Here is a 110,883-nt window from a genome sequence, read left to right on the forward strand (position 1 = left end):
GTGCAAAGTTTTTCTTTTTCAAGATAGAAGCTTTGGCTTATTGTTAGGAAAATAAAAAAAATAGAGAAAAGAGGAAAAGAAAATTTAAGAAAAGAATAAAATAGATATCCAAATATATATATATATACAAGATATATATAAAAATATATTGTATGTGTATAAAAGATAGATATCCAGAAAAATAATCTGGAAGTCAAAGTGGACTTTCCAAAGTGTTCCTATATGTCATGATAGTGCCTTCTTGGTTTTATTAGTTCCTATCTTCAGTTTTATACGTGCTCAACTTCCTTCATTCAAAGTCTCAGGGCTGAGCTTGAAACCCAATGGAACACTTGAGGCCTCCCCGGGTTGGATCCCTCCCCAAGCATGCTCTGCAATGATTCCTGAGGGCAGGTTCAGGAGTCCATCCTGAGTAGCAACCTGTGTGTATCTCCAAGAAAAAACAAAACAAAACAAAATAACAACAAAAAAGCCAAACCTAAACCCAAACCCCAGAACCCAGTTGTGGGTATTTGGCAAACCTATGACTATACATACCTACACCAGGTACTATCCTGAGACCTAGTTCAGCAGTACTTCTTGTGCCTCTGGAGACAGTGACTATACATTTTATCTGAAATAAAAAAAATTTTTAAATAGTCTCTTCTCTTAGAAAACTCAGTGTAGGGCATGTGAGGTGGTCACAGTAATTATGTGTGGACTAAATCCACAATAGTAGATGACAAATATTCCTGGAGTGTTAGTCAATAACACAACATTTTTTTACTTTATTATTTATTTATTTAAAATAGTATCTTATTTAAGCACCATGTTTTATTTGGGTTTCATTTATCAAAGAAGAACACCCCTCTTCATCAGTGCAACCTTCCCACCACCAATGCCCCCCATTTCCCTCCTCTCCTACCCCCTGCCTGTCTGCAAGACAGGCATTCTATTACTCTCACTACCATTGTCATGATAGTTGTTAATGTAGTTATTTCTCGGGCTGAATTCACTCTGTCATAAGCTTCATATCCTGGGCTGGTCCTTCCAGCCCTCATCTCTATTGTCTTTGGGTATTATTACAATAATTTCTTTTATTTTTCTTAAATCCCACAGATGAGTGAGATTATTCTGTGTGTGTGTGTGTGTGTGTGTGTGTGTGTGTGTGTGTGTCTCCCTTTGACTTATTTCACTCAGCATATTCTTTAAATAAAAATAATTTGTTATTGTTTTTGTTTTAGGACAACACCTGGCAATGCTCAGGGCTTACTCCTGGCTTGTGTTTAGGAGCAAACGAGGTTGGTCATTGAAACGGCAAATGCCTTAACCTGTTCACTACCGCTCCAGAGATCTTCTATTTGCTGACAACAACCAGGCAAATAAGACTTAGGATAAATGATGTCTGAGATCTCCCTATTTTTTAATCTTTTAAAAATATTTAATTTACTTTATTAAAAGAGCATGTATCACATAGTTGACATAGTTGATCATAATACATTTGTTTCCAGGTAAGTAGAAGGAAAGTTATTTAAAAAAATAAATAAAGATGGAAGAGAAAACATCTACTGCAACAAACAAATTTGTGAAAATTATTGTATCTCAATGAGGTCATTAAGTAGTCTTTGTCAGAAAGTTTAGTAAGGGGGCCAAAGAGATAACACAGCTGTAAGGCATTTGCCTTGCATTTGGTTGACCTGGGGCAGATCCGGTTCAATTCCTGGCATCCCATTTGGTCCTCTGAGCTTGCCAGAAGTGATTTCTTTTTTTTTTTTTTTTTTTTTTTTTTTGGTTTTTGGACCACACCCGTTTGACGCTCAGGGGTTACTCCTGGCTATGTGCTCAGAAATCGCCCCTGGCTTGGGGGGACCATATGGGACACCGGGGGATCGAACCGCGGTCCGTTCCTTGGCTAGCGCTTGTAAGGCAGACACCTTACCTCTAGCGCCACCTTCCCGGCCCCCAGAAGTGATTTCTGATCATAGAGCAGGAGTAACCCCGGAGCATCACCCCAAAACCAATCAATCAATCCATACATAAATAAACTAAAAAAAAAAAAAAGAAAGAAAGTTTAGTAAGCTCATGTTGCTAGTTGACTTGATTTACTTCATTTGTTTCTGAACATTAGGTGGCTTCAGATACACTTTGATTTCTAAATTGGTGTGTTTGTACAAAATAACAGTGTTAAGCAAAAAGAGAGTTGTCTTGTGACTGAGAAGATAGCCACATGGTCCAGGAATTCCAAGCACTATTGCTGACACTGGCTTTTGTGGGGTGTGCTTTCATCTGCCAGGGCTTCCTGAGAAAAGGTGGGTAGAGGGGGGAGGGTGCCTCCAATCACTCCAGAAAACGTCTTGGTGATATTAGCCCAAATATCGCCATACCTGGAATTTTTGTCAGATTTGTATCTCTGCAGAGAGCCCTAGAGGAGTGGTGAAGTAGGGTCATTGATAAAGTGGCATTTGTGGGCGATGGGTGTAGGGACATGGACTGCCCTCTCCTTCCAAAATTGCCAGCTTTTAGTTTTGTGGCCTGTGGACCCATAATTTTTCATGGCTTAGTTTTTATCTTTTTGAGAACAGAGGGAGTCTCTGGAGCTGGCCTTGTCTAGACATGGCAAAAGCATTTGTGAAGATCTCGATATTTTAAATGTTAGGATTCTAAGAATATAGCTCTTCAACTTGGGAGAAAAATTGAATAAAATATTTGAATATATATGTATGTATATATATGTAATGGCCCCATTACATATTTTTATTATAATCTTTTATTTTTGTTTTTTTGGGGTCATGCCCAGCAACACTCAGGGGTTCCTCCTGGCTCTACACTCAGAAATCGCTCCTGGCAGGCTCGGGGGGCCCTATGGAATGCCAGGATTTGAACCACCGTCCTTCTGCTTGCAAGGCAAACTCCTTACCTCCATGCTATCTCTCCGGCCCCCTTTATTATAATATCTTATTGATTCAGACTCTATGGGGCCCACACACAGGGGCCAGAGTGATAGCACAGCAGTAGAGTGTTTGCCCTAGATGCTGCTGACCTCGGATGGACCCGGGTTTGATCCCCTGTATCCTCTATGGTTCCCTAAGACCATTAGGAGCGATTTCTGAGCACAGAGCCAGGAGAAACCCCTAGGCACCTGGTTGTGTCTCAAAAACCAAAACCAAGCCAAAACAAAAAAACAAAGATACAAAGCACCACCGGGTGTGCCCTCCCCACACAAAAAAAGATACACACAGAGATATATTTTTGTTTGTTTGTTTGTTTGTTTGGGGCCATACTTGGCCCTGTGCTCAATAATCACTCCAAATTACTCCTGGTGAGTTTGAGAGACCATATGAGTTGCTGGGGATAGACCACAGTGCATTCACATTCCCATGTCTATACCGGTACTTCTGTTTTTGTTTTGGGGCCACACCCAAGTGGGGCTCATGAGTTATTCCTGGTTGTGCGCTCAGAAATCTCTCCTGGCAGGCTCAGGGGACCTTATGGGATGTAGGGGATAAACCCAGGTCATTCCTGGGTTGGGCCTGTGCAAGGCCAACGCCCACCGTTGCGCTGTCACTCCAGCCCCTGCACTTCTGTTCTATAAACTCTCTGTACATTGTCGTCATTAAAGCATCATCATCTCAAGCTGCCTTTAAATGACCTTATAAGGTCTGTTAGTGTTATGAGGGAAGAGCAATATATAAACTGGTTACCATAGTACCTCTCAAGAAAAAATATTCAACTCATGAACACTACTATTAATAAACACAACTCCTCCACTTCTTTCTGGTTGTTCCAGGGAGAGTGTTTGTTACTTCTTTATGTCTCACATGTTAAGTCGAATCTTTGAGCGTTTATCACAAAATATCTGATTTACTTACTCATGTCCACGTTGAGTGGCTTCAAGAAAGCCAAAATTGTGTTCTCTAGGTCCATCCTGCCCTATCCCTTCCCTTTGTTGCTGGTCTGGGATCTGGGGTTCACACATCCTTGGTGGGGGTACTTAGCGTCACCGCTTCGAAGTTAAAGACCACCTGGTATTGATGTGCAACAATGCCAGGAATGAAATTGGTGGCTTCATTCATGCAAAGCAATCCCGGCCATTCAGGCCCTCTACCATCTTACATTGCTAGTACATAGCCAAGTGGCAGTTAACATGTGCCAGTGGTCCTCAAACTATGGCCCATGGGCCACAGATTGTATTTGTATCTGTTTTGTTTCTTCATTGCAAAATAAGATATATGCAGTGTGCATAAGAATTCGTTCATAAGTTTTGTTTTTACTATAGTCAGACCCTCCAATGGTCTGAGGGACAGTGAACTGGCCCCCCGTTTAAAAAGTTTGAGGACCCCTGAAAGCATGGGAGATGTACACACACACACACACACACACACACACACACACAATATTTTATTTTTCTGGTATTTTTTGTTTGTTTTGTTTTGTTTTGGGGCCACTCCCAGCAGCGCTCAGGGGTTCCTCCTGGCTCTACACTCAGAAATTGCTCCTGGCGGGCTCAGGCAACCATAAGGGACGCCGGGATTCGAACCAACCTTCTGCATGGGAAGCAAATGGCTTACCTCCATGCTATCTCTCCGGCCCCACTTTTCTGTTTTCTTGGATCACACCTGGCAGTGCTCGAGGCATGTATATGAAGTGTCAAAGATCAAACCAAGTTGGCCATGTGCAAGGCAAGTACTTGCCTTCCTGTTCCAGCCCAAGCACTGGATATTTTCTGTTTGTTTGTTTTTGGGTCCCACTCGGCAGCACTCAGGAGTTCCTCCTGGCTCTACACTCGGAAATAGCCCCTGGCAGGCTCGGGGGACCCTATGGGATGCTGAGATTCGAACCACCGTCCTTCTGCATGCAAGGTAAATGCCCTACCTCCATGCTATCTCTCCGGCCCCAGCACTGAGTATTTTTTTGAATGAATTGTAAACAATATATAGATGTGTCCTCCAATTTTAGATCAATTGTTCTCCAATTTTAAATCTCAAGCTTTGAGATACTTCTTAGGAACCTGCCATTTATTAAGGTCCGCTACTACTTTCCGCTCCAACATGTTGATTTGGATAATGCCACATTTTGAGAAGCAACGCTTAAGGGGTGATTTGTGGGAAAAACAGTATGAAATAAAAAAGAGGTCAAACATTCCCAGTAAATATTTGCCCCGTGTCATCGATATTATAAATAATAGAAAACTAAAAGCCAGTCGCAAGCACAATTATCTTCTCATGTTGTGAAATCTTAAAGAGTTGCTTATAGGGGCCGAAGAGATGGTATGGAGGTAGGGCATTTGCCTTGCATGTAGAAGGATGTTGGTTCAAATCCCATATGGTATCCCATCTGGTCCTCTGAGCCTGCCAGGAGCGATTTCTGAGCCTGGAGCCAGGAGTAACCCCTGAGCGCTGCTGGGTGTGACCAAAACCAAAAAAACAGTTTGCTTTATATACATTAGTTTTGTCTTTGTTTTGGGGGGGTCATACCTGGGAGTACTCAGGAGTCTCGGAGTAGGACCTCCTGCACGCAAAGCATGTACTCTAGACTTCTGAGCTCTCCCTACCTTTAAAAATTTGGTTTGAACCCCCGCAATGTGTTTGGTCAAAGGTCTGAGTTAGTTTCACTGCTCCAAGGGCATTTGCCTTTCATGCAGGACAATGGTTCAAATCCCGGCATCCCATATGGTCCCCTGAGCCTGCCAGGAGCGATTTCTGAGCAAAGAGCCAGGAGTAATCCCTGAGCGCTGCCGGGTGTGACCCAAAAACCAAAAAAAAAAAAAAAAAAAAAAAAAAATTACGCAAAAATTTGGTTTGTACGTATGTATGTACTTCTACCTACATTGAAACTTATGGGGCCGGGCGGTGGCGCTAGAGGTAAGGTGCCTGCTTTGCCTGCGCTAGCCTTGGACGGACCGAGGTTCAATCCCCCGGCGTCCCATATGGTCCCCCAAGCCAGGAGTTACTTCTGAGCTCATAGCCAGGAGTAACCCGAGCGTCACTGGGTGTGGCCCAAAAACCAAAAAAAAAAAAAAAAGAAACTTACGACTTTCAGTTCTTAGTTCAGGTTTCACTGGCAAGTAACAGGGCAGAATATAAATTCTTCTCTTTTTTTTTTTTTTTTTTGTGGTTTTTGGGTCACACCCGGCAGTGCTCAGGGGTTATTTCTGGTTCCAGGCTCAGAAATCGCTCCTGGCAGGCACAGGGGACCATATGGGGCGCCGGGATTCGAACCGATGACCTCCTGCATGAAAGGCAAACGCCTTACTTCCATGCTATCTCTCCGGCCCCATAAATTCTTCTCTTAAGAGTAATATTATTGGGTACCAAAATGGGATAAAAACGTTCCATTTTCATAACATTTGTTGGTATGCAGGTTAGCACTGAAAGTCTTATTCCAGGGCCGGAGAGATAGTACAGCGGCAGGGCATGCAGCCAACCCAGGACGGCTGGTGGTGGTTCAAATCCCGGCATCCCATATGGTCCCCTGTGTCTGCCAGGAGCAATTTCTGGGTGCAGAGCCAGGAATAACTCCTGAGTGCCTCCGAGTGTGGACCCCCCTAAAAAGAAAGAAAAACAAGGAAGAAGAAAGAAGAGAAAGTCTTTATTTAGTATACAGGATTTTTGTTTTTAGGTCACATCCAGTGGTACTCAGGGCTTGCTCCTGGCAGTAAAAGAGGGACCCTATGGGACACTGAGGATTGAACTGTGGTTGGCCAAGTGCAAGGCAAACATCTTATCCTTTGTACTGGATACCTATTTCCAACTAAAATAATTCTAGATGTAAAGTCAGAGACCAGAGAACCAACAATTGATTTTTATTGCACAGAAATATGAAGGAACATACACTAAATAAAGTGTCTTGGAGCGAACATTATGCAGATTCAACTGAGGACCACATGGAGATACAGTAAGAATTATCAGAAAGAACGCAGGCTCTACCTTCTTCTTTCTGGCTAAAATGTCCCACCAGAAAAATCTGATCTTAATTCAGCTGTTGAAATGGAAAGGGAAACCAAGGTGGGGTTTTTGATTTATTTATTTTTTTTTCTAATGCATAATTTTTTTTTATTTAAACACCTTGATTACATACATGATTGTGTTTGGGGGGGTTTTTGATTTAGAGGGACCGATCGAAGCTGTAGTCTGTTTCACACTTGGAATGTTTCACATTAAGGTTTGATTCTCTAGTCATCCCAGGTGAAAAATGCAACTCACTGACTTGGGGACTTTTATAGGGCCAATTTGGGGGAGATGAGACATTCAAATGACCTTTGAACAGGGAGATTTAAGGCCTGGGTCCTATGAATTAGCAAACACCCCCCCCCCCCAGCATTTCTCCGTAATGGTGGACCTGGGGGCCTAATCAGCATAAGACATACTTGACATCCGCATAGCTTTGTGACTGTCATCTTTATATTCCTCAGTGTTGGACTATACCAATCACAGCAGCTTTGACACCAAATTTTCCCTCTAATAGGATTTCCCAAAAGAAAAATAAGTTTTTTTTTAAATTGACTTGAATAATATTGTAAATTTATTTATAAACATAATTGTGCTGTGATTAGACACAGATGGGAAGGAATCTGTGATTTTTTTTGGGGGGGCCACACCCAGTAGCACTCAGGGGTACCTCTTGGTTCTGTGCTCAAAAATTGCTCCAGGCAGGCTCAGGGGACCCTATGGGATGCGTGCAAGGCAAACGCCCTGCAGCTGTGCTATCGATTCGGCCCGGAATCTGAATTTTTAGACAAAACAATTTCCAGAACTCTTGAATAGAGAAGCGAACAACTTATATAGAAAGGCAAAAGCATGTAGCAGAAGTTGAGCACAGCGGTAGGGTGTTTGCCTTACATGTGGCCGGCTGGGGAGGGACCTGGTTTGATTCCCGGCATCCCATTTGATCCCCAGCCTGCCAGGTGCAATGTCTGAGTGCAGAGCCAAGAGTAACTAACTCTAGCGCTGGGTGTAGCACAAGAACCAAACAATCCATCAATAAATAAAGTTAAAAAAAAAAACAACAAACAAAAGTACTGTCAAAATGCTGCTATTCATCATTGAAGTTTAGCATTGAATTGACACTTAAAAATCCTTCAGTTTAAGGGGAAGAGGCAAAACCAAACCAAACCAGGCATTTCAATTAGAAACACAGACTGACTGAGAAATCAGGCCAGTCATGAGTTAGAGATGGAAAATTTTCATACCAGCTTCCTTCCTTACAAATTATTAAGCTGGGACCGGAACAGTGACGCAAGCAGTAGGGTGTTCGCCTTGCATGCGCTGACCTAGCATGGACCCCAGTTCAATCCCCTGGCATTCCCTCTCCAAGCCAGGAGCGATGTCTGAGTGCAGTCAGGAGGAAACCCTGAGCGTCACCGGGTGTGGCCCAAAAAGCAAACAAACAAAATCCCCAAAAACAACAACAACAAATTACAAAGCTGAATGGGGTGACATGAGTTGTGTGTATATGTAATGGGGACAGGGAGGCTTGAGACACGATTTTTTAGATTTGTTTTTTGGCCGCATCCAGCAGACCTCAGAGGCTACTCCTGACTCTGGACTCAGAACTTATTCCTGGCAGGCTCAGGGGGCCATCCGGAGTGCAGGGGATCGATTCTGGACTGGCTGTGTGGAAGGCAAATAAATGCCCTACCCATTGTGCTATAGTTCCGGCTCTGTTTTGGGGCCACAGCAGGCGGCACTCAGGGGTTACTGCTGGCACTGCACTCAGAAATGACTCCTGGCAGGCTCTGGGGACCATAGGAGATGCCAGGGATTGACCCTGGGTCAGCCGTGTGCAAGGCAAATGCCCTGCCCACTGTGCTAGCTATCGCTCTGGCTCCACAATTTTAACTTACACTTTTCTCCATAACAAATGAAGTAGTAGAATAATGCCGAGAGAGTATAAAAACTATAGTTCTATAACTGTGAGAACCAGGTAATCAAATCTGAAAGATTCTCATTAGGTTAGAAAAAGGATGAGAAAATTATTAGTGGGCATACACCCTAGAGAACCCTGCTTCAAAAGTTAATTTTGCTTTTACTGTTTCAGATAGTTCTTTTTTTCTTCTTCAATAAACTGTATTACTTAACAGAGTCTAAGAAACAAAGAAACTATGGAAAACATGTATTTCAGATAGAAAACACGATAGAAAACACTTGTTGAAATGTTTCACTCTGTCTCACTCAAATTTGGTGCTCATTTGGTACTGGGGAATGCCCCAATCCACGTAGAGACCCCTGTGTACTCCAAAGCACACTGAGGGGAGGTGAACTTGAGCGAAAATGTTGATCAGGAGTGGGCGCACCTAGCTTACTCCTGAAGAAAGAGAAATAAAGCCAGCTTACTATGACTCAACCTGATGCAGAGACCCTGGAATCACTACCTCCATCACAAGCCTGATTCAGGAGAAAGGGAAGAAAACGATGAAAATATTTCATCACAAATCCATGAACGGTCTAGATCGCCAGCCAGCAGGGAAAAATGGGAGACACACCCCATCTGCTGGCCTCAGGATTTATTGAAGGCAGCCAGCACAGCCCAGATCATCTCTGTGGCACTCTGCTTCATGCCCTCCACTTCAGGGTCCAGCTCGACAAGGTCCTTGGCCCGGTTCATGGCCGTGTCGTACTTCTCGTCGGTCAGAGAGGAGAAGACGTTCTCTAGGACGTCGGAGGAGTGGGCGAGCACCAGGAGCGCGAGTGTCCGCTTGTCCATTCGCTGAGGGTCGTTCACCCACCGCTCCAGGACGCTGTCTTGAAGCTTTTTCACGAGTCGCTGTTTCTCCGTCGTGTTGGTGACCGGATGAGTAGTCATGTCGAACAAGAGGAAATTCTGTTTCTCAGTGGTCAGAATGCCCTTCTCAACGAGGTTTTTTGCGATCCGTTCTCGGACATTTCTCAGCTGATACTGCAACTTGAAGGGATTCCAGGTCTCACCTATGGGGAAAAGAGAAACAGAAGACTTTAAACGACATTATAGGCTAGCTGCACCTAACAAGACAGCTAAAGGGCATTCCCCTTTATAAATAACAGCGACAGACCTGGCCTCCAGGAAGCAGGGCACATGGTCACACTTAGATTATGTTAGGCTATAATATAGATAGGTTTCAAAGAAATTGGCATCGGGTGAGAGGGGGAGAGACAGAAGGATTGCACTTATTTGTGGGATACATAAAAATCCCCATAATATGGGACAATACCCAAAGACAAAAGAAGCGAGGGCCAGGAAGACCCAGAGTAGGAAGCGTGCCACAAGTGGGGGTGTAGGGATCGGCGAAGTGCAGTTAGAACAGAACAGGGACCGCGAAAACAAGGATAGTTGAAGATTAGAAGATAAAAACTAGGTGCTGAAAGGAGGTCTATGAAACTCAATGATCAACAACTTTTTAACTGTCATGTTGATTCAATTAAAAATACTGCATCAGGGGCCGGAGAGATAGCATGGAGGTAAGGCGTTTGCCTTTCATGCAGGAGGTCATCGGTTCGAATCCCGGCGCCCCATATGGTCCCCTGTGCCTGCCAGGAGCAATTTCTGAGCCTGGAGCCAGGAATAACCCGAGCACTGCCAGGTGTGACCCAAAAACAAACAAACAAACAAAAAATAAATAAATAAATAAAAACACTGCATCAGACATTATCATACGTTCTCTTCATATGTTCTTTAATCACATGAGATGAGATTGGAAATTCATAAATAAACAAATGTGGAAGTTAATCTGAAATGACCAAAGGGTCACAGAAAGAAAAATCACAAAAGAGATAAAGAAATTGTTTTGGTTTTGGGTCATACCTGACAGTGCACAGGAGTTATTCTGGGCTCTATACACGCAAGAATGACTCCTGGCGCTGCTTGGGAACCATATGAGATGCTGGGGTTTGAACCTGAGTCCTGAGTTGGCTGCATGCAAGGCAAGTGCCCTATAGCTGTACTATCATTTCAGCCTCAATGAAGAAATTCTTATAAATGAACGAAACTACAACATATCAAATGATACAAGTAAAAGCAGTGCTCATAGGGAAACTTACACAAATGTCTGCATTAAAAAGAAGTTCTAAAGAAAAAAAAAAGAAAGTTCCAACCAATCAGTTTACTTCACATGTGAGAAACTAAAGAGTAAACCCCAAAATAGGAGGGGGATGAAAGTGTAAAATAACAAGATAGAAAATTGCAAAACAAGTTAAAAAAAATTGAAAGTCAGGGCTGAAGAGACAGTACAGGGCATTGATTTTGCATGTGGACAACCCACATTTGATTCTGGGCAACCAGGTGATCCTCCCAACCCACCAGGAACGATCCCTGATGACAGCCAGGAATAAGCCTGGAGCATAGCTGAAAACCCCAAAGAAATGGAAAGTGGGCTGTTCTTTGTAAAGATCAACAAAATTAACAAACTATTAGTTAGACTGCTAAAGAAAAGAATATGGAGGGGGCAGAACTAGTCTATCGATGGAGAGTATAGTGGGTAAGGCATTTGCCTTTAATGTGGCTGCTCCAATTCCCCATATGACACATGATCTGAGTGAGCACCACATCTGGTTTCCCGAGCACTGCCAAGAGTGATCACTAAGCACAGAGACAGGAGTAAATCTTGAGCATGACAGGTGTGGCTTCCCCCCCCCCCAAAAAAAAATAAAAATGGGTTGGGGGTGTAGCTCAGTGATAAAGCACAATGTTTTGCATTATGAGGTTTCAATTCCCAGCACCAAAACAAATTATAAAAAAAAAATCAAGAAAATAAAATAGGCAGAAGACTGAATAAATCTTCCACACAAAACATGCAGATGATCTACAGGCACATGCAAAAGTGCTCAGAATCGGGGCCGGAGAGATAGCATGGAGGTAAGGCGTTTGCCTTTCATGCAGAAGGTCATCGGTTCGAATCCCGGCGTCCCATATGGTCCCCCGTGCCTGCCAGGAGCAATTTCTGAGCATGGAGCCAGGAGTAACCCCTGAGCACTGCCGGGTGTGACCCAAAAACCACAAAAAAAAAAAAAAAAAAAAAAAGTGCTCAGAATCACTAATCATCAAGGAAATGAAAGTCAAAACTGCAGCAAGCTCTCATTTCAGATCCTATCGGAGGATTATGACCAAGACAAAAATTAAGTACTGGTGTAGATACAGGAAAAGCCTTCCCATGCTTGTTTGTGGAAAGATAGACTGGTATAGTACTATGGGAACAGTATGACGGGTCCCCCAGAAAGGCAGAACTGCCATGTGATCCAGCAATTCCATTTCTGAGTAGTCAAGTAAAGAAAAATAACACTGGGGCCGGCGAGCTGGCACTAGAGGCAAGGTGTCTGCCTTGCAAGCGCTAGCCAAGGAAGGGCCGTGGTTCGATTCCCCGGTGTCCCATAGGGTCCCCCCAAGCTAGGGGCGATTTCTGAGTGCTTAGCCAGGAGTAATCCCTGAGCCCCTGAGCATCAAATGGGTGTGGCTCAAAAAAACAAAAACAAAAACAAAAAAAAAAAAAAAGAAAAAAGAAAAAAGAAAAAAAAAAGAAAAAGAACACTAATTCAAAATATATCTCCCTTACCAACCCCATTATACTGCAGCATCGTTTACAAAAACCAAGACATGGAAACAACCCGTGTCGATTGACAGATGAGAGGATAAAAACAGTGGCGCTTGGGCCGAGTGATCGTATAGTGGGTATGGACGGCACTTGCCTTTGCATGCAGCTGACCTAGGTTTGATCCTCAGCATCCAATATAGTCTCCTGAACTCCTCCAGAATTGATTCCTGAGTGCAGAGCCAGGAGAAACCCCCAAGCATTTCTACTGGCCCCAAACCAAAAAATAAATGAACAAAAGGTGATATCACAGAGATAGCTAGTTCAAAGGGTTAGTGAATGCTGTATGCAGAGTCCAGGGTTTGAACCCTAGCACCAAATTGTTCCCCAGAGCAACATGCTGGGAAATAGCCCAAGTATTGCTGAGTGTTACCAAAACCTAAAAAAAAACAAAAAAACGAGATGGGGATAGCTCAAGCGGTAGAGCAGAGGACTAGATTGTGCAAGACTAGATTCAATTTTGGGCATCTTAGAGCCACACCGAGCACTACCTAGTGTAGGCCTAAAGCATCCTCACATTGCCAGGGACTGTCTTTTTTTTGGGGGGGGGGGAGGGGGGCAGCTGGTGATGCTCAGGGAACCAAATACGGTGCTGACTAAGTTGTGTGTAAGATGCCTGTTTACAATTGCTCTGGCCCCAAGTCCTACTTCTTACAAAATGAAATTGAGGAGCCGGAGAGATAGCATGGAGGTAGGGCATTTGCCTTGCATGCAGAAGGACGGTGGTTCGAATCCCGGCATCCCATAGGGTCCCCAGAGCCTGCCAGGAGCGATTTCTGAGAGTGGAGCCAGGAGGAACCCCTGAGCACAGCCGGGTGTGAATCAAAAACAAAGAAACAAAAAATTATTTTTCTTGAACTCTGGTCCTACAGCGTGTACAACTAGGTCTCTTGCCTTGCTCAAACTGGTTCCCAGTCACCCTGGATGGTTCCCTGAATTCTTGAGTGCAGAGCCTAGAAGGACCCCTGACCATTGCCTAGAGTTGTCCAGAAAAAAAATAATTTCTCTTGGGTCTTATCCGGATAAACATGACAAAAATGAATCTCCAGGGGTCAGAGAAATAGATGGGAGATAGGGTATTTGCCTTGCATGAAGAAGGACGGTGCTTCGAATCCCGGCATCTCATATGGTCTCCCGAGCCTGCCAGCAGAGATTTCTGAGCATAGAGGCCAGGAGTAACCCCTGAGCGATGCCAGGTGCGACCCAAAAACCAAAAAAAAAAAAAAAAAGGGACAGGAGAGATAGAACAGAGGTAGGGCATCTGCCTTGCATGCAGAAGTTGGTGGTTCGAATCCTAGCACCCCATATGGTCCCCCGAGCCTACCAGGAGTGATTTCTGAGCGTAGAGTGAAGAGTAACACCTGAGTGCTACTGGGTGTGACCCCCCCAAAAAATGAAATTGAAAAGAAAACTTATTTATTTATTTTTTTTTATTTATTTATTTTTTTTTTGGTGTTTGGGCCACACCCAGTAACTCTCAGGGGTTACTCCTGGCTATGTGCTCAGAAGTTGCTCCTGGCTTGGGGGACCATATGGGACACCGGGGGATCGAACCGCGGTCCGTCCAAGGTTAGCGCAGGCAAGGCAGGCACCTTACCTTTAGCGCCACCGCCCGGCCCCAAGAAAACTTATTGAATGGGAGAAAATATATATCTTAATCAAATGATTAATCAAATCATAGTCATAGGGAATAATATCCAGGATATACGAAGAGCTTCTAAAACTGAACAAGAATAAAATTTAACTCAAAGATGGGCATGGATTTGGGTAGTTGTTTCTCCAAAGAAGATATGTAAATAGCTAAAAAAACCCATGAAAAGATGCTCAATGTTACGAGTAATGAGGGAAAGGCAAACTAAAGTAACAATGAGACGTTTCCTATCTACTTAGATGGCTCTAATTTGAAACAAATCCAGAAAATAAACGAACGAACAATGGTGGGATGTGAATAAAGAGGTCTCCAGGCCTGGCTGGTAAGATGGAGAATGGTACAGTCTGTCTAAAAGAAAGAACAGTTGAATACCTGATCCTGGGCTCGCTGCTCAGAAATTACTCCTGACAGGCTCGGGGGACCATATGGGATGGTGGGAACCGAACGCACGTCTGTCCTGGTTTGGCCACGTGCGAGGCAAAAACGCCCTATCACTGTGCTATCTCTCGGGCCCCATAGAACTCACTTTTTCTGATACATGCTGCAACATGAAGATATCTAAAAACATTGTTCTTAGTGAGATAAGGCAAGCAGAAACAAACACTATATGTAGGATTTTGCTTATGTGAGTTATTGAGTATGAGCAAATTCACAGCGATGGGAATTAGAAGGGAGGTTGGCAGAGAACAAAGCTCGATGAAGAGAACTGTGTAGGCCAAGTGGGGCCTTTGCATTGCACACAGCTAACCCAGGACGGACGTGGGTTCGGTTCCCACCAGCCCATATGGTCCCCCACGCTTGCCAGGAGCAATTTCATTTTTTTTGTTTGTTTTTTTGGTTTTGTTTTTGGGTCACACCTGGCAGTGCTCAGGAGTTATTCCTGGCTCTGAGCTCAGAAGTCGCTCCTGGCAGGCTTGGGGGACCATATGGGATGCCGGGATTTGAACCGGGGTTTGTCCTGTGTTGGCCATGTGCAAGGCAAACGCTTTACCGCTGTGCTATCACTCTAGCCCCCCAGGAGCGATTTCTAAGTGCGGAGCAAGGAGTAACGCCTAAGTGCTGCCAGGTGTGACTCAAAAACCAAAATCAGGGGCCAGAGAGATAGCATGGAGGTAAGGCGTTTTTGCCTTTCATGCAAAAGGTCAATGGTTCGAATCCTGGCATCCCATATGGTACCCCGAGCCTGCCAGGAGTGACCCAAACAAACCCCAAAATCAATCATCAACAATAACACTAGAACATTTTGGGCAGAGTAAGGTGACAGTCATACATGAATACATTTATTTATACTATGAATAAATTCAGTGTCACTTAACTGTACACTTTAGGAGAGCTAAGAGATAATGTGTATTTTACCACAACAGGAAAGTTTACTATCGACTCAAAAGAAATGAAATGTCCACACAAAACCTTTAATCCTGGTTCTTTGCAGCATTATGCATAATAGCTGAGAAACAGAAATAACCAGCCACTGACTGATGGTATAACTATGTAATGAAATATTATTTGTCAACATAAAGTCAAATTAAAAATGGGGGAATGACCATCTCTATGCTTAGGGGAGGCTAGGTTCCGGAACATCCCTGGCACCACTGAGTCCCCTGAGCACTGCCCGGAGTGACAGTTGAGCAGAGTTGGGCGTACAGAGCACTGCTGGGTGTGAGTCACTGTCCTCCACCCCAAAAGGGGTCTCTCCGTGTTAGTCTTATCACTGCAAATGAATTGACAAATATCCCTCAAAAGGTTTCAATTAAAAAGCGTTCCCGAGGGGACGGAGCAATAGCACAGTGGGTAGGACAGGGCCGACAGGGGTTTGACCCCCAACATCCCATGCCTGCCAGGAGTAATTTATGAGAGTGCAGAGCCAGAAGTAACCTTCTGGATGTGGCCCCCAAAAAACCAATAGAAAATAAAAGTTCCAGAAGATGATACAATGTGACATCAAAACACTGCAAAAGATTATAAAAAAAAGTTTTATGCTCATTTGGTGGTTCTGTTTTTGGGCAGTACCTTGTAGTGTGAGGGGCTCAGTGTTTGGGGGTTATTCCTGAGGCTGCTTGGATCAAACTTGGAACTCCTGCATGCAAAGCATGTGCTCCAGCCCTCTGAACCACTGGGGAATGCCAAAGATTGGGTACTCAATGAAAGGTTTTGAACTTGCCCTTAAAAAAGAAAAAAGGAATCAATTACTAAAAGATCACACTAAAACATGAACGTTAAAAACATCTAAAGAAGGGCATAGCTTAAAATTTTTGTTTGTTTAGGCCACATCTGGTGACCTCGGGTTACTCCTGGCTATGTGCTCAGAAATCGCTCCTGGCTCAGGGGACTATATGGGACGCTGGGGGATCGAACCTTGATTTGTCCTAGCTGAGCCGTGGGCAAGGCAAACGTCCTACCGCTGCACCATCACTCCGGCCCCATAGCTTAATATTTTTATATTTTTGTTTTTGGGTCACACCTAGTGATTGCTCAGAGGTTACACCTGGCTTCTGCACTCAGGAATTATTCCTGGCAGTGTGTGGGGAAACATAAGAGATGCTGGGGATCAAACCTGGGCTGGTCACATGCAAGGCAAGCACCCCACTGGCTATAGTATAGCTCTGACTCAAGAAGGGGAGAGCTTTAAATAATGCTCTGGGTGTAGCTCAGAGAGACAGTGCTTACTTTGCAGGCGTGAGGCTGAGAATTTGATCTTAGCCCTGCTTGAGCACATGCCCAGCAACCCTAGAGGCATTGCCAGTTGGGACCCATGGTACCGTATCGAAGTATGTGATCACCTCTGGTTTACAGAAACTAAAAGTGTACACATGGGCACTGAAAAAGAATGGCTACTAGTGTGCTCGCTTCGGCAGCACATATACTAAAATTGGAACGATACAGAGAAGATTACCATGGCCCCTGCGCAAGGATGACACGCAAATTCGTGAAGCGTTCCATATTTTTTGCCAAAAAAAAGAATGGCTACTAGTAAGAGCAAAATCAATACATGGAAAGGGGACAACAACAAAGTTAGTCCCAAACACCATGTTATATGTCTCCATTCCTATGAAATGTATAGAACACGCACATCTTACAGTATCACTACTTGCCTAGATCAGGCAAGAGAATTTGGGGAATCCTGCTAAAGGGAAGAGGGTTATTTTTATTTTGGGGGTTTTGGGGTCACATCCAGCAGTGCTCAGGACTTACTCTTGGTTTTTGCCTTAGGAATCATTCCTGGCAGTGCTCAAGGGACATTCTGGGTTGATGGGGATCAAGCCCACGTTGGCTGTGTACAACTTTGTATTCCTTTGATTTTTGGGTCACACCCAGCAGTGCTTAGGGGTTGTTCCTGGCTTTGCAATCAGAAATTACTCCTGGCAGGCTCAGGATCAAACTAGGGTTAGTTGCATAAAAGACAAATGCCCTACCTGCAGTTCCATCTCTCTAGACCTGAATTACAAACTTTTGTTTTGTTTTGTTTTTTTGGGTTTTTTGTGTTACACCTGGCAGCGCTCAGGGGTTACTCCTGGCTCTACGCTCAGAAATCGCTCCTGGCAGGCTCAGGGACCGTGTAGGATGCCAGGATTTGAACCATAGTCCTTCTGCAATTAAGGCAAATGCCCTACCTTTACGCTATCTCTCTGGTCCGAATTATAAACTTTTTTTTGTTGTTGTTGTTGAGCTTTATCACTAGATAAAGCCACCCAAAAATTGGCAGCAGTAGCAGCTCAGTGAGCTTGAATTACAAACTTTTTTTTTTTTTTTGGTTTTTGGGCCACACCCGGCAGTGCTCAGGGGTCACTCCTTGGCTCTCTGCTCAGAAATAGCTCCTGGCAGGCACGGGGGACCATATGGGACACCGGGATTCGAACCAACCACCTTTTGGTCCTGGATCGGCTGCTTGGAAGGCAAACGCCGCTGTGCTATCTCTCCGGGCCCGAATTACAAACTTTTTAATGGATTCATTATAAAATACACACTAATGAAGTTGTTCATTAAGTTTCAGTCATACAATGTTTCAACACCCCTCCATTCACCAAGCACACTGAATTTGTGCTCACTTTCCTCATTTTAAAATAGGATCAATATGAAAAAGTCTGGTACTTTTACATCATTTTGAGTCATCTCACCAGTCAGTAACTCTATCCATGTTTGGACAGTTTCTGTGGGTTCAGTTGCTTTGATGTGTTTGAGAGTTTCATCCAGTAACACGTCACCAGTTGGGCTGTCTGTCCTTAGCAGTACCTTTCAGGAAAGAGATAAGGGACCCAGTTCATTTACTTCCTTCACATTAAAACCAGTCGTTATACCGGACATACGTTATGGGTTAAGTGTTGTAGAAAATTATGCAAGCAGGCATATTGTACTGATCCTGTCCCCTCAAGAAGTTAAAAATAACAAGGGGTGGGAACCGGAGCAATAGCACAGTGGTAGGGTGTTTGTCTTGCACGTAGCCAACCTGGGACAAAAAACAGGGTTCCAATCCTCTACCAGGGAAGACCCTACCACTGTTCTGACATCGACCTGCTCAAAAGAGACTTCCCTTAACACTGAGAAGACTTAAGAGCATCAACGAACTGCTTACAGGACAGGGCTCTCTGCACTGCCCTTTAATTGTGAGGTGAAACGAGAGGATGCTCTACATCCTGACTTCAATGTAGGATATGCCAGGATATTTAATACAGAAACATGATACCATCAACAGAGACTGTGTGAAAAATAAAAGTGTGTTGGCACTACAATGTCTTGAATTGGACAAACTAGCTTGCCTGGAGCCTAGAGTTGGTATTATGCAAGGAAACTTCAGGGGTAGGGTCTCCTTGTATTTAGGCCAAGGTTTTTCCTTTCCATGTCCCCCATATTTTGGTGGGCCTTAGCAAATAAAATTGCCACTCTAACACCGTTTTACTGTGCTCCTTTGACTCTAATCTTTAAAAAAAACCCACTTATAAACTTTTGCGGTTAACTTAAACTAATATGCATGTACACGGAAATGTAAAAAAATACTATGCCTCTAATGTTTAAGGAGTTACGTAAGTTTCATGGCTTTAGATTGCCTTGTGTGCTGTTAAGAAATATTATAATGTATTACAATCTGGGGACTTGAGGGACAAAGAAATTGTACATGGATTCTGTTTTATTTATCTTAATGTTCTTTGGCTGAAAGTTCAAAATTAAGATATCAGCAAGGGGGGCTGGAGAGATAGCATGGAGGTAAGGCGTTTACCTTTCATGCAGAAGGTCATCAGTTCGAATCCCAGCGTCCCATATAGTCCCCCGTGCCTGCCAGGAACAATTTCTGAGCACGGAGCCAGGAAAAAAAAAAAAAACCCTGAGCACTGCCGGGTGTGACCCAAAAACCACAAAAAAAAAAAAAAAAAAAAAAAAAAAAAAGATATCAGCAAAGGGGACCCAGAGAGATAGCACAGCGGCGTTTTCCTTGCAAGCAGCCGATCCAGGACCAAAGGTGGTTGGTTCGAATCCCGGTGTCCCATAGGGTCCCCCGTGCCTGCCAGGAGCTATTTCTGAGCATAGAGCTAGGAGTAACCCCTGAGCACCGCCGGGTGTGGCCCAAAAACAAAAACAAAAACAAAAAAAAGATATCAGCAAGGGGACTTCTTCTGAGAATTATGTTATGGGTGATTGTCCTTCCACTGTAACGTTACCTTGTCCTCTTTCTCTGCATCTTTGTTCTCTTAATTAAAAATAAAAAATTAGAAGAAAACAAAAAAACAGGGTTCAATCCCCGGCATCCCATATGGTCCACCAAGCCTACCAGGAGTGATTTCTGGGTGCAGAGCCAGGAGTGACCCCTGAGCACTGCTAGGTGTGGATCCAAAATCAAAAAACAAACTAACAATGGAGCTGGAGTGTGGCACAAGTGATAGGATGTTTGCCTTGCAGGTGCTGACCTAGGACGGACCACAGTTGATCCCTAGCATCCCATATGGTCCCCTAAGCCAGGAGCAATTTCTGAGCACATAGCCAGGAGTAATCCCTGAGTATCACTGAGTGTGGCCCCAAAACCAAACCAACCAAACAAATAAAAACCAAAAAACAAGGGGTAGTAGGAGGGAGACAAAAATAACTGAAAGTCTTTGGTAATAAACTGGGCATAAATGATAATGGTGAAAGATGAACTCTCTGAGCCTAGAAAATTAGCTTGTGAAACAAGTAACATAGGAAATTAGGAAAATAATACAACTTCGGGGATAAGTCATTAATTTGGTTTTATCTTGGGGGAGTCAAGTTGATACATCCATCAATAGTTAAATATATACTAGTCGGTGGACAAGGAAGATATGCCTAGGACCTTGGCAGCTTGTCTCATGAAGGTGACACGTAAACACTGTGAAGGAAAACAGTATCCCCAAGAGGGCAATGGGTCAGAAATGGGTCAGAAAGAACAGTGGCTTGAGTACATGCTTGACAAGATTTGAGCCCTGACATCACAGGGTCCCCAGCTCAACACCAGGAGTGACCTCTAAGCAGCCCCAACTTAAAAAAAAAGTTATTCTGAAGAGAAACATAAGAGTCACACATGAAGAAATGATGGTGCTGGGAGATAGTATCGAGGTTTGGTATCTTTCCAGAATCACATGGTCCCCAAACACCGCAGGAGTGGCACTGGAGGACCCCTAAGTACTTCCTAGTACAGCCCAGGAGGCCCATATTCCCTGAGAGACCCTGTAATCTCTGGCACTCCAGGGCCAAGCATCTTTGAGCCTTGCATTGAACTGTGGGCTGGCCCACCCACAAAATGTGGCCCAGGTCTTCTGAATACTGCTGCAAGGTCATTCTTCCTCCATCCCTCCCTAGAAATGGAGGATGAAGGGAAAGCGTACAGCGAAGTGAGAAAAGTGAAGAATGAAGCTAGGGGCCCGGAGAGATAGCACAGCGGTGTTTGCCTTGCAAGCAGCTGATCCAGAACCAAAGGGGGTTGGTTCAAATCCCTAGTGAAAAATGTCAAATGCCACATACAAAAAGAAACATTGGTGGGGCCAGAGAGAGAGAGCACAGCAGTAGGGTATTTCCTTGCAAGCAGCTGTTCCAGGGCAAGCAGTGATTCAAATCCCAGCATCCCATATGGTACTCTGAGCCTGCCAGGAGAGATCTCTTGAGCACAGAGCCAGGAGTAACGCCTGAATGCCTCTGGGTGTGACCAAAAAAAAACAAAGAAAAATTGGCTGACTGGTAAGAATTTGCCTTTGTCAAAGAATACAGTTTATGAATACAACAGGATAGTTCTGTTTTTTTGCTATTGGGTGGGGAAAGGGCCATCACATTTGGTAGTGCCTGGATGAAATCCAGAGTCCCACACGTGTGAGGCACATCAACAAGTCATATATCCAGTTAGTTCTGATTAGAAAAAAAAGTTGAAAAAATATTTATTAAAAAAAAATGTTTTGGGGCCAGCACGGTGGTGCTAGAGGTAAGGTGTCTGCCTTGCCAGCGCTAGCCTAGGATGAACCGCAGTTCGATCCCCCGGCGTCCCATATGGTCCTCCAAGCCAGGAGCGACTTCTGAGCGCATAGCCAGGAGTAACCCGAGCATCACCGGGTGTGGCCCAAAAACCCAAAACCAAAAAAAAAAAAAAAAAAAAAGAAAGTTTTGTTTTTGTGTCATACCCAGTATGCTCAGGAATTACTCCTGGCAGTGCTTGGAGGATCACAAAGGATGCCAGAAACCAAACCTGGATGGTTCGTGTGCAAAGCAAGTGTCCTACTACTGTATTATCACTCCTGCCTCTGAAAAAGTTTTGAGTAGAAAAAATTAGCAATAAACAAAACAAAACCCAAAATCAACAATCACAAACAACCAGGGGTAGGTATATAATTCAATGTGCTGGAGAAGAAATGAAACAGCTGAGGATGCTAAGAGCCCAAGCACCGCTACTACTGACTTATCTGCGTCCATAATGTGATAGGTACAGAGATACAGAGATCAACAGCATTTTCAGTATGATTATTCTGCACCAAAATGAAAAAAGCACAACCTGTTTGTTTTAGGGGCTCAGGGGGGGTCACAGCATAGCTGTTAGCGCTTGGAGAACCATGTGGTGTGGGGAATCAATCCCAGGGCCACCACTCGCAAATGGTGTGCTCTAGACAGCTCTCTGAGCTATCTCCTCAGCATTTACAATTGTTAAAAATAAAATTATGTGGGCCACAGTTGGCAGTGCTCAGGACAAACTCCTGACTGTGCTCAAGAATCATTCCTGGCAGGGCTCAAGGGATCATGTGGGTGCAGGGATCCAACCTGGACTGTCCACATGCAAGGCAAGAGCCCTACCTACTGTAATCTTGCTCCAGCCCCGGTTCTTTAGCCGATGGATACTTAGACTCTCCCTGTTTGCTGCAGGGTCATCAAATCTGCCAGCCTATGTGACAGTTCTCAGGATGCTTATCTCACTACACAAATCCTAGTCCTTCAAATTTGGAATATCAGAATCTTCCCATTCCTCTCTCCTCCCTTCCTTTCTTCTTTTTAATAAGGGACCATGGTCCCCCAACCCAAGGACATGGTTTCTGGCATCCCAGATGGTCCTCCAAGCATCGCCAGGAGCAATTCCTGAGCGTACTGGGTATGGCCCCAAAATGGATTGAACCCAGAGCCTCACACAGGCTACTCAGGTGCTTTACCACGTGAGCCAGCTCCCGAGGTGCCAGCGGTCTCCCCTTTATTGAGTGGCAAGAGGACAATCACATAGGATATCGTACCTTCCTGTCTAGTAGTCGCTTCTTGCGCATAGTGAGGGGCTCCAGATAGATTCGACCCCTCATTGCCAGCTCTATTAGGATGCCCCCTCGCAGGCCAGATGATATACAATCATTCCAGAAGGATGTGTAGCCCTGGGAAAGGAAAAAAGAGACTGTTTTGAGACAGAAAGATTGCAGCAGGCATTCGAAGAATAGTCCTCTGAGAGGTCATCCACTTCATGTCACATTACATGAACTCAAAGTTGAAGAGAAGGAAAATCTCTTTACTCCCCTTAGGGTAAAGATGCCCCCCATAGGACTTTTTGTTTTCCCAGTGACGCTCAAGGATCACTCCTGGCAGTGCTATGGGATGTCAGGGATCGAAGGAAGCTGGGTTGGTTATAGGCAAGGTCAACGCTGTACTATCTATCACTCTGGTTCCTCTTTGCTAGTTCTTATGGCATGACTGACATTTTTCCTTTTCTTTCTTTTTGTTTTTGGGTCATACCCAGCGCGCTTAGGAGTTATTCCTGGCTCTGTATTCAAAAGTCACTCCTGGCAGGCTCAGGGGACCATATGAAATGCCGGGATTTGAACCACCCTCTGTTCGAGTCAGTTTCAGGCAAGGCAAACGCCCTACCGCTGTGCTCTCTCCAGCCCCATGACTGACTTTTTTTTTTTTTTTTGGTTTTTGGGCCACACCCTATGATGCTCAGGGGTTACTCCTGGCTGTCTGCTCAGAAATAGCTCCTGGCAGGCATGGGGGACCCTATGGGACACCGGGATTCGAACCAACCACCTTTGGTCCTGGATCGGCTGCTTGCAAGGCAAATGCCACTGTGCTATCTCTCCGGGCCCATGACTGACTTTTAACTTTTGAAATGTTTACTTCTTTGAAACCTGTTTTAACTGCATGCTACATCTCAAAGTATGCTACAAATAAGGAGAAAATATATAGAATAGTTGAGCCTTTATTCTTCCAAGGTATGTATTACCTGATTTCCAAGATATTTTGATGAATGGTATAGCTGAAACAAGTTTTGCTAGTAAACTAGTGAGATGCTTTTGATATGCTACTGAATCTTTATTTTGGGGGTGGTGTGGGCCACACTCGGTGACACTCAGGGGTTACTCCTGGCTGTGCACTCAGAAATCACTCCTGGTTTGAAGGACATATGGGATGCCTGGGGATAGAACTGCAGTCTGTCCTAGGTTATCGAGCAAGGCAAGACGCCTTATGGCCTGTGCTACTGCTCCAGCCTCCAGGAGCGATTTCTGAGCACAAAGCCAGGAGTAACCCCTGAGTGTCAGCGGGTGTGGTCCAGAAATCCAAAAAAAGAAAAAAAACAAAAACAAAAACCATGCTCAAGAATACTGTTCATTTCCATTCTGTAAAAAATACATATCTACATATTTAAATTAAGGGATGCTTATAATCTGTTTTGTTGGTGAAATTAAGGGCTACTTAACTTTTGAAAGGCATCCATATAATAGTACCCAAAGCCAACAGAAAGGAGGGCCAGGAGGACTGGTCAAAGGTAGGAAATTGCCACGAAGAATGGGGGAAACCCGGGTTATCAGTGTGCAAGGCAAAATGCCCTACGTGCTGTGCTATTGCTCCGGCCCACAAAACAGTTTTTACGCTACCAAATCTTCTTATCATCTCTGACATCCTCTTGGAGAGTCCGTTTCACATGTTCATTTATCTGACATACAAAAAACTTTATACCTTATCAACTTTCTAGTAAATAGGAAAACACACTTCTAGGCAAGATCTTCTGATATATTTATATCTTGTCTAAATACGTGTGAAATGAGTCCAATATACTTTTATATGCAGGTGTGGCAAGTTTTACAAGTTTTTATTTGCTTTGTTTTATTTTGAGCCACACCTGGAGGTGCTCAGGGGTTACTGCTGGCTCTCCACCCAGGACTCCTAGTTACCATATGGGAATGCTGGGGATCAAACCCAGGTCAGCTGCACGCAAGCCAAGAACCCTACCCTGCTGTACTACAGCTCTGGCTCTGCAAGTTTTTTTTTTTCAGGTTGGTAATCTGATAGAACAAGAGAGAGGGAAATGTGGTAGATAAGGAAACACAAAAAAACAAAAATAAGAGCATTCCTAGGTTAAAGATTCTGGCAAGGGAGGTGGTTTAATGGGAGTACACACACTTTACATATTTGGCTCTGGGTTCATCCCCTGGTGCCAAAGCATATGAAAAGAACTAGATAACCAGGGTCAGAGAGATAGCACAGAGGTAGGGGTTTGCCTTGCATGCAACTGACTCTGGACAGACCCAGGTTCAATTCCCAGCACCCCATATGATACCCCGCCCCCCCAGCCTGCCAGGAGCAATTTCTGAGCGTAGAGTCAGGAATAACCCCTGAGCGCTGCTGGGTGTGTTCCAAAAAAAAAAAAAAAGGGGGGGGGGCCGGAGAGATAGCATGGAGGTAAGGCATTTGCCTTTCATGCAGAAGGTCATTGGTTGAATCTGGCATCCCACATGGTCTCATGAGCCTGCCAGGAGCGATTTCTGAGCCTGGAGCCAGGAGTAACTTCTGAGCGCCGCTGAGTATGACCCAAAAACCAAAAACCAAAAACCAAAAAAAAAAAAAAAAAAAAAAAAAAAGATAGTTTTTTTCAATGCTGAGGTCAATAAGGATGCCTTTATTATTATGAGCATTATTATTATTATTATTTGTTTTATTAATAAATTCTTCTTGAAAAGAATTGCTAAGTGTTAACGTATTTTTAGAACCCTTCAATAAAGGAGAAATCAATATAAAAACATACAATAAAGTAAATCAAAGAATGAAATCTATCATAACTGGACCAGAGAGATGACATGAAGGTAGGGTGTTTGCCTTGCATGCAGAAGGACGGTGGTTCGAATCCCAGCATCCCATATGGTCCCCTGAGCTTCTAGGAGTGATTTCTGAACACAGAGCCAGGAGGGAACCCCTTAGTGCTGACAGGTATGACCCAAAACCGCCCCCCCCAAAAAAAATCCCAAATAACCCAAAAACCTATCATAACTATTCTATTAAAAGAGAAAATTTAGGGGCCGGGAAGGTGGCGCTAGAGGTAAGGTGTCTGCCTTACAAGCGCTAGCCAAGGAACGGACCGCGGTTCGATCCCCCGGCGTCCCATATGGTCCCCCCAAGCCAGGGGCGATTTCTGAGCACATAGCCAGGAGTAACCCCTGAGAAAAACCAAAAAAAAAAAAAAAAAAAAAAAGAGAAAATTTAGAAAGACAAAAAAGGAAACTAATTTAAAGATCTTCCCTAAAATAAACTGTAACTGTTGATTATTTTTTTGGTGGTGGGGCCACACCCGGCGGTGCTCAGGGGTGACTCCTGGCTGTCTGCTCAGAAATAGCTCCTGGCAGGCACGGGGGACCCTATGGGACACCGGGATTCGAACCAACCACCTTAGGTCCTGGATCGGCTGCTTGCAAGGCAAACACTGCTGTGCCATCTCTCTAGGCCCGTAACTGTTGATATTTAACTTCTAGATATTCAGGGAAGAATAAAAATGCTATTTCAACTATCCCACTACTAAATTATTTATTCTCTAAAACTAATCATTAATATTCCTTACTTTTCCAGTTATTTGTTATTTTGGCTTTTGGGCTGGCTGGGATCTAATTCAGGTCGGTCATGTGAAACACAACACTTAACGTGCGGCACTGTTTCTCTGGTCCCTGTTCTTCATTTAAAAGCCCCCCCCCCCCCCCAGCATGCCAGGCCAGGGTCATTCTGGAGTCATTTTGCACCTGCATTTTCACCCTTTACATATCTGTCGTTCTTCCACGTTCCTTTCCCCCTCAGCCAGTTCATTCAGTATTCATTAAAATACTTGTTAGATTAATTCCTAGAAGAGAACAGCACTTAAAGATGGGAGCCTAGCAACCTGGCTGCATTACCTCTTTATCTTTCAGTCCCAGGAGTAAGACTTCCTCCATGAGGGTGAGGCGGATATCCTTCGAGTCTCCGGAGTCTTCGCTTTCTGGACTTCGCTCTGGATTGGTGTCCTCCTCGCTCTCCACCTTCTTTTCAGAATTCTTGCCGACTTCAGTGCGACGGGCACGGTGAGTTAAAGTGGTCATTCTCACCTGTTTCTAGAGATGCAAGGGTGATGGAAAAGGTCTTTAGAAAAAACACATTTATACATGCATACTAAAAGTGCAAACAAGAAATATTCTCAAACTTAAGAGAAAATAAAGAATAATAGATCAGAAAAAATGTTTTGCTAAAACAAAATTTTTTTTTCTAAAACAGTTTAACATGGGCTGGAGTGATGTACAGTGGGTTAGGTACTTGCCTTGCCCATTACTGACTGGAGTTCCATCCTCGACATACCATATAGTACTGTCAGGAGTAATTCCTGAGGTCAGAGCCAGGAGTAATCCCTGAGTATCACCACCAGGTGTGGCCCCAAACCAAGTAAGCACAAAAGTTTAACCAAAAATACGGGGGTAACACAATAACTTTCCTAAAGTTATGGCTTAGACTCCACAGAAGTCAAATCACTGAAAGTAAATAAAAATAATTTTCTCGGGGCCGGAGAGATAGTACAGTGGCTTTTGCCTTGCAAGCAGCCAATCCAGGACCAAAGGTGGTTGGTTCGAATCCCGGTGTCCCATAGGGTCCCCCGTGCCTGCCAGGAGCTATTTCTGAGCAGACAGCCAGGAGTAACCCCTGAATGCCCAAAAAGAAAACAAACAAACAAAAAATGTTCTCTTTAAGTCTTCTGATTTCTTGAGCCTAACACATAACTCAGGAGTTTATGTTCATCGCTGTTGCTCTTCTTTCACAAAATGCACCACCCAAGTTATATGAAACAGCAACGATCAGCTCATAGTCCCTCAAATATTTAGTAATTTATACGTTATTTCTATATACTTTCAGTAGTACATAATGAAACAAAGTATAAAGTAAGAAAAGAAACATAAGTATGTTCTAACATTCCCTTTCAATATCCTAACAACTCATCTCCAGGGCTGAAAAGCATTCATTCAAAAGGGCATACGCACACACTATTCATCATCAACAACACATGAGTAGATCATAAAGATGTGGAACACAAATACAGTGTGTTGCAAGTCAGCTCCTGAAGAGGTTGGCTGATGGAGGGATGGAGGATGAGGCCTTTCTCCTCCAGCTCGGACCACACTTCTCTTACCCTGTTGAGTCGGTGGTTCTGAGGTGAATGTGGCAATGTGGCGGGAAGAAAGCCAAGAGGCAGTCAGGCTTCCCAAGAAAATAGCTCTTTATTCTGTGAAGAGGCCAAAGCCCAAAGGCCTAAGAGTAGGCCCAGGAAAAAAGCCCCCCCCCACCTTCCACAGACCCTTGCTTTTATGCCCCAGAATCAGGGACCACCCACTGTGGGAGCAGAATGCCAGGTCACACCCTAGGGTAGGGTCAGTAACTTAATGATCCCGTTAAAATGTTTACATATAAAACAACAGTGGAATACAACATAGCTCTAGCAAATGATTTAGTCGTGCAATTTGCTGCAAATTGGATGAATTAGAAAATATTATGTTAAATGAAGCCAGGAGGGGGATAAATACAGAATACCACATATTATATGTAGTATTTAGAATAACTGCATGATGCAATGCAATGATTTATATGGGGGTTGTGTAGAACACTTCTGGCTCCAGAGTACGGAGAGAAGGAAAGAAATAAGAGTGGAGAAGAGGGCTGGAGCACATGCCTGACCCAGGTTCAACCCCCCTTATCCCAAATGGTCCCCCTGAGCCTACCAGGAGCCATTTGAGTACAGAGGCAGAATTAACTCCTGAGCACTTCCAGGTGTGGCCCAAAACCAAAACCCAAAAAAAAACAAGGCGATTTTGGAGGCAAAAGCGATAGTATAGTGGGTAGGGATCTTGCCTCCAATGTGGCTGACCCAGGCACTTAAATCGTCCCGAGCAGAGCCAGGAGTCCACTTCTGTCAAACTAGCATTTCCCCAAATACAAAACATCCAAGCACAAACCCTACCATGCGCCAAAGTCATTTCAAATCTAGCCAGGAAATGGAACTACGTTTCATGACGTTCCAAGTGAAGGGACTTTGAGAAGCCAGTCGGCCCTGGCAGGCGGGGCGACCGTATGGGACGGACGGACGTGGGGTGGGGTTCGGGCCGCCGACCGTCCCTTCGGGACCCGCCCCGTCCGAGTCCCGACCGGTCACCCACGTAGGGGCCGCGCTTTCCAGAGGGGCAGAGCGAGTCCGAGAGCCCCGCCGCCGGCTCGCATTCGCCCTCCTGACTGCACGTTACGGAGTCCAACCACGTCTCAGACCTGCCCGGCCCCGCTCGCTTCCAACGGGCTGGAGCCCTCGGCGCCTCCGGTCTCGGTCCTAGCGGTGCTCGGGCCCGTGGAAGAGCGGGGGAGAGCGCCCTCGAGGCGGCCCCTTCGCCCCGCCCGGCCGGCTGGCTTCCTCCTCGGCTCTCTGCGCGGGACTCGGCCGCTCCTTCCTCCCTCGCGGGAGGTTCGCCGCCGGGTCCCGCCTCTTGGGGGGCGGCAGTGGTTCTCGAGCGGGTCGGTCTCCCGGCGCTGGGCGCCGCGTCTTCGGCGTGGCCGGGGCTGGACAGCCGCGTCCCGACCGGGACGACCGTGCCGCAAGACGGGGGACGTCACGGCGAGGGAGGCGACGTGGCAGGTGCGACCGGCGGGGCGCGGAGCCGCGAGTGCCGGGCGCCGGCGTTTCCCGACGGGCCGAGCAGCCTTCGCCCGAAGGGAAGCGACGGGCTGGAATTCCCGCACGCCCGTGGGGCACTTACCCGGGAGGGAGGGGCCTTGCCTTTCCCTTTCCGGCCTCTACTGCGAGCCAAGCGCACGCGGGCCCTGGGCGGCCCCGGACCCAGCGGGCGGCAGACGGACGGCGAGACCCGGAGGAGCGGCAAGCGGCATCGGCGCGGCGCGGCGCGGCGCTCGCCCCTGGCTCCTTTCTTCCTGCCCTCCGTCCTCCCTCGCCCGCGTGGCTGCTCCTGGGCCCGGGCACACGCAGACGCAGACGCGGGGCGCCGCCGGCGCTGGCTCTCTCCTTCAGGGCGCCGCCGGCCGCCCCGCGTGCCTCCCGCGGCCGTCCCGCGGAGTCCGGCGAGCGGCCCGGCCGGCCATGGGAGGAGGAAGGCCGCCTCGCCCGCCTGCCCCTCGGGAGGGGCCCGGGCAACCTACCTTGACGGCGCCGCCTCCCGCCCACCCCGCGCCAATCACGAGCCGCCGGGGCCGAGCTCGGCCAATCCGGGCGCGAGGCGGCGGCCCCGTCCCGCCCCTCCCCGGCTATTGTGCGCGCGCCAGGCGAACGCACCCCGAGGGAACGGGGCGGGCCCGGAGGCCGCTCGACCAATAGGGAGCCGAGGGGGCGGGGCGAGGCGCGGACGCCGGCCAGTCGGGGCAGCCTCGAGGGAGCCCGCGGGTGGGCGGGGCGGCTCCCTCCGGGAAACGAGGCTCGCGAGCTCGCGCGTGCGTGGACGCGGCTCGGCTCGGCTCGGCGCGGAGCGGAACTGAACTGAGCGGTGCGACCGCTCCAAAGGCAGAAGGCTCCGAGCGACAGACACGACGAGCGCCGCCTCCGCGAGCCGAGCGCGAACCTCGCCGGCTTTATTACCGCGCTGCTCCGCGGGAGGCTGCGCTGGCACATCTCAAGCACGCGGAGCCGACCGCCCGCACAGCTGCGCTTTCCCAACTCGCCCCCCCCCCCCCACGAGGCCCCTCCGGTGCGTCCAGACGCGTCGTCCAGCCCCCGAAGCCTCGCGGGGCCAGCAGGCGTCGGCCCCGGGCCTCGCGCGCGCACGGCGGACCCACGTCGGCCTCCCCACGTTGGCCCGCCCGGACAAAGAAGCGGACACACAGCGCAGGAACGCGAGAGCTCTCGCAACAACTCTGATGGCAGGGACCACAACAGCATCCGCGACCTCCTTTCTGTGCAGCGCACAGCTCACAACCACAAACGTTCCGCGAGGCCGGAAAACACTCGTAAACAACACTCCGGAGTATTGAACTCTCGTTCCAGCGTGACGCGTCCGCAGACGGCTCCAGAAGCTCAGATATCTTCCTTCGGCTCACTGAACTTCCTTCTCTTGGGCACCGGCTCTTGGCTAGGAGGGTCGGAGGGATGACGGCCCTGTCAAAATAAACGACGACTGAGAAGAGATGCTTTCCGTTCAACGTCCTTACCATACTTTTTCCTCACGCGCTTCCTTCATTTTTAAGTCAACCTAACGCGACGATTTTCTATTAAGACAGAACTTAGATTCCTTTTTTCTTTTTTTGGTTTTTGGGCCCCACCCGTTTGACACTCAGGGGCTACTCCTGGCCAAGCGCTCAGAAATCGCCCCTCGCTTGGGGGGACCCTATGGAATGCGGGGAATCGAACCGCGGTCCTTCCTTGGCTAGCGCTTGCAAGGCACACGCCTTGCCTCTAGCGCCACCTCGCCGGCCCCAGAACTTAGATTCCCTCAAAGTCAATATTGTTGTCACATTTGCATCACCTGATGCCTGACAGAAAATACGTAAAGCATCAGGTAATTAAATTTGCTAGAGCAATTATATATAAACATACATTAGACATTACATTCTTAAAATTGTAAAATATCTTGGGTAACAAAAGGGGATTTTTTTTTTGTTTGTTTCGTTTTTTTGAATCACACTTGGCAGCGCTCAGGGGCCACTCCTGGCTCTGTGCTCAAAAATCCCTCCTGGCAGGCTCGAGGGACCACACGGGATGCGGGATTCCAACCAACGTAGGCACTGGGTCGGCCACTTGCAAGGCAAATGCTCTATCACTGCGCTACCTCACCGGCCCCAAAAGGGGAATGTTTTTAATGAATGGCAAATAGAGAAACTGATTAAACTTTATGAGATTTAAACCATGCTTTGTTGTAATGTCTCTGTTAGCCCTCACAGAAGCCTGATAATTGAACACCTGATGGATACTTGCGTGAATGGAGGACAAATTAGGAAAATTCCTAGCAAGATTACCCAAGTTACTGAACTTTTAATTTTTCAGAAAAAACGCAGGAAGGACTAGAAATATTATTATAACATATAATAATATAATAAAATAATTGTTCTACAGGAAAAAATAAAAGTTCAATACATTATGGAAAAATCAAAGAACTTAATAATGTAGAATGAGATGCCACATGGTTCCATTTCCTTCATAAGACATGTACATTGAAAATCGTATCAACAAAACTATTCTTGGGAATACCATTTATCACTATATTTTTAAGAAGTCTAGATTTTCAGTTCTACAATTTTAATAATAACTCTAAGCAAAACAAAAATAAGAAAACAGAAAAAATTGTAAGCAAAAAACATGACAATCTCAGAAGTGACCAAACAAGAGCTAATTTAATAAAACAAACACAAAAAACCCTAAGGTTTTGGTCAGGCAAAATTGGTTTTCCTAAAGTATAAAGAAGATGATGTTTTCATTTAGGGGAATATTGGAATTTGGTAACTTGGTTTCTTTCCACTTAAGTTTAATCTTTTTTTTTTTTTTTTTTTTTTTTTTTTTTTTGGTTTTTGGGTCACACCAGGCAGTGCTCGGGTTATTCCTGGCTCCAGGCTCAGAAATTGCTCCTGGCAGGCACGGGGGACCATATGGGACGCCGGGATTCGAACTGATGACCTCCTGCATGAAAGGCAAACGCTTTACCTCCATGCTATCTCTCCGGCCCCTTTTTTTTTTTTTTGGAGGTTTTTTTTTGGAAGTTTAATCTTTAAAAAGCTAAAATCAGGGCTGGAGCGATATCCCAGCAGTGGGGCATTTGCCTTGCCCGCGGCCAATACAGGATGTACCCTGGTTTGAATCCCGGCATCCCATATGGTCCCCGGAGCCTGCCAGGAGTGACTTCTGAGCGCAGAGCCAGGAGTAAACCGAGCACTGCCGGGTGTGACCCAAAAACCAAAAAAACAAAAACAAAATAACAACAAGCAAACATATAAACAAAAAAAAAGACCTTAATCAAATTTGTGTCCTCCTTTTTAGCTCTGTATAAATAAAATGGTCTTGGGGCTGGAGTCATAGTAAGTGCAGAGGGTGCTTGCCTTGCATGTAGCAACTCATGTTGATCCTCAGCGTCCCAGATAATCCCAAGCCTGCCAGGAATGATTCCTGCGTGCAGAACCAGGAATAAACCCTGCGCACTGCGTGTGTGACCACCAAGAACCAAAATAAATTGAGTGGTCCTAGTATTCATATACTACTCATCTTGTTCCATTCATTTCCACCTCACACAGTTTTATTCATTTCAGCATATATTTATATTTAGAAGAACAGAACAAACCACATGGCACACCTTTCCTTTATTGGGGGCACACCCAGTGACGCTCAGGGGGGTTACTCCTGGTTATGCTCTCAGAAATCACTCAGAAATCGCTCCTGGCTAGGGGGACCATACGGGATACTGAGGGATGGAACTGCAGTCCCTCCTAGGTTAGCGCGTGCAAGGCAAAGGCCTTACTGCCTGCGCCGCTACTCCAGCCCCTTGATATTTATAATGCAATCTACAGTAATGATCTGACACTTGCCATGTCACTCAACTTATGTGTTGTTTATAAGACTTACAGGTTTTTCAGATTCACGAGGTCTCTTCCGACTTTCTTTGGCTTTTACTGGTTGACTTCTATTAACCTTCACAGAGGAAGAATGATTGTCAATAAGATTATTTTTCAAGGAGCCAGAGCTATCACTTACACACTTGCTTTGCACACAGCTGACCTAGGTTCGATCCCCAGTTTCCCATGTGGTCCTCGAGCCTGCCAGGAGCAATTTCTGAGCATAGAACCTGGAGTAACCACTGTATGCAGTTGGGTTCAATGCCGCTGGATGTGGCCCCAAACAAACAAAAAGAGGTAGTTTTTCAAAGAGCAACCAGCTCTTCTTTTCCAATCATAGACAGTCTTATATTTAAAAAGTTTTATCAGGACATAATTCAACTTAACCATTTAAAAGCAATTCAGGGGCCAGAGTGATAACACAGCAGGTATGGCATTTACCTTGCATGCAACAGACCTGGGTTTGACCCTCAGCACCCCATATGGTTCCCTGAGCCTGCCAGGAGTAATTTCTGAGTTCAGGGTCAGGAGTGATCCCTGAATGCTACAGGGTATGGCCCAAACCCTCCCCAATAAGTATACAATTCAATGATTTAAATATATATATTCACAGATGTCTAACTATCACTAGTTTTTATTTATTATTTTTGAGCCACTCTCGGCTGACACTCAGGGGGTTACTCTTGGCTCTGTGCTCAGAAATCACTCCTGGCAGGTTCAGGTTGGCTGTGTGCAAGGCAAATGCCCTACCCGCTGTGCTATTGTTCCGGCCCAATTTTAGAATCCTTTTATTCCTCATGACAAAATTAAATTCTGCACCCGTTTTCATTCCCTCACTCCCTTATGATTCCCATATCTCCTTACTAGTCCTAAGACTTTCTCTATAGAAAATCTTATTTGAAACTTTCATACGAGGAGAATCATACTGTGTGAACTTCTGTGACAGGTGAGCTTCATTTAGTAAAATATCTGCCATGAAGTTCATCTAAGTTGTTCCTATTCTGTTGCATGGACAAATTTTGGTTAGCCATTTATCTGACAGTTCTAATCTTGGTTATGGTAAATATGTTATAGGGTAAATAATGCTATGGAACTTTCCTCCTCTTCCCTCTGTGGCTGTGATGACTGGCTGTCACACACATTTGGTTGTAGTTCTTGCACACTTGGTTGCAATAGTCACTGACAGTCACACACTTGGCTGCAGTGTACTGGAGATCACAAGCTTCATATCCCATCAGGGTATTGAACAGCAAAAAAGTACTGTCAGACAGACAGTACTAAGCACGTGGGGTAGTGCAGGAGATTGAACTCACAGGCTCATGCCCAAAAAGCAGGTATTCTACCACTTCTTTTTTAATTTAATTTATTTTTTGTTTTTGGGCCACACCCAGTGACGCTCAGGGGTTACTCCTGGCTATGTGCTCAGAAATCGCTGCTGGCTTGGGGGACCATATGGGACGCCGGGGGATTGAACCGTGGTCCGTCCTAGGCTAGCACGGGCAAGGCAGACACCTTACCCCTTGCACTACTGCTCCGGCCTCAATCCTATATGCGTTTCTTATAAATTATTATTTGGGACTACACATGCCACATATGTGGTGGGCCTGCACTCAATCACCATAGGTTCATAGCTCACCTGGGTTTAGTACCCAGTATTCCATGTGGTCCCCGAAGCACTACCAGGAGCGAACCTTGAGTGCTGAACCAGAAGCTGTCCCTGAGCACCACCAGGTTAAACCCAAAAATAAAGTTAGTATTTGATGACAGCCATTACACAGCAACTTTTATTTATTTTTGTTTGGGGGCATACCTGGCAATGCTCAGGGCTTATTACTACTCCTGAACTCAGGAATCACTCCTGGCAGGGCTCAGGGAACCATATGGGATGACAGGGATTGAAGCCAAGTCTGCTGCATGCAAGGCAAGCACTCTAACTACCTGTACCATCTCTCCAGCTTGTACTACCTCTCCAAAGCACCTTTTAATTCTCATTTTTTGGTGCCACAGATAGAATCTTTGAGTTTTAAAACATGCAAAACATGCACTCTACCATTGTGCTGTTATACCCCCACTTTGCCTAATAGCATTTTTGGGGGTCTTTGGACAATGGGCATCAGTGCGCAAGAGCTTTTCCTGGTTTGGTGCTTCAGGACCATAGGGTTCAAACACAAGGGCTCACAAGTGCAAAGCATGTGATCTAGTCCTTTGGGCTATTTCCTAGGCTTTCCTAATAACATTTTGACTTTGTTTTTGGGGCCACCTCTGGTGGCATTCAAGCATTACTCCTGGTTCTGTGCTCAGAAATCACCCCTGAGGGGCCGGCGAGGTGGCGCTAGAGGTAAGGTGTCTGCCTTGTAAGCGCTAGCCAAGGAAAGGACCACGGTTCGATCCCCCGGCGTCCCATATGGTCCCCCCAAGCCAGGGGCAATTTCTGAGCGTGTAGCCAGGAGTAACCCCTGAGCATCTAACAGGTGTGACCTAAAAAAACCAAAAAAAAAAAAAAAGAAATCACCCTGAGAGGCTTGGGGGACCCTATGGAATGCCACGGATCGAATCTGTGTCAGCAGCAAGCAAGGAAAACTCTGTACCTTTGTGGTATCACTACGGCTCCTATTAACATTTTGTTTTAATTTTTTTTTTGGGCCACACCCGGCAGCGCTCAGGGGTCACTCCTGGCTGTCTGCTCAGAAATAGCTCCTGGCAGGCACAGGGGACCATATGGGACACCGGGATTCGAACCAACCACCTTTGGTCCTGGATTGGCTGCTTGCAAGGCAAACGCCGCTGTGCTATCTCTCCAGGCCCTTGTTTTAAATTTTTTAAATTTAAAGAATGGTAATTTACACAATTATTTTAGGTATAAACACCAGTCCCACCAAAACCATGTCAATTTCCATCAGTGTTTCCATACTCTATCTCTTACACCTTCCCCACCCCATTCCGAGTCTAAGAACTCACTTCTAAGAACCTTTAGAAGTGAGGGAGGGGGCTTCCAAGGTGCCTAGGTGCCTTGGGGGCCATTCTCAATCGATGCTCCTCCAACAGGCCAGAGAATAGATTGCAGCTTGGATCCCGTGCTGCCAGGGATCACCAGGGCCACCCCAGCAGTTCTGTGGGCCAGTAGGGCTACTCACTGACCTTGTAGTAAAGGTGGTGGGAGTGAGAGAAGGGATAAAGTACTGGGATCAAATTGGGCCAGCCAAACATTCAAAAAATGCACTCTCACCCCTGTGCTATCCACCTTGTCCCTTGTGCCTGTCACAAGGGCTCAGCGGTTGCTTCTGCTTCTTCATTCAGAAATCGTTCCTGGCAGGCACGGGGGACCATATGGGATGCCGGGATTTGAACCACAATTTGTCCTGGATCGGCTTGTGTGCAAGGCAAACGTCCTACCGCTGTGCTATCTCTCTGCCCCCCAATAGCTTTTAATTTTTTTAAATAAAAAATGAACAAACATTAGAGGAAAACCAGAAGGTCAGAATGGAAACAAATCTAGAGAGAAATTTACCACTTTATTCTGAAATATTTTTCCGCTTCTTGTTTTGCTTTCAGATACTTCAAGCTCAGATGTTTTATTGACTAACTGCTCAACCTGAAGGAAAATAAAAACATGCTAAGCTTTTTGTTTTGGGGTCATGATAGGCAGTGCTTAAGGGTCGCTCCTGGAGAGAAGCCCCATGTGTGCAGGCAAGTATGGGTGAGGTTTCCTTCAGAGGTCACTTCTCATCACACACCAGAGGCACACATAAGGAAGAAGCTCCATGTTTGCAGAGTGTGGGTGAGGCTTCTGTCAGCATTCACAACTCATGAAACACCAGATGACAAACAGTTGAAAAAGCCTTATGTTTGCAGTGAATGTGGGTGAGGCAGTCTCATTAGAGATAAGAGGAAACACAGAAGGGAAAAGCTCCACATTTTCAGGGAGCTTGGGCGAAGCTTCAGTGATATAGCAAGTTCCATCAGATACAGAAGGACACACACAGGGAACAAGCCCATCTATGTGCAGAGACTTTGGACGAGGCTTCAGTAAGACATCAATTCTCAATACACACAAGAGGAGACAAGAGTTAGAAGCCCTGTATTTGAAGAACAGGTGACTAATGAACAGTAAACTTCTCAGCATCCAGAGAACAAATGTTGCCACCTCAAAACACACATGCCTGAGGAGATGGCCAAAGAAGTGTGCTGAGATCTAGCTTTCTTTTTATTTTGCCCTGTTCACTAATAACTTTGTCTTCATAAAAAAAAAAAAAAAAAGAAAGAAAGAAAGAAAGAAAGAAAGAAAGAAAGAAAGAAAGAAAGAAAGAAAGAAAGAAAGAAAGAAAGAAAGAAAGAAAGAAAGAAAGAAAGAAAGAAAGAAAAAGGCCACTCCTGGAAATCCCTGGGGGGGATCAATTATGGTGCAGGGACTGAAGCATCTTGACCCTGTACTAGACTTTCAACCCCCATACAGTACAATTTCTTGAATAGTACCATAACGAGGTTCAAAAATTCACCCAGCAGTTGCTTCAGCAAAGGGAGTTAGTCAGCTAGGAAGCCTGGAAGAAGTGCCTGAAAGGTAGACAGTGGTTGAGAGCGCCAGAGGGAATAGAGAAGTAGCTGCTAGGAAAAGGCTTAGTATGGAGGCCATGTGAGGAGGTGTGCATGGCGGTAGGGACCGTGAAATGAAGCTGGCTGACTCCTGGAACCTCATCTGACTGCTTTGGGAGTTTCTCCGCCATTACCCTGCAGCTTTCTGACCTTGGGCATAAGGGGCAGCAGGAGCCAGGCTGAGCCGAGAAAGGCTTCACCAGCCCCCTACGAACACTAGGACTCTTTAATTTAAAACAACAGTCTTATAATAACTAATTAACTGAAATCCAGTGGATCCTGAGTTTATTCTGAGATAACTTAGAAAAATAAACCCACTAAGGTAAAGACTGTAGAATTAATGCTATACAATTTACTATTCACTGAACTGAGTCTTTTTTTTTGTTTTTTTTCGGGCCACACCCATTTGATGCTCAGGGGTTACTCCTGGCTAAGCACTCAGAAATTGCCCCTGACTAGGGGGGACCATATGGGACGCTGGGGGATCGAACCATGGTCCTTCCTTGGCTAGTGCTTGCAAGGCAGACACCTTACCTCTAGCGCCACCTCGCCGGCCCTCACTGAACTGAGTCTTAAATAAGAAGGCTCTGTTGTTCTAGGAGGTAACAACTGCAGCCTCTTCTCATTTGAGTAAGGAGTTGAGCAGAGAAAGACAATCATCAGTTCCATCATTTCAAGTTCATTTTATCTAGCATAATTCCAAGATTTTACTTTACATGGAAAACAAAATTAAACTTGTTCTGCTCCAAGACTAAAAAAATACTGAAGAGTCTGGAGAGATAGAAGAGAGTAGTGTAAGTGCCTCGTACATGACAGACTTAGGTTTGACTCCCAGCATCCCATATGGTCCCTGAACCCACCAAGAATATTATTTTTTTTTAAATTTTTTGCTTTTGGGGCCACACCCGGTGATGCTCAGGGGCTACTCCTGGCTATGCGCTCAGAAATCGCTCCTGGCTTGCGGGTCCATATGGGACGCTGGGGGATCGAACCTCGGTCCGTCCTAGGTCAGACGTGTAGAAGGCAAAAGTCCAACCACTGCGCCACTGCTCCGGCCCAGGAATAATCGAGTGCAGAGCAGAGTAACCCCTGAGCACTGCTGGGTGTAGTACCTCCCGCAAAGACAACAAAATACCAACAAAACAAAGCAAACCAAAGCAAAACAAAGCATACTGACCATTTTGTTTTTTATATACAAGGAAGTATAGCAGTTATATATATATATATATACCTCTATATTTTTATATATAGTTCATATATACAAGGGAGTGTAGTTGTTTAGTAGTATAAACAATTGCTTTAGATTCTTATTTTTGTTTTTGAGTCACATTCAGCAGTACTCAGGGCTTACTCGTGGCTCTATGCTCGGATCCCTCTTGGCAGTGCTAGAGACCACTTTGGGCTCTGAACGCTGTTCAGCCCTATATGAGGCAAGCACCCTACCCACCATACTATCCTTCTGGCCCCCTTAGATTCTAGATAGCTCTGAAATCCTTAGATGCTATTTACTACTAAAGAAACCAAGCTTTTACATACTCAAAATTGTTCAACATACAGTGCTAGATATTGTTAAAGTTAATAACTAATTTTCTTACAAAAACTAAAATGAGAAAATATGAGTCATAACTAAGCATATAAATAGCAGTCTTTTGGAAGAACATTGACATTTGAGAGAATACTATTCAGATAATACCTGAGAATGAGAAATGGACATATCTGGACTTTCTTTAGATGCCATTATAACGTCATCGCTCTCACAAGCTAAACTTGATTCTGTAAAAAAATAAAAAGCATTAATTAAAATTGTATAATGCTGAATTGGAAATTAATTTACTTTTTTGGTGGCAGTGCTACACCCACTGGTACTCTAATTTACTTGTGGCTCATGCTTGCAGTCCGAGCCTACAAGTGCTCAAGGAACCACACAGAGCTGGGGATTAAACCTAGGCGGCATCCTCATGTAAAACGTGAGCTCTAAGCCTCTGAGCTTTCTACTTGGTCCCTTTTCAAACATGGGACCCAGCACTGGCTCAGGGATGACCCCTGTTCTCTATTCAGGAGTTAGTCCTGACTCAGGGAACCATATAGAATGCTGGGGATCGAACTGGTGTCAGCATGTGTTGCATTAAATAAATAATGATGGAGAAGGATAGAGGTGGATGGAGAAGGATGGGTGGAGGGATTTTTCTCTGCCATCCCAGGCCACGTGGCTCCGCAATCCCCATTCAGTTGGCGGGTCCCAGGTTTAGGTGAATGGCGGAATCAGACTCATCCAGAGACAGGCATCAGGTAGCATCAGCCACATGTATGGCCTATATCATAACCTTTTATGCATTCATCCATTCTTAGCTAGCCCTGCATCTTAACTCCTTTCAGCCATCTTCCCTTTGACCTCCATGCTGGCCAAAGACCAAAAGGGACCTAATCCCCTGGGTCAAAGGCCTTATCTACCTTTTCCAAGACCCCTCCCAGGAATGGGCAGGGTCTTGCAGGTAAGGTCAAATTACCTAGGGAGAATGGAGGGATGAGGCTTCATCTCCCCCTTCTCTGAAATATAAAAGAACCTTTTGTAATCCTGCTCCACCTTTAGCCAAAGGCAGTTAATATTTTCATGCAACAATGTAATAGAGTGAAAATTAACATACCAGCCCTTTTCAAAAACATAACATTTCTGCAAAATATACTATACACCTGTAACAAAATTTTCTTTCTTTCTTTCTTTTTTTGTTTTTGTTTTTGGGTCACACCTGGCAGTGCTCAGGGGTTACTCCTGGCTCCATGCTCAGAAATCGCTCCTGGCAGGCACGGGGGACCATATGGGACACCGGGATTCGAACCGATGACCTTCTGCATGAAAGGCAAGCGCCTTACCTCCACGCTATCTCTCCGGCCCCACAAAATTTTCTTAATGCTTTTCTACCAAGCACTATTCCGGAACTTTCATGTTCCTATACTTTTAAACTATATTGGGGGAACTTTCTGTTCCTATTAACCTTCCCTACACACAAGTACTACAGCATAAATACATAACATACATTTTAAAAACGGGCTAAGTACATCAAAATACACACAGTAAAACATTTTGCAATTGAAAATATTAACTATGGAAAACAAAACATTTAAATTATAAAGAAAATGACTTAAGACAAAGATGCAGGCGGTTAGAAATCAAATCTTTAAATGGGCTAAACTGTTATTACTCCTTTTTTAAAATGTTTTACACTACTACCTAATTTTTTCCCATTACCAACACCAATTGTGAAATTCCTTCACCTAAAACCAAATGTCCAGATGATTAATTTGTCCCACGCTGTTCTCACCACATGGTTTACTTCCATAGTCCCAGGCCCTGCAGATGGTTTGCTCGCGCTGTTGTTGACCATGTGGTCCCAGGTCCCGCAGCCAGTTCGCTCGTGTTGTTACACCCTTCTGATTTGTAGGGCGGATCCCAGGCTCGCCGCTTTGGGCCGGAATAGGCACTTTTCGCCGCTTTTCTGCCACAGGGTTAGAGTTCTTGGCTGATTGCAGCTGCCTTTTTTCCAGAAAGCACTTTGGAAGCCAGCTCCGCTGCCACAGCTGCTGCAACGCAACTTGTCGCAGCTTTTTCTTTAGGGCGCGTCTGGATGTTAAGAGTTCAAAGTGGTTTAAACTAAAAGTCCAGTCTGAAATTTCCAAAGTCGAAATCCAAATTCAAGTCGAAGGTCATTCTCAGAAAATCAGTCTGCTTGTAGAAGCTTTTTCTTTCTGAACCTTTTCCAATTAAGGCCCTCCATCAGTATTTGAGGAGGCTGAGGTTTTTGGAAAAAGGATTTTCGGCAACAAAGTTTCAGTCCTGAGTCTTGGATGGGAGTGATACAAGTTTTCAACTCCCCTGTTTTACTGATATTTTTGCCCCTAGAAGGGGTCGGGGCCATCTTTGGACATGGCTTCAGGTGGCCAAATACTTTGGGCTGACTCCATCTGAAAAGAGCCAAAATCAAACAGAAAAGCAGAAATCTCACCATACTCGCTGTTTTCTTGGGTCCAGGTTTCAGGTCAGAGTTCGGAGTGCCAGATGTTGCATTAAATAATTAACGATGGTGCTGCTGAATGGTGAAGGATGGATGGATGGATCTTTCTCTGCCATCCCAGGCCACGTGGCTCCGCAATCCCCATTCAGCTGGCGGGTCCCAGGTTTAGGTGAACGGCGGAATCCGAGCTACACTTCCAAATTCTGCCCAGAGGGGTGAATAAAAAGCTTGTGAAGACTGTAGCTGCAGCCAGGATCTCAGCTAAAAGTGCACAGAGACTGCTCCACCCGTCCTGATGCAGCCGCTTTGGTCCTGCTCCTGCCATGCAGTGTGGCAAAAAAAGTGACGAATAGCTTGCAAGTGGTCAGAGGGGGCAGGCGCACGCTCGACCCAGCCTCAGAGCAGCTGCTGCTGCTGGAACCCCTTGGAACTCCAAACCACATGGAAGAAGAACGGCGTCTGGACAATTGGTTTTAGGTGAAGGGATAATACAATTGGTGTTGGTAATGGGAAAAAATTAGGTAGTAGTGTAAAAAATTTTAAAAAGGGGGAGTAATATAGCTTAGCCCAACTAAAAGATCTGATTTATAACCGCCTGCATCTAATTTTGTCTTGATTAAGTCATTTTCTTTATCATTTAAATGTGTTTTTTTTTGTTTTCCATAGTTGACATTTCCATTGGTATAATATTTTATTGTGTATTTTAATGTATTGAGCCTGTTTTTAAAATGTATGTCATGCATTTACACTGTAGTACTTGTGTGTAGGGAAGGTTAATAGGAACAAAAGTTTCCCAAGAAACAATTTATATAGTATTAAAGGTATAGGAACGGGGGCCGGAGAGATAGCATGGAGGTAAGGCGTTTGCCTTCCATGCAGGAGGTCATCGGTTCGAATCCCAGCGCCCCATATGGTCCCCTGTGCCTGCCAGGAGCAATTTCTGAGCCTGGAACCAGAAATAACCCCTGAGCACTGCCGGGTGTGACCCAAAAAAACCCCAAAAAAAAAAAAAAAAAAAAGGTATAGGAACAAAAAGAAGTTCCAGGATAGTGCTTGGTCAAAAAGCATTAAGAGAATTTTAAGTTACAGGTGTATAGTATATTTTGCAGAAATGTTATGTTTTTGAAAAGGGCTGGTATGTTAATTTTCACTTTATTATGTTGTTGCTTTGGAAACATTACCCGCCTTTGGCTAAAGGCGGGGTCAGGATTACAAAAGCTTCATTTATATTTCAGAGAAGGGGGAGATGTGACTCCACCCTGGATTTAGGTGTATATATCTGAGACCCGCCCATTCCTGGGAGGGGTCTTGGGAAGGTTATATAAGGTTTTTGACCCAGGGGATTGAGGTCTTTTAGTCTTTGCCAGCATGGAGGTCAGAGGAAAGATGGCTGAAAGGAGTTAAGACGCAGGGCAAGCTAAGAATGGCATGCGTAAATGGTTAGCAGCCATATCTGTTGGCTAGGGCTAAATAAAGATGTTATCTCTCTGGAAACCTGCCTGTGAGTGAGTTCAATACCTGTCGCTTTCCTGGACCCAGACTCGCTGGTTAATGGGGGATGGAGCCACGTGGCCGGGCGCCTAAGGACAAAAGCTTCCATCTCCACCATCCAAGCCCATCATAAGGGCTGTAACTCTACAAGCATGTGCAAGGCAAGCATCTTATCCACGGTACTCTCGCAGCCCCTAAAATATTTTTCTCATTTATTTTGGCAGTGCTCAAAAAAAGTAGTCACATTAGTTTATTAGTACAAGCTTTGCTTTTCCTCTATATTTTTCTCCTTTACATTTTTATTGACTTTTTACCTCTAAGTTTAGGAGATCCAGGGTTTTCCTTCTGCTCTTCCATTTTAGTTTCACCTTCAAAATTATCCTACATAATTACATAAAAATAAAATGAACAGATTTTAATAGAAATTAAAATAATGGATATAAATATTTATACACTCAAGTATAAGTAAATTTTTTTTGGCTTTTGGGTCACACTCAACAGCTCTCAGGGGTTCCTCCTGGCTCTACACTCTGAAACCGCTCCTGGCAGGCTTGGGGAACCATACGGGATGCCGGGATTCGAACCACTGACCTTCTGCATGCAAGGCAAATGCCTTAAGTCCATGCCATCTCTCAGGCCGCAAGTATAAGTATTAATGTAAATGTTATTCATTCATTTATTTATTTTACATAAAGGTTAAGAAATGTTATATATACGTTATACTTTGTAAGTATAAAGTAACTTATAAAAATTAATTTCTTTTTGTTTTTGGGTCCCACCCGGCAGCGTTCAGGGGTTCCTCCTGGCTTTATGCTCAGAAATCGCTCCTGGCAGGTTCAGGGGACCATATGAGGTGCCAGAATTCGAACCACCGTCCTTCTGCATGCAAGGCAAACACACTACACCTCCATGCTATCTCTCCGGCCCCCTCTTATACATTTTTTTAATTTAAATAAAATAATTAAAATAATTTTTAATTTTTAAAAAATCTAGCAATAGACTTAATGTCTTCTTTATTATTACTGTTTTATTCATGACATATGTCAACAAGAGACAAAATTTTCATTGATTTATTTATTTTTTAATTTTATTTATTTATTTTTTGTGGTTTTTGGGTCACACTCGGCAGTGCTCAGGGGTTACTCCTGGGATTTATTTATTTTTTAATTTTATTTATTTATTTTTTGTGGTTTTTGGGTCACACTCGGCAGTGCTCAGGGGTTACTCCTGGCTCCATGCTCAGAAATTGCTCATGGCAGGCACGGGGACGCTGGTATTCGAACCGATGACCTTCTGCATGAAAGGCAAACGCCTTACCTCCACGCTATCTCTCCGGCCTCTGATTTATTTTCAACATTTATTTATTTAGGCTTTTGGGCCACAACCGGCAGCGCTCAGGGGTCACTCCTGGCTCTGTGCTCAGAAACCGCTCCTGGTTTGCTTGGGGGAACCATGTGGGATGCCAAGGATCGAATCTGGGTCCATTCTGGGTTGGCCACGTGCAAGGCAAATGTCCTATCATATTACTGTGCTATCATTCTGGCCCCTCAGTCATTTATTTTTTTACTCAGGAATCACCCTTGGCAGGGCTTAGGGAGCATAAGGGGTAACGGGGATTGAACCCAGGTTAGTCAGGTGAAGGTAAACTGTCTTATCCATTGAACTCTCTGGGCCCAGACACATTTGGTTAAAAAGCAAAACTGGAATTTAATTTTTTTGGGTGGCATTGAGCCATACCTGTCACTTACAGTGCTGAGGGGCTGCTAATAGTTTTGTACTTTGGGGTCAACAGCATGCAAAGCATGCTAGTTAACCTTTGTACAGTGTCTGGATAATGCATCTTGAGATGTACCTCCTGGTACAGATAAATCTCTGGAATTTATCAATTAGGGAAAAGTCTTCTTTGATTGAATAGATTGAAAATGGAATTTGTTATTTGTAAGTAAAGTGGTTACAATTATCAGCCAGAAAAGAAAGTCTTGGGGCCAGAGAGATAATACAGCAGTGAGGGCATTTTGTCTTGCACCTGGCCAACCCGGGTTCGATCCCCAGAATCCATGTGGTCCCTGAGCCCATGAGGAATGATTCCTGAGTGCAGGAGTAACACCTAAGCACCATTGGTCTGACCCCAATACTGGCTGCCAAAAATAAGTAAGATAAAATGAAAAAGACAGTTGAGAACTGTGATCATAATTTAGAATAAAATGAGATATAAGGAAACAATGCAGATTGAACAATCATATTAATGCTTAAAAAGATTTTCAGGGGGCTGGAGAGATGGCATGGAGGTAAGGCGTTTACCTTTCATGCAGAAGGTCATCGGTTCGAATCCCGGCGTCCCATATGGTCCCCCGTGCCTACCAGGAGCAGTTTCTGAGCACAGAGCCAGGAAAAACCCCTGAGCACAGCCGGGTGTGACCCAAAAACCACAAAAAAAAAAAAAAAATAAGATTTTCAGGGAGTGAGGTAATAACAAACTTTTTTAGTTTTTGTTTTGGGGCCACACCCAGCAGTGCTCCTGGCTCTGTGCTCAGAAATCACTTCTGGAAGGCTCAGGGGACCCTATGGGATGCCCGGAATCAAACCCAGGTCCATCCTGGATTGGCTGTGTGCAAGGCTATCTACCTTACCGCTTACCTTACTGCTGTGCTCTCTCTCTGGACCCAAAAGAAAGCTTTTTAATTTTTACTTCTTCATTTTTGTTTTTTAGGTCACACCTGGTGGTGCACAAAGCTTACTCCTCTTTCTGCTCTCAAGGATTACTCAAGATCATTCAGTATCACTCAAGATTCCAGAGACCATATGGTGTGGCAGGGATAGAACTTGGGTCAATAGTGTGCAAGACAACTATCCTATTGATCCAGCCCCCAAGAAAGCTCGTTTATTTTTCAGATCAGAGCATTTTATTGGGGGGGGGTGTCTTCAGGGGAGCATAAGTCGATGTCCTCAGTGAGCCGGGATCTCGGAGCCATACAGCCGCAGAAAGAACCAAGAAAGGTTCTTTTGTTTGTTTCATTTTTTTTTTTTTTTGCTTTTTTTGGCCATACTCGGTGATACTCATGGGTTACTCCTGGCTCGGGCTCAGAAATTGCCCCTGGCTTGGGGGGGACACGTGGGACGCTGGGGATGGAACCCAGGTCCGTCCTGGGTCAGCTGCATGCAAGGCAAATGCCCTACTGCTGCACCATCGCTCTGGCCGCAAGAATGTTCTTTTTTAGAAAAATCCTACTCATCCATTTATTCAACCCAATACTGAGAATCAGATCGTAAGTTTAAGTAATAGGCATAGGAAGATGATAAAGATGAATAAAGAATAAAACACATTCACTGTCTTCCAAGAACTCTCAGGCTCCTTCAAAACAGTGAATTTACAGGCCCTAGAGACATTCAAGAATAGGCTTAAAAGAGCGAGCATCTGGGGCTGGAGAGGTGGCACAGCAGTAGGGCATTTGCCTTGCATGTGGCTGACCTAGGATGGACCGTGGTTCGATCTCCCAAGCCAGGAGCGATTTCTGAGCGCATATCCAGGAGTAACCCAAGTGTTACCATTACCAGATGTGGCCCGGATACCAAAAATAAAATAAAAGCGAACACCCAGTAGAGATGATTAGAAAAGATTCCAAAAAATCATTAGAATTAGATTCGTACAATTTTTAATTATTCTCCAGATCTAGGGGCTTCCTCAAACCACTATGAGAGCAGCTGAGATGGTGAATGGCTGGCTTCCAGCATCATTTCCTGCTTTGCTATTCAGAAATTGAGGATTTCTGGAAATAATGGTATTTACACCAAGGCAAAAAGTTTTAAAGCAAAAGTTTCTCCTTTTTTGCCTTTTTAATAAAGGTTTTGGGGGCAACACTTGACTATTTAGGCCTTAATTCTGGCTCTGTGATCAAGTATTACCCTTGGCAGGGTACAGGGGGACATAGGTGGTGTCAGAGATCAAACTCAAATTGGACATGTTAACGTAAGCGCTTTAACCCCTGTACTATCTCTTCGCCCTACTCTATTTCCTTAAAGTCCCTTCTGATCTTGAGTTTTATAATAATTCATAATCCTGGCTCTACGCTCAGAAATCGCGCCTGGCAGGCTTGGGGGACCATATGGGGTGTCGAGATTCAAACCACCATCCTTCTGCGTCTAAGGCAAATGCCCTACCCTCCATGCTATCTCTCTGGCTCCAAGAATTATTCTTTTTGGGGGGGGGGGTTGGTAGGTTTTTGGGCCACATTCGGCAGCAGGGAGGGGTTACTTCTGGCTCTATGCTCAGAAATCGCTCCTGGCAGGCTCAGGGGACCTTATGGGATGCTGGGATTAGAACCACCATCCTTCTGCAGGAAAGGCAAACGCCCTACCCCCATGCCAGCTCTCCGGCCCCTCAAGAATTATTCTTTTGTGTGTGTGTGTGTGTGTGTGTGTGTGTGTGTGTGGTTTTTGGGTCACACCTAGCAGTGCTCAGGGGTTATTCCTGGCTCCAGGCTCAGAAATTGCTCCTGGCAGGCAGGGGGGACCATATGGGATGCCGGGGTTCAAACCGATAACCTCCTGTATGAAAGGCAAACGCCTTACCTCCATGCTATCTCTCCGGTCTCAAGAATTATTCTTGGGGGCCGGGCGGTGGCGCTGGAGGTAAGGTGCCTGCCTTGCCTGCGCTAGCCTAGGACGGACCGCGGTTCGATCCCCCGGCTCCCATATGGTCCCCCGAGAAGCCAGGAGCAACTTCTGAGCGCATAGCCAGGAGTAACCCCTGAGCGTCACAGGGTGTGGCCCAAAAACCAAAAAAAAAAAAAAAAGAATTATTCTTGAGCAAAGAGCTAAGAATAACCCTTGAGCACCATAGGGGTGGCCCCAAAACAAAACAAAACAAAATAGTCAAAGAGAATGAAGTAAAATGCCTGCCCCAGAGGCAGATGTGGGAGGGTGAGTAGGAGGGAAAAGGGTTCATAAGGGAGGGTGAGAAGGAAACATTTAATATTGGTGGTGGGAAATGCACACTATTGAAGGTTGTTACACATTGTATAACTGCAACTCAATCATGAGCGGCTTTTATCTCTGGAAAACAAACTGTTGTAGGAACAACCTTTTAACAACCAGGGTGTTTCAGTAAAAAATCAAATCCTCAAAAACAAACAAACAAGCCTCCAAACGTTGTAACTGTACTTCATAACTGTTTAAATATACTTAAACTTACAGAATGCTCTTGTTCATCTTGATCATCTCTGTCCATGAGAATTTTCTGAAGCGGTGTTTTTATTTCTTTTGGTGATAATATACTTGAATCAATCTTTTCCATTCTTTCTTTCTCAGTGGTCACTTTGACCTTGATGGTATGGAAAGGTGTGGGAACTTCTCCCACATTTAAATACATAGGCTCCCCATCAAAAATCACTCCTTCACAATTTCCATCCTTAAAACCAGGAGGCTGGTAATCTGGGGGTGTAACTGCAAAAAAACAGAGAAAACTTAACTGCCCATGAATTTGAAAATAGTGTGCAGATTAAAGAAATTTCAGGTAGCATTAAAAAGGCATGCCAATAAAAGTAAAAATTAGGGCCGGGCGGTGGCGCTAAAGGTAAGGTGCCTGCCTTGCCTGCGCTAGTCTTGGATGGACCACGGTTCGATCCCCCGGCGTCCCATATGGTCCCCCAAGCCAGGAGCAACTTCTGAGCGCATAGCCAGGAGTAACCCCTGAGCGTTACTGGGTGTGGCCCAAAAACCAAAAAAAAAAAAAAAAAAAAAAAAGTAAAAATTACTGGGGCCTGCGAGGTGGCGCTAGAGGTAAGGTGTCTGCCTTGCAAGCGCTAGCCAAGGAAGGACTGTGGTTCGATCCCCGGCGTCCCATATGGTCCCCCCAAGCCAAGGGCAATTTCTGAGCGCTTAGCCAGGAGTAACCCCTGAGCATCTAACGGGTGTGGCCCGAAAACAAACAAACAAACAAACAAAAATTACTATCTTTTGGGGCCGGGAAGGTGGCGCTAGAGGTAAGGTGTCTGCCTTGCAAGCGCTAGCATAGGACGGACCGCTGTTCGATCCCCCCAAGCCAGGGGGCGATTTCTGAGTGCATAGCCAGGAGTAACCCCTGAGCGTCAAACGGGTGTGACCCAAAAACAAAAACAAAAACAAAAACTTACTGTCTTTCGGGGCCGGGGCAGTGGAGTAAGCATTAGGGCATTTGCCTTGCATGTGCTAACCTAGGACAGACTGCACTTTGATCCCCCAGTGTCCCATATGGTCCCCCAAGCCAGGAGCAATTTCTGAGCACATAGCCAGGAATAACTCCTAAGTGTCACCGGATGTGGCCCAAAAACCAAAAACCAAAAAAAAAAAAAAAAAAAAAAAAAAAGAAAAAGAAAAAAAAGAAAGAAATATTTCCCCCAAAGTCATTTCACAGTCAAGTGAAGAAAAAGGGGCTTCTAGAGAAGAAATTTAAAGCTTGAAATTGAAAGAGTAAATTGTTTGTTTTTGGGCCATACCCAGTGGCGCTCAGGGGCCACTCCTGGCTCTGTGCTCAGAAATCACTCCTGGCAGGCAAGGGGGACCACAGGGGATGCCGGGATTTGAACCACCATCCGTCCTGAATCGGTTGTATGCAAGGCAAATGCCCTACTGCTGTGCTATGTCTCTGGCCCCATTCTTGATTTATTTAGATTCTATTCTTGATTCTATTATCATTGACTCTGGCTTGGTTATTTAGTTTTGTCCTTATTTCCCCACCAGTGCATCTGAGACCACTTGGCCCCTAGGCCCAGCCTTTCTTTATTTCTTTTCTCTTAGTTTTAGAAAAATGTGAAAATATGTGGTAAAATAAAGTAATTCATGTCCCAAAGTTCTATGTAAAAGGCGGAAGCTCTGATTTAAAAAGATAAGAGATGGGCCGGAGAGATAGCATGGAGGTAAGGCGTTTGCCTTTCATGCAGGAGGTCATTGGTTCAAATCCCGGCGCCCCATATGGTCCCCCGTGCCTGCCAGGAGCAATTTCTGAGCCTGGAGCCAGGAATAACCCCTGAGCACTGCCGGGTGTGACCCAAAAACCAAAAAAAAAAAAAAAAAAAAAAAAGATAAGAGATAAAAAGATACAATAAATAATAAAAAAGTGTGTTCATGGCAGGTTTTTTTTTTTTTTTTGATGTTTTGCATTGGCACACAAAATATGGGGAAAATAGAAAAGAAAAACCTTTGGGCCCAAAACAGGGAGACCTTACCCATGAAGCATCCTGGCATAAGACCAACTAGAGGCTTTAGGCATACTAACTTGTCTAAACCCAAAGTCTTTCTCTGTGAGTATAAGAGTCTACGCTCTTCACAATCATGGTTGTTGCGGTCAGGAATGATTCTGTAGTTAAGAGATTCTGGTTTTTGTATAGATCCTATGTTGAAGTCAAAGTGACAGGGAGCTTCTTCTGGTTTCCTCTCACCATTCGGTGGTAAATCAGAGAACCCTGCCCTGAAAGCAGTTTGTTGCTGTTACTAAGCCATCGGGGTTTCATATGAACCCACTCTGGAGCAAGTCAGTGCCAGGGCAGCATTAGGGCCTTCCCTGGTACAAGTCCAATTCCTGATGCTGGTGCAGAAAACTGTGCTGGTTCCATAGATGAGAATACAAGGTTCAGGGGTGAATGGCTAATGTCTGATCTTCTGAAGTCGAAGCAAGCCATTATGACAAAGTGTTCAGGGTGTAAGGCCCACTGTAATATAAAATGTATGTGTTCCTATCTCTATTAGATAAGAAATTGTTTGCACATGTAAGATTTCCCCATTTTAATTTTAATGTGCCTATGCAAAAAGGAACAATACCACATGGTACTACTGGTGTATAATAAACATAAAAACATAACATTAAAAAAACATAAAAAATAATATGCTAAACAATCCTGATAACCTGGTTCTAAGATGAACAACTTAAAACACTACAGAAATTTATCTACTAGGATTTTCTACTATTTAAATAGATCCTAAAAAAGGAATAGGGAAAACTGCCACCACATAAGAAGACAGACGATAAGAGTTATGGGGCCGGGCGGTGGCGCTGGAGGTAAGGTGCCTGCCTTGCCTGCGCTAGCCTAGGACGGACCGCGGTTCGATCCCCCGGCGTCCCATATGGTCCCCCAAGCCAGGAGTGACTTCTGAGTGCATAGCCAGGAGTAACCCCTGAATGTCAAATGGGTGTGGCCCAAAAAACCAAAAAAAAAAAAAAAGAGTTATACCTATTAAGGAAATACATCTAAAGAAATATTCAAAGGAGTATTTAATGCAAATATTATGCAAGAGTTTAATGCAAATTTTATGATTTCTAAAACATTACAATTTAGGTACTCAAAACATTTGTGAGGGGCTGAAGAGATAGTACAGCAGTTAGGGTGCTTGACTTGCATGAAGCCCACCCAATTTAATTTCTACTAACTCAATGGTTCCCCCCAAACCCCATCAAGAGCGATCCCTGAATGCAAAGGCAGGAGTAAACCCTGAGTAATGCCAGGGTGGCCCCAAACCAAAACCAACAAGAAACAAATCCCAAAAATAAACTCTCCCCTCAAACCCAATTGTGATAGAGGCCAATTGTTTCAATAATAGATAACTGATAGGATATGTATTGCAAATGTACCTTCATCATAGTAAAATAATTTCATGGTCAAACAAACATCATTAGGTAACGGTCCCAAATTTTGCATTAGAACATAAATCTTGCGAATGAGGAGAATGCTTGCTTTCTTGGTGTCAGCAGGTAACCCAGAAGTCTCATTTTGGTCTTTACTAGAAAAGAATCACACATTTATTTATATATAAATGTTACTTATTTTACATATTATATATTTTATGTAAATGTTATCTCATATAGATACCGTATATACTCGAGTATAAGCCTACTCCCCCTTAATTTCACCCTAAAAACTGGGAAAACTTAGTGACTTGAGTATAAGTAGAGGTAGAAAATGCAGCAGCTTCTGGTAAATTTCAAAAATAAAAATATATACCCCAAATAATTACAATAATTGAGAAATCAGTAGCTTAAATGTTTTTTCAATATTTATTGCTAAAGAAAAACTGTAAAGTAGCAATAACAACTTTAAAACTTAAAATAAAGGGGCCGGCAAGGTGGCGCTAGAGGTAAGGTGTCTGCCTTGCAAGCGCTAACCAAGGAAAGACTGCAACTGCGGTTCTATCCCCCGGCGTCCCATATGGTCCCCCCAAGCCAGGGGCAATTTCTGAGCGCTTAGCCAGGAGTAACCCCTGAGCATCAAGTGGGTGTGGCCCGAAAAACAACAAAACAAAACAAAACAAAAACCTTGAAATAAAGTGCAGAAAACCATAGCTTAACAGGTAATCAAGCTAAATCACAAAGGTTGAAATCCTTCAAAGCTGGATTCCTCCTCCACCTCATCAGTATGTCCAAACAGAGCTTTAGCTGCATCTGATGTGAGGGGATCAGCATAGACACTGTCATCATCACTGAGTTTGCACATATCATCACTGCTGTCGGTCTCATACAAAGCACAGAATATTGTGGGTGAAATAGCAGGGGCATCCAGTTCAGTTCAGCTACCTACTTCTTCAGCTCAGCCGCAACTTGTGGACAGAGCTGAAGCACTGGGGGCCCCCTCCAGCAGACTGGAGGCAGAAGACTGAGACTATGTGGATTTTGTGCCGAAAAACTTGGTTTATACTCGAGTATATAGGTACTTATTTTTACTATAACATTAAAATGTTTAATGTATTCAAATATAAAATAAAGATTGTATAAACATAAATTTTAGATATGATTTTAAACAAACAATTAAAACTGGTTTTTATGGGCTGGAGCAATAGCACAGTGGTAGGATGTTTGTTTGCCTTGCATGCAGCCGACAGACCGGAGTTCATTTCCTGGTATCCCAAATGGTTCCCTGAGACTGCAAAGAGCGATTTCTGAGCGCAGAGCCAGGAGTAACCCCAGTACTGCTGGTTATGACCCCAAACCCAAAAAACTCCAAACCACCACCTGGTTTTCATTATATTTCTAGTCACTCAAGCATACAATAAGTCTATACTCTTTAGTTTTGTTAAACAATTAAAATAATATATATTAATATATAATATCCAAGGATATTTTACAGTGTCATACTTGAAAGGTTAATGGTAGATGTTTATGAACTGTCATAATTCTAATATTTAGCTTTCTAAGTCTTTTTTGTTTTGTGTCATATCCAGCAGTGCTCAGGGGATACCCTGATTCTACACTCAGGAATCGCTCCTGGCACTGCTCGAGGGAACATATGGGATGCCTCAGATCAAATGCAGTTCAGTTGTGTGCAAGGCAAGCGCCTTCTCCACTGTACTCTCTCTCTCTCTCTCTCTCTCTGGCCCCAAGCTTTATAGTCTTAATATTGGTAAGTGGTAATCTGTAATACAGAAAAAGAAAACCATTAAACATACCTTGTGAAGTCCATGACTGGTCCATTATTGGTGTACTTGAATTTAAATTGATAGCATTCTGAAATTGTCTTAAATTAGAAAACATTACAGTTATGTATTCTGACATAGTTTCCAAAGAGATATATGGTTTTGTGTGAGATAATATTTATTTAATAATTTTTTTAATAATTTTACTTTTTATGTTAATACCTATTGTTCAACTGAAACTTTTAGCACTAATTTTTGGAATTTGGAGCAAGATTTAATCCCTGAATCACTCCAATATATCCATCAGAAGAAGGAACATCTGAGCAGGCAGGAAAGGGAGGCAGAGTATCTCATTCTTCAGCAGAATAGTTAGGACTAAAATGACAAACAAGTCATTTAAGTATCAACCAAAATTTTAGTTTCCCACTTACTAAAGGGCTTTATCAAAGGGGTAATTTAGAGTCCTTAATAAATTGTCCAGGGGCTGGAGTGGTGGTGCTAGGGGTAAGGCATCTGCCTTGCAAGTGCTAGCCTAGGACAGACCAGGGTTCGATCCCCCAAAGCTATTTAATAAAATAAAATGTGCAAGTCTAGGGACCGAAGTGAGATAGCATAGCGGTAGGATGTTTGCCCTGCATGCAGCTGACCCAGGAGGGATGGTGGCTCGAATCCTGGCATCCCATATGGTCCCCTAAGCCTGCCAGGAGTAACCCCTGAGCGCCGCTGGGTGTAACCACATTCCAAAATAAAACTAACAAAAATGAAAAATAGCAAAATGTGCAAGTATAAGACAAAGATATTTTCTGAACAGTTTTTTTTTTGGGGGGGGCCACACCCGTTTGATGCTCAGGGGTTACTCCTGGCTAAGTGCTCAGAAATCGCCCCTGGCTTGGGGGGACCATATGGGATGCCGGGGGATTGAACCACGGTCCTTCCTTGGCTAGCGCTTGTAAGGCAGACACCTTACCTCTAGCGCCACCTTGCTGGCCCCTAAAATTGGAATTCTTTTTTTTTTTTTTTTGGTTTTTGGGCCACACCTGGTGACGCTCAGGGGTTACTCCTGGCTATGCGCTCAGAAGTTGCTCCTGGCTTGGGGGACCATATGGGAAGCCGGGGGATCGAACCGCGGTCCTTCCAAGGATAGCGCAGGCAAGGCAGGCACCTTACCTCTAGCGCCACCGCCCGGCCCCCTGAACAGTTTTTGAACAATAAAAAATTCATAGTCTTTGCCTATATAAGTTGTCACCATAGATTAAAAAAAAAACATGGCAAATGTTCTATTCCTGAGCCACATACCATGGGTAAATACTAAACATAAGTTATAGGTATGAGTACCAAAGAAAAGACATGTTCCTAGCCCTCTTTTTTGGGGAGGAGGAAGTCCAAAAGTTTCCGGGACCACTCAATGATAGGATATAACTCAGGCCTCAACAAAGCAAGGTAGGTACGCCATCGCTTTATGCTGAAGTGTGAGGTTTTCTTGTAGACTGGTTGATGCTGATCCCAAAGAGCTCCCAGAACGGGAGAGAGATTCCCACTCCTCTGTCGCCTAAGGAGGGGAAGCAATCCTGGGAATATTTACCAACGGCAAATAATCCACATAGACAGGAGGGTAAAAAGGCGAGAAAGTCGGACGCAGAATCCTCTGTCAGCCTGCTAGAGCTCCAAAAAGCAAGAGCCCGCCGCCAACTGCCCAAAAGAACCCTGACCTCCTAGCTCGACACCTCTTTATTAGGATCTGAACAGCACCCCTCACCTGGAGGTCGTAGGTGGGAAAGCAGGCAGGGAAACGGATACTGAAGAGAAGTATTATAAAAGCCTCCATATACGTAACATTATGCTATGTCCTTGACACTCCCAGGCCTCTTGACATTTCTTTCCCTGAAAACTTTTATTGCTTTTGGTTTCCTGGACACACCAGTGGAGTTCTGTGACTCAGGGATCACACCTGACAGGGCCAGGAGGGGCATATAGAGTGTTGGAGACTGAACCTGCATTAGCCATATGCAAAGAAAGCGCCCTACCTGCTTTCTCTTTCTTTCTTTTTTTTTTTTTTTTTTTGGTTTTTGGGCCACACCCGTTTGACGCTCAGGGGTTACTCCTGGCTATGTGCTCAGAACACACTGGCTTGGGGGAACCATATGGGACACCGGGGGATCGAACCGCGGTCCGTTCCTTGGCTAGCGCTTGTAAGGCAGACACCTTACCTCTAGCGCCACCTTCCCAGCCCCTGCTTTCTCTTTCTGAGCCCATTAAATAAATTGCTGATTCTCCTTTACTGAATGAAACAATATATTGAATATCAACAGAACTGGCAAAGTACCCAGATCATAAACTTCTCAAATTCTATTTCATTTTTTATCTACCAGGTGGAGCTGGCAATGGTAGTTGCCTTATGAAAGTTGTGATTCTCTTTCTTTTTCTTTTCTTTTCTTTCTTTCTTTCTTTCTTTCTTTCTTTCTTTCTTTCTTTCTTTCTTTCTTTCTTTCTTTCTTTCTTTCTTTCTTTGTTTCTCTCTGTCTTTCTTTCTTTCTTTCTTTCTCTCTCTCTCTCTCTCTCTCTCTCTCTCTCTCTCTCTCTCTCTCTCTCTCTTTTTCTTTCTTTTTCTTTTTTTTTTGTCTTTGGGTCACACCCAGCGGAGCTCAGGGATTCCTCCTGGGCTCTATGCTCAGAAATCGCTCCTGGCAGGCTCAAGTGGGGGGACCCTATGGGATGCCGGGATTCGAACTATCGTTCTTCTGCATGCAAAGCAAACACCCTACCCTCTATGCTATCTCTCCGGACCCAAAAGAATATTTCTTTTTTTTTTTTTTTTGGTTTTTGGGCCACACCCGTTTGACGCTCAGGGGTTACTCCTGGCTATGTGCTCAGAAATCGCCCCTGGCTTGGGGGGACCATATGGGACGCCGGGGGATCGAACCGCGGTCCTTCCTTGGCTAGCCCTTGCAAGGCAGACACCTTACCTCCAGCGCCACCTACCCGGCCCCAAGAATATTTCTTAAGAATCAAAATTCGTGGGCCCGGAGAGATAGCACAGCGGCGTTTGCCTTGCAAGCAGCCAATCCAGGACCAAAGGTGGTTGGTTCAAATCCCGGTGTCCCATATGGTCCCCCGTGCCTGCCAGGAGCTATTTCTGAGCAGACAGCCAGGAGTAACCCCTGAGCACCGCTGGGTGTGACCCAAAAACTAAAAAAAAAAAAAAAAAAAAGAAAGAAAAAAAAAAGAAAAGAAAAGAATCAAAATTCGTGAGACTATGGTTTATGGATTGATAACCTTAGGTTAGTTGCATAATCTCTCCTAGTATTTGCCGGTGTATAAGACGACTGGGCGTATAAGACGATCCCCTAATTTTGCAGTTAAAACACAAGTTTAGGCCTATTTTCGCTGTATCAGACAGAATGTTCCTGTGCTGCATGTGTTCCTGTGCTCATGTACCACAGTGAGCCAATCCCAACAAGCAAAGGTTCAAAGGTTCTACTGTCATAGACTTCCTCTCTGACTCTGGCCCATTTAGCAGGCTTTTAACAGTGTAGATTCAGGTCCAGAACACTGTCTAATTTGCATGCATCAAAAGCCTGCTTGGATTGGCTGAGTTAGAGAGGTGGTCGGAGCAGCCTTGCAGTGAATTGGTGCAAGATCAAGTTGGAAAGTTCATTTTGTGGCAATATTCAGACAATTTTCGTTTAGCGGCATAGTGAAACATTTTTTGGGATATACTCGGCGTATGACGACCACCGATTTTCCGTTGACTATTTTTTGTTTCAAAAGTCATCTTATATGCCAGAAAATATGGTAACCTTTTTAAACTAGGTCACTGTTTGCCTCCAAAAATGTCTTTATTAGGTTCAAACATAAATATATATGTGAAAGTACATTGATTTAAGTATAATTACTTAAAGTTACTTTTAGATATTATAAGTATTCTGTTATTTATTTATTTAGATTTACTTTTAGATATTATAAGCATTCTGTTATTTATTTAGGTTTTTTGGCCACACCCAGTGATGCTCAGGGGCTCCTCCTGGCTATGCGTTCAGAAATCGCTGCTGGCTTGGGGACCCTATGGGACACTGGGGAAGCGAACCCAGGTCCATCCTGGGCTAGCGCCGGCAAGGCAGGTAGATGCCTTACACCCTGCACCACCACTCCAGCCCCAGCATTCTGTTTTTTTTTTTTTTTTTTTTTTTTTTTTTTTTTTTTTTTTTTTTTTTTGGTTTTTGGGCCACACCCGGTAACGCTCAGGGGTTACTCCTGGCTATGTGCTCAGAAGTTGCTCCTGGCTTGGGGGACCATATGGGACACCGGGGGATCGAACCGTGGTCCGTCCAAGGCTAGCGCAGGCAAGGCAGGCACCTTACCTTTAGCGCCACCGCCCGGGCCAGCATTCTGTTTTTTAACTAGTCAAAGTATTACTTACTTGCGGGTCTTCTGGATTGGTGTAAACCTATTTAAAATAATTTGTAATTAAGTATTAAAGAATAAATAAACTATAATCATGTTACTTAAATAAAAATGTATGCATAAAAAAGAATAAATAAGTAGGATGCTTAAACTATTAATAGCAAAAAATAAAATGAACTATCACAAATATTAATTTGATTTTTAATTCAATTTTTTGAATACAGTGATTTAGTCAATTGATGCTTTTAGTAGTATTTGAACAAGGCCATATCTGACAACATTTTAAAAAATAAAAAATACTTACAGCTAGAACCACCATCCTTAGCTGAAATACAACAAAGGGGAAAATCTTATTTTTGTTCTATGAATATTTTTTATGATGAATATTGAGAATCCTCTTTCAATACTTATTTCTAACAAACAATAATGCAAAAATTACTTGTGGTTGAGTGTTAAAGCAGCACTTCTCTTTACTTCACATGCTTCTGTTATTGTTTTGGGGCATTCAGGGCTTACGCCTGGCTCTTCACTCTATGACTGATCCTCATGGAGCTTGGAGGACCGTATAGGGTACTAGGGATTGGACCCTGGTTGGCCACATGCAAGGCAAGCACCCTACTTGCTGTACTATCTCTCCAACCCCTTTATTTTACTTATCAACACTTCTCAGTTGGCAAACTTTATTAAATATAAATTCTGTCACCTTTAAATTTGAGTTAAATATTAACATTTAAAATATTCAAATGTTCAAAGATATACATACACCTATATTCATGTGTGCTAAGTACAATATCCATGATAAGGAAACAACCAAATGTCCAGTGACAGATGAATGAATAAATGAGTTGTCATACATGTGGTACTGGACATGTAATTCAGGTTGGCTACATGCCAGGCAAATGCCTTACTTATTGTACTATCACTCCCACCCCAGACACGGCAACTTAGTACATCGATACATAAATATAACACTACCATATTATTATTATTTAAAATTTTTAAGATTTTTGAAACTCACCACAAAGAATGGTGAGTGCAGCTATAGAAATAACTACACAGAGAACTACCATAATCATGTGAATGAATGAGGGAACTGGAAAGCCTGTCTAGAGTACAGGTGGGGGTGGGGTGGGATGGAGGGAGATTTGGGACATTGGTGGTGGGAATGTTGCTCTGGTGAAGGGGTGTTCTTTACATGACTGAAACCTAATCACAATAATATATGTAGTCAAGATGTTTAAATAAAGAAAAACATTTTTAAAATTTTTAAAAAATCAAATGTTTAGGCTTTTAAGTTGGTTTATGCCAATCTAATCTAAAGTATTTTACTATTCTAAAATTGTTCCATTTCTAGAACATAAACTGCAGAAAAAGGTATAATGACTTACATATTTTTTCTGTAAAGCATCATAACATCCTCGCATCCTAAAAAAACAAACCCAAGATTAATTTTTTAGACTAATGCAGCTCCAGAAATAGTACTTTTAATAAAGCTTTGTTAGTGCACTATCTCATTACTAATGCAAAAGTGTTACTAAAGTTCCATTCTCGTTAATTAATTATAGCATGGAGGTTAGGGCATTTGCCTTGCATGCAGGACAGTGGTTTGAATCCAGCATCCCACATGGTCCCCCGAGCCTGTCAGGAGTGATTTCTGAGCGTAGAGCCAGGAGTGACCCAAGTGCTGCCGGGTGTGACCCCAAAACCAAAAAGAAAAAAAAAACCTTAAAAAATGAAATAAAAGAATAAAAACAATACAATAATGGTAGAAATATGAAATAATAAACTAGAAGTTTTTGATAGCTATTTATAGGAAGCAATAGAAAAATGTAGCCTGCTCATATGGAGCATGAAAAAAAACAGAGTTTTGCTTTATTTATTTTGGGGGGGTTGGGCCACACCCAGTGATGCTCAGGGGCTACTCCTGGCTATGCGCTCAGAAATCGCTCCTGGCTTGGGGGATCATATGGGATGCTGGGAGATCAAACCATGGTCCATACTAAATTAGTGTGGGCAAGGTAGATGCCCTACCATTTGTGCCACTGCTCCGGTCCCTAATTTCAATTCTTTTTTTTGTGTGTTTGCTTGCTTGCTTGCTTTTGGGTCACACCCAGTGATGCTCAGAAATTGAACTCAGAAATCACTCCTGGCTTGGGGAACCAAATGGGATGCTGGGGTATCGAACCGCAGTCTGTCCTAGGCCAGCCACATGCAAGGCAAACAGCCTACTGCTGTGCCACCACTCTAGCCCCATAGTTACTTTTTGCAGTCTTGGTAGACTCAGTAAAATTGGGTTAAACTGAAAGGTGGGGCCAGAGCAGTGGCGCAGGTGGTAGGGTGTTTGCCTTGCACATGCTAACCTAGGACAGACTGAGGTTTGATCCCCTAGCAACCCAATATGGTCCCCCAAGCCAGGGGCAATTTCTTAGCATGTAGCCAGGAGTAACCCCTGAGCGTCAACGGTTGTGACCCTCCCAAATACTGAAAGGTTTCAAAGGTACAAATTTAATAAAATAAATTAAGATACAATTTAATAAAACATTTTATTAGGTATCATTTTACTTACCACTTCACTAATTGAGTAGCACCTGGACATTTTTTATGTTCTCTCAGAATTTTGACACAAAGATCTAAACACAAAAAATATTATTCAGATCTATTGAACAAGCAAAAATTTATGATCATCTTCTCCAGTTGTATAAGAATATGAATTATGATGATACATTTTCATTCGATTGTTATTATACAGAACTTTGTATCCATTATAAATATCACAGAAGTAAAGGCACTATATGTCTAATTGGCCTATAAACTGAATAGTGACAGACTTTTGGGGACGGACAGGGGTTAAGACACAAGTCTTACATATGGCTGCCTTTATTTAATCCCAAGAATTTAGCATCACCAACCCTGGTCCGAAGACGGCAGAGGGGCAGGTGCTGGTGCTCAATGGCTGGGGCATCTCCTGGGCCGCCTGGCGGCTATTGTGGCCAAGCAAGTGCTGCTGGGCTGAAAGGTGGTGGCTGTGCTCTGTGAGGGCATCAACATTTCTGGCAATTCCTACAGGAACAAACTGAAGTACCTGGCTTTCCTTCGAAGCGAATGAACACCTACTTTTCCCGGGGTCCCTACCACTTCCCAGTCTGCAGTCACATCTTTTGGCAGACTGTGTGAGGCATGCTCCTGCACAAGACCAAGCGCGAATAAGCCGCCTTGCACTGCCTCAAAGTGTTCGATGGGATCCCACCTCCCTATGACAAGAAAAAGCGCAGGTGGTCCCTGCTGCACTCAAGGTGTGCTCCTGAAGCCCACCTGAAAGTTTACCTATCAGGGGCACCTGGCCCAGGAGATTGGCTGGAAGTACCAGGCAGTGACAGTCACCTTGGAGGAGAAGAGGAAAGAGAAGACCAAATGCACACCATTAGAAAAAGTAACTCATGAGGCTATGGAAACAGGCAGAAAAGAACGTGAAAAACAAAATCAGCAAATTCACAGAGGTCCTCAAGACCCAAGACTCCTGGTCTGAGTCCAATAAATGTGACTGTTCATTCAGGGAAAAAAAAGCATCATCAAGTATAACCTGGAGGCCCCAGCACTTAGGAGGACTCTTCCTACCAAATTAAATAAATAAATCAATAAAAAGAGTACTAGAGGGCCCGGAGAGATAGCACAGCGGTGTTTGCCTTGCAAGCAGCCAATCCAGGACCAAAGGTGGTTGGTTTGAATCCCGGTGTCCCATAGGGTCCCCCGTGCCTGCCAGGAGCTATTTCTGAGCAGACAGCCAGGAGTGACCCCTGAGCACCGCCGGGTGTGACCCAAAAACCAAAAAAAAAAAAAAAAAAAAAAAAAAAAAGTTCTAGGGCCCGGAGAGATAGCACAGCGGCATTTGCCTTGCAAGCAGCCGATCCAGGACCAAAGGTGGTTGGTTTGAATCCCGGTGTCCCATATGGTCCCCCGTGCCTGCCAGGAGCTGTTTCTGAGCAGACAGCCAGGAGTGACCCCTGAACACCACCAGGTGTGACCCAAAAACCAAAAAAAAAATTAAAAAAGTACTTTTTTTTAAAACTTTTATTGATTGATTGGTTTTTGGGCCGCACCCAGCAGTGCTCAGGGGTCACTCCTGTCTCTGCACTCAGAAATTTTCCCCTGGCAGGCTGGAGAACCATATGGAATGCTGGGAATCAAAACGGGTCCCTCCCAGGTTGACCTCATGCAAGGCAAAGCCCAACTGCCCTGCCATCTCTCCAGCCCCTACAATTTGATGCTTTGAATTGTTTGAAAACAATTCGACATACACATAGCCAAAACAGGTTCACTGGCACCCCATATGATCTCCTGAACCTGCTAGGAGTGAGCCCTGAGCAGATTACTCAGACCTTCCTCCCCCCAAAAAACCCCCAACAACCTATTGAAGAGTTGGACAACATAGTTTTCTTTTTCTTTTTCTTTCTTTTTTTTTTTTGGTTTTTGGGCCACACCCGGCGGTAGTCAGGGGTTACTCCTGGCTGTCTGCTCAGAAATAGCTCCTGGCAGGCACGGGGGACCCTATGGGACACCGGGATTCGAACCAACCACCTTTGGTGCTGGATCGGCTGCTTGCAAGGCAAACGCCGCTGTGCTATCTCTTCGGATCCTAGTATAGATTTCTTTTTTTTTTTTTTTTTTTTGGTTTTTGGTTTTTGGTTTTTGGGTCACACCTGGCAATGCTCAGGGGTTACTCTTGGCTCCAAGCTCAGAAATCACTCCTGGCAGGCTCAGGGGACCATATGGGACACCGGGATTGGAACCAATGACCTTTTGCATGAAAGGCAAATGCCTTACCTCCATGCTATCTTTCCGGCCCCTAGTATAGATTTCTTAAAGCACTGCCTTGTATGTTGTCAACCCTGTTCAATCTCCAGCACCACATGGTCTCCTATCACTGTCAGGAGTGATCCCTGGGCACAGAATCAAGAACAAATCCTAATCACCACTGGGTATTTTTGGCTCCTTCTTACTCACTGCCCAAAATATTTAGTCTACTTAGATAAAGTGTTTTTTCATCCCACTGGCTCTGGTTTGAACCCCTGCACCAGTTATCTCTGATCCTTCATCTACCATCAGAAGACATTCCTAAACACAAAACCAGAAGAGCTCTAAGAACCATACAAGAAAGCAACTTACCTAGGTAAATGTGAATTTTGTTATAATAAAAAATGAAAAAAAAAACCCTAAACATTCACAAAACAACCCCCTCGAAAATACACCCCAAGAAATAAAAAACATTTAGTAGAGTAAGATGAACCCAAGGATCAGATAATACGAAGGTTGAGGCATTTGTCTCACACATGGCTGACCCCAAGTTGACTGCTTGCACTGCTTTTGGTCCAAGCACTGCCATAAATGACTCCTGAGCTCGGAGGAGCTTGAATAAAATACCACCAGGTGTAACCCTCTTCCTCAAATGCGGTATATCCAAATGATGGATATAAACATCCGAGTTAAAATTTTTAAGTAAGCTCAAATAAAAGTATCATGTCTGTAATGTATCTTCGCTGTTAACTTTGCTGGGTATTTGTGAATCCAAGAACAGTCCCCAGAATGAGAAATTACTTCCCATCCCCTTGTCCCCTTTCGGGGGAAGACCTTGGTAATATTTATCCGCAGCAAGTAATAATCCACACAGACAAGAAGGATAGGGTGTAAAAGATTGGGCAAGGATAGCCAGAGAATCCTCCTGCAGCCAGCAGCTTTCACAGAAGGACCCCTCTCCCCTGTCCATCAAGCTATTTACTGCCAACTTCACAGCGCCCTACCTGAAAGGGCTAGGTGGGGCAATAGTCACAGAACAATCCTAAGGAAACACTTTTATATACAACAATTCCAAGAATCATCTTATGGAAACTTTTTCATATACTACACATGTCTAAAGAAAAACTCAAAGCAATCTATTAATTACCATCTAGGTATCTTGTTCCATAAGCATGTTCTGGAAATATTCCTCTTAAATATGTGATGCAGGATACGGAAACTGCTAAGAGTCTCTTCACTAATATCAGAGACTGCTGCTCAGTTGATATCTTACTGGGAAACACCAATGAACTCTGAAAATAAAGTAAATTAAAATATTTTATTTCTGTTAAAAATAAAGTTTTCTCCTCTGCGGCCTTCTCAGAAAGGAGACGGACAGATTCTCCACACTTCCAAATGTTCCCCATACCTGACACCCTTCAGCTTCGTAGTTCTTGAAGCACACAATCACTTACACAGTCTCATGACATCTTCTCAAAATTTCACAATACTGACAGCTCAGTAGGAGCACAACAAATTTGATTAACAAGTTGTATATAAGTCCACCAACAAGAATGAATGAAAATAACACTAGCATCAACCCAGTTCAGTAAATCCTCAGATTAAGATTTTAATAACACCATTATGGACATCAAAATTATTATAAACTGAGTTTTTATATAATTTTTACGATAACTCCATTGCTATTTTGTTGTAACAAGCATTATGAAAGAAATTTGTACCTGCTAAGGGGGTAGACAGGGGTAGGGTAGGAAATGGGACAATGATAGAGGAAAGGTCACTTGTGGTGGAAAAGGCATTTTGTAAATCATAAGTGTTCAAAAAAAATGTTTTTTCGGTTTTTTGGGTCACACCCGGCAGCACTCAGGGGTTACTTCTGGCTTTGTTCTCAGAAATCGTTCCTGGAAGGCTCCAGAGATATGGGATGCCGGGATTTGAACCACTGACCTTGTGCATGCAAGGCAAACGCCCTGCCTCCATGCTATCTCTCTGGCCCCCATAGTGTTCAAATTTAAAAAAAATTAGGGGAGGAAGCGGTGGCCGAGTGATAGGGTGTTTGCCTTGCATGCGGCTGACCTAGGACAGAGCTTGGTTCGATCCCCTGGCGTCCAATATGGTCCCCCAAGCCAGGAGCGACTTTTGAGCGCATAGCCAGGAGTAACACCTGATCATCATCGGGTGTGGCTCAGAAACCAAAAAATATTAAAAATAAAAATTAATTTTTCCTGAACTTAAAGTAAATTTAATTTTGCATAAGTATTATACTATCCCAAAGAACTTCTAATCACAGTGGTTAGAATTCCCAGAAAAAAGTAATTTCCAGAATATGAGAGGGATTCCAAGGTAACAGTATAAAGGTACTGTGGAAAAAATGCTTAAGAATGGTGTTAAGGGGGCCGAGAAGGTGGCGCTAGAGGTAAGGTGTCTGCCTTGCAAGTGCTAGCCAAGGAAGGACGTGGTTCGATCCCCAGGTCTCCCCAAGCCAGGGGCAATTTCTGAGCGCATAGCCAGGAGTAATCCCTGAGCGTCAAACGGTGTGGCCCCCCCAAAAAAAAAGAATGGTGTTAAGGGGCCGGCGAGGTGGCGCTAGAGGTAAGGTGTCTGCCTTGCAAGTGCTAGCCAAGGAAGGACCTCAGTTCGATCCCCCTGCGTCTCGGCGTCTCATATAGTCCCCCCAAGCCAGGGGCGATTTCTGAGCGCTTAGCCAGGAGTAACCCAAGTGTCAAATGGGTGTGGCCCAAAAAACCAAAAAATGAAAAATGATGTTAAGGTTGGTGCCAGAGAGATAGCACGGAGGTAGGGCATTTGCCTTGCATGCAGAAGGTTGGTGGTTCGAATCCCGGCATCCTATGGATGGGAACCCTAACCCTAATCCTATGTTAGGGAACCTGCCAGGAGCAACTTCGGAGTGTAGGGCCAGGAGGAACCTGAGCCCTGCTGGGTGTGGCCCCAAAACAAAAACAAAACAAAAAAAGAATAGTGTTAAGGGTTTCATTTAGGGGCCGGTGAGGTGGCGCTAGAGGTAAGGTGTCTGCCTTGCAAGCGCTAGCCAAGGAAGGACCGCGGTTCGATCCCCCGGCGTCCCATATGGTCCCCCCAAGCCAGGGGCGATTTCTGAGTGCTTAGCCAGGAGTAACCCCTGAGCATCAAACGGGTGTGGCCCGAATAACAAAAAAAAAAAAAAAAAAAAAAGGGTTTCATTTAAAAAAAGGCAAAAAAGGGGCCGTAGAGGTGGTGCTAGAAGTAAGGTGTCTGCCTTGCAAGCGCTAGCCAAGGAAGGACCGCGGTTGGATCCCCCAGTGTCCCATATGGTCCCCCCAAACCAGGGGCAATTTCTGAGCGCTTAGCCAGGAGTAACCCCTGAGCATCAAATGGGTGTGGCCTGAAAAACAAAAACTAAAACAAAAATAGGCATAAAAATAAAACATAAGTATAACCTCTTCACAGTATCAACAAAATAGCAAAAAATTATATTGCATATGGAAACTGTCAAAAGAAGCTACTTCTAACATTTTCTTTATTCTTAAATTTCATTTTTTTTTTTTTTTTTTTTTTTTTAGGTTTTTGGGCCACACCCTGTGACGCTCAGGGGTTACTCCTGGCTATGCACTCAGAAGTTGCTCCTGGCTTCTTGGGGGACCATATGGGACATCGGGGGATCAAACCGCGGTCCGTCCTAGGCTAGCGCAGGCAAGGCAGGCACCTTATCTCCAGCGCCACCGCCCGGCCCCATAAATTTCTTTTCAATATTTTATGAGACTAGATTTTTCACCATTTTATTATCTAATTATAGCCTCTGTAACTCCACCCTAGATTTAAGTGTACCTACCTGAGACCCTCCCATTCCGGGGAGTGGTCTTGAAAGGTTATATAAGGCCTTTGACCCAGGGGCTTAGGCCCTTTTGCTCTTTGGTCTTTGGCCAGCATGGAGGTCAAATGGAAGATGGCTGAAAGGAGTTAAGATGCAGGGCTAGCTAAGAATAGCAAATGCTTAAAAGGTTATGATATAGGCCACACATGTGGTGGGTAGGGAATGAATAAAGTTGCTGCTTCCTGATGCCTGTCTCTGGATGAGTCTGATTCCGCCGTTCACCTAAACCTGGGACCCGCCAACTGCATGGGGATTGCAGAGCTACGTGGCCTGGGGTGGCAGAGAAAAATCCCTCCATCCATCCTTCACCATCCAGCACCATCGTTAATTATTTAACACAACAGCCTCTTTATCATTTAAATTTTTCAAAAATTTAACATTTACAAAATCAAATTTTTTTTTTTTTTTTGTTTTTTGGGTCACACCCAGCAGCGCCCAGGGGTTGCTCTTGGCTCTATGCTCAGAAATCGCTCCTGGCAGGCTTGGGGGACCCTATGGGATGCTGAGATTCGAACGAACGACCTTCTACATGCAAGGCAAATAAATGTCTTACCTCCATGCTATTTCTCCGGCCTCAAAATTAAATAATTTTTTATTACTAAAACATAATCTTAAATAATTTAATTAAATAATTATTAATCATAATTTACATTACTTAAATTTCATATTTGCCTATTTTAATAATTTAAGTAATGTGAATTATGATAAAAACAGATTAGTTCCATCAATAAAACAGTGTTAAGGGCAAATATGAAGGGATGGGGGCCCCAGGACCAAGTGGTCTCAGGTCTATGGGTGAGATAAAAAGACAGAACTAAATATACAAGCCAATGTCAACAACAGTGGAATCCAGAGACACAAACTCTTAACAATCTAAAGTACAGCGGTCCTCAAACTTTTTAAACAGGGGCCAGTTCACTGTCCCTCAGACCGTTGGATGCCAGATGATAGTAAAAACAAAAATCATGAACAAAATGGTAACAAATATAAGATGTGGCCCGCAGCCCATAGTTTGAGGACCACTGATAAACTGTAAATGGGCCTGTTATACTGGCAGGCTGGGAGGTAAAGGATGGTGGTCTGGGATACACTCTGGGAATGAAAAAAAAAATTGGTAGAGGGAGGTTGACATTGGTGGGATTGGCCCTGATTCATTATATTTCTGAAACCCAACTATGAAGGACTTTGTAAATCACAATGGGTTCAATTTAAAAAAAATGGCGGTGCCAGAGCCAAGGCACAGTGGTAAGGCGTTGGCCTTGCATCTGGCCAATGCAAGATAGACCCTGGTTCGAATCCCGGCACCCATATCCCTCCACCCCGCCCTGGAGACTGCCAGGAGCGACTTTTGAGCGCAGAGACAGGAGTAATCCCTGAGCACCGCTGGATGTGACCAAAAAAAAAAAAAAAAAAAAATGGTGTTAAAGGGATGAAGGATGAAGTGGTGGCTTCAATCCAGGTACCCTATCTGGTCCCTCCAGCTCTACCAGAAGTGATCTCTGAGTTCAGGGCTATGAATTTTATTTTATTTTATTTTATTTTGGTTTTTGGGCCACACCCTGTGACGCTCAGGGGTTACTCCTGGCTATGCGCTCAGAAGTTGCTCCTGGCTTCTTGGGGGACCCTATGGGACGCCGGGGGATCGAACCGCGGTCCGTCCTAGGCTAGCGAAGGCAAGGCAGGCACCTTACCTCCAGCGCCACCGCCCGGCCCCAGGGCTATGAATTTTAGCTTGAGCATTGCTGGGTGTGGCCCAAGAACAAACAAGTAAGAGTGGTATTTTATAAATTCTTTTGAGGTTAAAGTATACATATAATAAATTTGGACAGGTATCATTACCTTTTGGTTTTGTGCTGACTAAGCTTAACAACGAATGCAAAATCCATGAAAACACCAACAATTTTGTCTTTGTTTAGTGTGTATGGACTTTGTAGGAGTGGACTGCTATCGCTATTTCAAGGAAAAAGCATTGATCAAATCTATGTCATTGAATTCAAATTAGTTATCTAACAGAATGGACCACAATTGCCTACAAATAGCTTCATTTCTCAAAACATGAACTTTTCTGTTATTAGACCCTCAAACAGCTTACTCTTAACTCCAAAAGTAATAAAAATAGTTGAAACCTCGAGAGACTGTAAAAGTAGCTCCATTTAAATAAATCAGGGTGTAAAGGAATCGTACCAAAGAAGTCTTCTGCAACTGTGCTGTCGCCATATTTGGATCTCAGCCTGGAACACAGACAAGATTACCTTCAGAAATCAAGTATTGGAGCAACTACAGTCGAGCCACCTGCTGGGGGACTACTCCTGGCTTGAGGCTCAGGGCTGTTCCCTGCAGTGCCCGTGGAGCAAGGCTAGCTGGGTGGAAATGAAACCCAGGCAAAACCTAAGTGGCAAACACAAAAGCAGGGGAAGATTTCTTTCCTGAGTGGAATCTTAAAATACACAGATGCTCATTTTCGAGTGAGAATCTTTAGTGCTTTTTCAGCATTCTCAGCAGTGCTCAACGCTTACGTGTAACTCAAGGATCACTCCTGAGGATGCTCGGAGGACTGTTCGTGCCCGATCAAACTCAGGTCTACTGTGTGCAAGGCAAGTCCTAGGCCCAGAGTGAAGTTTTTATTTGTCTTTCCATTAACCGGAGGTGGCATCGAGCATGCTCTTGACAAAAAGGCCCGTTTGGGCAGAACGGGGCTCAGAAGTCAAGGACGAGCCTTGGGAGTCTCTGGGCTGATCGTAGGCACGATTCCTTTCTTTTCTCTCGCCTCTGTCTGTCTCTCTCCTCTCTTGGTCTTTGTCTCTCCTCTGCTTCTCTTTCTCTGTCTCTATGTCTATTTCTCTTTCTCTCCTCTCTCTGTGTCTCTGTCTCTCTCTCTCTCTCACCAGGCCCCTCAGAACTGTGAGGTCTAGCCCAACTCCGTCTCTCTCTCTCCTCTGCCTCTGTGTCTCTCTTCTCTCACTCCTGTCTCTCTAATCTCTCTCACCCTCTGTCTCTCCTCTCTCTTTTTCTCTCTCCTCTCTTTGTTTCCGTCTCTGTGTCTCTGCCTCTTGGTCTCTGTCTCTCTCCTTTGTCTCTTGATCTCTGTCTCTCTCCTTTGTCTCTTGATCTCTGTCTCTCTCTTTTGTCTCTTGATCTCTGTCTCTCTCTCTTGTCTCTTGATCTCCTCTGTCTCTCTTGCCTGTTTGTCTCCGTCTCTCTCCTTTCTCTGTGTCTTTGTCTCTGTGTCTCTCCTTTCTGTCTCTACCTCTGCCTCTTGATCTCTGTCTCTCTCCTTTGTCTCTTGATCTCTGTCTCTCTCTTTTGTCTCTTGATCTCTGTCTCTCTCTCTTGTCTCTTGATCTCCTCTGTCTCTCTTGCCTGTTTGTCTCCGTCTCTCTCCTTTCTCTGTGTCTTTGTCTCTGTGTCTCTCCTTTCTGTCTCTACCTCTGCCTCTTGATCTCTGTCTCTCTCCTTTGTCTCTTGATCTCTGTCTCTCTCTTTTGTCTCTTGATCTCTGTCTCTCTCTCTTGTCTCTTGATCTCTGTCTCTCTTGCCTGTTTGTCTCCGTCTCTCTCCTTTCTCTGTGTCTTTGTCTCTGTGTCTCTCCTTTCTGTCTCTACCTCTGCCTCTTGATCTCTGTCTCTCTCCTTTGTCTCTTGATCTCTGTCTCTCTCCTTTGTCTCTTGATCTCTGTCTCTCTCCTTTGTCTCTTGATCTCTGTCTCTCTCCTTTGTCTCTTGATCTCTGTCTCTCTCTTTTGTCTCTTGATCTCTGTCTCTCTCTCTTTTGTCTCTTGATCTCCTCTGTCTCTCTTGCCTGTTTGTCTCCGTCTCTCTCCTTTCTCTGTGTCTTTGTCTCTGTGTCTCTCCTTTCTGTCTCTACCTCTGCCTCTTGATCTCTGTCTCTCTCCTTTGTCTCTTGATCTCTGTGTCTTACCTTTCTCTGTCTCTGTCTCTCTCCCGCCCTCGCAGGACGAAGCCACACACGCACCTCAGGCGGCGCCGTCGCCGAAGCCCTGAGGAGACTGAGGGGAGGGGAGAGCGTGCGCGCGCGCGCGCGCGCAGCAGGCCGGCACGTGCTCCCTCCAGCCCAGTGCGCACGCGCCAACGCTTCAGCGCGCCAGTGCGCACGCGCCAGCCTCAACGGCCGCTGCCCGCACGTGCGCGAGGCTCCCGTGAACCTTTGACTCCGCCGCTTTCCCGCCAACCGCCCGCCCGCACGGCCTGCTGGGAACGCGCGCGCCCGGCAACCCGGTCAGGTCAGTAGTGGCGACGCCAACTCTCGCCAGTGCGCATGCGCCATTCTCCACTGCTCGCTCATTGCGATGTGCTAGGGTCGTGGTGACCTTTGACCCGGCCCCTGACGCTTTCCCGCCCAGATTTTCTTCCTGCGTCGTTTGACTTTGGCACCATGACTTCTGGGCCAGACCAGGACCATCTTTCTTTTTCTCTTATTATTAATGATTTTTATTGTGATCAAAGTGGGTTACACATCTTGCACAGTTCTTTTTTATTCATCATTTTGATTGTGAACCTCTTTAGGGCATTTTATGGTCCATTTAGAAGCAAGATCCATCCATAAACTGGGCTGATCCCCAGTGAGAGATGGTCTGGTCTAGTAGCCTAAATTTCAGAATTCACAGCATGCAATCTCCAAATAAAGGATTGCAGCAGAATCAATATGCTGAGATATTTAGAAACTTTGATATTCCCTGTTATTCCAGATGTTGTTGTTGTTGTTATTATTATTATTAATATTATTACTCCAGATAGCAAAAGGATTTCCTGGATTCAATGAAAAGAGGACTAAAGAAACTCTCTGGTTTCAGGGTCAAGACTATAAAAAGATTCCCTAATCTAATGATTCTTTTATTGTCTTGCACTTAAAGTTACAAGCAGCAGGAACTGGAGCGATGGCACAGCAAGGGAGTGTGCTAGAAAAACAAGTTAGCTCGGAGGGGAGAGTAGAGATTGTTAGAAGAGTCTGGCAGAATTAGTCTGGACAGAGACCAGTACTGGCAGAGACTTTGGAGAAAGTGCAGGGTTTAGGGGATGGCTGCCAGGCCCCGCTCTCTGTGGTGCTGTCTGGTCACTCTAGTGGTTTCAGAGGGCAGCTTCTCTGGGAAACAGTCTCTTGGGATCTCTGAGACCAAGTGTGGCCAGAGATCTTTATGGCCTTCCCGCTGCTTAATAATGCAGCTCTACCGATATGTTATCCTCTTGGCAGATACCTCAGTATCTTGTACCAAACAGGAGGCAGCAGTGAAGGGAGACTTCTATATTTCTGTACGGCCAAGTGATAAGGGAGGGGAGGAATTTGGGGCTAGATGTTAATATTTGATTACAAAATAAGTTTGTTTGGTTGGTTTTGGGTCACACTCAATGACGTTCAGGGGTTCCACCTGGCTCTGTGCTCAGAAATTGCTCCTGGCAGTCTCAGGGGACCAGATGGGATGCCAGGATTTGAACCACCATCCATCCTGGATCAGCTGTGTGCAAGGCAAATGCCCTACCACTGTGCTACCTCTATAGCCCCTACAATAATAATTTTTATAATTGGGATCCTTCCAAGCAAGGTTAGACAAGCCCAGGCCCCTCCAGCAATTCTTGGCCAACTGGACTGGAAGTTACTGTTTCGAATCTTAGGATGCTGTGTGCTTCCTGGGCTCCGAGGATTCGGAGGATAACCCCAGCTGTGCTTAGGGACCTTTCGGACTGCTTAGCAATGGAATCATTCAGTATTAGCCTGAAGCACAGTCGGAATGTGTTAACACACATTAGGAATGTGTCACACCACCATACTATCTTTCTAGCCCCTGATTTCCATACACATTTAGTTAAGAAATTCTTGGCATTGAAAGGAACACAGCAGGTAGGGCACTTGCCTTGCATGAGGCTGACCCAGGTTCAATTCATGGTACCCCATATAGTCTCCCAAACATCATCAGAAGTAATTTTTGTGTTCAAAACCAGGAATAACCCAAGCACTGCCAGGTGTGGTCCTCCCGTAACCGCAAAAGAAAATAAAAAGACAATAAAAGAATTTCTTTGCCTGGTTGAACCTGGCACTTGCCTTGTACACCTGAGTGCCAGATCAGAAGTAGCCCCCAGCACCTTCAGCTGTCTCTCAAAAACTGATTTAAAAAAAAAAAAGAACTGGACAGAGCGGTGGCACAGGAGGTAGGGTGTTTGCCTTGCACGTGCTAGCCTAGGACGGACCGCAGTTTGATCCCCCAGTGTCCCATATGGTCACCCGAGTCAGGAGCGCTTTCTGAGCATATAGCAAGGAGTAACCCCTGAGTGTCACCAGGTGTGACCCAAAAAACAAACAAACAAAAAATGAAGAACACTAATCTCTAACTTGAATGAAAAAATCATAATGTGACTATCATCAGATGTAGAGAAAGTATATTTTTAAAAGATCTATTAATTTTTCTTTGAATTTTAAAAAATTTTGTCCTGCTCACTTTTTTGTTGTTGTTGTTTGCTTTCATTTTGGAGCCACCCCTGGTAGTTCTCAGACTTTACTCCTGGCTCGGTTCAGGACTCATTCCTTGTTGGCTCAGGGTAGAAATGTGGCATCAGGGACTGAATCCTGGTTGACTGCAAGTCAAGCTCCCTACTCACTGTACAAACTCTCTGTGTCCCTGCTCCTAATTTTTCAAGTTCAGTAAACAACAAAAGCTGGAGGCTCATTGTTTAATTTTTGGTTTTGGACCATACCTAACTGTGCACGGGACACCCAGCACTGGTGCTCTTATTTCCCGGCAATGTGGGGATTGAATTCAGGCCTCTCTCATGCACAGCAAGTGCCAAATCTATTTATCATCTACCCGATCCCTGAAATTATGGATTCTTAACATTTGTCTGTTTTATGAAGCCTATGGATCTATTGGGTGAGGGCTTTTGTTTTTGGTTCACATCAGCCGGTTCTCAGGGCTTAGCTCTGGCTGTGCACTCAGGGATCACTCCTGGTTGTATGCTGGGAACCCATAAGCAATACTGGAGATCAAATAGGGGTTGGCCACATGCAATCAAGTACATTAACCCCTATATTATTTTTCTAGTCTTTCAATTAATTTTCCCCCTTTATTTTTTTTTATTTTTTATTTTTTTTAGTTTTTGGGTCACACCCGGCAGTGCTCAGGGGTTACTCCTGGCTGTCTGCTCAGAAATAGCTCCTGGCAGGCACGGGGGACCATATGGGACACCGGGATTCGAACCAACCACCTTTGGTCCTGGATCGGCCACTTGCAAGGCAAATGCAGCTGTGCTATCTCTCCGGGCCCATCCCCCTTTATTTTTAAATGCATAAGATAACATACATAGGAATATAAAGGAAGTCAATTATATTAGTTATTAAGTTTTTTTTTGTTGTTGTTGTGGGCCAGAGATAGCATGGAAATAGGGCGTTTGCCTCACATGCAGAAGGACAGTAGTTCGAATCCTGGCATCCCATATGGTCCCCCCGAGCCTTCCAGGAGTGATTTCTGAGCATAGAACCAGGAGTAACCCATGAGTGCCGCCGGGTGTAGCCCAAAAACAAAAAGAAAAGTGCTTTTTTTGTTTTTGTTTTGTTTTGTTTTTGGCCCACGCCCGGTGATGCTCAGGGGTTACTCCTGGCTCTGCACTCAGAAATCGTCCTGGCTTGGGGACACCAGGGGATCGAACCACGGTCCATCCTAGGTTAGCACGTGTAAGGCAAACGCCGTACTGCTTGCATCACTGCTCCAGTCCCTATTAGGTTGTTTTTGAAAAAATAATTGTGGGGCCGGAGAGATAGCATGGAGGTAAGGCATTTGCCTTTCATGCAGAAGGTCGGTGGTTCAAATCTATGCATCCCTGAATCTGCCAGGAGCGATTTCTGAGCATAGAGCCAGGAGTGACCCTGAGTGCTGCTGGGTATGACCCAAAAAAAAAAAATTTTTTTTTTGTGTTTGAGCAATATTTCTCTATAAAGGCATTATCTAACAAAAATGTATAACTTATCAACTTGAAGTGATGAAGATTATTTTATTTATTTATTTTTGTTTTTGGGGTCACACCTGGTGACACTCAGGGGTTACTCCTGGCTCTGTGCTCAGAAATTGCTCCTGGCGCTAGGGACCATATGGGGTGCCAGGGATTGAACCAGGTCCGTCCTGGATCTGCCGCGTGCAAGGCAAATGCCCTACTGCTGTGCTATCTCTTCGGCCCCCATATATACATTCTTTTTTTTTGGGGGGGGTCACACCCAGCAGTGCTCAGGGGTTACTCCTGGCTCTCTGCTCAGAAGTTGCTCCTAGCAGGCTTGGGGGACCACATGGGATGTGAAACACCGACCATCTGTATGCAAGGCAATTGCCTTACCTCCATGCTATCTCTCTGCCCCCCACATATATACATTATTTTTTGTTTGTTTGTTTGTTTGTTTTTTGGGGGCCACACCCAGCGATGCTCTGGGGTTACTCCTGGCTGTCTGCTCAGAAATAGCTCCTGGCAGGCACGGGGGACCATATGGGACACCGGGATTCGAACCAACCACCTTTGGTCCTGAATTGGCTGCTTGCAAGGCAAACACCGCTGTGCTATCTCTCCAGGCCCCATATATACATTCTTAAATACAAAACCTAATGTTTCTGGGTGGGAAATATGGTTCCAGCAGAGGATCATGTGCCTTACACGTGAGCTGGTCCCTAGTCACTCATACATGTCATTGCCTTTCCTCCTGCCCCCAATAAATAATATGAAGGGTCCTATTGCTCCTTTGTTGTTGTTGTTGTTTGTTTTGTTTATTTTTGTTCCAAACCTGGTGATGCTCAGGGGTTATGTATTTCTGGCTCTATGCTCAGAAATTACTCCTTCAGGCTCAGGGGCCTTCTGGGATGCTGGCGATCAAACCCAGGTTTTTGTGGAGGGCAGGGCAAACACCCTACCCTCTGAGTTGTATTGCTCTGCCCCTCTACTGCCTCTTTAGAACCCATCTTCTAGATCAGTTATAATAAAGACCTGAATTTAACTTAAAATGTGAGTAATGAGGGGCTGGAGAGATAGCATGGAGGTAAGGCGTTTGCCTTTCATGCAGAAGGTCACCAGTTCGATTCCGGCTTCCCATATGGTCCCCCGTGCCTGCCAGGAGCAATTTCTGGGCATGGAGCCAGGAGTTTCCCCTGAGCACTGCCGGGTGTGACCCCCCCCAAAAAAAAGTGAGTAATGAGGGCCAGAGAGATAGCACAGCAGTAGGGCATTTGCCTTGCATGTCGCAGATTTAGGACAGTGGTTCAAATCCTGGCATCCCAATGTCGCCAGGTATGACCCCCCAAAATAAAATGTGAGAAGTAAAATATTTTATTTATTATTATTATTTTTTTGATTTTTGGGCCACACCCGGTAATGCTCAGGGGTTACTCCTGGCTATGTGCTCAGAAGTTGCTCCTGGCTTGGGGGACCATATGGGACACCGGGGTATCGAACCGCGGTTCGTCCAAGGCTAGCGCAGGCAAAGCAGGCACCTTACCTTTAGCGCCACCGCCCGGCCCCTTATTTATTATTATCGGGGGCTTCCAAGTAGTGCTCAGAATATTCAGCTGTCCCGCTAGTGACCCTAGGGTCTAAGGATGTCAATATTTTTAGGCACTGTGGTACCAGAGAGATCTGGACTATGCTGGCAGTATTGGGGCCCTCAAGGATGGGAAGGGTGTCTGATGCCTCCAGAGCTGACCCAATGATAGAGGGACCAGGAAGTATTGAGAACCAACCAATTAGGTGCGTGCTTAGCATGCTTCCTAATCACTGTATTATCTCCTGATCCAACAAAAAGTTCTATTTTTTGGTTTTTCAGCCACACCAGGTGATGCTCAGGGGTTACTCCTGGCTATGAGCTCAGAAATCGCTCCTGGCTTGGGGGATCCTATGGGACGCTGGGGGATTGAACTGCAGTCTGTCCTAGGCTAGCACACTCAAGGCAGACGCCTTATATGCCCTGCACCACTGCTCTGGCCCCCCCAACAAAATATTTTAAAAGAAATGCAATAAATGGGTATGGTTTGGGGGCGACACTCACTGGTGTTCAAGGTTTACTCTTGGCTCTGTACTGAGGGAACCATATGGGGTGCTGGGGATCAAATCCAGATTGGCTTTGTGCATGGCAAGCACCTTACCCACTGTAATTGATTTCTTTCTGTCTTCTTGGTTGGCTGATTTTTAATTTTTTTTTTAATTTTTTTTTTTTTTTTTTTTTTTGGTTTTTGGGTCACACCCGGCAGTGCTCAGGGGTTATTCCTGGCTCCAGACTCAGAAATTGCTCCTGGCAGGCACGGGGGACCATATGGGACGCCGGGATTCGAACCGATGACCTCCTGCATGAAAGGCAAACACCTTACCTCCATGCTATCTCTCCGGCCCCGCTGATTTTTAATTTTGTGTTTTGGGCAACACCTAGTGATGCTCAGGGGTTACTCCTGGCTGTGTTCAGGGATCACTCCTGAATGAGTTCAGGGGCCCATATGGACTTCTGGGAATCTAACCTGGGTTTATCATGTGCAAAGTACCCTATGAACTGTAATATGGCTGTGGTCATTTCATTTTTCTTTTTTTTTTTTTTTTTTGGTTTTTGGTTTTTGGTTTTTGGGTCACACCGAGCAGCACTCAAGGGTTACTCCTGGCTCTACACTCAGAAATCGCTCCTGGCAGGCTCAAAGGGGACCATATGGGATGCTGGGATTTGAGCCACCGTCTTTTTGCTTGCAAGGCAAACGCTCTACCTCCATGCTATCTCTTCGGCCCCAGCCATTACATTTTTAAGGTTGATGTAATTATTTATCATAAAAAGATCTGACCACATTGTTAGTAATTAGATAAAAATAATTAGGATAGAAATGTAGTACAGCAGATAAAGTATTTGCTTTGTACATGGTGGACCTAGGTTTGATCGCTAGCAACTCATATATCCCCCCGCCCCCCCAAGAATCACCGTAGTGATCCCTGAGCACAGAGCCAGGAGTAAGTTCTAAGCAATGCTAGGTATAACACAAAACTAAAATAATTTGGTTTTTATTTTTATTTTATTATTTTTTTTTGGTTTTTGGGTCACACCCAGCACCGCTCAGGGGTTCCTCCTGGCTCTATGCTCAGAAATCGCCCCTGGCAGGCACAGGAGACCATATGGGATGCCGGGATTCGAACCACTGTCCTTCTGCATGAAAGGCAAACACCTTACCTCCATGCTATCTGTTTGGCCCCATCCAAAATAATTTGTATATTAATTATTGAACATTAAAATAATCCTTTTAAGGGGTCAGAGAAATAGCATAACAGTAGGGCATTTGCCTTGCACGCAGCCAACTCGGAACAAACCTGGGTTCGATTCCCGGCATCCCATATGGCCCCCCGAGCCTGCCAGGAGCAATCTCTGAGTAGAGAGCTGCTGGGTGTGGCCCCAAAACAAACAAATTCATTTAAAATGCTTGAAAATGGATTGACTGTTCTGATGTCATCATTTTATAAATTATTGAAAAAAGAAAAAATATTGAATCTATCTATAAAGATACAATCTGAAACTTCAGTATATTCATAACCAAATAGTTTATTCCTGTAAGTATTCACGATCATCACCAGTGTTGTTTAATGTATATCCTCATGGTAGAATTTAGTAGTGATTGAAGAATAAAAGAATGGGAGGATGTAATGATTCAAAAGAACTGTTTATTAATGATTATCAAGTTAAAAATGATATCAGGTGACTTTAACAGATAGAATGCAAAAATTGACAATGATAAACACGACAGATTTCTTTGGGCTTATCATTTCTCATGCAGTTATGTCAATAGCACATTTTTCGTTCACTTAGTCTGTGTCATCCCCCCCCCCAAGATCTACAAAATCAAGAAATACAAAAGTTAAACTTTATTTTGTAGTACAGTAAGGAGATACAGTCCACTTATTTCTAGTGATTACGGCAGGTAAAATTAACCTGAGGCGGTGTTTTGTTCTTCATGGCCTGCTGCAAAATGAAGTGATCTTCTAGATTTCTGGGTAAGAAGGGTAGCTAGCAATCCCACAATGATTTCCACTATTTCTTGCCATCCGAATATATCCTTGGTCACCAAAGTTGAGGCCCCAGCTTTAGAAAAAGAAATGACACACACACACACGCACACACACACACACACACACACACACACACAAAATAAAAACTGATTACAATCAAATCATATGTTCTTGGACTTCTTTTCTCCTAAGTTGATCACAAAACTATAAACTGAAATTAGAATCCAATATCACAGGAATTTCCCCAGGGCTTGTAGGTAATTGTCAAAGACCAGTTTAGGAATCTTTATGTTCTATTGAAGAAGAGAGGTAATATCTAAGGAAAATAATAAAAGCTCTAACCATTAACTGTTAACCTTCATGACCTGGAGGCCTCTCTCTTTCTCCTTTTAGAAGTGAGGTATCATTGTTTACAATAGGATTGGAGCTCTTGACTTCGAATGGCAGTGTTGGTACACAGTCCCTCCACAGTAGCCCAGAGCTTCAGTCAGTCTTCAGTCTCTTATTCTATTTTACGGTTTGGGTTTGGGTTTGGGTTTGGGGTCACACCTGGCAGTCTTACTCCTGGCTCTGGGCTCAGTGATGACTCCTGGTGGTGCTTGGGGGAACCTCATGGAGTGTGAGGGATCAAATTCAGATCAACCTTTTGGCACTCAAAACAGGGACACTCCTGGAGGAGTTCAGGGAACCACATGAGATTCTCAGATTGAACCTGGGTCAGTCATATGCAAGGCCTTATCTACTGATCTCTCTGGCTTCTCTACAAAATATATTTATTTTGGTTTTTCGGGCCACACCCATTTGATGCTCAGGGGTTACTCCTGGCTAAGCACTCAGAAATTGCCCTTGGCTTGGGGGGACCATATGGGATGGGGGGGGGGGGGGAGATCGAACCGAGGTCCTTCCTTGGCTAGCGCTTGCAGGTCAGACACCTTATCTCTAGCGCCACCTCACCGTCCCCTCTACAAAATATTTTTAATAATTTATGCTATGGTATTAAATTCTTGATCTCATTGCTAGATATTGATCATCAAAGCATTCTACAAAAATCTTAACTGGGGGCTGGAGAGATAGCATGGAGGTAAGGTGTTTGTCTTGCGTGCAGAGGTTGTAGGTTCGAATCCCAGCATCCCATATGGTCCCCCGAGCCTGCCAGGAGCAATTTCTTTTTTTTTGTTTGTTTGGTTTGGTTTTTGGGGTCACTAAGCGTGGAGCCAGAAGTGACCCCTGAGCACTGTTGGATGTGACCCAAAAACAAAAAAAAAAAACACAAACCTGTAATTAAGATAGTAATGTGTAATGTTATTAAAGACAATTTCCTACATCAGATAGAGTCCTATTTATAGAGACTCCAAGGAGGAATAATAACAATAACAATTATTTAATCAATGTTTACTTATGATGCACAGACGCTTCTAAGTTTTTACATTATTTTGCCGGGTGTGACCCAAAAACAAAACAAAACAAAAAAACCTTTATTATTTTAATTCTTTAAGACTCTTGAAACTAAAAAATAAAAACAAATAAAAAATACTCTTGAAACTATTATTTTCATTTTGCAGATGGAGAAAACAGAAATTAAAGACATTAACTCACTCACTTAAAGTCCCGTCAACCAGAAAGGAGATAAGATTCTACCAAGGTCTACCTGGCTCCAAAGCTAATGCTTTCATCACTATGCTTGAATGCACTAGATAAGAAAATGAAATTCCTGGGCCCGGAGAGATAGCACAGCGGCGTTTGCCTTGCAAGCAGCCGATCCAGGACCAAAGGTGGTTGGTTCGAATCCCGGTGTCCCATATGGTCCCCCGTGCCTGCCAGGAGCTATTTCTGAGCAGACAGCCAGGAGTAACTCCTGAGCACCACCGGGTGTGACCCAAAAACCAAAAAAAAAAAAAAAAAAAAAAGGAAAAAAAAGAAAATGAAATTCCTATGTCCAAAAAGAGGAATGAATGCAGGAACAGAGGAACAGAGGTCATGCTCTGTATGTGCTCAAAGGTTAAATATAAACAGGAGAAATAGAACAGATGATTTCATGTTCTTTACTTTAGGATTTTTTACTACAATGTAATATAGTCACATTGTAGGTGATCTGATTTAGCCTTTTAAGAGATAAATAAGAATTAGTTAAATCAGGGGCCCTCCATACAACATTTTGTGTCCCTGCCCTAGAGGAATCTTTTTTTGTTTTGTTTTGTTTTTTTAGTTGTTTGGGTCACACCCCCCAATGTTCAAGGATTAGTACTGACTTTGCACTCAAAGATCACCCCAACTTTGCCTTCTGTGGCCCCCAGGTTAATTGAGTTTGAGACCCCTGAGTTAAATGATCTAAGAGAATTTTGTGGGGCCAGAGAGATAACACAGCAGTAGGGCATTTGCCTTGCAAGCAGCTGACCCAGGACCAATGGTGGTTCAAATCCCAGCATCCCCAGGAGTAACCCCTGAGTGCCACTGGGTGTGGCCTAAAAACCAAAAAAAAAAAAGGAATTTTGTATAGGAAACCTCTATGGAGTATAGAATCTATGTCCATGTCCAATCTATTCTTTGTGTCTAATTAATGTATTTTGGGGGGCACATCCAACAGCACTCAGGGGTTCTAGATTTGTGCTCAGAAATCGCTCCTGGTAGGTCAGGAGGCCATATAGAATGCTGGGAATTGAAGCCAGGTCCGTCCGGGTCAGCCTTGTGAAGGCAAACACCCTGCCGCCATGCTCTCTATCATTCCAGCCCCATCCAGTCTATTCTCAATAGCATTTACTGCAGCAGTTGCTGAAGTCTTTCTTCATTTGATTCTTTTTTATGTGCATCTCTCCATAGTGGGCCCTTTGTTCTATAACTTCTATAAAAGAGAGCAAGAAATCTCTAATTCATTTATTTATTTTCTGTTGCACATTTGGCTTTCTTACCTTTCATAGTATTTTTTGGGAGGGGGGGGTTGTGTCATACCTGGCAGCACTCTGTCTCTATGCTCAGAAATCTCTGCTGGCAGGCTCAAGTTGGGGGACCCTATTGTATGCTGGGATTCAAACTACCGTCCTTTTGCATGCAAAGCAAATGACCTACCTCCATGCTATCTCTCCTGTCCCAATTTTTTTTTTTTCGTTTTTGGGTCATACCCAGCAGCGCTTAGGGGTTCCTCCTGTCTCTATGCTCAGAAATTGCTCCTGGCAGGCTTGGGGGACCAAATGGGATGCCGGGATTCGAACCACCATCCTTCTGTATGTGAAGCAAACACCTTATCTTCATGCTATCTCTCTGGCCAGTCTTTTTTTTTTTAATAGGCTAATTTCTTCTGGTTTTTGAATATTTTTTCAAATAATTGGCTAAAAGTTTTTTTGCTAAGTCTCCAGGCTATGCCAAGTAACCTGTGCTTCTATTCAACCTACAATCACCTCTCTCAGTATTTCTCATATTCTACTGCAAGGGTCTGTACACAAACTCATTTCCCCCCCCCCCTTGAATCTATTAGACTTGGAGCATCTGAATTCATTTTAGAAAGGATAGTTCTTGATTATCAAATACCAAGCCCAGCACTATGCTTGGAATGTGGTAGACTCTCAATATATGTTTATTGAATCAACGTATGAATGAAGATGTAAAAGTGAATAGGAAACTACTCTATTTTTTGCTGTTATTGCTGCTGCTGTTTGGCAGCGTTGGAGATCAAACCCAGGCTCTCACACATATGAGGAAAGTATTCTTACCCTTGAGCTCTATTCATGGCTAAGACAGTTCTTTTTTTTTTTTTTTTTTTTTTTGTTTTTTTTTGGCTAAGACAGTTCTATATTTTAAAATTTTACATTTTAGAAGTAAGTAATATGACCATATGTATGTAAAGCCCTGGGTTCAATTCCTAGCATTTCATAAGTAAATTAAAAGGAAATGTTTACAGTGACTGAAGTATGATTTACAAACATAGCTATAAATATGCACAGTGTATGAAATATTTATGATAGATTTTCTAAGGCAAAGTTAAAGCTTAGAAGTTAGAGAGACAAGAGGAGGAGAGAGAGTACAGCGGGTAGGTGTACATGGCTGTCCCAGGGTCAATCCCTGGCATCCCATATAGTCCCCTGAGTGTACCAGGAGTGTTTCCTGAGTGCAGAGCTAGCATCACTGGGCATGGCCCCAGAACAACAACAACAAACCAAAATTAGATAATTCAGAGTAAATATAATATGGAGGGGTAAGCATTTAAAATAGGGATTAAAGAGTGAGTAAGATTTGGGCAGGAGAAAGCCCAAAAATGTTTAGGGGCTACTCCTAGATCAGTGCTCAGGTGTCATTTCTGCTGATGCTCAGGGGATCGAATGTGATGCCAGAGATCAAAGTTTAGAGTTGAGTACATGCAAGGCAAGCACCTTGCTTTATCTCTCTAGCCCTGAATAGGATTTTTTTGTTCCACACCCAGCGGTGCTCAGGCCTTACTTCTGGCTCTATGCCCTCTGTCCTCTCCTTTACCTTGGATAGGATTTTTGTTTGTTTGGGGCCACATCCAGTGATAAAATGGGGCACTGGCTCATTTGAGATGATCCTTCTGAGAAGTTATCAATGTTTATCATTGTCAAGTTCATCAACATCACTAGAAAGCTAATTTTCTTATTTTCTTGTTGGCTTTTGGGCCACCTCTGGCAGTTCTATCCTCAGGAATTAGCCCTGGTAGAGCTCAGGGGATCACATGGGATGCTGGGATCAGCCACGTTCAAGATAAGCGCCATATATCTGTGCACTCTCTCCAGCTGTGCCACAAGAAAGCAGTTGTCACCAAATGTACATTCAAGTATAAAACTGTTACCTGTTTTTTACCAGCCAGTAATCTTTCCCATCCAGGTTACCGTAGCCGATCACGAGTACACCGTGGTTCACTTTATCAGTGCAGGCTGCATCAAAGTAGACACCTGAAAGGCGGCACAGGGAGAGAAAGTGGAGTGAATGGTACCGGTTGTGAAGGACTCTTGGAAATGTGACTGCTTTTATCAGGCTATTTGGGATATGTGGCAAGGTTGGCTCATTCAATCACACATAGACGCGATTCAAAGTTCATATTAATTTTCTACCTACATTATCTTTGTCTTTTCTGGTCATGTCTGACATAGAATCTTAGTTTACTGAGAAATCTTTGATAAACTATTGCTTTTTTCTTTTCAACTTGTATAAAGCCAGTTATTGTATTTCTTTGACATATTCCTAAATTGTTTGCCCATGCATTGTCATCCTTGACAAAATTAAATCATCTTTAAGGATCTAAAAGAAAAGATGATGGGGTTGGAGTGATAGTCCAATGAGTAAAGCACTTGTTTGGCTGGGTTTGATCCCAGCACCCCATATGGTCCCCCAGGAATGATTCCTGAGCACAAAGCCAGGAGCAAACTATAGGTGCTAAACCAAAACCAAAATCAGAAAAAGAAAAAGATGAGGGACTAGAGAAATAATACAAAGAGTGAGCATTTGCCTGAGCACCACTAGGTGCAGCCCCGACACCCTGCCCCTTACCCCCCCAAATGATATCCTTCCTCTATATTTAATATAATATTCTACCACTAGTGGTACCCTCCCATGTCCCAGCAAAAGTGGCTCTGGGCTAGAGACGTAGGCTGAGAGCAGAATAGCAGTCTCTAATTCCAGCCGACCATTTCCAGACTTTAGGCAAAAAAACTGTTCAAAAGATTTTGCTTTTTAACATGTGGGATAGGCCTATTGTGTGGATTGGGACAGATAGAGGACAAGAAGAATTCATTATAGGAATTGGCTACTAGTGCTAATAAATTTGGTTAAGTATGACTTGATTAATTGAGGTGTTATAATGTTGATATAAAAAGGAGAATTCTGTTCAACTTAAACTCAACATACAGGAAGAGCAATAGTCCAGTGGATAGGCTTCTGCCTTGCATGTGGCTGCCCTGGGTTAGATCCCTGGCATCCCATATGGTCCCCTGAGCCCAGCAGGAGTGAACACTGAACACAGAGCTAGCACAGAATCCACACTAAAAGCAAACAGCTCCCCGCAACATTCAAAGGTTGAGTGATGGGAAGGGTGATATTCTTTTTGATGATGCCAGGGGAGCAAGCAAGAGGACATTCACTGGGTCGTTACCGCTTCTGTAGAGGAAGAAGGAAGGATGACTTGCATCGATAGCAACAGACACAGGCCCTTTATTGGCGACTGCTTCTTTCAAGCTTTCTTCATCGCCATAGGGGAGTTCAACGTATTTTGAACACGTAGCAGCTCGATTTTTTACATCATACTGGCACGTTCCATCCTACAAAAAAAAAAAATATATATATATATATATATATATACATATATACTATATAACCAGATATCAAAGTATACTTAAACGTCCCTTATAAATTATAGCATACATGTTGATTTCAAAAGTGTTTTCTTTCCTTATTTAGCCTTTTCAAAGGTTTTAAGATCCTTCCACCTTTTAAAGAAAGAAAAATTGGGGCCAGAGAGATAGCTTGGAGGTAAGGTGTTTGCCTTTCATGCAGAAGGACGGTGGTTCAAGTCCCAGCATCCCATATGGTCCCCCGTGCCTGCTAGGGGTGATTTCTGAATGTAGAGCTAGGAGTGACCCCTGAGTGATGCTGGGTGTGACCCCAAAACAAATGAAAAACCAAAAACAATAAAAAAGATTTATACAGGCTATGTAAAAGCGAGAACTGCATTTTAAGTGGGAAAGAGGAATGAGATTTTCACAAGTTGTTGTCTATGCAACTATATTTTATAAATTGCTTAATAGGAAAAATAACTTGAATAAACCAAAACAATAGTGATACTGTTAGGAAGGTTTTTTTTTTTGTTGTTGTTGTTTTGTTTGTTTGTTTTTGGGTCCCACCCGGCAGCGCTCAGGGGTTCCTTCTGGCTCTTCGCTCAGAAATCGCCCCTGGCAGGCTCGGGGGACCATATGGGATGCCGGGATTCAAACCACCGTCCTTCTGCATGCAAGGCAAACATCCTACCTCCAGGCTATCTCTCCAGTCCCTATTAGGAAGTTTTTAAGTGATATTTTCACATCCAAATTCATGCAAAATGGTTATATTATTTATATTTCAAAGACAATATGTAAGAATCTTTCAAAGAGCAAAAGGGCATAACTTAACTATTTAATGTGGTGGTAGAATAATGTGTTTGATGACTTTAGAATAAGATTGAGCATCGTATTTTAAACTTTAGGACAATAATTAAAGACAGATGTACAAGAGAATATTAAGGAAAATTTGCTGGAAAAATCCTTTTTTTTTTTTTTTTTTTGGTTTTGTTTTTGTTCTTGGGCCATACTGGGCAGTGCTCAGGGGTTACTCCTGGATCTGCAGTCAGAAATCATTCCCGGCAGGCTTGGAGGACCATATGAAATGGAATGCCGGGAATTGAATCTAGGTCTGTCCTGGGTCGGCCATGTGCAAGGCAAAAGCCCTACCACTGTGCATCCTTCTGGCCCCTGCAGGAAAATCCTTTCAGGGGTGGGAAAGTTAGGCCGACCCAGTAGTGCTTAGGTCAGGGGTCTCAAACTCGCCATACAACATTTTGTGGCCCGTGGCCGGCCTTCAAATATCGCAGTATTTGCGATTATTCGCTTACTGAATAATTGCAATAAAAATTGCATTAGTAAGAAAAAAATCGCATTAAACATTCGCATACCCTGAGCAGTTCCTTTCGGATATGCAAATGTTTAATGCGATTTTTTTTCTTACTAATGCGATTTTTTATTGCGAATATTCGGTAAGCGAAATCCTTTATGCGGCCCTGCCTCACCCCGACTTTGCCTCCTGCGGCCCCCAGGTAAATTGAGTTTGAGATCCCTGGCTTAGGTTCTGCTCTCCCATTCTGTTCTGCATTGTTCTGGGAGGTGCTGGAGGTTAGGGTTGGATGCTTACATGAAAGGCAAGTACCTTAAACTCTATCCTATTTCTCTATTCCTCAAAATCTGCATTAACACTTTTTTTTTTTTGTTTAGTTTTGGGCCACACCCGGCGGTGCTCAGGGGTGACTCCTGGCTGTCTGCTCAGAAATAGCTCCTGGCAGGCACGGGGGACCATATGGGACACCGGGATTCGAACCAACCACCTTAGGTCCTGGATCGGCTGCTTGCAAGGCAAACACCGCTGTGCTATCTCTTTGGGCCATGCATTAACCTTTTTATTCCTTTTCAGTTTGTTTTATCTATCTGGTCTACCAAAATCTACTTTTAAGCTTGCTTGTTAAAACTATTGTGCTACCAATAGGGTCTGGAGATATAGTACAGAAGGTAGGGCATTTGCCTAGCATGCAGCTCATCTGGGTTCAATCCCTGAGCACCACCAGGGGTACGCTCTGAACACAGAGCCAGGAGTCAGTCCTGAGCACTGCTGGGTGTGTAGCAAAAACCAACAAATGAAAAACAAACCCCAAAAACTATGGTGCTACTCATAAATGAACAAGGATCTTCTATGCAAAAGAAAGAATAAAAATTTCAGAATTGGAGCTGGAGAAAGATAGCACAGTGGTAGGGCATTTGCCTTGCAATCAACCTATCCAGGGTGGACGGATGGCATCCCATATGGTCCCCCGGCCAGATGCCTGCCAGGAGTGATTTCTGAGCACAGAGCCAGGAGTAACCCCTGAGCGTTGCCCGGTGGGATCCAAAAACAAAACAAAACAAAACAATTTTAGAATTGCTCATGGGGTTCTCTTACACTCTCAATATTGCTTCTCAAGCACTTGACTTGATGGGTAAAATGCAACAAGTCAACCAATAGTACAAAAATGCCGAGTAACAAAGATGAAAAACGTAATTGCGTATGACATACCATGGCTTTGTAGGGATAGGAAATGTCAGAGTCGATCCCATTGTTGTCAATGATGTACTGGAAAGCCTGGGTCATGAAGCCACCGTTGCAACCTTTATTGTCATACTTTTCGTTCTTGGAGCAATCCACCAGATTCTGTGCACTGAGCGACACCAGTTTTCCTGTTTTCAGCTTCAGCTGCGCTTCCAAGGCCCCCACGGCGCTAAAGGCCCAGCAGGCCCCACATGCGCCCTGAAACAGAGACACAGTCACAAAGGCAAGAAAGGGAAGACGACAGGAGGAAGCTTTGGTGACACAACCTGTCTGCCTGGCTCCAGGCCCAGGAAGAGTCACACCCCGTGGTTTCCTCTTTGCACAATAGGAGTGAAGGTTGACTTGAGTTGGCTTGGTGGAGGCACCCACTAGCTTTTGGATCACAGGGCAGAGTGATAGTGCAGTGGTTGAGACACTTTCCTTGCACACGGATGGCCTGTGTTCGATCTCTAGCACCACACGTGCTTCCCAAACCCCACCAGGAGTGAGTCCTTGAGTGCAGAGCTCGGAGTAAATCCTGAGCAATGCTGGGTGTGGCCCTCCAAACTTAACTTTTTAAAAAACAATTACCAAAAAAAACAAAACAAAACAATGACATGTGTACAGTGGGTGGGACACTTGCCTTGTACTTGGCCACCTGGGTTTGATCCCTAGTATTCCATAGAGTCCCCAGAATACCTCCAGGAGTAATTCTCGAGTGCAGAACTAGAAATAACCCCAGAGCACTTCTGCCAGTGTGTTCCCCAAGCCGCCCCAAATAAAAATAAAATTACACATCACTTTGCTTATTTCACCGTTTCTGTGTAATCTGGCTCTAACCATTAATTAAAAAGCAATTTGAGTAATGTAAATTAAGCATATTATTATATGTAGTCTTTGCCCTCAAGGGACATAGAATTTAATTGGAAGACAATTAGAAAGCAAGAGACTATAAAAATTGCTGCCAAGTTCTTTAAACCTGACTTTCCCTGGGGCGCTGAGACTCGTGGTGCTAATTCTCACCTGGTACTTCACTTCAGTGACACATCCCTGATCTCTCCAGTCCACGGAATCAGGTAGTTTCTGGTTAGGAGCTGCCTTGTAAGTCACGTTTCTCTGCCACTGGCTGGGAACTCTCAAAGAACCCATCAAGGACAACACTTCTTCACTGGTCTACAAAGCAAATATATGTTTCTTTTCATTAATATTATTCTTTTCCATAGACTAAGCATTGTCACTGTGAATATATTAAGCCACAAGAAGCAGCTGGTAATCACGACTAATATAGAAGCCGTTACCTATTTGCTAGGAGAATGATCTGGGTATTTTAAGCCTTGTATTTTGTGTTGGTATTCCAGTTAGACATTCTAATCGAAAAGGAAATTACGGACCAGAGACATGGCATAGCGAGTATTTGTCTTGCATGTGGCTGATCTGGTTCTGTGGTTCAATCCACAGGACCACGTATGGTTCCCAGTACTGCCAGAAGTGAGCCTTGAGCACAGAGCCAGAGTAAGCCAAGAGTACTGCTGCATGTGGCCCAACCACCACAAGTTCCTTCTCCCTCCCCACCCCCCTAAAAACAAAAACAAAAAAAGAGAAAAAGGAAAGAAATTAAGAAAATAGTAAAAACTAGAGGTTACATGGAGATAGACATTTGGTTCAGAGCAAATCAGGATTTTATAAAAAGGATGTCTAAAAGCAGGTAAAAAAGAATTACAAAGGAGATTCTTGCTTATAAGTAGGAATTCATTTATGGCGAACTTTCATTTTAGCCACAATGGTTAAGTAGAGCAGAGTTTACTTATTTATTTATTTTTTATTAAATCACCATGAGTACGGTATTAAAAAGTTGTTGATAGTTGAGTTTCAATTATACAATGTTCCAACACCCATCCCTGCTGGGTATGGCACAAAACAAACAAAAAGAGCAGGAGGGTCATATTAAATAGCTGATTTCGACTTACAGAGTGTGACAAGTTGTTATGGACCCAACACAATTTCTGAATAAAAACACTTTCAGAGTAGTCATTAAGCGTGCTTTCTGGAATTAATACAAAACAAGAGTCATAGTATATATTGGGCTCGGAGAGATAGCACAGCGGCGTTTGCCTTGCAAGCAGCCGATCCAGGACCAAAGGTGGTTGGTTCGAATCCCGGTGTCCCATATGGTCCCCCGTGCCTGCCAGGAGCTATTTCTGAGCAGACAGCCAGGAGTAACCCCTGAGCACCGCTGGGTGTGGCCCAAAAACCAAAAACCGAAAAAAAAAAAAAAAGAGTCATAGTATTGATCTGGGTTTAATTTTTTTTTTAAACTTGATTGATTGATTGTTTGGTTTTTGGACCACACTCAGCAGTGCTCAGGTGTAACTCCTGGCTCTGCACTCAGAAATCATCCCTGGCAGGCTGTGGACCCATAAGGGATGCCAGGAATCAAACCAGATCCCTCCCAGATTGGCCACATGCAAGGCAAATGCCCTACCACTGTGCTCTCTCTGGCCTCTGGGTTTAAAATATTTTCTGAAGAAGGAATTTGGGAAGGAAAGCGACAGAGCAGGATTAGGAAGGAATCTGTCCCAAATCTTACTTTCAGTGACAATGTTCTCTTGTCACTACTCTTTTGTCTTAAGATTCTTTGGGCAAGACAACCATCCTGCTCACCTGGAGAGGAAGGTGAGGTTTGTGGCTGACTTACCATATCTGCCAGGTTGTTCATGGTAAGGTCATGCGAATGCATTCCCATCGAATGTTCCAGATTATGAATTGTCACGTATTTCAGATTTTTCTCCCAGATTAGCCGCCGCGTTTCTTCCTCATTCTAAATATAAGAAAAAAGTAGAATATAGTTACATTGAACCATTGGTAAGTGCTCCAAAATTAAAATAAACATCTTATTGGTATATTCCACTAAAATTAGATCTGGGAGCATGTAAATTTGTGAAATAATCTCACTGATAAAATCACATGTTAATTGTAATTTCTACTCCTAATTACCTTAATTTTACTTTACTATAATTTAATTTAATTACTTTACTTCTAATTACTAATGCCTCTTCACATTGCCAGGTATAATCCCAAAACAAAACAACAAAGAAAAAACTAGGTACAGAGATGACAATTCCTGTAGGGGAAAGGCTGTGGGCTTTCTTTTCATGTGCTGTCACTAACAGCACCAGATTTCTGCATCCCTATTTCCCTTTAGAGGGTTCCTGTGTTCTTTTGAAAAGTCCAGTGTTCCATTTGGTGGAAACTGGTGTGAACCAAACAGATTCCCATCTTGTCTGGCTACCAAGCTAGTGGCTGACTGACCCAGCGATCAGCAAATTAGGAAGAACTCACCTTCAGCTGATTTTCACACCAGAACCCCAGAAGCAGGAGTTTTTGTCTAAAGATTTGACATCAGTGTCAACATTTTTGTTTGTTTGTTTGTTTTTGAGTCCCCCTGCCCCCGGCAGCGCTCAGGGGTTCCTCCTGACTCTAAGCTTAGAAATCGCTCCTGGAAGGCTCGGGAGACCCTATGGGATGCCGGAATTTGAACCACAGTCCTTCTGCATGCAAGGCAAACACCCTACCGCTGTGCTATCTCTTCGGCCCCCAGTCTAACATTTTTAACAACTGATCACTGAGTGGTCAGGCCACTTCCCTGACAGACAATTGTAAAATGCCCTCTGCTATGGCCCAGGTGGTATTGATCTTGGGATTGTCCCCGCAGACTCAGGCTGTGACCCCTATTCTTGTACGAATGCTTTATTTTTATTCTTGCAGTTGAAGATACTTCCAGTTCAGCTGGGTGCTTGGATGTGGTTCTCAGTAGTTCTTGGGGACAACGCAGTATCAGGATCGAACTCAGGGCTCCTACCTTCAAAGCATGCACTCCCCTCACTACTCCATATCCCAGGCACACAAAAGCTTTCTTTATATTAATTGTATAATACATTGCTACCTTGCGCTATGTTATTTTTCTTTTTTTTTTTTTTTTTTTGGTTTTTGGGCCACACCCAGTAACGCTCAGGGGTTACTCCTGGCTATGTGCTCAGAAGTTGCTCCTGGCTTGGGGAACCATATGGGACACCAGGGGATCGAACCGCGGTCCGTCCAAGGTTAGCACAGGCAAGGCAGGCACCTTACCTTTAGCGCCACCGCCCGGCCCCTATGTTATTTTTCTTTTTTTTTTTTTTTTTTGGTTTTTGGGTCACACCCGGCAGTGCTCAGGGATTATTCCTGGCTCCAGGCTCAGAAATTGCTCCTGGCAGGCACGGGGGACCATCTGGGGCGCCGGGATTTGAACCAATGACCTCCTGCATGTTATTTTTCTTGATTGGCATTTCCATAGCCACCTTGCATTGAAAGTTCGAGGCTGGCAAATGTCTCCCTGTCTCTTGAAATAAACTCTAAATAGAACAATAGCCTGGATAAGTTACAGAGTTTTTCTTTTCTTTCTTTCTTTCTTTTTTTTTTTTATATGCTGCCTTCTGATTGGGTGCATCAATATTTACCCAACTCCAGTAATGGCTGGATATTACTATTTTCTTTTAACTTCTTAAGTTAGAAGCATTCCAACAGGATGAGAAGCTGAACCACTTCTAGCAGAGCTAGGCCAGGCTCCAGGTTAGCAGTGTGAGGACCAATGGTACTGGGGTTCCTCAAAGCAGTCCGGTGGTACTGAGGGCAGGGGCAGGAAGTAGGCTGGGTACATATGCCAAGCATCACATGACAGGCATGTGGTCTACCAACTGAGCTATCTCCCTGCTCCATATTATAATCCTTAATATAATAACTGTATTTTTCATTTCCAAGGTTTCCAATGGAATTTCAAGCGTGTCTAACAATTTTCTACTCAGTTTGCTGTGAATTTAATTCCACTATACATATCTTTCTTCTTCTTCTTCTTCTTCTTCTTCTTCTTCTTCTTCTTCTTCTTCTTCTTCTTCTTATTATTATTATTATTATTATTATTATTATTATTATTATTATTATTATTATTATTATTTTAGTTTTTGGGTCACACCCGGAAGTGCTCAGGAGTTACTCCTGGCTCTACACTCAGAAATCGCTCCTGGCAGGCTTGGGGGACCATATGGGATGCCAGGATTCGAACCACTGTCCTGTATGCAAGGCCTTACATCCATGTTATCTCTCCAGCCCCATAGGTATCTTTAAAACTATTTTAGTTTTATTGTTTTTTAAAATTAAGACTATGGTTAACAACGGTAAGTTGTGAAAATTACAGTAGTAATGATGGTTTTTCATGTGCATAATTCCAACAGCATACCCATCCCCTCCGTCCCCAAAGTATCGTAACACGCCTCCTTCAACCTCCTCCCTAACCTATATGGATCAGTTCTCCAATAAGGCAGATGACTGGGATCAAGAAATTGTGATACATTTCTACAATGGAATATTATGCAGCTCTAAGAAAGAACCAAACTGTGCCATTGTAGCAACATGGATGCGGCCCTCCGTACAACCTTTGGTGGCCCTGCCCTAGAGGAATCTTTTTGTGTTTTGTTTTGTTCTAGTTGTTTGGGTCACACCCTCCAATGTTCAAGGCTTACTACTGACTTTGCACTCAAGGATCACCCCAACTTTGCCTCCTGCGGCCCCCAGGTAAATTGAGTTTGAGACCCCTGAACTAGAGGGTTTCATACTGAGTGAAGACAATCAGAGGAAAGAGTTGGTACAGAATGATGTCTCTCATAGGAGGACTTTAAGATACATAGTGTGGGGCCCGGAGAGATAGCACAGCGGTGTTTGCCTTGCAAGCAGCTGATCCAGAACCAAAGGTGGTTGGTTCGAATCCCGGTGTCCCATATGGTCCCCCATGCCTGCCAGGAGCTATTTCTGAGCAGGAGTAACCCTGAGCACCGCCGGGTGTGGCCCAAAAACCAAAAAAAAAAAAAAAAAAAAAGATACATAGTGTGGGGGCCGGAGCGGTGGCGCTAGAGGTAAGGCACCTGCCTTGTAAGTGCTAGCCTAGGACGGACCACAGTTCAATCCCCTGGTATCCCATCTGGTCCCCCAAGCCAGGAGCAATTTCTGAGTGCATAGCCAGAGAAACCCCTGAGAGTCAACGGGTGTGGCCCAAAACCAAAACAAAACAAGATACATAGTGTGGTTCTATTATTCTATCCAGAGTGCATTCAATGTTGTTATTAATTCTGGCTACTCTATAAGAGTTGCATTTAAAGAGAATAATATAAACCTAAAAGTACTGATCCATACCCCACTTCTAGGGCCAAAGTGTCCAGGAAACCAGAGCCCAATTATCGGTTTTCAACAGCTCTTTCCGACTTAATTTCATTGAATGGGAGAACATACACTTATAATCTGATTCCAGGAAGTAAAAATCTATATTATCATCCCTTTCCTTCAAATTTTTTCTGTTAGCCCAGCACTGAATATGTACAGAAGTATTACTAATTCAATAGAGGAGAAAATGGGATAAAGAAAAAGAAATCATGGGGCCAGATGATAGCACGGCGGTAGAGCATCTGCCTTGCACGCAGCTGATCCAGGACAGAAGGTGGTTCTATTCCCGGTATCCCATATGGTCCCCCGAACTTGCCAGGAGCAATTTCTGAGTGTAGAGCCAGGAGGAAACCCTGAGTGCTGCTGGGTGGGACCCAAAAAAACAAAAAAACAAAAAAAGGAAAAGAAATCAGGAAGTTAGAGAGATAATACAGTGGTCAGGAAGTTTGCCTTGCTGTGGCTGACGCAAGTCCAGTTCCAGATACTACAGGCCCCTGAGCACTGTCAGGAGTGAGCTCTGAGATCAAAGCCAGGAGTGAGCCCTGAGAACTTATATGTGTGGCCCCCAAACAAAACAAACAAAAGAAACCAGAGCCAGAGAGAGATAATAAAGGGATTAAGGCACATGCTTTGTACATGGCCAACAATCTCCAGCACCATATATGGTCTTGAGACCTGCCAGGAGTGATCCCAGAGCACAGAGCTAGGAGTAAGTCCTGAGCACAGCTGGGGATACCCTACTTCCCCCCCAAAAAAACAACAAAATACGGCAAACTAAGAAGAGTCATTTTTATTTCCTTCCAGTGACATGGGCATTCGTTGGTGCAGAGAGTAATATTCACATTATTCCTCCACTAACTGACCTAATATCCCCATTTACTAAAAGGGGAAAAGAGTAAGAAAACAACTAGGGGGCTGGAGCAATATATATATATATATATGTATATATACATTTGTATATAAATATATAATAAATTAATATATATATAAAATGAGAATAAGGCATTTGCCTTGCATGTGGCAGACCAGTGTTTGATCCCTGGCATCCCATATGGTCCCCTAAACCTGCCAAAAGTAATTTTTGGGTGCAGGACCCAAAGTAACTCCAGAGCATCACTGGGTGTGGCCCCCCCCAAAGAAATCTAGAAAACAATTCCAAGGAGTTTATCCTACTAAAAGCATCACAAACCCTTGACTTCCAATAATTTTTTTGGGGGGGGATTTTGGGTCACACCCAGCAGCACTCAGGGGTTCCTCCTGGCTCTACACTCAGAAATAGCTCCTGGCAGGCTTGGTGGATCCTATGGGATGCCGGGATTCGAACCACTGTCCTTCTGCATGCAAGGCAAACACCCTACCTCCATGCTATCTCTCCAGCCCCAACTTCCAATAAATTTTAAGTGTTCAATTTTTCCAAGGGCACTGTAACATTTTTTCTAGTTTTTAATTTGTTTGTTTTACTTCTGTTTGGAGAAGTCTATGAAAAAATTGGATAGTCCAAATGTTCTATAAATCTAGAAAGACAGGGCTGGAGAGATTGCGCAGCAGTAGAGCATTTGCCTTGCATGCAGCCAATCCAGGACAGACAGTGGTTTGAATCCTGGCATCCCATATGATCCCCTGTACCTGCCAGGAGCAATTTCTGAGAGCAGAGCCAGGAGTAACCCCTGGCAACACTGGGTGTGGCCCAAAAACCAACAACCAACAATAAAAAAAAAAAAAAACTAGAAAGAGCAGCTGAAGCATTAGTATGACCAATAGGGCATTTGCCTTGTATGCAGTTGATCTGAGTTTGATCCTTGGCATCCTATATGGTCCCCTGATCACTGCCAGGAGTAATTCCTGATTAGTTTTTTTTTTTTTTCAAAAAGACTCTTTTTTTTTTTAAATAGATTTCTCCAAACAAAAGCATTATATTAATTAATTTCCTTGTAATGTAGTTGGGGAGTAAGTTCATTGAATAGTAACATAAAATTCCTGACGTGTCAAGATTAAACAGAACATATAAACATTCTTTGAAACTTCCTTTTACTTTTAGAATACTCACGCCATTATTATTATTCACATAAGCATAGATATAACATACATAGACATCTTTTTATGTCACAATGCTTCCCATGAAGTTTCAATGTACTACTAGACAGATAGTTGTATAGTCACATCTTTTAGGTTTAACTCCCTTATTTAAAGAGTATTTCATAAAATCCTCTTAATAAACTTAGTAGGAATAAATAAATAAATATAATCAGTCTTGCTATGAACTCAGAAATGACATTCAGTTGCAGTTATACCAGTCAGGAGGGTTAAGGTCTTAAACCAGTCATTAAATATGCTTTGAAATAAAAAAAGGCACAAAGTGAGGAATGAAAGCAAGAAATAACATCTGTAGGAGGGTGGGAAGGAAGCTAAGGATGCCAGAAATAACATCTGTAGCATTTCGATGTTCTAGGGAATGCAATCAGCTTCCTTTGGTTCCTCAAACCTGTTCTCATTTTGTTTTATTTTTGGATCCCACCCAGCGGTGCTCAGGGATCATTCCTGGCAATGCTCGGGAACCTCAGGGGTGCCAGAACCTACCTCTGCAGGACCATAGGGCATACAAGGCAAATATCTTACCCTCTGCACTGACTATCTGACCTCTCCTCTTATTATTTTTCTTTAATTTCCAGGAAATAGTTCCATTTAAGGGTATGTATGTATGAGAGAGAGAGAGAGAGAGAGAGAGAGAGAGAGAGAGAGAGAGAGAGAGAGAGAGAGAGAGAGAGAGAGAGAGAGAGAGAGAGAGAGAGAGAGAGAGAGAAGGGAATGGTGGGAGAGTCTGGCAGTCGGGTGCCTGAGCACTCATGTGTTCCAAATGTCCCTGGCATTGCAGAACTGAGCCACCACACCGTATCCTCCAGCCCCTGAATTCAGGACTAGTGGCCAAGAACCCCTGCTGGGGTCTCCTCCTGAGAGGAGGCCCAGGTGATTGCTTAGTATTTATTGAAAACCCTGTCGTTGAAAACAATTTTGAGGAGGAGAAAGGGTATGTAAGGAAAAGCCAACTGGTGGCTGGCTAGCCCTTGTACCTTTTCTCTGTATTCTTTGCCATAGATTTTCTTCCAGAGAGTCCAGTGGCCGTCCAGCGTGGGGTCTCTGTGCAACTGGGCCACAGCTGGGGAGCACAGTAGCAGGAAGCAGACCAGCCAGCTCATCCTGTGAAGGTAAATGAAAAGAGGGTCTATGAGCTGTGTATTTTCTGAGTGTTGCTTTTTGTAACATAGCCCGGCAGCACTGGGGCCCAGGGATGGTTGAGAAGGCTGCGGTGTTCACACTTCAACGCATGCAAGAACTTCGTTCCATCCTCAGCACCGTACATGCCTCTATGCATTGTAGGGGCCGCAGCCTCTGTACACACCTTTGAGTGTAAACAAATCAAAAGTAGCATGCAAAGTCTATCAGACAGAATATTTTGTTATGTTTTGTTTTGTTTTTAAGTCACACCTGGAAAACAGAGATTTCTCCTGGCTCTGTGCTCAGAAATCTCCCCCCGGCAGGCTCAGGGGACCATATGGGATGCCAGAATTTGAACCACCATCCTTCTGCATTCACGGCAAACGCCATGTGGTATCTCTCCGGCCCCTATCAGACAGAATATTACCCATAAGAATTCTACAGAAAGCTCCCAGGACTAACTGAAGATTTATCTCTCCACCTCCCCCCGGTCCGACATTTGCAAAGTGTTGCAAGTTTGTAGAGGGGGCCAGAATGATAGCACAGTGGTAGGGTGTTTGCCTTGCACGCAGCTGACCTGAGTTTAATTCCTGGCATCCCATACATTCCCCCAAGGCTGCCAGGGGTGATTTCTGAGTATAGAGCCAGGAGTAACCCCTGAGTGCCACTGAGTGTGCTCACCCTCCCGCCAAAATAATGATTTGCAGCAATGTCCTAATTTCTGGAAAACCAAATTTTTTTCCAAGGTCCGTAGTGAAGGTAACTAGGAGGCCAAGTAGAGCCCAAAAGGATTTCAGGGAAAATTCTTTCTTCCTTTCCTCACCCCCAAAAACATCCTTAAACAGAAGACTGTCATGGGTCTGCAGGAGGCTCAGAGGCGAAGCACCTGCCTTACACACCTGTGGTAGATTCTTCCCGGGCAACTCTGCTGCCTGAGAGTCCCTGCACCACAACTCAAATGTGTGATGCTGGCATGCCAGCACCAAGTGTGCCATCTCCAGGCAAGGAAACAATGAGAAGGAAGGCAAGTTGAGAAATAAAATTCCGAGATCAGGGGCCGGAGCCGTGGTGCTAGAGGTAAGGCATTTGCCTTGCAAATGCTAGCCTAGGATGGACCACCCCCGGAGTCCCATATGGTCCCCCCAAGCCAGGAGCGATTTCTGGGCGCATAGCAGGAGGAACCCCTGAGCATCACCGGGTGTGGCCCAAACACCAAAAAAGGAAGAAAAAAAGAAAAGAAAAGAAAAGAAAATTCTGGGGCTGGAGAGATAGCACAGCTGTAGGGTGTTTGCTTTGCATGCAGCCAACCCGGTTGTACCCGGGTTCAATCTCTGGCATTCCAGAGGGTCCCCCTAAACTGCCAGGAGTGATTTCTGAGCACAGTCATGAGTAACCCCTGAGCACTGTAAAATCACCCCACACCCCTTACCTCCAAGCCCAGGTGAACGAGTCTGAATAATCCAAACCAGGCTGAGGGTGAAACCCGTGTAATCTGGCAATCTTCTCCCTAGTATGGAGAGCCAGCCAGCTGCCTGCCAGAACTACAGTTTTTATTGAGTACAGAGACCCCACTGGGTGGGGCAGTCAACCCACCCAGGTTTACAAGGAAGACTATCTTTGTTTTGCAAGAAACCAAATTATAAACAAAAAGATACAAAGAAACCAGCGATAAACTTTGTTTTAAGTAAACCTAACAGAGCACCACTGGGCGTGACCCAAAAACAAACAAACAATAAAAATAAAACAAAATCTGTGCTGGAGCGGTGGCGCAATGGATAAGGCATCTGCCTTTCCCACGCTAGCCTAGGACAGACCGAGGTTAGATCCCCCGGCATCCCATCTGGTCCCCCAAGCCAGATGAGCACAGAGTCAGGAGTAACCCCTGAGTGTCACCAGGTGTGACCTCAAAACAAAATAAATAAATAAATAAAATTTTAAAAAAAGGAAGACAAAATTCTGTAAGAAAGAAATAAGAAGGAAGGAAGAAAGGAAGGAAGAAGACAAACCTTTGAAAACTCAGATTATTTTCTGAGTTGCAAGATATCTATTTAGCAGGTTGTAGGGGATATTCCTGACTCTGTAGTGACTGAGGGACCCGATGTGGTGTCAAGGATCAAACTAAATCTGGGCATGCAAGGCAAATCCCAAGCCCCTGTTATTATCTCTCCAGTCCCAGAACCACAAAATTCTAAAAATTCTAAAAATTCATGGGGCTGGAGCCATGGTGCAAGCTGTAGGGTGTTTGCCTTGCATGCGACTGACCTAGGACAGACCATAGTTCGATCCCCTGGCATCCCCCAAGCCAGGAGTGATTTCTGAACGCGGAGCAAGGAGGAACCCCTGAGCGTTTCTGGCTGTGGCCCGAAAACCAAAAAAAAAAAAAAAAAAAAAAAAAAAAAAAAAATCCTAGCAATCAAAATATCTATTTCAAAGGAGGCAATTACCTACTCTTGAAAACTCAACTTCTATATTATTTAGCAAAATTCAGTCACTAGTCCCTCAAATTGGATTCTACCCTTGTTTCCTTTTCATTCAAAACAGTTCAAACTACAACCACGTAAAATTTCAACTTACATTTCAAAAACAAAACAGAAAAAACAAAAAACAAAAAAAAACCTGCCCTAGTTTCAGGATAGTTTAAATACAAAGATGAAATTTTCAAAAATGGATCTTTGTTTTAGGTTTTTTTTTTTTTTTATGAAACAAAGGGAGCGATAAGATTTTTTGTTTACTTCCTGATAGCCAAGATTTAAGGCCTGGCAAGCTAAGCTGATCTGGTTAAAAGCAAAAGCAAAGGGTTGAAAGATGTTCAGGGGGATAAGAGAACAGATACATACATGCCAGGACCAGCAGGCGCTCTGGTGAAGAAGACTCGAAGATGGTCCCTCTCCCAAGTTTCCGAGGCAGCGAAGGGACCTCAACTAAACTGGCCTTAAAAAGAAATTAGACCTATGTCACATGAGGTATTCGCAATGAGGAAGTGGGCTTTCATTTCAGTTTCATTTAAGATCATCTGCACTCTGACCCGCCAGTGTCAACATAGGGCTTTGGAGACAAAGCAAGTAGCTTGCGTGGTCTAGCTTTCAAGGTGAGTGCCTGGAAGCTAATTGTGTGTTTGTTTTAAATTTTATTTTAGTCACTGTGATTTGTAATACTGTCAGTGGTAAGGCTGCAACATTACGATTTCATCATTTCCTCTACACACACACACACACACACACACACACACACACACACACACACACACATTCTCCTGCTTCAGACCTTTTCTGTTTCTCCTTTTATTTGTTTGATTGTTTTTGTTGTTTTTTTTTTTTTGGGTGCCACACCCAGTGATGCTCAGGGGTTACTCCTGGCTTGGGAGACCATATGGTATGCTGGGGCTCAAACCCAGGTCCGCCCTGGATCAGCCGCCTGCAAGGCAAATGCCCTACGGATGTGCTATCGCTCCTTCTTAATATCCTACATATGAGAAACATGTCTCTGTCTCTGTCTCTCTCTCCTGGCTGAACTTCACTCCATATGACACTCAACCTTGGATAAATGCAGACAAAAAATCCCCCCCCCTTTTTTTACCTGTCTGTTAACTTGACTTAGCCTTTATCTGTATGAAATTTCCAAAGTTTGATATAGAAACATCGATTCCACTTTTACCTTATCTTCTTGTGTGCTATAAGAAAGTTTTATTTATTCAAATGTAATAAAGAGGGCCGGAGCAATAGAACAGTGGGAAGGTGTTTGCCTTGCACGTGGCCTATCCAGGACTGACCCTGGTTCAATCCCCAGCATCCCGTCTGGTCCCCTGAGCCTGCCAGGAGTAACCCCTGAGGAGTGCCACCAGGTATGGCCCCAAAACAAAACAAAACAATCAAATGAATTAAGATAGGCTCATTTGGTGGTCAGAGAGATTGTACAGAGCATCAGGTGCTTGTCTTGCATGTTGCTGGCCCAGGTTCAATCCCTGGCACCACATGGGGTGCTGAGGATTGTCAGGAGTGATCCTAGAGTACAAAGCTTAGAGTAGCCCCTGAACAGTTAGGTCTAGGCCAGTTTTCCCAACCCACCTGCTCAAATACATTTCTTTAAATTTCACAGTTTTACTTTAAATAACTTTATGGGGGGTTGGAGTGGTGGCACAAGCGGTAGGGCATCTGCCTTATACACGCTAACCTAGGATGAACTGCGGTTCAATTCCCTGGCGTCCCATATGGTCCCCCAAGCCAGGAGCAATTTCTGAGCACGTAGCCAGGAGTAACCCCTGAGTGTCACTGGGTGTGGCCCCAAAACCAAAAATTAAATAAGTAAATAACTTTATGTTTTTGTTTTGGAGCCACACTCAGAGGCGCTCAGGGCTTTTTGCTCAGGGATAACTCCTTCCAGGACTCAGGGGGTCATATCTGTTGCTGTGGATGAAACCTGGATCAAATGTGTATAAGGAAAATGCCTATCTTAGTAGAATCTCATTCCAATTTTCACAATTTCAGATAGTGTTTTCTTTTTTTAAAGTTTTGTGTGTGGTGTGAATAAGGAGCTTGTTTTATTTGTTTTCCCATCTTAATGCTACCTCTAGCCAATACTTTTTTTTAAGGTTTATTTGCTTATTTATTAATTAATTGATTTGTTCTTGGGACATACCAGGCGATGCTCAGGGGTTCCTCCTGGCTCTCCGCTCAGAAATCACTCCTGGCAGGCTCAAGGGGGACCATATGGGATGCTGGACTCGAAACACCGAACTTCTGCATCCAAGGCAAACGCCCTACCTCCCGAATGCTATGTCCCCGGTGCCCATTATTTCCTTTTGGATCAAAGCTATGATAGTGTCCTGCTTTAGAACAAGGGGGCTATACCTTTTTCATGCCTTTTACCATTTCCTTTAACAGAGTGGTGATATGTATACTGGGCAGTTTGTTGTTACTCTGGTATTTTTACACACATCATGCATTACAGAATGTACAGGCCAGACTTTCCGAAATGTCTTCCATACTGGAAAGTACAAGCACCTTCCCAGAGGAAACACATTTTCAAACTAAAAGCCATCCCAAGGCCAGCAATTCTCCACTCACCATTCCCATTACACCAGAGAAACCACTATATGCCAAGACGAAAGGGATGAAAGGGATGCTGAAGATGAGCTTGTCTTGATAATTCTGTCTTGAGAAACTGGAGAAGAGGTCAATCCCAGGCTTCACAAAAATGCCCCATTTTACTACAGTTAAAACACCCGAAACATCCGGGACTGGAGAGATACATTGATAGACAAGCACTTGTAAGCAGCTGACCAAAGGTGGTTTGAATCCTGGCATCCCATATGGTCCCCTGTGCTTGCCAGGAGCATTTATGAACACAGAGCCAGGAGTAACCCCCTGAGCGCTGCCAGGTGTGGCCCCAAAACAAACAAAAAAAAACATCTAAAACATCTGCCCTGAGCCTGAGGGGTGGCACAGCCGTAGGGAGTTTGCCTTACACACGGCTGACCTAGGATAGACCACAGTTCAACCCCCCAGCATCCCATATGGTTCTCCAAGCCAGGAGTGGTTTCTGAGCGCATAGCCAGGAGTAACCCCTGAGTGTCACCATTGTGGCCTAAAAACAAAACAAAACAAAAAAAACAAACCAAACATCTGCCCTAAGACTTTTATGCATCTATTTCTGCCACTAGCATTCACAATCAAATGTACATTCTAGAATTGCTTCAAGTTATTTTCCAACAAAGAAAAACTAACAGGCAACTGATTTTTATTGCAATCACTGCAGACTGCCTCGGGATACTTTAAAAAAGAGAAATTTGAAAGTACCACCTTTTCATACATGTGAAATGCTTTTCCTACGTGGACAGGCAGATGCATAAATTACAGACCTATATGGACGTCCCCTTAGAAAACCTCAACTTGTCACAGGATGTTCTTTATTCTAAGAACAATTAAAAATGTAATCATTAAAAAAAAGAATAAAAAATGTAATTATTTTCTGTTTCCAATCTTTATGATGAAGTAGACAAAAGTCATTACACTGCATACTGTAAAATGTAGTAAGACAGCGCTGGGTCCTCGGCCAGGAGTGATCCCTGAGCACAGAGCCAGGAGTTATCCTTAAGAACTGCTGGCTCTCCTCCACCCAAAACCAAAAATATATAAAGGCCAAATTAGTGTTGCTTTTATTTTTAGTTTAACAGACCAGGACACTTAAAATTAATATATATATGTATGATTTCAAAAGTGAAGGAGCATTTTAATACTTAAAAAGTATAAGATACCCCATTCTATTGCTTTTTTTTCCTTCAAACAAAACCACATAACTCAAATGAACTAGCTCTGCCTCTCAAATAGAGGGGGAAACAAGGGAGGGTTCCAGGACTAAACAGATATGTGATCACTAATAGTAAGCCAGACAAAGAGGGGACCACCTACTCTAGCAGCCCGGGGGTGATGGTGGGGGATATGAATTGCAGAAAGGGAACAGGGATGGGGGGAGGACAAATTTGGTGAGGGTGTTCCCCTGATTCAATGTTAATATGTACTTAAAGTACTACTGTGAAAGATATATAAGCCAATATGATCAAAATAAAAATTAAAAAAGAAAGTATAAGAACACTGGAGCTGGAATGATAGTACCATAGGTAAGGCATTTGTCTTACACACAGCTGAGTTCTATCCCTGGCATCCCATACTGTCCCCTGAGCATCTCTGGCTGTGTTCCAAAACAAACAAAATAGCTAGGAAAACCTGGGGCTGGAGCAGTGGCAAAGTGGTAGGGCATTTGCCTTGCATGTGCTAACCTAGGATGAACCGCAGTTCGATTCCCGGCTTCCCATATGGTCCCCCAAGCCAGGAGTCATTTCTGAGCACATAACCAGAAGTAACCCCTGAGCATCATTGGGTGTGGTCCCCCCCAAAAATAGTTAGGAAAACTCTAGAAATGAAAAATATTTAGATTTGAGGAAGAATTACCCATGTTCATATTTTAATCATTTAACTAATAAAAATATTTTCAAGACAAGTATCACAAGGCAGATAAATACTTTTCCAGAATTTGACCCAGAGAAGCCCTGGCAAATGGAGGAACGACTTGCATTGTTCTGAGTGCGGTTTCAGCGTGACTGGTGTCAACTACTTAAGCTGCCATCTTATTTTGTCATTGCTGTTTTGTTTGGGGGACTTATTCAGCTGTGCCCAGGGCTTGCTGCTGGCTCTGTTCTCAGTAATCACTCCTGGAGGGTTGGGCAGACCATACAGAATGCCAGAGGTTGTACTTGGTTCGGCATGTTCAAGGTAAGTGCCCTGCCCACTGTACCATCGCTTTAATCCTGAGACTTTTTTCCAAATCTGCAGGGATATTAAAACCATCTATTGCAGCTGCCCTCTGTGCTGGCAGTGGTGGTAACTGTGATCTCATACTAGAAAAGAGGAAACCAGAATTTAGAGGGGCAAGTTCCAGGCTGTTGTGGAAAGAAATCCAGCTTGTGGATGTGGGTCTATGTTGTGACAGGCCTGACATGTGCGACCAGCTTTGCTAAACCATTTCTCCTTTTCACATCCTGTCAGATTTTTCATCTGTCCAGTCCTTCTGTGGTTATGCAAGATGTAGATGCTTGCCATCAACTGCAATATAGAACATATAAAGCTGGGGGCCAGAGGATAGCGTGGAGGTAGGGTGTTGGTCTTGCATGCAAAAGGACAGTGGTTCGAATCCTGGAATCCCATATGGTCCCTGAGCCTGCCAGGAATGATTTCTGAGCATAGACCAGGAGTCACCTCTGGATGTGACACCCCAAACCCCCCAAGAAAAAAAGGAAAAAGAAAAAGAGAAAGGAAGGAAGGAAGGAAGGAAGGAAGAAGAAAAAGAAAGAAAGGAAAAAGAAAAAGAAAGAAAGAAAGAAAGAAAGAAAGAAAGAAAGAAAGAAAGAAAGAAAGAAAGAAAGAAAGAAAGAAAGAAAGAAAGAAAGAAAGAAAGAAAGAAAGAGGGAGATAGCACAGCGGCGTTTGCCTTGCAAGCAGCCAATCCAGGACCAAAGGTGGTTGGTTTGAATCCCGGTGTCCCATGTGGTCCCCCGTGCCTGCCAGGAGGTATTTCTGAGCAGACAGCCAGGAGGAACCCCTGAGCACCGCCTGGTGTGGCCCAAAAACCAAAAAAAAAAAAAAAAAAAAAAGAAGAAAGAAAGAAAGAAAGATAAAGAAAGGAAGGAAGAATGAAAGAAAGGAAGGAAGGAAGGAAGAAAAAGAAAGAAAAGAGGGAAGGAAGGAAGAAAGAAAGAAAGAAAGAAAGAAAGAAAGAAAGAAAGAAAGAAAGAAAGAAAGAAAGAAAGAAAGAAAGAGAAGAAGAAGAAAGAAAGAAAGAAAGAAGATAAAAAAGAAAGAAAAGAGGGAAGGAAGGAAGAATGAAAGAAAGAAAGAAAGATAAAGAAAGGAAGGAAGGAAGAAAGGAAGGAAGAAAGAATGAAAGGGAGGAAGGAAGAATGAAAGAAAGGAAGGAAGGAAGGAAAGAAGAAAAAGGAAGGAAGGAAGGAAGGAAAGAAGGAAGGAAGAATGAAAGAAAGAAAGAAAGAAAGAGAAAGAAAGAAAGAAAGAAAGAAAGAAAGAAAGAAAGAAAGATAAAGAAAGGAAGGAAGGAAGAAAGGAAGGAAGAAAGAAAGAAAGAAAGAAAGAAAGAAAGAAAGAAAGAAAGAAAGAAAGAAAGAAAGAGAAAGAAAGAAAGTTGTGTTTAACTCATAGGCAAGTAAACAAAAATCTACTGAACATAGGCTATGGCTAAAAAAATACATATGCAATAAAAAGTAGCAAAAGCAATCCTATCTGCACTACAGGCTTAAATTCATCTCTTTGTCCTCCTGAAGCTCCTAAGGTTGGGTCTCTGAGGGTCTGTCATTTATTCTTATTAACAAATCTCATTAGAAAAAAACTCTTAGACACACTCTGGCCAGACAATAGGATTTTTTTAGTTTTGGTTTTGGGGCCACACCCAGCATTGCTCAGGAATGACTCCTGCCTCTGTGCTCAGGAATAACTCCTAGCAGTGCTCAGGAGACAACAGGATGTGTCAGGGTTCGAACCTGGGTCGGCGAAGTGCAAGGCAAGCACCCTACCTGCTGAACTAGCTCTTTGGCCCCTAACGGATCTAAGCATGCTTTGCATTAACTCCATCATCATGACAATCCTCTGAGGCAGGCATGAAGACCTCTCCCACTTCACAACTCTTTGGCCCTAGCCCAAGGTTACTCTAGTAATTAATGGGAAGAAAAGAATTAGTTTGGCAGTAGGGTTTGTATTCCTATACTGATTCATTGTCTTTTATTAAAATGGAATTGTCTGAGGACAGAGTAGTGGCGCAAGAGTTAGGGCTTTTGCCTTGCATGTGCTAACCTAGGACAGACCATGGTTCGGTCTTCCAGTGTTCCATATGGTCCCCCAAGCCAGGAGTGATTTCTGAGTGCATAGCCAGGGGTAACCCCTGAGTGCCACCAGGTGTAACCCCAATATATATATTATAGTTATCAATTTTTTTTTGTTTTGTTTTTTGGGCCACACCCAGTAACGCTCAGGGGTTACTTCTGGCTATGTGCTCAGAAGTCGCTCCTGGCTTGGGGGACCATATGGGACACCGGGGGATCGAACCGCGGTCCGTCCAAGGTTAGCGCAGGCAAGGCAGGCACCTTACCTTTAGCGCCACCGCCCGGCCCCAGTTATCAATTTTTTTTTTGGCCATTCTCAGATGTGCTTAGAGCTTGCTTCTGGCTCTGTGCTCAGGGATCACTCCTGGCTGTTGCTTTTCTCCTCTTCAATTCTCCCCTCTCCTTTCCTTTCCCATCCTTTTCCTTTCTTTCCCTTCTCCTCTCCTTTTTCCTCTTTTGTTGGGGGCAAGAGAGGAGAGGGGGGGGGAAGGCAAAAGAGAAGGAGAAGGGAGGGAAAGGAAAGCAACCAGTTCTGTATTGTAGATTCTGTACCAATAAAATCACATTACCTGAGATTCCTAACATCCTGTTCAGCATGTTGTCATTCTACTAATCAAAAGTTAAAAGTTGACACATGCGCGCACACACACACACACACACACACACACACACACACACAAACACACACACACACACTCCATGAGTGGACACTTTTATTTATTTATTCATTCATTTATTTGTTTGTTTATTTTTGTTTTTTTAGGTCACACCCGGCAGTGCTCAGTGGCCACTCCTGGCAGGCTTGGGGGATCATATGAGATGCAGGGATTCGAAGCACCATCCTTCGGCTTGCAAGGCAAATGCTTTACCTCCATGCTATCTCTCTGGCCCCCGTGAGTGGACACTTAGGGTGATGGGGCGGTGATGTAAGGTGGGAGAGGAGATGCTGGAAGGTGCAACCAGGAAAAGGAGAGCAGAGTGACACTTCTCTTCTCTTCGGGACTGGGTTGGGGGTGACATCACATCCTCCAAGCCCAGAGGGGTGTCGAGGCTGCCCAGGGGAAGGAAGGCGCAGCTTCCAGCCGCCCAGAGAGCCGCGGTGGCCAGGTCCGCTGTTCTGTGGCTCCTGCTGCTCCGTGAGTTGGACTCGGCTTTGTCCCGGAGTCGGGGTTCGGGGGGACCTTCCCTGGGGGGTCCTCGGGGCTCAGCCCATGCACCCTCTGTCCCCGCAGACTGGGCCAAGGCCCGCTCCTGGGAGCCCATCCGGCTCCGAGTGTCCCAGCGGGCAGCTGCGCTCCCGACGCAGCAGGTGCAGCTGCGATGCGAAGTTTTGCGCTCCGAACCGGTCACGGGGTGCAACTGGCTCTTCCAGGGCCCCGACCCCGGAGCGATCCCCGAATTCCTGGTGTACATCGGCACCAAGTCGGTATTGCGGCCCGGGCTCAGCGGCGTCTCGGGCAAGAAGGAATCCCCCGGTGTCTTCGTCCTCACCCTGGAGAGTTTTGGGGAGTCGCAGCAGGGCTACTACTTCTGCGCCGTCACCAGCAACTCCATCATGCACTTCAGCTCCCGGCTGCCGCTTTTCCTGCCCCCCAGGCCCACCACCACGCTGCCACCCAGCACCCCGAACCCCGAGACCTGCCGGCCCGCCCCACAGCCAGTTTGCAAATGCCCCCAGGACACTCCGGGAGGAGAGTCCAGTCCTTTCGCGGAGCCTGACTACTACTAACCCAAACCTCTGCAGGCCCCTCCAAGACCAGTCCGAGAAGGCTCCTTGGCCTCGGCCTAGTTTCTCCAGCCTTTCTCCTTACTTTCATGCAAAACATGTCCATAAGATTATCCTATCCCAATCAATAATTGTGCCCTACCCTTAGGTGGTACCTGATTCTGAGGAATGAAAGCAAGGCTCTGTGAAAGGCAGGGGCCTTTTTCTGGGGCCAATACTGGGGCTTTTTGCTTCAGCCATATCCAATGAATAAAGCTGATATCTTCTGAAGCCTGACTGCCTGTGAGTTTTCTACCCACCACTTTCACCCCAGAACCGCACGCAGGCTGAACAGGGTGGCAGACGCATGGTCCCAGCTGGAGGAGAAAGACCTCATCCTCCATCCTTCCATCAGCCAGCCCCATCAATGGCTGCCATGCAACACTCTGTGATTCCTTTAATTACACAAAACAAGACTGGGGGGTGGTCTGCAAGTACACCGCAAGGTTTAGGATTCTGCTGTGAGAGAGCACATGCTGGGGGGAATCTGGGCAGGTGGTGCTGCGGTCTCAGAATTCAGCTGTGACCACTGGATGGGAACTCAGCACCCACTTGGTGCAAACCTCTTCCCCACCTTATTTTGGTTTTGGTTTTTGGTTTAACCCCTTAGGGCTTAGTTCTGGCTCTGCGCTGGGGGATCATTCCTTGAGGGGTTCAGAGGACCCTATGGGATGCTGAGAATCAAACCTGGGTCAGCTGCATACAAAACAAGTGCCTTCTTATTGCTCCAGCTTGTTTTAAATGTGCATTTTGCAAAGGGGGCTGAAGCATATGCTTCCTCCACACCAGCTGAGGCTTTCTTTAGGGGCCTGTCCACTCAAACCACAGCAGGCAAGCAGGGCATTCCTAGAACTGCTCCTGGAGTAAAGTAGTAGGACAGGAGGGTTCCGGTCCTTCACACAGTTCTAGACCACAATAGAACCTATTCAAGTTCTTCACGACCGGTGTGAAACAGGGTGGGGCAAGAAGGAAGTTTTGACTACTGAAGGGAATGGTCTGGATCCTGAAAAATAAACCACGTTGTCATGAAAAGAAATTTCTGTCACATCCCTCAATGGGATGTGGCCCTGCAAGGGAACCCCCAGAAGAGGGAAATTTCCCCCCTTCCAGTTACGGTAGTTTGAGCATCCAAGAAAACTCGAGCAGAACCTCTAAGATTCTGCGAATTCTGCCAATCTCTAAGATTCTGCTAAGAATCTCTAAGATCCTAAGAAGGCATGTTTGAACATGCTTGGAGGGCTTTCTCCTGAGTGTAAAGGTAGGATGGTGGGACAGGCGGCCACAGCCCACACCCTCTCCACAGAGAGTGGTGGGTGTGACAGAGCAGACTCCCCGAGGGAGTTGAGAACCCCCAAACTGTCCCCATCACTGCATTTCTTGGCCTAGGGTTTTGCACAGAAGTGCATACTCAGTGGGAAGAGAAACTTAAATTATTATCCACGATGCCTCCCTTCAGGTATAGCACATTGTGAAAATTATTGTTGTCTTTTATCCTGATTCTTTTCTATACATATATGTAAAATGAATGCTTAGGTTTTTAAAAAGTGGATGGCACCATGTTTTGCTTAATGACCTTAATAAACATGTATGATATACTTCATAATTGCAAAAAAAAATTAAAAAGATGAATAAGTGGGGCCGGAGAGATAGCATGGAGGTAAGGCATTTGCCTTTCATGCAGAAGGATGATGGTTCAAATCCCGGCATTCCATATGGTCCCCCGAGCCTGCCAGGAGTGATTTCTGAGCGTGAAGCCAGGAGTAACCCCTGAGCGCTACTGGGTGTGACCCAAAAACCAAAAAAAAAAAAAAAAAGTTGAATAAGTAAAAAGAAACCAACGCTCTTAATTGTTGTTGTTGTTGTTATTATTTTGTTTGGGTCCACACCTGCTGTGCTATCTCTTCAGACCCCCCCAACTCTTTTTAGACATGTAAGACAGATGAGGGAGATTGGCCTCAAAATTGTAGAGATTGACAGATATACGCAAAGACTCATAAGGTTTCATCTACTGCTGGAAATATGCAAAAAGTCACGTTGGAAGATGGTTTGACTGTCTTTACCATAAATTAAGCAGTAGGAATCATTTGTATTGACTTCCAAAGCTGAATGCGTTTTTGTTGTTTTTGTTTTGGGGCCACAACCAGCGGTGCTCAGGGGTTACTCCTGGCTCTGTGCTCAGAAATCACTCCTGGCAGGCTCAGGGGACCATATAGGATGCTGGGATTCGAACCATCGTCTGTCCTGAATCAGCTGCATACAAGGCCAGCGCCCTACCGCTGTGCTATCTCTCCGGCCCCCAAAGCTGAACATTTCTGTCCATGAAAAAATGTGCTGCATCCAGAAACTTGTAGTAGTTTTATTCACAATTGCCCAAACTAGGAGATATATGAGAGATATCTATCAATATACATGGTATATCCAGACAACCACTATTTTAGTACTAAAATGAAGCCCATGAAAGAGAGAAAGGAAATG

At 44.3% G+C, this 110,883-nt stretch overlaps 3 protein-coding genes, 1 non-coding gene and 1 pseudogene across 6 annotated transcripts; 2 read left to right on the forward strand and 3 right to left on the reverse strand.

The window, feature by feature from the left end:
- Nucleotides 1-9,075: 9,075 nt before the first annotated feature.
- Nucleotides 9,076-26,987, reverse strand: GOLPH3L (golgi phosphoprotein 3 like). Its single transcript, XM_049765943.1, has 4 exons — nt 26,798-26,987; nt 22,892-23,023; nt 18,302-18,416; nt 9,076-9,902 (listed from the first exon to the last, which is right to left on the reverse strand). Exons 1-4 carry the CDS (start codon nt 26,978-26,980, stop codon nt 9,475-9,477), a joined length of 858 nt encoding a protein of 285 aa, XP_049621900.1. The 5' UTR covers nt 26,981-26,987; the 3' UTR covers nt 9,076-9,474.
- LOC125997643 (U6 spliceosomal RNA) lies at nt 17,026-17,132 on the forward strand. The gene has a single exon (XR_007491683.1). It is a non-coding gene; the product is annotated as a U6 spliceosomal RNA (small nuclear RNA).
- A 3,943-nt stretch (nt 26,988-30,930) lies between the features above and the next one.
- HORMAD1 (HORMA domain containing 1) lies at nt 30,931-69,200 on the reverse strand. 3 transcript variants are annotated; one of them, XM_049765937.1, is made up of 14 exons: nt 69,168-69,200; nt 64,260-64,404; nt 60,888-60,951; nt 59,710-59,746; nt 58,626-58,646; nt 58,338-58,364; nt 53,954-54,021; nt 52,146-52,294; nt 48,735-48,985; nt 43,858-43,924; nt 39,736-39,815; nt 36,961-37,044; nt 33,463-33,528; nt 30,931-31,011 (listed from the first exon to the last, which is right to left on the reverse strand). In XM_049765937.1, the coding sequence occupies exons 1-14, from the start codon at nt 69,198-69,200 to the stop codon at nt 30,931-30,933; spliced, it is 1,173 nt and encodes a 390-aa protein (XP_049621894.1). The 3 variants fall into 3 exon arrangements, 2 of the variants coding, with proteins under 2 accessions (XP_049621894.1, XP_049621895.1); XM_049765938.1 differs by lacking the exon at nt 58,626-58,646; XR_007491659.1 differs by lacking the exons at nt 30,931-31,011; nt 33,463-33,528; nt 36,961-37,044; ... (6 more) ...; nt 58,626-58,646; nt 69,168-69,200 and adding an exon at nt 58,839-58,873 and having other exon boundaries at nt 64,260-64,274.
- On the forward strand, nt 61,028-62,682 carry LOC125997450 (60S ribosomal protein L13a-like; annotated as a pseudogene).
- Nucleotides 69,201-78,626: 9,426 nt separating the features above from the next.
- Nucleotides 78,627-100,156, reverse strand: CTSS (cathepsin S). Its single transcript, XM_049765939.1, has 8 exons — nt 100,096-100,156; nt 97,114-97,240; nt 90,492-90,614; nt 88,820-88,969; nt 87,785-88,015; nt 85,086-85,251; nt 83,787-83,889; nt 78,627-79,064 (listed from the first exon to the last, which is right to left on the reverse strand). Coding segments are annotated over exons 1-8 (1,002 nt in total). The 5' UTR covers nt 100,098-100,156; the 3' UTR covers nt 78,627-78,964.
- Nucleotides 100,157-110,883: the final 10,727 nt, after the last annotated feature.

Source organism: Suncus etruscus, chromosome 19, assembly GCF_024139225.1.
Source record: "Suncus etruscus isolate mSunEtr1 chromosome 19, mSunEtr1.pri.cur, whole genome shotgun sequence".
In the NCBI taxonomy this organism is placed as follows: Eukaryota; Metazoa; Chordata; class Mammalia; order Eulipotyphla; family Soricidae; genus Suncus; species Suncus etruscus.

Bases quoted from the DNA above. Each gene is read 5' to 3' on its own strand.
- GOLPH3L (XM_049765943.1), bottom strand. From the start codon at position 26,980: ATGACCACTTTAACTCACCGTGCCCGTCGCACTGAAGTCGGCAAGAAT. The intron at 23,024-26,797 runs GTAATGCAGCCA...TTCCTTTCCCAG, and splicing joins TGGGACTGAAAGATAAAGAG to GGCTACACATCCTTCTGGAA. The intron at 18,417-22,891 runs GTACGATATCCT...CTTTCCTGAAAG, and splicing joins AGCGACTACTAGACAGGAAG to GTACTGCTAAGGACAGACAG.
- HORMAD1 (XM_049765937.1), bottom strand. From the start codon at position 69,200: ATGGCGACAGCACAGTTGCAGAAGACTTCTTTG. The intron at 60,952-64,259 runs GTAATTAATAGA...TTTTGTGTTTAG, and splicing joins TGGAACAAGATACCTAGATG to ATCTTTGTGTCAAAATTCTG. The intron at 52,295-53,953 runs GTATGTTTAATG...ATTCTTTTCTAG, and splicing joins CCAGTCATGGACTTCACAAG to TAAAGACCAAAATGAGACTT.
- CTSS (XM_049765939.1), bottom strand. The intron at 88,016-88,819 runs GTGAGAATTAGC...TCTCTGTTTCAG, and splicing joins TCACTGAAGTGAAGTACCAG to GGCGCATGTGGGGCCTGCTG. The intron at 85,252-87,784 runs GTATGTCATACG...TTTTTTTTGTAG, and splicing joins CCTATCCCTACAAAGCCATG to GATGGAACGTGCCAGTATGA.